The sequence below is a fragment of the Mustela putorius genome, unplaced genomic scaffold, assembly GCF_011764305.1.
Source record: "Mustela putorius furo isolate JIRA1106 unplaced genomic scaffold, ASM1176430v1.1 tig00003913_pilon_pilon_pilon, whole genome shotgun sequence".
Classification (NCBI taxonomy): domain Eukaryota; kingdom Metazoa; phylum Chordata; class Mammalia; order Carnivora; family Mustelidae; genus Mustela; species Mustela putorius.
The window spans coordinates 7,479,909-7,592,260 of NW_025422060.1; the positions used below are offsets into that span (position 1 = coordinate 7,479,909).

At 40.0% G+C, this 112,352-nt stretch overlaps 2 protein-coding genes and 1 non-coding gene across 10 annotated transcripts; 1 reads left to right on the top strand and 2 right to left on the bottom strand.

Annotated features, from left to right (window-relative positions):
* Positions 1-267: 267 nt before the first annotated feature.
* On the bottom strand, positions 268-25,142 carry NUDT5 (nudix hydrolase 5). Of its 6 annotated transcripts, none has more exons than XM_004774894.2 (10): positions 25,005-25,142; positions 13,859-13,966; positions 12,151-12,218; positions 7,934-7,983; positions 6,604-6,711; positions 5,268-5,363; positions 4,545-4,646; positions 3,052-3,060; positions 2,864-2,917; positions 268-507 (listed from the first exon to the last, which is right to left on the bottom strand). In XM_004774894.2, the coding sequence occupies exons 2-10, from the start codon at positions 13,919-13,921 to the stop codon at positions 398-400; spliced, it is 660 nt and encodes a 219-aa protein (XP_004774951.1). In that variant the 5' UTR covers positions 13,922-13,966; positions 25,005-25,142; the 3' UTR covers positions 268-397. The 6 variants fall into 6 exon arrangements, with proteins under 6 accessions (XP_004774951.1, XP_004774950.1, XP_004774952.1 ...); XM_004774893.3 differs by lacking the exon at positions 25,005-25,142 and adding an exon at positions 24,804-24,961; XM_004774895.3 differs by lacking the exon at positions 25,005-25,142 and adding an exon at positions 24,800-24,956.
* An 83-nt stretch (positions 25,143-25,225) lies between these two features.
* On the top strand, positions 25,226-85,778 carry CDC123 (cell division cycle 123). Of its 3 annotated transcripts, none has more exons than XR_006603369.1 (13): positions 25,226-25,361; positions 30,118-30,189; positions 49,509-49,566; positions 49,819-49,851; positions 56,257-56,352; positions 58,392-58,498; positions 69,982-70,030; positions 73,272-73,347; positions 75,194-75,316; positions 76,695-76,723; positions 81,662-81,790; positions 84,091-84,234; positions 84,820-84,957. XR_006603369.1 is itself a non-coding variant. In XM_004774898.3 (13 exons), exons 1-13 carry the CDS (start codon positions 25,288-25,290, stop codon positions 85,556-85,558), a joined length of 1,011 nt encoding a protein of 336 aa, XP_004774955.1. In that variant the 5' UTR covers positions 25,226-25,287; the 3' UTR covers positions 85,559-85,778. The 3 variants fall into 3 exon arrangements, 2 of the variants coding, with proteins under 2 accessions (XP_004774955.1, XP_012902485.1); XM_004774898.3 differs by lacking the exon at positions 84,091-84,234 and adding an exon at positions 85,532-85,778; XM_013047031.2 differs by lacking the exons at positions 56,257-56,352; positions 84,091-84,234 and adding an exon at positions 85,532-85,778.
* Positions 33,969-34,093, bottom strand: LOC123388860. Its single transcript, XR_006603382.1, has one exon. It is a non-coding gene; the product is annotated as a U6atac minor spliceosomal RNA (small nuclear RNA).
* Positions 85,779-112,352: the final 26,574 nt, after the last annotated feature.

Below are 112,352 nucleotides of genomic sequence, written 5' to 3' on the forward strand. Positions count from 1 at the left end.
TAAATAGTTATTTGCATACCTAGTTACAGAAGTTTATATGGGGACCGAGGGTGGGAATAATTGACCTAATTTGGAATTCAGGTCATTTTTCTTCCAGAAATACTCCTGTCTGTTGGACTACATTAGGTAAGTAACAGCTGAACTTTTAAAAATTAACTGGATTAAAAACGGTATCTGCATTTATGTTCTTTTTCATTAGCCTTTGCTGGAGTTTAGCATTTAAATGAAGACTACAGCCTACCTGTAATTATACCATATCACCACATGTATTCCGTATTGCTTTTATTTAATGAAAAAAGCTAATTTCAAGTCTACAGGAAGCTAAGCTGAATACAAAGTCTTAGTGAAGGAGGCCTGATGGTCTTATTTATAAAAACATGGCTACTGTCCTTTGGCCTTAAAACTTCAGGAAAGGCACTTCAAACGGTTTTGTGTTTGCATGTTTCAGTGCCAGAGCGTAGGAGTACACCCTGGCGTCCACGGTCAGATGTTCTTCCGCTACCAGAGCTAGAGGAAACAAAGCACACAAGTTAGATAATGAAGTTCATCAAGGAAAATGCCCTTATCAATCAGTCCGTCTTCACTGAGCTACTACTATGTGCCAGATGCTAGAGATCAAGTGGCAAACGACATTTTCTGCCTTCAAGGATCTTGTTCTAGTGAGAAAGAAGATGAAAGGATATATAAGCAGGATTCCATTTCCAGCAAGAGACAAGAGCAAGAAAAAAGCGTAAAGGGAGAAGATCACACATTCAGGATGATTTTATGTGTTAAAACGGCAACATTCTAAGTTTGTGGATCCATTGTTTGTTCATAGCTCGTTATAGGGCTCAGTGGTGATTCAGTGGTGATTCTTCCATCCCTCATGGAAGGGTTCATTCGTTTTCTCCACCTCTAGGGAGAGGTGTATTTTCTACACATAAGTTAAGCTGTGTGCATGACAGGACTGGAGTTCTAGCAAGAATGAGGTCTTAGGGGCCCCTGGGGGGCTCAATTAGTTAAGCATCTGCCTTCGGCTCAGGTCATGATTCTGGGGTCCTGGGATTGAGCCCTGAGCCCTGCACCTGGCTCCCTGCTCACTGTCTGCTTCTCCCTCTCCCTTTCTCTCTCTCTCCCTCTCTCAAATAAATAAATAAATAAATAAATAAATATAAATATAAATATATATATATATATATATATATATATACACATATTTTTTTTTTTTAAAGAAAGAATGAAGTCTCAGAATCCTACATTGTACAGTGGGCTTTAAGGAGAACTTCTGTATCGCTCAGGTGGAGGTGATCAGACTTGGGATCTGTCACTTGTTTTCCTAGCCACTAGTTTAGGAACATGCTCAGAGATATGTTGATCCTGGAAGGCAGGATTATGGCCTCCTTCTCTGTGCACGGTGGGAGCTTGGTAAGTGTTGAAAACTATTTCTTACAGCAAACAACTCAAAATACCTTCCCAAATGTTACTTGTTGAATAAATGGTTTGATTACTATATTTTGACTCTAATAAAGCTAGGAAAAATGGTTTTTCTTCCCCTTCCTCTTTCTACAAATCTGTCCATCTCTATCTTCCTTCCTCTTCTTTTCTGTCTTCCCCTTGTCTAAGGCTAGAAGCAGGCTGAGTTGGGTGGGAGGGAGAATATTTTTCTGAGACATAAAGCATTTAACATTTAAGCCCTCTAGTGCCAACATTATCATTTAATTCCCTGCTGCCTCTTTGGAGACAGGGGCTACCTCTCATTCCTGTTTAAGGAGAAAAGCGAGGAGAGGCTGTGGAACGTGTTCTGGCTCATGACTAACGCATGGCGGGCGGAGCCTCAGACCCCGGCAAACCCTAAAGACTCTGAGTCGTGCTGTCCGTTACTGGCAGCCAGAGATTTCTCTGGGTAAACCATGGCTTTCTTCGCTGTGAGTGTTTCTAACTCTGAGACTTGGTGCTCTTTACCTCAGGTCTAGTTCTTAAAAAGATAAAGAAGGAAGGGACGCTTTCTGGGAATTCTGAAATCAGTCATTTTTGGAAACTCATACTATACTTACTTTTAAAACAACACGGATATCAGAAATAAAATTATAAGCCACTGGTTCTTACGGAAGGGGTGGAAGAGAGCCCTCAAAGCCTCAGGCCAAACAATGCTTCAAGTTACTTTTCAAAGTAAAAAATTTAAAATATTCAGATTAGAAAGACTATCTGTTTCTTTACAAATGAGCAAACGGGACCCTCCCAGCTGGGCCTCTGTCTCCAGTACAGTACATCCTACTGTCGCTTCATCAGAGCACATTTGTCCACATGACCTTATTTAATTTTTTATCAAATCCCTCTGAGATGGGCTGACTGGGAATGACATGACTGAACTACATGACCAGTGATTTCCTAGGGGTCACACTGCCAGTCTGGCTCACTGTATCACCGTATTGCTCTTCATATACCTCAGTCTTTGTGGAAGGAATATTGTTAAATTCTCCTTTAACTTCTACCCTGCAGAGAACCATCCAGCAGGCACTAGGAAGATCAGCTGAGAGGGATCTGCTTAGGCCTCTGCATTGCCATGGATTAGAGATTTGAGGTATAGAAGTTTTGGCAAATCTGCAGGAATATATCTTGACTCTTCCACAGGAAAAAAACAAAACAACAACAACCCTACTACTCAAAGCTTTCACTTGATGTTCTGCTCACATTTTCAAACTCTGTGCTACCCAGAAACGAAAATTACTGTTGGGGAACTGCAGTTGTACAACAGTTTCTTCGGTATTTGACTTTAATGAGGAAGAATATAATTACAGAAATGGAATTGTTTAGTGCCCCACTGGCTGGGGCCAGGGATGGGGAAACATTGAGGAAGTTGGGGAATAGTCTTAAGAATGCTTACCATCCAGTCTCTTGAGCAGGTCATTCTTTGGTAAGGAAATAACTTCGACAAATTCTAAACAAACAAAGTGCACGTGAAAACAAAGCTGAAGAATAAGAGGGCCTACCAGAACACCACAAAATGCCTGCAGCCATTTCCACTGCGCTAAGCCATACACACGGTCAGCCACTGCCAGCTGGGTAACATACCTCCATCTCCTGAAAACAAACACAAGGACGACATTGGAGAAAGGCTCGCTGTGGGTGCTCGCTGTGCAAGACACACTAGAAGTGTGTAAGAATTCGGCAGAAACTTGGGTCTCTGCTAAGTTCATCTGTGTACATGGTAAAAAGCATTCCAACAGTACAGAACCATTTCTGTTCTCCAAATGTGTAACAGCAACATTTAAAGCATGTTCTAGGAGATACCCGTATGTATTTTTAAGTTGTTAAAATATACAAAAGTCCCCATTTTAACCATTTTTAAAGGTACAGTTCAGTGGCATTAAATTCATTCACGCTGCTATGCAGTTACCAGCACCTTTCTCATCCTCATAAAGAGAAGCTCGGTAGCCATTAAGTAGTACGTCTGCATGCACACTGACCTTATTGTATGTTATATCTCTCTGGATATGTGGAGTTTTGGCAACCTCATATGAGTGGAGTTGCCAGATTTAGGCTTAAAAACATTTTTTTTTCCTTCCTTTTTTAAAGTGAGCTCTATGCCCAAAGTGGGGCCTGAACTCCTGAGCCAGAGGTCAAGAGTCGCACGCTCTACTGACTGGGCCAGCCCGGAGCCCCTGCGGACGCTTTTTTGTCAGGCGGCAAGAAGCACTCAGCACAGTGTTCAGGGTTCATCCCATTACAGCCTGCGCCGGCCTGTCTCCTTAAGGGCTGTACACACACACCACGCGTTGTTTCTCCATGCACCTGCCAGAGGCCACCGATTGGGTACTGTGAGTGCCACTATCCAAACGCTGTGGTGCAAGGATCTGTGCAAGCACTGGCTGTCAGCGCTTTGGGGGTATAGACCCAGGAATGGCAGTGCTCTGAGGACAGCGGACTCTCGCACTGCGGGTCCTGTGCATATTAGCGAGTTTGAACTGTGCATTTAAAATCAGCTGTGGTGGGTGCTGGACCACTCAGGAACACCTGAGCCGGAGAGCAATGGAAAAGTATGGCTGTGACGTGTGTGTGTGTGTGCACGCGTGCATGTGTGTAAGCAGTGCCTTCATTGGGTGGGAGACAACAGGGATGGACAGAGGCATCAAAGTTCGAGTCCAAACTTGCTGAGAAATACAAGAGAGCCAAGAGTTTCCTAAACACTTCTCTATGCAACCCTGTGCACAGTCAGTTGCTGTTATTTATGCCATGTTTGTAATACACACAAAACCAGAAATGAGTGACTCTCAAGATTTTTCATTGTCTACTATTCAGATCTAGGGCTCCTTTTACGAAGTGGGAATAAACTCCACACAGAAAATATGGAAATACTGTAATTTAACATTTTATAAAGCATAAAGATCAGAAAGCACTGAAAGAAAATGCTAAAAGACCTGAAGATCAGGAAAAAAGCCTGGAGCCCTGATGGAAGTATCTACAGGCCCATCATTCTTCTGACAAGTCACATACCGAAATCAGTAGCAAACTGAATGATATTTAACGCAACAGAATCACCTTAAACACACCAACCACACGCTCACCTGGCTTTGGCTTAGGTCTCACGTTTTCAGCATCATCTCCATTAATAGTTACTGTCACGATGTGTGTGGTACAGTTTGTCAAACCTGGATCCATACACACGGCTATGGAGAGAAGCGACAGGTCACCCTGACGGACCCCAGTCACATGCCACTTGTTTCCTTACTTAAATATCTTTGGAAGAAAACGGGGCTCATGATTCCCGGTTAACACAGAACTTGTGAGGAAAGTGACGGCTGGCCCGATTCGCTCAGCAGGGCTGCGGGCCTGCCGAGCACACGCGCTGCCAGCACTCGTGTTTTCCCCTGAGTTCCTCAGTGTGGTGAGTCTGAGCAAAATTAGACACTACGCTAATTAGGTCACGCTGTCAACTCCTTTCGCCATGTCAAGAAAAGAATTCTAGCGAGGTGCGTGGCATGGGGATGAGGTTAAGAAATAAAAGATAAAGCTTAGGATGTGGGAAGCTTGGGAAGGTAACAAATTTCACTTTCTGCTCTAGCTTTGCGGCCTTCCTGTTCAAAGTGGCTCCCTTGCGGGAGGTGGCTTCTGTGTAGAGGATGACCAGATCTAACTAGGACTGCTCTTCAGTGAACTAGCCAAGACAAAAGCCACCTGAATCCCGAGCTTAATGAACATCTATGTTATCTTTTACACACAGAAGAATCTACGCTTCACTAACTTTCAAGAGTTTGTCCCGGAGTGCTCACCTGGACAGCAATACACACCTGGAGAACATTCTGCAACATCACCTTTATAGCCCGTTTCTTCCTCAAGCTCCCGAAGAGCGGCTGCCTCTGGGCTCTCGTTATCATCGATGAGACCTAGAAGTTCAAATCATTTGTGATTTGAGGGGGGCTAGGGAAAGCCAGATTTTTTCAAAACTCTCCTCCTTCTAGTATAATTGCGGTCGAGCTACCTCAGAAGAATCGGAGGACTGTGGAACATGGTTGTACAGGTAAAGCTGACTGAGGTTTGGAACTTTTCTAAGAAAAAAGGGCAAAAGAAGAAAGCCCTCAGCAGATCGAGTAGGTTCCGACAGCTCCCTTCTGTTCATCTTACTTAGACCTCAACTGTTTCCACGAGTGTCTCGGCACTCGTGTTCTGCAGCCTGGATACCACGGATTCCTGTGAGGAGAAATGGCTTCATGGTGTGGGACCACTGGCCTGGGTGACGGAACCACCTATGTGCACCAGCCTGGGAAGCCTGGCACTATTTTCAGTTTCCTCATGTCACAGTGTCACCTATGTGCTTTCCTCCCTTGCACAGGGATTCTGGGGCCTGGAGAGAAATGCTGGCATGAGCATCGTGTGCGAGGGAGAAGCTGAGAGGCTGGTGGACCTGAGGCAGCTAACAGGGAGGCCAAGTGGGGAGGACCTTAGAACTTGGATTATTTTACTCGAAAGGAAATAATGCAATGAAAAAGTAAAATATAGCCTATTCTGTTACTTTTAAAGTTCAGTGAAATGGCAGGTAAATGAGAAGGAAAGTTGGTATGCGTTCTCACGGGCTGGAATTTGTACAAAACCTATACCGCTCATGATAAATAAATGAGATGTAATCTCTTCAGATGGGAACAACCCCATTAAGTCCTACAATGATATACAGCTTCAAATTCTGGATAGCTCAACTTAACTGTGCAACTCAAGAGAATATTCTAATGGAAATTAAGACCATGTCCCTGGCCTGGGCACGTAGAGGAAGATCAAGATGTCTTTTCCATTTACACAGTAAAGAGTCTGACCTAGTTATTACTGTGAATTTCTGGTTGGAGATGGATCACTAGTGATGGAAAATGAACTCAGCTGACAAATTAGAAAAATGCAATTCCTCAAAGAGAAGCTAGAGAGAATGCTGCCAAGAGGTGGCTTGGAAAGGTCGGCTGGGACACCACCCTTGCCTTGCTCTTGGGCTTAGCAGGCCACTAGAATGCGACAGGGCAGCTCGCCGCAGGGATGCTTCTGTTTTACTTAGAACCACAGGCACAGATAAAAAGGTGTTCAGGGTCTAGGCACTGCAGTTCTTGGTGCGGGGTCTGGCGGCCCCTCGGTTCAGAGACTCACCTGCGGGGAACTCTAGGCAATAGCCTCCCATCGGCGGTCGGAACTGCTTCACCAGAACAATGCACTCGTAGTGAAGTGTGCGCTGCAGCACTGGGATGACCGCCACACCTGTGACCGGGAAATAAGACCAAGGAAGATCCCTAATGAAACGTCCGTGAACACTTAGCCCAGGGTCAAGGACACATTCTCGCCTACGCTAACCTCTGCAGAGGCTCATTTCTCACTCTGAAGCAAGCCAGACAAAAGATGGGAGTGGGAGAGGTGGGGGGTTGGGGGCCGGTGAAGGGACATTCATCTCCCTGTGCTTGTATTTCCTTTAAAGAATGAATCAAGTCAGTCCTGCTGTTTGTGGTAAACGCTAGCTACACTGGATTTCACAATTTTAGGATCAAGGACCTTTTCTCCCAAGAGGGAAACGTTTTACGTGGCTTTAGAACAAAACACAGACAAAACCCCACTGCGTTCTGGAAAACACAAATTGCCTACGGGAAGCTCTTGGCTATCCCTTTGCCCCCAACTATCCTGGCAGGCAGAAAAAGCAGCTAAGGCAGCTACTCTGTTAATTTCCAGTAAAAACAGACAACAAAATGAAAGGGAGAAACAGAGATCTACTGCCCAACTTCCTCTAGACCAGAGATGATTTTCAGGATCTTAGCAGTCAAAGCATTTATTTATGCCTGGAAGGGACAGTGAAATGAATGAATAGAACAGTCTTCTCCTAATTCCATTTCCTCATCAACTTATAAAGCAACTGGTCCATCATAATGTAGGGCCAAATATTTTTCCAAATTAAAGACTTTCACCTAGGGCCTCTGAACAGAATACAAAGGATTTCTAAAAGTCTTATCTAGACACAGTATGTGGCTTCAAATTACAGACTTATATTTGGCTATAAATATTCATATACCCTCCCCTCAGAACACTGTACTGAGAAGAAATAACAGGAGGCAAAAGTTATTTATAAAGAAAGCCTGATTGGGATGCCTGGGTGGTGCATTTGGTTAAGCGTCTGACTGCTGGTTTCGGCTCAGGTCGTGATATCAAGGCCTGTATTGGCACAGAGTCTGCTTAAACCCTCTCTCCCTCTGCCCCATACTCCACCCTCCACCCCGCCACGCTCTCTCTCTCGAAATGAATAAATCTATAAACTAAAAAAAGAGACAGCCTGATTTAATCATGTAGCACCGCAAAAAGGAAAGTTAGTTTAATGATAAAAGATCATAATTGAAGAGAACTGCTCTAAGGTCTTGGTTAAAGTAAAAAGAACCCCGCCTCCGGCAATAATGCGCGGTGACCTTCATGAAGAGCTGTAACGGGTTTGCACTCCTACCATCAGCCGACTGTCCTTTCCTGGTTGTACGTTTCACAGTTTCCCAAGTTCTGTTCAGGCAGAGAAGAAAAAAAAATCACTGGTATTACAGAGGGGAATGTCCTTGGGTTTTTGGTCTACAACCAGAACTTTCAAATGCAAAGCATGCAAGTGTGCTAACAATAATGATGAAGAAGACCACAGCCATACACATCGGTATAGGAAACGCCCACTGTGCTTTCCTGATGCTTCTGAAAATTCTTCTGAAGAAAATGTGCCACCCAACTCTAACCCTCTGAGTGCTATCTAAAGACAAGGCCTGTTATTCGCTTGAGCTGCTTTTCAAATCGTTCACTGGAAGTATTTCAGGCTGGGTCATAAATCCATAGGTGAGCAGTTAAGCTGCAAAGCTACTGAGCAGTGTGCAGATTACAGTCCTATGAAAAGTCCAGAGTTTTTGCTAAAAAGAGAGGGTATTTGGTACAATAGGAACTACTGAGCTGTTATTTACATGCGACCTAAAATAACAATTGAAGAAAGCAGGACCATTCCATTTATTCATTGAGGAATTATTAAATTTAGGTAGTGCTCTCTTTTGCATGTATGAGATCTATCTTACCTAAGGGGGAAATGGTCCACAGAGGAAAACGTGAGTAGTGAACAAGTTCCTGCTCCCTTTCCCTGAGTAGCTGTTTCTTTCTGGGGAATGCTGTCCTGAAAATCTAGTTATTGCTGTAATTGTGTCTGAAGGGGAAGGGCATATGAGGGAAATTCCCCTTCTCTCTCTTATCCCTTCAAGAGAAAGGAATAACAGATGGGAGTGAAGAAGCAGATGACCTCTGGATCTAGGAGAAATAAGACATGTGAGTGGTGCTGGAGACCAGGGTAAGAAAGGCATCAAGGTCTGCCTCCCCACAGAGGAGTGGGTTTGAGGACATGGGCTCCCCAGAGGGGCCCTCGCACTTTTGACCTGCTCCTTCTTAAGGATTGGACTGTGCCAAATTTCTATGGAAAAAAATCCAAATATTTACTCTAGTTAAAAAACAAAACAAAACAACCACCCTTCTGGGGGTGCTGGGTGGCTCAGTCAGTTAAGCCTCTGCCTTTGGCTTAGGCTGTGACCTCCAGGTTCTGCTATCAAGTCCTGCATAAGGCTCCCTGCTCAGCAGGGAGTCTACTTCCCGCCCTCTGCCCCTCCCCGCTGCTTGTGTGCTCTCTCGCACGCTCTCTCTCTCAAATAAACAAATAAAATCTTTTAAAAAACAAACAAACCTTTCTTACTATAAACTGTAGATCTTTTGGTGTTATACTCAAATTTTAATGGCAAATGTGTCAAAACGAACCTAAGAAAACCAAATGCTATTATGACAACTCACAACTGCCCAACATTCCGGTTAGTAACAAGAAGCCAACCAACAAGCAATTCTGATCAGTAAATAATACAGGTTGCAGGAGACAAAACACCTTTTGGCATAGGTCTCTCTGTTGTCTCTTAAGGTTAGTTGTAAAGACTGAAGAAGACAGTGCTGAGGAAACTGAAGGTACCACCCCAAAAACACTAGGAATAAGGGAAACAGAAAGAGTACCATCATTATAGTGGTTAAGATCAAGTAAAATAACCAGTAACGAGCCATAAATCAGCAAGGAAATATAAATGCACTTATAAGGAAGCCAGACCAGGAATGCCTCACAAAAGCTCCAATCATCTTCAAGGGACTCTGAGAGAGACATTTGATTGAGTCAGAAAATCTTGGTCTCTGCCTGCCTACCAGCCAACCTCATAGCCACAAACTCCCTGAAACTGTTCTCAGTTGTAAAGCTATGGACTTAAGAGTAAGTTATCTCAAAAGCTTCTTATAGCTCTAGAATTCTGATTCTAGCTAAGTTATTCCGTTTTTTGAGTCTTTGCTATAGGAAAGCCTGTTTTCCCGTATTATGTTGTTGGTCTAGTCAACAAACACAAGAGGCAGGAATGGAAACAAATGAAGACTTTGGCTCTGTCCCAAAAATCCATGAAGGGGCACACTGCCAGCAGTTTTTACACAAAATCAATTCCATATCTTAATCCACAAATAATATGGTGGAACAAAGGATTTTCGGGCTGCTATTTCATCCTTACCGACATGCTTATGTATTGGGTAAGAGATAAAACATTTCATAAGTTTACTCATCACGACCTATGGGAAAATCCAGATTCACTCTCCAAAGCCTGACATTCTAGTACAAAATGATTTGTAAAAGCTCTCTGGAAGTCAGGGGAAGATGTCTACGTGTGAGAACGGAGGTGAGCGTGCGGTAACAGGCCACGTAAACATTCGGGTGCACGCCTCAACTACTGAGACAGGCAATCTGAAGGGGAGATCTGGATGAGAGTAATGTGATTAAAAAGCCTCCAAATAATTCTGATGCACATCCCTGACTCAGAAATGCTGACGGAGGAAAAGGAGTCAGGTGAAGAGATGAACTGGTACAAACCAAGAGGTACTCTTTTGATAAATTAGTGTTAAGGGTTTTTATCTGTTATACACTTAAACAATTTTATAGGGAAAAGAGAGCCAAACCATATCACTACCAACTGGGTTCTCATCTGTCTACATTTTCAGAGAGAAGCATATTTGAGCATACTGTGTTCCTGAGGCCTGGGACCTGGCCACATTTCTGGACTGTGTTCCTGTACCCACTAGTAATTTCCTACTTTGTTCCGCCCATCAGATTCACATCAGATAAGTGTTCTGTATATTCCCCTGTGTTGATGGACTGCAGTGTGCTTAGTTTTCTTATTTTGAGGTTTTAATTTAATAGTGCTATGGAGAGCTTAATGTTTCCTGCAGCTCTCTCACACTGGCACTTAGTAATACTTTTGCTGGCTTAGTAAATGTAATTAAAGTGGTATCAGTTACTACTGGCAAGTGTGCGTACTTTCACACGGAATGTAGATGTACTTCCTCACAAAGAAACCCGTATTCTTACCTGATCACTTAGCAAATGGACTTTTTATATTAACGAATTTATATCATGTAATCTGGATACTAAATTTAGTTCTATTTTTGTATTTTCTCATTTCACTTCATTCCTTTTTATATTTCATTGAAATGCTTAATCTATTTTTAAACTTTTTTTTCTGGTAGTTAATTATAATATAAAAAAATTTCTAAACAGAAAATTGGGGAAACAGAAAAGGTTTACCACACAGCTGCCTCTAATATTTTGCCAGTTTTCCTTCTAGCCTTCTCTTATAAATACATACATACTTATACATACACACACACACACAGAATTTAAAACACGTATCTACCATTTCCTATATTATTATCAACTTAATTGCCTTTCTCATATTGCTAGACTGTCTTCAGAATCTGCTTTGTAGATGACTGCAGAGATTTTACCAAATGAATACACTAAAAAATTATTTTCCCACTTTAGACTGAAGAATTTAGACTGAAGAACTGACTCACGATATTGTATCTGAGGTGTGCAACACAGTGACTCAATAATTAATATTCACCACACCAAGGGTAGTCACCGAAGTTGTTATAGTATCACGGACTATATTCCCTCATACTGTACATCGTATTCTCTTATTACAGTACACTGTTACAGTCACTTCCCAATTTTAAAAATGGTGAGGGTGCTTTCGATTTGTTGTCTTTTTAAATTTTGATGAACATTTTTCAGGCACAAACGTAACTCCAGACAGTGTCAGGAATGTGATCACTTAGGTCGAAGGGTGTCTTGTCATAGTTTCATGGGAACTGGCACATACTGTGAAATGCTTTCCAAAACTCCCTCTCCCCAACCACCAGTTCCCATTTCCACGAGCAAGGTGTAAAGGATAGAGGTTTTACTTCAAACCCAGTACTATCCTCTCCTTAATCCTTCTAGTTTACAAATTAAAAACTGGTGTGACCGGAAGGAGGCACCCTGGATGGTTCATTATTCTGCTGATCAGCTTAAGTGAGCCTTGGCTCCAAATTTCAGGTTCATACAAACCTCCTCAGGGAGAATGGTGTTAAAAATCAATTCTCAATTAGTTGTTATAACATACTGACAGTGTAATTTTATTCAGAGATTATAAGCAATCTAGACATTCTGACAATGGGAAAGCACTGAAATGGGTTTTTCATTTAAGACCAAGTTTATAATGAGGACACTATCAGAGTTTATGCCGAATGCAAAATGGAGACCCGACTGACAACCCAAACACTGTGCATTTTACAAAAGGGAAAAAAATCCTTTACCTTATTTTACCAGTAGGATCCATGTATGTTGTTTTTTCAAGCTTGACCCATTTTCCTTCTGAAATTAACTAAAAGGAGACATTAAATTGGGAAACTTTCAAACTGAGGATTTTATTTAGAAGGTTTGTTTTCTTTCAGATTTTCTCTGCCTGGCCCTCCCAGTGACCACCTATCCCTCCCAGTAGTTGTGTGAAGGTTTTCAGTTCAAAGTATGGCAAGTTTTGTTTCTGAAGGGTGGTTCAGCTTCTTTCTGGAGTTTTGGAAGTGATCCTGGGAGGTGAAAAGAGGTGATAGTTGAAAAACTCTTGGGAGGGTGCAGGGGAGTGGAGAGGGAGAACCAGGAATGAGGGGTTTTCGGGGACCTAGTGTTCTATCCTCTGAGCTGGGCGCTCGTCACACACGTGTGGGCAGAAACTCATCAGTGTGGTTTATGGTCAGCCACCACACCGGGAGGCTGACTGAAGAAACCATGTTCAACAACTGCATTTCCAGGGACACGTGGGTTTCCCACCCCATCCAAGACAGGTGGCCCAGGATTGTTCTCCCTAGACAATGAGTTTCCATTACCTGGACTAACTTACCTATGGCACTATACTGAACTGACAGGAGAGATTCACTGTGGACATAAAGCAGTAGCCTTTTCCTCCCTATCCTATCTCTCACTTCTGGCCAGCAGCAACCTAATAATTATCAGCAGATCTATTCACAGACAACATGGAAAGATTTTAAAATCGTAAACAACTGCAGGAAGATGTCAAGGTCAGAGTTCCAAGGTGAAGGGCTTAAAATTTATCCATTGCAATGGTTCCTGCAGAAAGAGACTTATTAAAAGCTAAATCAAATAACATATAACACAAACATTAGTTCTGGAATTCAGACTACAACTAACAACTTAGATTGTTACCGTTCTTAAACACAGATATTGAGACCATAAACAGCTAACTAAGACGTGATGTGATACCTAAGTATGAAATGTCTAAACCCTAAAACTCACATTATGATTTATTCTTCTACCCAGGGAAGCTTTTAATAAAATTTTGAGAATTTTTGTATTAACAGCCAAAATCCATTTTAAAAACAGCCTCCATTTCATTAGTGCATATCATTCAGAGACATACTATTGCTCCCTTATGTCCCTGGTCCTATAAAGGGAGTAGAAACAGTGTTTAAGAAACTCTTTTTTTTTTTTTTTTAAGATTTTATTTATTTATTTGACAGAGAGAGATCACAAGTAGGCAGAGAAGCAGGCAGAGAGAGAGAGAGAGAGGAGGAAGCAGGCTTCCCGCTGAGCAAAGAGTCCGATGCAGGACTTGATCCCAGGACCCTGAGATCATGACCTGAGCTGAAGGCAGCGGCTTAACCCACTGAGCCACCCAGGCGCCCCGAAACTGTCTTTAAGAATTAAATACACAGGGGTGCCTGGGTGGCTCAGTGGGTTATAGCCTCTGCCTTCAGCTCAGGTCATGATCCCAGGGTCCTGGGATCGAGCCCCGCATCGGGCTCCTGGGGCTCTCTGCTCCATGAGGAGCCTGCTTCCCCCTCTCTCTCTGCCTACTTGTGATCTCTATCAAATAAATAAATAAAATCTTAAAAAAAAAAAAAGAATTAAATACAAGCATCTGAAACAACAGTTCCTACATTTCATTTAAACTCAGCTCTGGGAAGGGGGGTGCAGAGAGGAGAAAGGGAAGTAAAAACCAATTTATACCTCCTCTGAAATAATAGACTGTTTGGTATTTTGAGGAGGATCCGCTGGTTCTTGGTTCTCCATTTTCAAACTACTTCGTCTTTCTAGTCCTCAGGCGGGAAGTTCACGCTGGAAGATAATAAAATTTGTTTAGGCTACATTTATTTTTCTGAATTAAACATTTGTTCAGAGGCCACCAGTCAGAGTACTTAAATGGTGGAAAACTTTTCTGACGTCGTCAAAGCCGCTTTTCTCACGTGAACCTGGGAGGACTGCCCCAGGAGTCCTGCCTGGCCAAGGCCCCAGGAAACATCCAGGGAAGAACCCTCAGCCATCCTAGTCAGATTCAGCTCATCTTAGCTAAGCTCTTATTGGGTGGGCGCTAGGCACTTAAACATACATTCATGGATTTTTTGACTCTAAATTTAAAAGCTTTCCAAGGGGGAAACAGTACAAAAATTGTATACCACTCCCCATTCCCACCCCTTCACTGCTGTCCCTTATCTACCTTTGACAGCTCAACTGTAAGCCTTGTATGAGCTGCCTGATTTTACCTCCCACACATCTTTTTTTTAAAACTTGTGGTAAGTGGTTATACCATTTTAATAATATTAAATTGTGCAGCTCAGTGGAATGAAACACATTTACATTGTGGCCTGTTCACTTTCAAGTTTCAACATGTATCGAAGTCACAGCTGTGCATGAGTTGGCCAGTAGCACCAGCTCTGTTGCGGAAGCAGGCCCTGTCCCGTTCCACGTGTTGTACACTACTCCAGTCTCTATTCTTGGCTTATTCTCCTGTTTTGTATACCCTGAATGTCTGAAAATCTTCTTCTTCCCTCAAAGTGGACTGACTAACCTGGCTGCATATAGAAGTATGGGCTGAAAATCACTTTCTATCAGAAATATGGAGGCCTTGCTCAGTTGTCTTGCGTTGCCTGCTGTGACATCCAAACCTTTTTCTATGGGGCCTATTTTATTTCTCTGGAAACCTGTAGTTATTCATGTCTTTGTGTTGATGTTATTGTATTGGGATCTCAAATGGGCCCTTTCTTATTTTTATTGAGGCATAGTTGGCATACAATATTTTATTAGTTTCTGGGGTACAACATAGTGGCTCAACGTTTATATAATTTATGAAGTCATCCCCAGGAAAATCTCGCTACCATCTGTCCCCATATAAACTTGCTACAATATTATTAACTATATTCTCTGTGCTGTACATTGCATTCCCGTATCTCATTTATTTAATAGCTGGAAGTCTGTATCTTTTGTTTGTGTTTTTGAAGATTTACTTTTGAGAGAAAGAGCAAGTGCTCACAACCATGTGAGGGACCAAGGGAGACTGAGATAGAGAAAGAGAGCGAGCCTCAAGCAGATTTCTCCCAGCTGAGCTCTGAACCTGTCGAGGTTTGATCTCACAACCCTGAGATCATGATCTGAGCCAGAATCAAGAGTTGAACACTTAACAGTCTGAGCCACGCAGGTGCCCCTGTAAGTTTGTACCTTTAATCCCCTTCCCCTGTTTTGTCAATGGGTTCTTTCAATCTGAGAACCATACTGTGCTTTATGGGGAATTTTTCTTGAAATATTTCATTGATAATCTCCTCCCTTCTATTCTCTCTGTTCTTTCTTTTACGAACTGGTATTTAGCTGTTAGACTTCCTGAACTGATCCTCTGTCTTGTCTTTTTTCAATCCTATTTTCTATTTCCTCATTATTCTCTCTACAGTTCTCAGTGGCCACTCCAGTGCTTTACTGCTCTTAAGATCTATAGTTCCCTCACCTACTGTACCTCCTAACGTTCGCTATGTTTACTCCAGGGAAGATACCATCAACATCAACTATCCTAACAAATGTCTTGGAGGAAAGAGTGTCTTTGCTTTCTCCCTTTCTTCCCTTCCTTTCTTTGATTTTATTTATTTATTTGACAGGGAGAGAGAGAACAAGCAGGGCAAGAAGCAGGCAGAGGGAGAAGCGGGCTCCCTGATGAGCAGGGAACCCGATGAAGGGCTCAAATCCAGAACCCTGGGATCATGATCTGAGCTGAAGGCAGATGCTTAACCCACTGAACCACCCAGGCACCCCACTCTGTTTCTTCTGAGACCTAAAGTAGTAATATCACATTTGCAATTTTTATCTCAGATGGCAAGTACTGTCCATCCTAAAATACACCCAACAAAACAAACACATTTAACCTTCTCACAACCCTATTCTCTCCTTCTGCCTTGCTAGACTTCTCAAAAGAACAGATGATACCACTGTGTGCACTTACTCAGCCCAGTGCAGTCTAGTCCCTTACCATCTGCCTATCTACTCCATCTACCCATCACCCCCACACCCCAAGCTAGAAATAGAGATAGCTCCAATCCCTTATTCTCCTTCACCAACTTATAATTTATCCATTGTAAGTACTAAAAATTCTGTCTCTAACATTTCTTAAAAGTGTCCTATCTTTACCATCACTGCTCTGGCTGAAAACCTCCCACCTGGGATGAAATTTCCAAAGTCATCTCCTCGACGTTAGATTTTTCTTTATGTTGTCCAGTGTTCAACACTGCTCACAGTTGTGTTGGTATAGAAATACCTAAAAATTACTGCTGAATAAATGAAGGAAGATGGGACACCTGGGTGGCTCGGTTGGTTAAGCATCTGCCCTTAGCTCAGGTCATGATCCCAAGGTCCTGGAATCCAGTCCTCCATCAGTTTCCTTGCTCAGTGGGGAGCCTGCTTCTCCCCTTGCTTGTGTGCTCCCTCTCTGACAAATAACCAAATAAAATCTTAAAAAATAAATAAATGAAGGAAGGAGTAAAATGAACCTGGCTGGGAAAGTCTAGACAGCCATTCTGTTCCTAAGTAAATTAGGTTAGTTTAGGACCTGCTTAGACTTACTTTGAAGAATAGTTCTTTGTCTACTTGTCTTTATTTGACTAACTTAGTTAAACTCAATTTCAAAATTGTCTTGGCACATAGTTTTAAAGAGATTCACACTTCTTGATTTCAAAAGTCACTATAAAATCCACAGTAATCAAGATGGTGTGGGTACCTGCATAAGGACAGACATATCAGCTGATGGAATAGAGTCCAGAATTAAACCCACATATTTATATGGTCTAATGATTTTCAACAAGAATGCCACCATTTGGGAAGTGTGGGTGGCTCAGTGGGTTAAGCCTCTGCCTTTGGCTCAGGTCACCATCCCTGGGTCCTGGGATCTAACACCGTATCAGGCTCCCTGCTCAGCAGGAGACCTATTTCTCCCTTTCCCACTCCCCTACTTGTGTTCCCTCTCTTACTGTCAATTAAATTAAAAAAAAAAAAAAAAAAAAAGAATACCACCACTCAAGGCGGGTAACAAATATCCTTTTTCAAGAGCTTGTTCTGGGCTTAGATACATACATTCATAAGAATGAAAAAGAACCTCACAGGTGCCTTGGTGCCTTAATCAGTTGAGCGTCTGACTCTCGATTTCACCTCAGGTCATGATTTTGGGGTCACTGGCCCTGCATCGGCCTCTACACTTGGTGCAGAGTCTGCTGGCGATTCTTTCTCTCTCTGTTTCTCCCCCCCTAGCGCTCTTGTGCTAAGTAGATGGGATCTTCAGAAAAAAAAAAAAAAAAAAAAAAGAAAGAAAATGAACCTCTACCTAACACTGTGTATAAAAATTAACTCATAATGGACAACTAATGTAAGAGCTAAACCTACAAAATTCTTAGGAGAAAGCATAAGTGTAAATCTTCATGATCTTAGGTTAGGCAATGATCTCCTAGATGTGGTCCGCAACACACCAGCAACCAAAGAAACTACATATCAACTGGACTTCCTCAAAAGTAAAAACTTGTGTGCTTCAAAGGATACCAACAAGAGAAAAAAACAATCCATAGAATGGGAAAAAAAAGTCTGTAAATTTGATAGGAGAACTGTGCCTGAAATGTGAAAAATCTCAGAATACAATAATTAAAAAACAACCTAATTAAAAATAGACAAGGACCTAAATAGACATTTTCCCAAAGAAGATATACAAATGGCCAATAAGCCCATGAAAATATGTTTGGGATTTTTAGCCATCAGAGGAAGGCAAATCAAAACCACAATGAGATACCACACTTCACCCCTACTATGGAGATTATAATAAAAGGTGGAGAATAACAAGTGGCAGTGAGGATGTAGAGAAACTGAGACCCTCATATGCTGCTGGAAGGATTGCAAGATGGTGCAGCCATTTTGGAAAACGGTCTTCAAAGGGTTAACCAGAGTTTCCATATGACCCAGCAATTTCACTCCTAATATATACCCAAGAGAAATGAAACAAACTCTCATAAAAACTTTTACATAAATGTTCATCACAGTATAATTTGTGATACCCCCAGAGTGGAAACCACCTAAATGTCTATCAATTGATGAGTAAATAAAATGTGGTATATCCATTCAATGGAATACTATTCACCCATAAATAGAGTGAAGTACTGACACCTGCTACAAGATAGATGAACCTTGAAAACATTATGCTAAGTGAGAGAAGCCAGATACAGAAGGCCAAATATTTTAAGATTATATATATGAAATACCCAGAAGAGCAAATCTAGAGATACAGAAAGCAGATTAGTTAGTAGTTGCCAAGGGAACGGGGGGAAGGAGAATATAGGGAGTGACTACTTGCCAGTATGGGGCTTCTTTTTGATGAAAGGTGTTCTAGAACTTAGTGGTGACGGTGGCACTATTTTGCAAATACACTAAAAACCATGGAATTTTACAGTTTAAGAAGGTGAATTTTATGGTATGTGAATTGCATCTCAATTAACAATCACTACCTTTGCAGTCTTTAAATCCCCAAGAGACAAGCAGTTGGGTTGTTGAAAGCCACAGTAGATCCAAAGAATGACCAAGTCTAGGAGACTAGTTCACGGAACTTTGCTTTGGATTCAACAGGCTAATAATACATACATGGCATTACTGTACCCAAGTGATCATTTTACTGTCTACTGGGTGTATATTTTGCCTGATACTCAATATATATTTCTGTTGTAAAATTAAATGTATTTCTGTTGTATCATGAGATTAATCAACATTGTTGCCTGAAGATTATTTTGTGGGTAAACCGAGGAATTCAATTTCCAGTAAGAACTTTGCCAAAAAAGTAAAACTTGAGGGATTAGGGAAGAAAGAAATGACTTTATGCTAAAGAAATAAAAACCACTTAATGAAGACAGAAAGAAATGTGTATACATTTTCACACTCGTTTAACCATAAAGAAGTATGCACAAATTGTATTAATGTTTATAAAAAATGAATTATCGACTGGATCTTAAGTAACTTGGCTAGAGCACCCTGTGGCAAAGGGGCTGGAATTCCTGTGAGGGGTGTCCTCAGTGCTGGAAACGCAGTAGTACACTGTACAAATGCCCTGCCTACCAGGAGCTTACTTTCTGGTGGGAGGAAGGGGAGAAAACTGAGGAATATACAAAATTTACATTAGAGACTCTTAAGCTTTACAGAGGAAGATGAAGAAGAGTAGAGAAGGTGCAGGGCAGGTGCTGGTATCTTCATGACGTGATCAGGGAAGCCTCCTTTGATTTGGTGACGTCTGAATAGACGCTAGAAAGTTAAATAAACAGTAAGCTATGTGCGTATTTAGAAACAATCATTTAGCACAGTGACTATATGCCTATAGCGTAACAAAAGAGGCAGTTATTCCTGGTAAACTTTTAACTAGCATTAGTTTACATATGGCAAATAATTTACATCGTTAGGCAATCAAAGCAGTCTGCTGATCCAGAGGAACACTAACCACAGGTTAAATCAAAGGCTGGCTACTGGTCATTGCCTGAGTGGTCTCTAGAACTAGATAAAAGAACTTTCTCTACCTAGATTTTTATCTTTCAGATTTCCATTTCCTCCCTATTAGGAACATATACATCACAGAAAGAATATTTCCTCTGCTTTTAATTCTGTCACTCGAGAGAAACTTTTAGGCATCCAAGGGAACCCATTTAGTCCACGATGTAATCTGAAATTTACATGCAAGATGGTTGGATTAAGTAAAATTTCGACCTCCTTTTGAAAAGTTGTATTTTTGACCCCAAATAACTTTTCTGATGCCTACCCAAACTTCTTAAAAACAAAACTGCAGACCTCAAAAGGCTGAACACCACCAGAAGTTCGTAAAAGAAGAGTTAGATCATCTGTAACTTTTCTGTTACAAGGGTTCCTAATCTGGACTCCCAGAAAGTCTAGACAAAATGGAGGTCATCCCCCATCCCCAGGTGAGTATATAGGGGCAAAGGGGCCACTAGCTCCTTCAGATTTACATATAACTTTAAGGCATTTAAATTATCTGCTAGGCCCCCTTATCTTTATCTCTAGCTGCCTCCAGACTGTAAAAGGCATTGTTGATGGCCAAAAGGTGGAAAGTACTATTCTGAAGGATGATCCATCATTTAAACAGTTTAGTTAAACTCTATTATACCAGTCTCAGTAATCAAAAGATGGAAGTTTTGGTCAGCAAATGTTAAGCTATAAACAGTTGTTTCAAACAGACTGTATTAAAAAAAAATTTAAGCTAGACTATTAGAGAGCTAGGAAGACAACAAATTACAGACATAAATTACAAAAAAGGAAAAAAAAAGTGGGAAGCAGGGCTGAGCCTCTCCAGGGTAATTGGAATGCAATCAGCCCCAAGAGGCAACAGTATTTTGAAGCAATCTGCTGACAGTGTAAATAACCAAAAAATGTGGTAAAAGGGTGATTTCAAAATAATTTCTTTATTCTGCGATTCCCAAAATGTTCAGGATTATAAAAGCATCTCAAAAATACTACTGAAACAGAAAAAAGAATATTATTTTTAGCACCATTTCAAAACTGGAAGCTAAATGGTGCCATGTGGGGACTGGTCCCTACAAGTAAGGCTGTACAGAAAGAAACAAGGCTCCATTGCGCGTCGAACCCTCCTGTCTCAGTGACTGTGATAAAGCTTTCCTGAGCTGACTCCATCCTATTTTCAGATTTAAAAGTAAAGTGTAATGTAAATTTTATCCACTCCCTTAGCTAGAATTTCAAGTCATTTACATTTTGCTGCTAAGCTGCTAAGATGTACATGTTATACTTAAAATAATACCCGTGTACATAATGTTGTGTTCTTCTGTTTTAACTCACATAATCTGTTTTATGTAGTTTTTGTTTGGTCTGAACACTGAAGGTCTATGATATGTTAGCTGTATTTTTTCAGGGCACCAGAAGCTCTCATGAGGGAAGACATCACAGGATTCTTAGAACTGCCATACAGTGGTAGGCAGGAGGTTAACTGACTTTATGAGAGGGGCAGTTCAAATGTTTGAAACACACACACACACAGAAAGTGCAAACTGACCCATAATCCTGCCCTTGGGGACCTCATAGTTGGACACACAAGGAACCAGAAGGGTAAATGTCTATTACAGAGATAAATACCAGGGTGTTTTAAGTGAGCAACAAATCACATCCACTTGGGAGGCAGGGAAAGTAATAGACTTTGAAGAGTTGACCACTACTAAGAGGCCATTTGATATTAAGATATGATTTAGACACCGAGACAGGGAAAGCATTTCAGGAAGGAACCACATGAAAAACAGAAACACTAATTAGGGGAAGGGTTGAGAAATTACTATAGTAGAGTTTGGCAAGCTCTGTGGTTCCCAATCTTTCCCTCCCACACCCTCTCCTCCTGCAAACTAACCCCACATGATGGGTGATGTTAACATATGCAAACGCATTTCTAAGGGCTTACACAGATTTGGCTCCATGCCTGCCTCCTCTCCCAAATTTGTGGGCAAATAAAGAGCCCCAAAACGCGGGCATGCCACAAGCTCTTGCTACTGTGTAAGCGCCTCTTGGGGATAGCACTTAAAAATTCTCCACTGAAGGGAGGAAGAAAAATGATTATTTTTTCACAATCTTGGGTATTTCAGTACTAGTAACAACAGCTGAATTCAGGTTAAGTGGGAGCGGAGTTTGCACTCAGGCTTCTCATTATTCAGTTATTACCATATTGGAATCCCTACGGTTTGCTGAAGTTGCAAAGTGAAGCAAAAAAATCAAGAAATAACATGCTGGCGACTCTCTCCCAGATAAAAGTTGAGTATTGTAAACACTGTTTACGTTCAACCAAATAAAAGGTGTAGAAGCTCAAATCACAAGCAAAGCTTCTGACTGACCAAGGTCAGGCAGTTGAAACAGTTTAATAATTGGATTGAGATATTTCCAATAAGGCATTTTGAAAGAAATTAAGTGGGAGAGGATTAATTTTTGCAAAAATAACTTTATGACTGTGTAAGTCAAGCATCAAATGCTTAGGCCTGTCCAAGATGTCACCCCACATTCTTTCAGAATAATTACACAGAAAAGCCATGTGATTTATAATAAATAAGTAATCAATTGGGATAGTTACATTTAATGGTCTTGGTTATAATCATAAAAATTTTAAAAACTTAATTTTTTAAAAGATATTTTGATCATTCCTTCTTTTGTACCACTTATAGCAAAATTTTGGGTCCGTCTCAAATGGATCCGCTTTACGTGAACTCTCCTTTGCTGACAACAATTATCCTCAGATACTAAAGACTTCCTGTAATTTGTTAATTATGGAAAGCCACCGAGTTTCTTTTCTTTTCTGGCAGATGTGGGGGTTGGATGGGCAGAGAGGTAACATTTTCCTGAAATGAGGCTACTTGGTGATTTATAATCATTACTTTTAGTTTGGGTTGTGGACTAATTACCCTTGGGAGGGTTAATTGGTTACAGCTGTACAATGAGCCCAGTAAAGAACCTCTTGCAATAGCTCAAGCAACAGATACCATAGGTTTGGTCTAGGGTGGTAGCGGTGGCAAGGAAACAGACTTAATTCCTTGCATATGAAACTTTATTACCTGTCCTAAACGAGTGTCTACGGAAGGGGTTTTCAAAGCTAATTCCGAGAAGTTCTTAAAGGACTTTGGGGCTTCAGGAGAAAGGGGTGGTACAGTCTTTAAATATGGACACACTGAGTTTGAGATGTTGACATGATATCCAAGTGGATAAAAACAGCAGGTAGATGGAAGTATTAATTTAGAAGGATTAGTCATGTGGGTTCAGGGCAGGAAATGTTTTCCATTATTTAATTTAAAATTACACAATAAACCCCCTCCCCCACAATCATTTAGCTACTGATATTTTTAGGCATGCATGAGAAAAAGCAACTATTTCCATTGTTGTAAAGGTTTTATTGAAGAGACTTGAGAATAAACACTTCATGGCTAAGTGAAGAAAAGACAAACATGGTGGCTAAAAAATAATCAAAGGGAATTTAGCTGTATCCATTCACAACACCAGAGCATCCCTTTGTAATGTTGATTTTTTTGAGGCTAGTTAAATGTGTAACTAGTTAACTTAAAAAATCAACTGTAATACTAAAAAGTCACCAAACTCACTTCTAAAGTATATAGCCCAAATAAAAGACATCTGTAACAAATTCCGTCCCTGTAGTATTTATATTTAAGTTTACAAACTTGACTGCTTCTCTACAAATAACCAGTTCTGTACTAATGCTTTGCAGTTGCCTCTAACTCTACCCTCAAGTTTCCTGGGCTGTTAACATATTACTCCTCCCAGAAGGATTATATTCCCAGTTTCTACTTTCTTCTATACATCTATTAATTCCTATCTCCAACATAAAATACCTTACCCTAATTCGCCTCATCAATGCTAATAATTCCTTCAGCAGCAACCTATTTACTCCTAGGTCAAATCAAAACGCACATCTGGACTGATTGCTCCATTCAGCTTTAGGTCTCCCTTAGATCTGGCAGTCTGGCATAATTCTCTCACATCTATGGAATATTGCTTCATTTCCCCCTCAAAACAGAAAGCACTACATAATCCTGGATCTCAGAAGTCCTTAGGAAAAACTACTGCCGCCCCTCCCCCAGCATACACTGCCACATTGTAACTTACCTCTGCTTTGAAAAACTTATCTTTAAAAATGATGCTCCCAACTAAACCACTTAGCCAGTAACATTTTTGAGAAAAACAAAACATGAAACTCTTTGGGGGAGGAGTTTCTAACTCCAAATAGGCAGAGGATCCTATAATTATCCTAATGAATACTTTTCTGAAGAGGCCTGTAGACGGTGGGGTTCCCCCCTCTTTCTAACCTAAAACTGCTCAGACGGACCAGAGTGTGCCGTTTTAACGAGGTACCTAAAATGTGTGCCCTTAGACAGACGTGACGGGGACAAGCCCAAGTCAAATTACTCAGCAGCTAGAATCTGATTCTTCTGCAGAAACAAACAAAAGTGAACTTCTAAAATATTCTATTGTCTGGTCGCCATCTGATACGGAAGGAATAAGGAAAATAACAGTGATGGAGAAAAGAGGAGGGAAAAAGAATGATACTGCAGATTTCACTAGACTAGAATTCTTCCAGTCTTAGGATTCCAGCATGGCCCGGCTACTGATACCATCTGGCTGTATTTTTCCAGGCTGCTACTTTGGCAGGGCTGGGATAAATGAATTTCACGCTCAAAGGAGTCACCTCTCCCCCCTTTCGTCGGTTCCCCCCCAATTTCTCTCTCCTCTTCTACCTTCTCAGGAGCGGACGGGCAGGGTTCTCTCCCTCTCTCTCAAAATCCTCCTTCACGAACGAAGAAGAGGTGCCATTCCCCCCTTTGCAGATGCTTCAACCACCGCACCCACATGAACAGGTAACTGCGGTGTTTCCTGCTTTCTCTGCACCGAAGAGCCCGAGCCCAAGCTCTTCTACCCAGCCTCTGGTTCTCACTAAACTGGCCCTCCTTTCCGCGCCTTCGCGGCGGCCGCCTCCTCGCTTTCCGGGACGCGAGCCCAGTCCGCAGACTGGGACACGCGCGCGCGCGGCTGCCGGCACGCACCAGAAGTACTCCCTCCCTCGTCCCCAAAGAGCGGACTGTACAGGATTGGCCCGCGCCCAGTTACCTACTCCAAGTGTGGGGTGAAGGGGAGGGTACTCCTTTGGGGAGGGGGACGAGAGAAGAAAGCACGAATCCGAGGCAGCAATCTCAGAAGACCCGGTGCTACTGCTTCAGGCACAGCCGCACCTCGCGGTGATAAGAGGATGTGCGCTCGGCCCCTCCCGGCACCCGTAGAATCCCCCGCCCGTAACCTTGCCTGAGACAATTACCTTCCGGGGCGGTGCGCGTCTTAGAATCTCGTTCTTCCCACGTCCGGAATTCCTTTTTCGGGACGGGAACGCTTTGTGTGTGTGCGTCTGTGTGCGTGTGTGAGTGAATACTGAAAGGACGCACCGCGACGCTCCTCGCTCTCTTTTAGGCCCCCACCCCCTTACTTTATGGACCGGAAGAGTCCCTGAGCCAAAATAGCTCGGCGGGTACTTCCGGGACGGGAGACCTGGGTTCCGGGAGGGTGCTGGAAGGAAAGGGAGCGGCGGCGGCGGCAGCTGGAGGATGAAGAAGGAGCATGTCCTGCACTGTCAGTTCTCCGCGTGGTATCCACTGTTCCGAAGCCTTACCATCAAGAGGTGAGACAGGAGGGGTTACGTCGGGCCGATAGGCAAAAGGGAACTGCGACATTTTGAGCGAGTCCTAGCTCCATTTAAAAAAAAAAAAAATGCAGGCCTTACAGAGATCGGATGGGAGCACCAGTGCCAAGATTTCGACTTCCTGGTGCTATTTCAGTGGGGGAGGAGAGGGGCTTAATGAAGTCGATCCTTGTCTTCTGTACCTCGGGTTGCGTTCAGGGGGTGTGCTAAGGGAGGCGGAAGGGCATGTCATGGTTCAGTGAAGGTCGGAGGCGGGGTGACTGGTGGATTAGGATAGTTCAGGGCTTGGATGTTCACCATCACTGCTGTTAGGGTAGTCAGAGAGGGGACGTGATCAGGAGAACTGGGTGGTCTGGACTTTGCCACCGACCAACCCGCTGGTGGACGTAAGTTGCTTTCAGTCGATGTAAAATGAGAACAGTGAGGTAGACTCTACCTGGAATTCTGTTGCGAAGCTCCCATAAGATAGTGTGCATGGAAACGTTAGTGTAGTTACATGCTGTTATGTTGGTAATGTACTGTGAGAGGAAGTCATCCCTGGAAAAGGAATAGAACAGTATTTGGTTTCTATTTTCCTGGCCTACATCAGGGAATCCGTCCCTGGGTTGCAGGTCAAACAGGAGTAACTGTTTCATCCTTCACGGAGTCATTCAAGGTAACAGAGGCAAGGCAGCTAGGAGAATCCCCCCAAATCTTCAAAAGCAATCATAACACCTGGAGAATGGTGAAGGAGTAGGCTTTCACTCACTAAGAAGGATTGACAAAGAACTGCATATTCATGGACAGGATTTTCTGTGTTTTGCCCAGTCGCTCTTTAGGCCTTGATTGTCACGTATTTAGGTATCAGCTGTCCTTTTCACATTTTGTCCTCTTGGTGCAGTGTGCGCATGCAGAGAGGGTAATGGTTTTGAAATCCCAAGGGATTGGAAGAGCCTAAGGAGATTAGTCAAAGGACAGTTCTTTTTCATCCTGTTGGTCATACATAGAATCTGCTTCTAGTTGGAGGTTAGAGCCCCTTGAAGGAAGATAGATCATCTTTGCATTTGAAGGTGGTTGAAAGTCACACTAAGACGAAAGGAGAGCTTCAACAGCAGCAGTGGACAGTACATCTTATTAGAGAAGTTATCTTCTCTTAGTATATTCCAGTCTTTGTCACCTTTTGTAATGGAAATGGGCGTTTGGGTCTGAGATGATGCTAGAGTTATCTGTGTTGGTGTAAGAGAAGGTATTTCTGTGAACCTCCCAGACACAGAGTTCACTTGAACTGACCTGCATTCTGTTCAGGTGCCTTTTGCAACTGTAGTTTTCCTTTGCCTTCAGCAGGAGGGCACAATGGTTAGGATTTGGATACTGACATCAGGGCCATCTGCCTGGCATTGAATTTTGGTTCCATCAGCATCTTGAGCAAATTGCTTAATCTCTCTAAGCCCCATCTGGAATTTGAGAAAGTAATAGGATTGTCATGGGAATTAAATGAGATAAAATATTGTAAAGGCTTGCCACAGTTTCTGGCATGTAGTAAACACACAGAAATGCTGTTCATTGTTACATTTTGGATTTAATCAAAGCTTCACTGAAGCAAAATAAGTTTAGGATGTGTACCATTCATAGGGAGCTGAGAATGGAGAATAAACCAGGAGGTGGGATTTTCCCAACAGTTCACAGCTAACCCGTGTGGCCTGAAACTGTTCTTTAAACTCTTTCTTCAGTCTGTTTAGTTCTGTAGTGATATTACTGGAACCTCACATATGACAGGATATCCCTCCACAGTCAGGGCGAATCTCGTGGGGGCTCTGTTAGCTTTGCGTTGTCATTGTCAGCTTCCATGCTGAGATCATATTCTTGTTACTGACTCAGCATTATTTTTCAATGTTTATTAATCCTGGTTCAGAGATGATTAGGTGGGTAAGAATACAGGTGTATTTTTTGACAAGTTCTAGGACTTTGACTCAGGCTTAAGAATCATTAGCTAGATAACTTCAGGCCTCTTTACTTCATGAATCTGTTACTTTCTTCAAACATAAAGGCTATGATAAATGATTTTAAAAGCCCGTTTTTACCTCTAAAATTATATTAGAATAACTTATCTGTATGTGCATAATTATATTCACTTGAATAGGATCTAGAATAGGATGTTGAATATAAGATACTGAATAGGATATAGAATAGGACAGGAAATTTGCCATTTAATTCTTTTACATCTGTCAGGCCTCATTGGATTCTCACCTGCACTTGGATTTCAATGACCCGACTTAAGCTCTTCTCTGACAGCCTTGTTAGGTTTGTGAAAAGCTTCCTTGGCATTGACTTATTTATGGCCTCAGTCTTTTAGGCACAGTTCCTTCTTCTGAATTTTTTTTTTTTAAGATTTTATTTATTTAACAGAGATCACAAGTAGGCAGAGAGGCAGACAGAGAGAGAGGGAGGGGTCAGCAGGCTCCCCACCAAGCAGGGAGCCCGATGTGGGGCTCAATCCCAGGACCCCAGGACCATGACTGAGCTGAAGGCAGAGGCTTAACCCACTGAGCCACCCAGGTGCCCCCCTTCTTCTGAATTTTGGCAGCACTTGGTACATCCTCACCTGGGACAGCACTTAACATGTTGTACTATAGTTTTTTTTTTCTTTTGTATTTTTTCCTCATCATAGGCTTTCAGTTCTTAATGAAATCACTTTGGTATCCTCCTTGTCGTACACAATGTAATGCATGATAGGCTCATTAGGATGACTTCAGAACTGGGGCTTTAGAAGTCAGTGACCCATGAGAAGTCATGGGATCTAGATGTCAGCTAGTATCTGTAAGAGTTGAAGACTCTCCAGTAGGAAGAATATGCAAAGAATTCAGAATAGAATCCAACAATAAACAAGATGTTTTGAATCTGGTGAAGGGGTGGTGCAGCCTGAAGGGAAAGTCCAGATTCAAAAATCAGACTTGAGTCTGATTGAGTGTAACTCAAAAATGATGGACCTGGACTCTGAAAACATTGATTTGGGGGCTTAGAGACATGACCAGCAGGGGAGAGGACTCTGTGCTCTCTTTGGGGTCAGGAAAACCACCGTTGATGTCTAGGAACTGGCCTTCCTGCCAGCGTTTCTCAGGCTCGGGCCCCCGAGAAGATAAACTTCAAAAATTCTCTTGGAAAACGAGTAAGAAAATTTTTCAGGATTTTAGGTAGTATTGTAAAGTGTGCAAGAACCTCAGATTGACTGCATTTATGGTTTAGTTTGCTGGGTTCATTACAAGGTAAATATTTAGGAAGGCTTGTTTGTGATTAGACAGTTGACATATTTAAAAATAAAATTGGATAGTTCTTTTGATAGTAGAGTTTTAAAATTTTAAGCAACTTTTAAGTTTCAAAGGCTCACTTGAAATTGGTTAAAATTTAGCAAATTTACAAATGGAATAGTAAGATCTGGTGGGTGACCTTAAAATCCTGAAGGACTAGGCTTTTGAATGTAAAATTATGAATTTGATAGATCAGCTGTTAATCTTTAAAACTGAAATAGTCCATGAATAATGTTTTCTGTGCACAAAAACCTTTTTTTAAAAAAAAGATTTTATTTATTTATTTGACAGAGAGAGATCACAAGTAGGCAGAGAGGCAGGCAGAGAGAGAGAGAGAGGGAAGCAGGTTCCTCACTGAGCAGAGCCCGATGCAGGGCTTGATCCCAAGGGCCTGAGATCATGATCCGAGCCGAAGGCAGAGGCTTAACCCACTGAGCCACCCGCCCCACAAAAACCATTTTTAATGTGCCAGAAAATAAGTAGATGATGCATAAGTCGATGATGTTCTCTTGACTCTATGAAAGCAGACCATCATTTCTTTTTACTTTTTTAAAGAATACATACCTCAAAATAATAGCGTTCCTTTTATGTACCTGCGGCAGAATTGCTTGATGATTTATTATTACAGAGTAAAAAATCTAATGATCCCATGAGATTTTGAAATGACTTCCAGTTATGGCTTTGCCATCCCTTAATTATCTGAAACAGAGTAGACTAAAGCAGCTTTATAGCTCTGGCAGTCAGTTGAACAGAAAGCCACCAGAACACACCCAGACACATCATGACTTCTTAGCCCTTCACTCTCATTGCCAACCAAAGAATGGTTTCCAGATCCTAAGTCTTCCTCTGCCCTCTATCTTAGAAGATGGTCAGATGCTGTTTCTGCTTTTTTGCTACATTTTCTGGAAATACCTCCTGGTTCTGATTTCTTAAAGACAGATACTTAGAATTTTCTTGAGCTGATGCGCTTCATACTGTGATTTCAGTATGGTTCTTCGGGTTTGTCTGGTTTTGTTTTACCATGATTGTTGTAGTACATGAGCTGAAGTTAGTTTACCACAAGATTTGTTCATTTTATTCTAATTTTCAATGTGCTGCTACCAAATGTACTTTAAAAAAAAAAAGTTTATTTATTTATTTATTTGACAGAGAGAGAGATCACAAGTAGGCAGAGAGGCAGGCAGAGAGAGAGGAGGAAGCAGGCCTCCTGCTGAGCAGAGAGCCCAATGTGGGGGGCTCGATCCCAGGACCCTGAGATCATGACCTGAGCTGAAGGCAGAGGCTTTAACCCACTGAGGCACCCAGGCACCCGCAAATGTACATCATTAACATTTCCTACCGTATATTAAAAATAAAGGAAATAAGTAATTAAAAAATTGAATTTTGATTTTTTGTTTCTCTCTGCTTATGATGCCTTTTTGATAAATGCCTTTTTTTTTTTTTTTTTTAAGCGTCATTCTTCCACTTCCACAGAATGTGAAGGATTATTTACTCGATGATGGAACTCTGGTGGTTTCAGGAAGGTAAAGTATACCAGAAGGAATTCTTGGAGCTTTATTATGAAGAAATGTTGTGATGATTGAATCTCATTGATTACCATGTAAAATAAATACATTAGCCTTGGGACCATTCTCTACTTTTTTTTCCCTAGCTAAAATTATATCCTTATCTTTGTCCTGTGTTTCTTGTCAATGCTCAATTAATAGTTAAAGAATTGAGTACTTCCTCCTCTAAAAGCTACCAGTTAAGAAATTGGGCACTTATTTTCATCTTTTAACTTGAGAAAATGAGTGTGATAATTCTTTCTTCTGGAGGTAGGGAGACAGGTTGGAGGGAGAAAGAGGACATGCTATGAAAGTTTATTTATTTAAGTAATCTCTGCACCCAGTGTGGGGCTTGAACTCATGACCCTGAGATCAAGAGTTGCTTGCTCTTCTGACTGAGACAGCCAGGTGCCCCAGGATACGTCAGCTCTTAAGATAAAAAATTGTATCATGTAATTCCCTAACTTCTTCTTCCCTACGGTTAACCCCATCTCTACCTTCATGTTGTTCCTCTGTTCAAAAAGGGAAGACATTGCCATGCTTCAGTCTTTTTAGTGCAAACTTGGAAAAGTTTAAGAATCATAGAATTTCATGAAGTTCCTATTTTTTCATTCAGGTTTCTGCTCAGAGGTTATGTTACCTAAGTGCTTAACTCTCACCCGCCTTAACAAAACAGCCTAATGAGAAGGAAACCTTGCTATATACTGAACTCCTTTTTTTTTTTTAAGATTTTGTTTATTTGTTAGAGAGACAGAGAGCATGCACACATAAGCAGGGGAAGCACCAGGCAGAGGGAGAAGCAGGCTCCCTACTGAGGAGGAGTCAGATGCCCGAATCAGTTCCAGGACCCTGGGATCATGACCTGAGCTGAAGGAAGATGCTTCAGTGGCTGAGCCACTCAGGCAGCCCTGTACTCCTTTTTGGTAGGATTCTAGGTTGGAAATCATTTTCCCTTGGCAATATTACAAAAATTTTTGATTATGGTAAAATACACATAGCTGTAGATTTCCTATCTTAATTATATTTAAGTGCACAGCTCGGTGGTACTAAGTACATTTATAATGTGCAGCCATCAGCACCACCCACCTCCAGAACTCTGTTCATCTTGTAAAGCCAAAAGTCAGTCCCATGGAAACACTGCCTCTCTTCCTCCTCCCACTAGCCCCTGGCCACCACCGTTCTACTTTCTGTGCCTGTGACTGGCGTACTCTCAGTACCTACCCGAGTGGAATCGTGCAGTATTTGTTGTTTTGTGACCAGCTCTATTTCACCAGCATGATGTCGTTGGGGTTTGTCCATGTTCTGCTGTTTCAGTTTCCTTCCCTATAAGGCTGAATGCTGCTCTGTGGCATGAGTGGGCACATTTTGGTGCCTTACGCTTCACCCCCTTGCCTCACTTTACTTTCTGCATAACCCTTTCCTGCATGGAGTGAATCCTTGCTGGCTTCTTGAGAACTGGGACAAGGACAGTTCTGTTCCTAGCTCTTGGAGCAGTGTCTGACACACAAGAGGTGCCTAATAGACATTTGCTGAAGGACGAAAATTACAAATAGAATTGTATATGTTTTCAATAACACTAATTCTTAAAAAGATGTATTTATTTATTTTAGAGAGAGAGAATGTGTGCATTCGAGTTGGGGGAGCAGAAGTAGAAAGAGTTGGTTTTTTTTTTTTTTTGTTTTTTGTTTTTTGTTTTAACACAAGCAGGGGGAGTGGGAGAGAGAGAAGCAGGCTCCCTGCCGGAACCTGGGATCATGACCTGAGCCGAAGGCAGATGCCTAACCAACTGAGCCACCCAGGCGCCCCAGAAGGAGAAAGAGTCTTAAACAGACTTCACGCTGAGCATGGAGTCTGAGGTGGGGCTCGAGCTCACAACTGTGAAAATCACGACCTGAGCTAAAATCAAGAGTCAGACGCTTATTCGGCTAAGCCAGCCAGGTGCCCCAAAGTAACACTGATTTTCGACCCGCCCCCCTTCCCTTGTCATGAATTTTCTGTGTAGCTTTCTGGATTATATTTCTGTTTTGGTATTCTCAGCCTTGAAAATTATTATTTGAGAGTCCCATTAACTTAGAATAATTGCAAGATGAGGAATTATCCTATCCTAAGGCTGAGGGAACAGCCTTAAGGAGGGCTCTGAGGCATGGAAGGTGTTGACCTGCAGGACACTACAAAGAGGTCATGTGGCTGGAGCACGAAGAGCTGAATTGTGTAAGAGTTGGTAACTGCCATAGGGGAGGTGATAAGAGGGTGTGTGAGAGTCCTGTTAAAGATCTTAGAATTTGTTCTGAGGTCAGTGGGAATGCATTAAAGAGCTCTGACCAAGAGAGTGATGCTGGCAGATTACAGGTTTTGAACTAGGACCAGTTACCATGTGGAAATTGAAGACCAGTTAGGAGGGTACTGCCTTGGATCCAGTACGAACTGATGGTGGCTTGAACTATGGTGGTGTCCCTGAAAGGGGAGAAGTGAATGGATTTGTGGTGTCTTGGAGCTGTGCCTTCAGGACTTGGTGACAGAGAAGGAGGTGGCAAGAATCACCCTCTCATTTCTGGCTGAACAGCTAGATGAATGAAGATTTTGCTCAGGCTGAGAAAAGCCTTTGGTTTGAAAAGGGAGGTAATTTTTAGATTGGATTCCTTTTCTAGGTAAAAACTTGAAAATTATAGGTGTAACTTAAATGACTATTCTACTACAGTTGTGATCGTAAAACAAAGGAGTGCAGAGTGTAACGTTTGGTGAGTTTAGATAAATACAGACACCTGTTTCATCACCTCTTCCATGAAAAATACCAAACATTTCCAGTCCCCAGGAAAGTCCCTACTACCTCTTTTTGGTCAATCCTGCCTACTTCCCCCTGCCCCACCCCAAGCAAATGCTGATCTGATTTACATCTCTATGCCTTAGTTCTGCCAGTTCTAGAACTTTCTGTAAGTGAAATATAGTATGTATTTTGTGTCTGGCTGCTTTAACTCCACATAATGCTTTTGGGATTCATCTCGGTTGCTATGTTTTATAGCTAAGTAGCTTTTAAAAATGTGTCTTCTTTTTTGCTTTCAAAGATTTTGTTTTTAAATAATCTCTATGTCAACTGTGGGCCTTGAACTTAAAACTCTGAGATCTAGAGTCCTACGTTCCACCGACTGAGCCAGCCAGGTGCCCCAAATATGTCTTTTTAAAGCTCAGTATTTGTGTTTTGTGTGTGGGCTTGGTTGTGTGTGGGCTCCTTAATATATTCCTTGCTATCCTAATCTTTTTTTTTCCCTTAGAGTCAGTGATACTTTATTTTATGTTATTTTATATTATTTTTTTTAATCGATGAATATATTTTTTAAAAGACATTATTTATTTATTTATTTATTTGACAGAGAGAGAGAGAGAGAGATCACAAGTAGGCAGAGAGGCAGGCAGAGAGCAAAGGGGAAGCAGGCTCTCTGCTGAGCAGACCCCCCCCAATGCGGGGTTTGATCCCAGGACCCTGAGATCATGACCTGAGCCGAAGGCAGAGGCTTAACCCACTGAGCCACCCAGGCACACTGAACATTTTTTTTTTTTTAAGTTTTTATTCAAATTCCAGTTAGTTAACAGTGTACTATTAGTTTTAGGTTTGTTGTATAGTGATTCAACACTTCATACATCACCCCGTATCCATCATGACAAGTGCAGTCCTTATCCTCATCACCTAATTCACCCATCCCACACCCACCTCCCCTCTGGTAACCATCAGTTTGTTCTCTGTTGTTAAGAGTCTGTTTCGTAAAAAACAATGGTTAGTGCCTCAAAGTAGGAGGCAGTGCCTTAACCATATATGTGTTGTTAGGCCCGAGAGTCTCTTCCATCCTTGTAAAGGGTAGTGTCAACCCTCTCTCAGTTCATGTAACACTTGCTATCCTAATCTGTTTTACCTTCCAGTGAAGAGTGGGGGATTAAAAAAATAAGATGAGAAGACCCTGTGGAACTTTAATTTACCCCAAAATAACATAATTTGACCTAACCTTAATGGATATCAAAATATTAAATGGGCTAACAGTTTTGGTTGGGGTAACCTTGGAGAACAAAACAACTTCCGAGTGAATAATATCTAGACTCACTAGTCACAATATCAGTCATCACTTAACTGATTCAAGGTATTGATCAATAGAGCAAGTTACCCTGCGGATAACAGCACAGTCTTATTACAGAGTTCATATCAGTAGTAGGATTCATGGCCTCCAATCAGGAGATCCTAATGGTTTTCTTTTGTTCAGCAATTAAAGCCCTACATGATTTCAGTTAGGGTAGAGTAATCCAGATTGGATTCTACCAGTAATTTCATCCTGAGTTCAGATAGTAATAGCTTTAGGTGAATGAATGTTTATTTAAAATATTATTTATAGAGTACCATAACTGCATCTATTGTTATGTGAACATTTTAGCTCCTTTGTATGGAATGTTGCTCTGAATCAAAGAATACAGTATTATAGTTACAGATAAATAGAGTAGAGTTAATGAACTAGAGTTCTTGAGTATTCGTTTATTGTGAGTATGTCAATAGTGAACTACTAGTTATTTGTACATACTGAGATAGATCAGTTAAGCATCTTTCTTTAGCATAGACCATGGAACACATATGATTTGGTTTTATTTGGTAAAATAAATTCTGAGATGGTAGGGAGTGGGACCAATATGAATGCTTAGAAATTCCATCATGTGTAAAATTGCCCCATCTCATTTTTAATTATCAAGGTGTAATACTTGCTCATGATAGTAAACTTGAAAACTACACAAAATATAAAGAAGCAGAAAAATCACGTATAATTCCACCATCTTAAAAGCAAATGCTGTTCAAATATTGGCATATCTTCTGTAGTCTTTTTAAATACTTTTTTAGCCTAAATTATGAGCATACTACATAGATAATTTTATATTCTTTTATCATTGAAACCAGAGTGTAATTTTTCCATGTTTTTAAAATGGCATAAAGTTATTTTTAATAACCTGCATAATTTTTGCATATAGTTTTTTATTACTGATTTAATTTCATAGTTGGACATACATAGGTCATTTACAACTTTACTGAAAAATAATTCAGTGAACATATTGTTTTGTGGAACACTATTTGCATTTGGGATTATTTCTGTGCAATAAGAATCCTAGGCTCGGGACGCCTGGGTGGCTCAGTTGGTTGGGCAGCTGCCTTCGGCTCGGGTCATGATCCCAGCGTCCTGGGATCGAGTCCCACATCGGGCTCCTTGCTTGGCAGGGAGCCTGCTTCTCCCTCTGCCTCTGCCTGCCATTCTGTCTGCCTGTGCTCGCTCTCTCTCCCTCTCTCTCTGACAAATTAAAAAAAAAAAAAAAAAAAAAAGAATCCTAGGCTCTAGTCACATGGCAAAGGTTATAAAAATTTTTAAGATGCTTGACCAGGGGACGCCTGGGTGGCTGTTTGTTAAGCATCTGGCTTCTGTTCAGATCATAATCCCAGGGTCCTGGTCCAGCCCCATATCAGGCTCCCTGTTCAGTAGGAGTCTGCTTCTGCCTCTCCCTCTGCCCTTTCCCCTGCTCATGTGTGCATGCTCTCTCTCTCTCAAACAAATACATAAAATTTAGGGAAAAAAAAAAAAGACTCTTGACCAGTATTGCCATATAGCTTTTGTAACCATTGTACCAGTTTATGGTCTTAACACTAGTGTATTAGGATACCCATCTCAGAAAGTGAAATTCTTAATTAAATGCTTTCTTCTAGGTTTCCAAGTTAGTTGTTACAACAAAGAAAATAAAAGACAGACCAAGTCTTTGAATATAATTTCCTCAGTTTCAGCTCCCATGAAGTGAATGTGGCCTTTTATCTCCTTAACCTGCCATTCAGCACTCTCTTGTTTGTTCCCTGGGTCAAATGGGGTGATTTTTGGTTTCAAGTAATAGAATATCTTCTGTGGTCCAAGGGTTTGTGTGGCCCCCAAACTCATATGTTGAAATCCTAACCCCCGAAGATATTTGTTATTAGAAGGTGGAACCTTTGGAAGGTGATAAGGTCATGGGACTGGAGGCTTCATGAATGGTTTTTATGCCCTAATGAGAGGTACCCCAGAGAGCAACCTTGTGCCTTCAGCCATTTAAGGACACAGCAAGAAGGTGGCTATCTGTAGCCTGGAAGAGGGCTATCACCAGCACCTGACCCTTTTGGCACCCTGATCTTGGACTTCTAGCCTCCCGAACTGTGAGACATAAATTCCTCTTCATACCCGGTGTATGTTATTTTGTTACAGTAGCCCAGACAGACTAAGACAATATCCAGTTTTAAACATGGCTTAAATAAGGAGGCAAATAACTTATTTCATAAGAAGCCCTAAGGCATGGCAGTTATTGTAAAGTATAGTTCAGTGATGCTTCTCTCTGAATTTCCTGGTTTTCCTCTAGAGAGTCCAGGTTCACCATAGTCAGTTCAAAGATCATGTCCTCACAATATCATATCCAGAGATCCCGTCTCATGTCCCTCTTTAAGAGCAGGACAAACTTTCTCAGTAAGTCTCTAGCTCTTGTTGGTCGGGGACGGGTCCCTCACTGGTAGGGGGGATGGAATAGCCGGGAGTGGTAGATTAGTCTGTACATACTGTCGTGGCTGGGGAGAAGTCCATAAGGCACAGGGGCACTTTGTTTCTGGACACATTGGAGGTTTTATTAACAGAGAAGTGGGGAAGTGGCTGTTGGGGTCTGCCATAAGTCTCGATTCTTCATGCCTAATCTCCCATTACCTCCACATAGAGGACATTTTTTCACTCCAGACTCTCAGCTCTATAAGGTGTCTTGTTTATACTTAAAAAAACAGTCTGGGCTCAATAAGTATTTGTTGAATGAGTGAATAAATGAACATGATTACTTCACTCTTTCCCCTGGCGGCCTAAATGGAGTCAGATGAATGGTACACACCAAGGATGGTAACTGGGTTTATCTTGTTTGCCAGTTCAGATCTACTGGTAATGGTTTCCAAAATTTAGAAAGGGTTCTGAGGCTATATCCAGGGTTCAGTGAGAAAGAATGCTTGATTTGATTATTATTGCCTACAGAGGGTATGGGAAAGGAAGCTGATAATGTGCATTTCTAGTATAGGTGATGATTCTTTTTATTGTACATTATTGGGCGTGTCCCACCCTCATGAGATGGGTGCTGAGTGCGCTACAGAAATAACAAGATGGGGGATACACTTCCTGGGGAGTCCCTCTTTAGTAGCCAAGTCAAAGATATAAATAAATAGAACTCTGTTTTCTTGGAATAAAAGCATCTGTTCTTCTAATAATGTTTTTGAAGTTTAAATAATCAGTGGGGTGATTCAGGAAGTTTTTATGTAGAGGTGATACTGGAACTGGGCTCATAGGTTGGATCTGACTCAGGTCATTTGACTCACTGCTTCCAGGAATTAATCTTTACTTGTCCCTTTCTGATCCCAAGTTCTTTCCTCACTTGTCTCCCTAAGGCAGAAAATAATAAATAAGACGCCAGTTATAAAACCCATGTTAGGTGTGTTCATGATTTGAATCTTCACAACTCTTCGGGATAGCTGCTACTATCCTGATTTTGTAGATTTTTTAGATGGGATAATGGTGCAAAGCTCTTGAGAAACAGTGGTGGAACTGACCCACTAAAGCTCTTTCTGATCCAAAGCCAGTTCTCTTAAGGTTTCCCATTGTTCTTATGTTCCATCTCTGTGCTGGAGATGATACAAGAAATGCAGAATACCTTAAATATTAGCATCATACTTTGGCCAATTCAGTCCTCAGTAGTCAGAGATCTACCTTAGAAAGCCAGTCTGGGAAACTTGCAGATTTATACTTACCCATCATCTACGGTGACCAGGTTTTGGGACATACCTCACAGCAGGTACTGCAATAAATTCTTCTGAAGAAGTATATGGATACACTGGTCATAAATATGATGTTTTAAAGACTTTTTAAATTTATTTGACAGAAATCACAAGTAGGCAGAGAGACAGGCAGAGGAGAGCAGAGAGTCCGATGCACAGCTTGATCTAGGACCCCGAGATCATAACCTGAGCCGAAGGCAGAGGCTTAACCCACTGAGCCACCCAGGCGCTCCATAAATAATGATTTTTTAAAATGTATTTCATTATACTAACAAAGTGATGTTTTAGAGCGGCGAAATACATTTTCAAGTTCATTGAGTACCTTTTGTATTGTAAGGTTAAATAAACCTTATTAAAGATAATGTATTTAAAAATGTGTGGTATTTAAAAAGAGGTAAGAGAAAGTCTGGCTCCTTGGGCCGGGTTTCACTAGTGACAGTGTGTTAGCATTATCACTGTACTATAGCATCTGGTTCTTAGCTTCATGGATCTGGCAAGTCAGTTCTTTAGGATTGTGAAGGGTTGGTAAAAGTTCAGGAACTGGGGTGCCTGGCCGGGTCAGCCAGTAGAGCATGTGACTCTTGATCTTGGGGTTGTGAGTTCAGGCTTCACATTGGGTGCAGAGATTACTTTAAAAAAAGAAAATCTATGGAACTGATTGATACATGTTAAACCAGATTGATTGAATGATTGACAAGCCAGTGTGTCAATTTCTTGATTTATAAAGGAGGGTATGTCTTTCCAGTGATTGCTACTGTATCGTTTACCATGTAATATACCCTCAACAAATTCGAAGGGAACCACTGTTGGTAGCTTTGCATTTATTAGCAATATACTTCACTATTTCTTGATATTAGATCCACCTTAGATATTATTTCTTGATTTTGTATTACAGTGTTTGAAGATTTAGTTTTATTGTGCCTTCTCTACGTTCATTACAGTTTTTGGTTAAGTGAGAGTCATTATTTACAATATACCACATTATTGAGGCTGCTGAGCCACACTGTACTGTGATTACCTTTTCTTTCCTAATAACCATGCTCTTTAAATGTGCTTTGTTTTCCATGTGTCTCTCACTAATACCTAGTAACTGTTCAGGAGACAGGTCATAGCCTGTTAGCTATTTCTCTAAATACTCATGGACACTTCCAAATGGATCACTTCCATTTTCCTTTCCTGGATATTTCACTTTAGCAATCCCCCGTCGTCCTGTTCCGCCTGGTAGCTCTTCAGGTCTGGTATACAGTTGTCATCCTGATACTTTACTATTTTGTGTTGGATTTTCTCTCCCTTGGATATCACATTTTTGGGTCTCTTGAGTTACTTGTTTTATTGACTCTCGTGCTCTGCAGTGCATAGGAGGAAACACTTCTGAGTCTTTCCATACCTGAAAAAATTTTTTATTCTACTATAGATTTTCCAGGCGGTGGGGTGGGAGCATGAATTGGCTTAGTATGGGATTCTAGGCAGAAAATTTACCTTGTGATTTTGAAGGTATGGTCCACTGTCTTCTAGAATGCTGTGAGGTCCTTTGTCACTTTGATTTGTCTTCCTTTATTGTGACCCAGTTTTCTTTATGAATGTTTTTAAGAATTCCTCTTTCATGTTCTTATATTTCGTGATAGTCCTCTGAATGGCCCAAACATGCTGACTTAGAACAATAAACATTTTGTTTGTCCGTGATTGCTCAGGTGGGTGTTGAGAGACAATTCTCGCATCTCAGTTATTGCTTGTCTTGCACGCAGAGGCACTAAAGCTTTTGTTCTTGACTATCCTTTCTAGGATGTTTATATAGCAAACAGCTTGGAAGGTAGAGGTAGTGGCTCCCTCCCTAGCAGAGAGCAGGTTTATTTACTGTCTAGTACAGGTAAAGACAAGTGTCTGCCCTTGGGTCCCAGACCGAACAGGTTCACCTGCAGCCCATTATAAAAGATGAGGTTCCCTAAATTCAAGGTTCCTCAGTTGTGAGGCAAACCTGGGCCACTCTTTGACCTCCCCTGGGACAGAGGGGCCAGTAGAATCTGATGGATAGATGAAGCTCATGCTTGATGCTGTGCTGTAGGTCAGAGAGTCCTTTGTTTCTGACCTAGGCGTCTTAGGTCTTCTGCCAGAGTCCAAGAAACTGTGATGAGCTAGCCTGTTAGCTTGCAAGTAGGGTGAAATCTCAGAACCCCTACACTTCTTGACACCGGGTGAGTCTTCTCTTGGTCTTGCTAAGATCATGTTGTTGTCATTTGGTGGTTCTGCTGAATACTTGGGTGCTTTTAGGGTGGCCGCATTCCCATGTCTGGCCATTGATACTGGGCCTCTCTTTCCATGTGGTCTCTCATCTCAGAAGACTACCCTAGCATCTTCACATAGTTGGTGGAAGCATTCCAAACAGGAGAGCAGAGGCTGTAAAGGCTTCTGACACCTAGAATTACATGGTGTCAGTTGGCTACATTTTGTTGGTCACAGTGAGTCTTGAAGCCAGTTTAAATGAAAGGAATGGGGGACATAAATGCCACTTTTTGATGGGAAGAGTGGCAAAGTCACCCCATAGAGGAGTGTGTCAGACTAGATGGGAAGAATTATTGTGGTAGCCTTTGCAAGTCGCCTGAGTCTTCCCCCAACCCGCATTCACTGTGCTGTGTACTTGGTGAGCTCTTCCCTTCTAGAGATGTATTTTTCAGTTTGGGAACATTTAAAAAATACTCTATCTTTGGCAATTTTCTCATATTTTCTGGTTTCTTTTTCTCGAACTCCTATTATTTAGATACTGAAGCTTGTTGGAATCTCTGAATTGTATCATTCTTTCTCTGTTATCTGTCTTCTTGGTTCTTTCTGGGAAATTTCCTTCATTTTGCCATTCATTCTGTTGAAAAAATTTTTTTTTTTAAAAGATAGTATTTTTCTGACAGAGAGAGAGAGCACAAGCAAGGAGAGCAGCAGGCAGAGGGAGAGAGAGAAGCAGGCTCCTCGCTGAGCAGGGAGCTTGATGCAGGGCTCAATCCCAGGACCCTGAGCTGAAGACAGATGCTTAACTGACTAAGCTACACAGACGCCCCCATTTTATTAAATTTAAAAAATTTATTTTTTTAAAAGACTTTATTTATTTATTTGACAGAGAGAGATCACAAGTAGACCGAGAGGCAGGCAGAGAGAGAGGGGGAAGCAGGCTCCCTGCTGAGCAGAGAGACTGATGTGGGACTCGATCCCAGGACCCTGAGATCATGACCTGAGCCGAAGACAGTGGCTTAACGCACTGAGCCACCCAGGTGCCCCCCAAAATTTTTTTATTTTTAAGAAAAAATTTATTGACAGAGCACAAGTGAGCACAAGCATGGGGAATGGGAGAGGAAGAAGCAGGCTCCCCACTAAGCAGGGAGCCTGACATGGGGCTTGATCCCAGGACCCTGGGATCATGACCTGAGCCCAAGTCAGATTCTTAACCTACCGAGCCCCCCAGGTCTCCCCTATTGAATTTTTAAATAGCAGCTGCCATGTTTTCATTTCTTCAGGTTTAATACTGTCCTCTGTTCCTTTTTTTCCTTTATTTGGAAAAAAATTTATTTATTTATTTATTTATTTATTTATTTATTTTAAATTTTTATTTTTTATAAACATATATTTTTATCCCCAGGGGTACAGGTCTGTGAATCACCAGGTTTACACACTTCACAGCACTCACCAAATCACATACCCTCCCCAATGTCCATAATCCCACCCCCTTCTCCCAAACCCCCTCCCCCCGGCAACCCTCAGTTTGTTTTGTGAGATTAAGAGTCACTTATGGTTTGTCTCCCTCCCAATCCCATCTTGTTTCATTTATTCTTCTACCCACTTAAGCCTCCATGTTGCATCACCACTTCCTCATATCAGGGAGATCATATGATAGTTGTCTTTCTCTGCTTGACTTATTTCGCTAAGCATGATACGCTCTAGTTCCATCCATGTTGTTGCAAATGGCAAGATTTCATTTCTTTTGATGGCTGCATAGTATTCCATTGTGTATATATACCACATCTTCTTGATCCATTCATCTGTTGATGGACATCTAGGTTCTTTCCATAGTTTGGCTATTGTGGACATTGCTGCTATAAACATTCGGGTGCATGTGTCCCTTTGGATCACTACATTTGTATCTTTAGGGTAAATACCCAATAGTGCAATTGCTGGGTCATAGGGCAGTTCTATTTTCAACATTTTGAGGAACCTCCATGCTGTTTTCCAGAGTGGCTGCACCAGCTTGCATTCCCACCAACAGTGTAGGAGGGTTCCCCCTTTTTCCGCCGCATCCTCGCCAGCATCTGTCATTTCCTGACTTGTTGATTTTAGCCATTCTGACTGGTGTGAGGTGATATCGCATTGTGGTTTTGATTTGTATTTCCCTGATGCCGAGTGATATGGAGCACTTTTTCATGTGTCTGTTCGCCATCTGGATGTCTTCTTTGCAGAAATGTCTGTTCATGTCTTCTGCCCATTTCTTGATTGGATTATTTGTTCTTTGGGTGTTGAGTTTGCTAAGCTCTTTATAGATTCTGGACACTAGTCCTTTATCTGATATGTCGTTTGCAAATATCTTCTCCCATTCTGTCAGTTGTCTTTTGATTTTGTTAACTGTTTCCTTTGCTGTGCAAAAGCTTTTGATCTTGATGAAATCCCAGTAGTTCATTTTTTCCCTTGCTTCCCTTGCCTTTGGCGTTGTTCCTAGGAAGATGTTGCTGCGGCAGAGGTCGAAGAGGTTGCTGCCCGTGTTCTCCTCAAGGATTTTGATGGATTCCTTTCGTACATTGAGGTCCTTCATCCATTTTGAGTCTATTTTTGTGTGTGGTGTAAGGAAATGGTCCAATTTCATTTTTCTGCATGTGGCTGTCCAATTTTCCCAGCACCATTTATTGAAAAGGCTGTCTTTTTTCCATTGGACATTCTTTCCTGCTTTGTCGAAGATTAGTTGACCATAGAGTTGAGGGTCTATTTCTGGGCTCTCTATTCTGTTCCATTGATCTATGTGTCTGTTTTTGTGCCAGTACCATGCTGTCTTGATGATGACAGCTTTGTAATAGAGCTTGAAGTCCGGAATTGTGATGCCACCAACGTTGGCTTTCTTTTTCAATATCCCTTTGGCTATTCGAGGTCTTTTCTGGTTCCATATAAATTTTAGAATTATTTGTTCCATTTCTTTGAAAAAGATGGATGGTACTTTGATAGGAATTGCATTAAATGTGTAGATTGCTTTAGGTAGCATAGACATTTTCACAATATTTATTCTTCCAATCCAAGAGCATGGAACATTTTTCCATTTCTTTGTGTCTTCCTCAATTTCTTTCATGAGTACTTTATAGTTTTCTGAGTATAGATTCTGTGTCTCTTTGGTTAGGTTTATTCCTAGGTATCTTATGGTTTTGGATGCAATTGTAAATGGGATTGACTCCTTAATATCTCTTTCTTCTGTCTTGCTGTTGGTGTAGAGAAATGCAACTGATTTCTGTGCATTGATTTTATATCCTGACACTTTACTGAATTCCTGTATAAGTTCTAGCAGTTTTGGAGTGGAGTCTTTTGGGTTTTCCACATATAGTATCATGTCATCTGCGAAGAGTGATAATTTGACTTCTTCTTTGCCGATTTGGATGCCTTTAATTTCCTTTTGTTGTCTGATTGCTGAGGCTAGGACCTCTAGTACGATGTTGAATAGCAGTGGTGATAATGGACATCCCTGCCGTGTTCCTGACCTTAGCGGAAAAGCTTTCAGTTTTTCTCCATTGAGAATGATATTTGCGGTGGGTTTTTCATAGATGGCTTTGATGATATTGAGGTATGTGCCCTCTATCCCTACACTTTGAAGAGTTTTGATCAGGAAGGGATGTTGTACTTTGTCAAATGCTTTTTCAGCATCTATTGAGAGTATCATATGGTTCTTGTTCTTACTTTTATTGATGTGTTGTATCACATTGACTGATTTGCGGATGTTGAACCAACCTTGCAGCCCTGGAATAAATCCCACTTGGTCGTGGTGAATAATCTTTTTAATGTACTGTTGAATCCTATTGGCTAGTATTTTGTTGAGTATTTTCGCATCTGTGTTCATCAAGGATATCGGTCTATAGCTCTCTTTTTTGGTGGGATCCTTGTCTGGTTTTGGGATCAAGGTGATGCTGGCCTCATAAAATGAGTTTGGAAGTTTTCCTTCCATTTCTATGTTTTGGAACAGTTTCAGGAGAATAGGAATTAGTTCTTCTTTAAATGTTTGGTAGAATTCCCCCGGGAAGCCGTCTGGCCCTGGGCTTTTGTTTGTTTGGAGATTTTTAATGACTGTTTCAATCTCCTTACTGGTTATGGGTCTGTTCAGGCTTTCTATTTCTTCATGGTTCAGTTGTGGTAGTTTATATGTTTCTAGGAATGCATCCATTTCTTCCAGATTGTCAAATTTATTGCCGTAGAGTTGCTCATAGTATGTTCTTATAATAGTTTGTATTTCTTTGGTGTTAGTTGTGATCTCTCCTCTTTCATTCATGATTTTATTTATTTGGGTCCTTTCTCTTTTCTTTTTGATAAGTCGGGCCAGGGGTTTATCAATTTTATTAATTCTTTCAAAGAACCAGCTCCTAGTTTCGTTGATTTGTTCTATTGTTTTTTTGGTTTCTATTTCATTGATTTCTGCTCTGATCTTTATGATTTCTCTTCTCCTGCTGGGCTTAGGGTTTCTTTCTTGTTCTTTTTCTCCAGCTCCTTTAGGTGTAGGGTTAGGTTGTGTACCTGAGACCTTTCTTGTTTCTTGAGAAAGGCTTGTACCGCTATATATTTTCCTCTCAGGACTGCCTTTGTTGTGTCCCACAGATTTTGAACCGTTGTATTTTCATTATCATTTGTTTCCATGATTTTTTTCAATTCTTCTTTAATTTCCCGGTTGACCCATTCATTCTTTAGAAGGATACTGTTTAGTCTCCATGTATTTGGGTTCTTTCCAAACTTCCTTTTGTGGTTGAGTTCTAGCTTTAGAGCATTGTGGTCTGACAATATGCAGGGAATGATCCCAATCTTTTGATACCGGTTGAGTCCTGATTTAGGACCGAGGATGTGATCTATTCTGGAGAATGTTCCATGTGCACTAGAGAAGAATGTGTATTCTGTTGCTTTGGGATGAAATATTCTGAATATATCTGTGATGTCCATCTGGTCCAGTGTGTCATTTAAGGCCTTTATTTCCTTGCTGATCTTTTGCTTGGATGACCTGTCCATTTCAGTGAGGGGAGTGTTAAAGTCCCCTACTATTATTGTATTATTGTTGATGTGTTTCTTTGATTTTGTTATTAATTGGTTTATATAGTTGGCTGCTCCCACATTGGGGGCATAGATATTTAAAATTGTTAAATCTTCTTGTTGGACAGACCCTTTGAGTATGATATAGTGTCCTTCCTCATCTCTTATTATAGTCTTTGGCTTAAAATCTAATTGATCTGATATAAGGATTGCCACTCCTGCTTTCTTCTGATGTCCATTAGCATGGTAAATTCTTTTCCACCCCCTCACTTTAAATCTGGAGGTGTCTTCGGGCTTAAAATGTGTTTCTTGGAGGCAACATATAGATGGTTTTGTTTTTTTATCCATTCTGATACCCTGTGTCTTTTGACAGGGGCATTTAGCCCATTCACATTCAGGGTAACTATTGAGAGATATGAATTTAGTGCCATTGTATTGCCTGTAAGGTGACTGTTACTGTATATGGTCTCTGTTCCTTTCTGATCTACCACTTGTAGGCTCTCTCTTTGCTTAGAGGACCCCTTTCAATATTTCCTGTAGAGCTGGTTTGGTATTTGCAAATTCTTTCAGTTGTTGTTTGTCCTGGAAGCTTTTAATCTCTCCTTCTATTTTCAATGATAGCCTAGCTGGATATAGTATTCTTGGCTGCATGTTTTCTTCTCGTTTAGTGCTCTGAAAATATCATGCCAGCTCTTTCTGGCCTGCCAGGTCTCTGTGGATAAGTCAGCTGCCAATCTAATATTTTTACCATTGTATGTTACAGACTTCTTTTCCCGGGCTGCTTTCAGGATTTTCTCTTTGTCATTGAGACTTGTAAATTTTACTATTAGGTGACGGGGGGTGTGGGCCTATTCTTATTGATTTTGAGGGGCATTCTCTGAACCTCCTGAATTTTGATGCTCGTTCCCTTTGCCATATTGGGGAAATTCTCCCCAATAATTCTCTCCAGTATACCTTCTGCTCCCCTCTCTCTTTCTTCTTCTTCTGGAATCCCAATTATTCTAATGTTGTTTCGTCTTATGGTGTCACTTATCTCTCGAATTCTCCCCTCGTGGTCCAGTAGCTGTTTGTCCCTCTTTTGCTCAGCTTCTTTATTCTCTGTCATTTGGTCTTCTATATCACTAATTCTTTCTTCTGCCTCATTTATCCTAGCAGTGAGAGCCTCCATTTTTGATTGCACCTCATTAATAGCTTTTTTTATTTCAACTTGGTTAGATTTTAGTTCTTTTATTTCTCCAGAAAGGGCTTTTATATCTCTCGAGAGGGTTTCTCTAATATCTTCCATGCCTTTTTCGAGCCCGGCTAGAACCTTGAGAATTGTCATTCTGAACTCTAGATCTGACATATTACCGATGTCTGTATTGATTAGGTCCCTAGCCTTCGGTACTGCCTCTTGTTCTTTTTTTTGTGTTGAATTTTTACGTCTTGTCATTTTGTCCAGATAAGAGTAAATGAAGGGGCAAGTAAAATACTAAAAGGGTGGCAACAACCCCAGGAAAATATGCTTTAACCAAATTAGAAGAGATCCAAAATCGTGAGTGGGGAGAAAGGGGATAAAAAGAGGTTCAAAAAGGAAGAAAGAAAAAAAAAAAAAAAAAGAAAAGAAAAGAAAAGAATTTTTAAAAAAATAAAACACCTAAGAAAAATGTAAAAAAAAATATATATATATATATTAGATAAACTAGTAAAAAATCGTTAAAAAAGAAAAAGGTAACAGTTAAAAAAAAATTTTACCCGAAGGCGAGAAAAAAAAAAAAAAAATGAAAAAGAAAAAATTAAATTAACTGCAAGACTAAAAAAAATCACAGGAAAAAAGCCATGAGTTCCGTGCTTGGTTTTCTCCTCCTCTGGAATTCTGCTGCTCTCCTTGGTATTGAAACCGCACTCCTTGGTAGGTGAACTTGGTCTCGGCTGGATTTCTTGTTGATCTTCTGGGGGAGGGGCCTGTTGTAGTGATTCTCAAGTGTCTTTGCCCCAGGCGGAATTACACCGCCCTTACCCGGGCCGGGGTGAGTAATCCGCTCGGGTTTGCTTTCAGGAGCTTTTGTTCCCTGAGCGCTTTCCGTAGAGTTCCAGAGGACGGGGATTTATTTATTTTTTAAAGTAGATTCTCTGCCCAGCAGGCAGCCCAAGGTGGGGCTTGAACTCATGGCTCTGAGATCGAGACCTCAGCTGAGATCAAGAGTCAGATACTTAGGGTGCCTTTGTAGCTCAGATGGTTAAGTCTCTGCCTTCAGCTCAGGCCATGATCCCGGGAGTCCTGGGACAGAGTCAAGCCCGCTTCTCCCTCTGCCTCTGCCTCTCTCTCTCTGTCTCTCATGAATAAATGAAATCTTAAAAAAAAAAAAAAAAAAGTCAGATGCTTAACTGACTAAGCCACCTAGGCACCTCTCCTTTGTTCCTTTCTTACAGCTTCCTGTTTTTCTCTCATGGATGCAATGTCTTCTTTTATCTTTTTATTAATGATTTTTCAAAATACTTTTCACCTGGTCCCTTTAATGTCTGTTTCTTATATATTACCTTTTCTCTCTCCTTTTAAAAATACTATTTTTCATCTTGGATCCTTTCTTTAGTTTTGTATGATTCTAGGCCTTGATTCCTATTGGACATACACCTCAAACTCCTACTCATTCACTCTGTACCCAGGTGAGGCTTGCTGACTAAGATTGCCAGCAATCAGCAGGTACTGATGGAAGTTTTCCAGATGACTCTTATCTGTAGGTCTGTCCTCTGAAGTGGTTTAGTTTCTACAGAGAAAAGTCTTGTAATCTGTGTGTGTTCTGGGAGCAGGGTGGGAGGAAGGGGACTGGTGGCCTCTGTCAGTGTGACTTTCACATGGCTTCTCATCATACTATAGCATTTCACCCTCATTTTCTTCTGGGGCATTATGGACCTGAGTCCTTAGCCTCTTTGGCTCATGGAGAAGGATTAGTTGTTAGGGTATGCAAGGTGAGGAGGGCTGTGTGCGGACTGCCTCTGCTGTGGGCACAGGTCACCTGTTGATGGAGCTTCGTCTCCATCATCTGTGGTATGTCCTGCCTGTTGCTCACTGGGTTATCCTCCTCATTGGCTTTCTGTTTCCTAAACTTTTTTTGCTGTCTCTTTTCTGCAGTTGTCTCCTTTTTGGTCCTTTTTTTCCCCTTAGGATTTTCCCTACCCATTTTAGTGGAGTTTCAAGAGGGGGCATAGGATAGAGAACTGCCCATGGTCATCCAGAACCCTCCCTTTCCCTCTTTGAAGTTTCTTGGTATAGATCCTGTGCTGGTTCCTGTTCTGATTATTATTGTTTTCATTGATGTCGTGAGTTCTTTACGGGCCAATTATTTGTGGTTTATTGTTTAGAGAGGAAATACTCTGTTTTCAGCCTTTGCTTCCTCCCTAGGCAATGAAGATTGGCTGTTCGCTGGTCCTTTCCAACATGTGCTTTTCTCACAGGCTTCTTCAAAGATAGTATGTCTGAGTCTTTCTCTCTCTGTCTCCCCCACACCTTTCTGTTGTGCCTGTCCCGATCCAGGGTAATTGTTGACACCAGCCCACACACTGCGTTATCACAATATAAGCGAAAGATTCCTGATTTTGCTACCTGGGGGTATTCCAGCTCTTCGGTAGAACAGCTCTCTGGATGATTCCTTTTGGCTCCTTCATCTCACTTGATCTTCCTTGTCTGTGGTGGCACTTCCTCATATGTCGGGATTCAGAGTTGTAGATGACTGCTCGTGTCCTCAGAGCCGAAGTTAAAGGTTTTCTCTTCCTTGGTTCTAGTGATTTCTGAGAAGAGGGCAAAAAGTGTTTCTTCTCTTATCGGAAGCGTACTCTTTAATTTTATATCAGCTTTTATTAGTTTCTGTCTCAAAAAATGAACTTTTTTTTTTTTAAGATTGTGTTTATTTATTTGAGAGAGAGAGAGACAGAGCATGAGTGGGGTGAAGGGGCAGAGGGAGAGGGAGAAGCAGCCTTCCTGCTGAGCAGGGAGCCTGGCGTGGGACTCTGTCCCAGGAGCCTGATACTGGGCTTGATCCCAGGACCCCAAGATCATGACTAAGCTAAAGGCAGACACTTGACCGACTGAGCCACCCAGGTGCCCCTAAAAAATGAAATTTTCCTAACATCCTCTAATTCTGAGGCTATCTTTCTTTATGTTTTTTCCCCTTATGAAATGATGACTACACATGGTACTGAAGCATTTTTCTTGCTTAATTTTTGTTTTATGTTCTTGTAGGGAAGATCCACCAACACATTCTCAACCAGACAGTGATGATGAGGCAGAAGAAATACAGGTTTGTTCAAAAAATAAAATCCATTCTATAGACTCTTGTAATTTAAATGAGCCCTGGTATGGTTCTGATATTTACATCTTAGCATACATTTGGTAAAGTGAGAAATTATACAAAAACCTCACTTTGACATGTAGTTTGTCTTCAGAAAGAGGTGTTCTTGTATTTATGTATCAGTTTTAGATGGAGCATTGCTTTTTGGAAGCCCAGTATACTAACCACATTTAATATTTTGTTTCTGTCCTCTTCGTGCAGTGGTCGGATGATGAGAACACCGCTACGCTTACGGTAAGAGCAGAGCCATGCCAGTGTGGGGACAGCCTCACACTATTGCTTAGGATGCTTCAGGGTTTCAGTTCACATCTCTCTCAATCTCTTTTACTCACTATTTCAGATGTATGTTTCTCTGTTGGTTTTGATAGATTACTTTGAAAAGTAACTTGAATCATTGTTTATAGGCAAATATGGCCTGCCCTTCTTTCCCTTTGATTTCAAAGGAAGTATTTTAAGTGCGTAGTTGGTGCCTTGACTTGTTTCTGTTGAGCTCTGAAAGAAGTAATTAAACCTAACATTGAGTTTTGAGATTCCCAGATCTGTGGAACCTGAATTAAAGTAAAATCTATAGTCACTTATTTAAGTATATTTAAATGGCATAAAAATTACAGTTTCTTTCAAAGGAGAGCAAAGAAGTGTGTGGCTTTAACCAATATCATAAAAATGTAGAAGTTGATTGAGTATATTATGGTCTTTGATGCTAAGAATGCTGTTGTCTAATTCAACTTGAAATATATTTTTAATAGAAATACTTTTTAAAGGAATGAGTATGGTAAAACATGTATTTCTAAAAATATAGTAGATAAATGAAACTTATTATAACTTGAGATAAAAGAGAAAGGTTTTTATATAATTTCCTGCAGATATATGTACCAAGCACAAGGGAAACTAGTTTTAGGGAAAGTTATAGTCTAATACAGCACTAAATAAGATACTTCTATTTATTTTAATGGAAGAGAACTGGTATTCACAGTACAAGAAAAGTAAGTGGAGATGCCTAAACCAGTATATTTTCTTAGGTATGAAAAGCATGCCAACATATGCAGAAAGAGAAAGTTTCAGTGCCTTATTTTACAGTTGCTCTGCGTGTCTGAAAATCCTGTTCAGTTAAACATGCATATTTGTGATCTCTTATATTTAGGGCACTGTAGTGGGTTTTGAACAAAGATGAATTTGGTTTGATTCCTGCCAGTAGTGAGTTTATAAACCTGCAGGGAAAGATGCCTCAGTTTGGGGGTAGATGGTGAAGTGCTGTTGGAACACAGAGGGTAACAATTGGAACTGAGGTCATCTAGAAATGGGGAAAGGGAAACATAGTATTTGAACTAGACCCTAAAAGTGGTGAGGATTGTCAGTGCCAGCTCATGCTTTCTTTCTTTCTTTTTTTTTTTTTTAAGATTTTATTTATTTATTTGACAGATAGAGATCACAAGCAGGCAGAGAGGCAGGCAGAGAGAGAGGAGGAAGTAGGCTCCCCGCTGAGCAGAGAGCGTGATGCGGGGCTCGATGCGGGGCTTGATCCCAGAACCCTGAGATCATAACCTGAGCCAAAGGCAGAGGCTTAACCTGCTGAGCCACCCAGGTGCCCCCAGTTCATGCTTTCTAATAGATGGCTAGATAGGGAAATTAATAATTTACATGTGTATATGTACCAAACTCTATTCACTAAGGACTGGAAGCAGTGATGTGGTGACATCATGGTGGCAGGTATGGTGAGCATACCTAGTGCCCTGATCTTGGTTTCCAGATACCCTCTCCACTGAAATGAGTCGAAGCCCTTTGGAGAAAGTTTAGACTGAGGGTAGGAGAGAGAAGATGAACTTGTGACTGTGTCAGAAAGTAAGAATAAGGCAGACATGTCAGCTTGAATGGGGTTCTCTTAGCCAAATAGCCAATTGTCAGAACAGGGATATTAGTGGAGTATAACCATTTGCTAAGATCGGTGATTTGTGATCCCATACTGACAATTAAATGATTGTATTAAATAAATGGGAGCAGAAGGGAAAGCTCTTTATAGTAGAAAAGGCACCAGCTCACAAATGCAGAAAGAATTATAGAATCAGAAACCATCATTTGGCAATCTTCACAGTAATACTTGATGGAGTAGATGTTAAAACTAGAGGGTGAATATTAGATGAGAAAGAGGATACTTTAATACTCTCAAGATATTTCCACCAAAATTACTTGTTAATTATAAAGAGGAAAATAGTGACTTTATAGTGGGCAGACCTGGTAGCTGAATGATCATAGTTAACCTTGTCAGTGATGGCGCAGACCTGCATTGTGTACCTCTTGATATGATGCACTAAGAAGGACACACCACCTGCCAAATGTGGATAACCTAAATTAAATCATGAGGAAACCTCCCGCAAACGCAGCTCTTTGGAAATTATATAGAATAATTGCCAGTACTCTTCAGAAATATCAGGGTCCTGAAAGATAAAGGACAACTGAAAGAAGGACTATTACAGATTAAAGATCGAGAAGACATGACAGCTAAATGCAGTGGTGTGATTCTGGAGTGGGTCCTTGGTCAGAAAGAAATGTTTTCTTGGGGCGCCTGGGTGGCTCAGTGGGTTAAGCCTCTGTCTTTGGCTCAGGTCATGATCTCAGGGTCCTGGGATCCAGCCCCGCATTGGGCTCTCTGCTCAGTGGGGAGCCTGCTTCCCCCTCTCTCTCTGCCTTTCTCTCTGCCTACTTGTGACCTCTCTCTCCCTGTCAAATAAATTAATAAAAATCTTTAAAAAAAAAAAAAGGAATTTTTTTCTTTTGCTATAAGGGACATTATTGGGAAAATGGGCACATTTTGAATAAGATCTGTAAATAAGATAATGGTATTCTATCAGTGTTAGCTCCCTGATTTTGATCATTTTGCTAGGTTCTGTGAAAGAATATTCCTGCTCTTTTAGGAAACATACTAAAGTATTTGGTGGTAAAAGGGCAGGATGACTTGTACTTACTTAAAGAATATAAGAAGAAATTTTGTTATTTATATGTGTGTATATATAAGTAAATGCACACATCCGCATAGACCTGTAAGAGAGAGAGGTTTGGATGGGGAACAATAAAACAAACAGAGTAAAAGACTGGCTGAAGTGTATATGGAAATTCTTGCTAGTCTTCTTTTAATGCTTTCTGAAATTATTTCAAAATAAAAAGTTACTAAATGATTTGGGTTTTGCTGGGTGGAACTAGCTGTTGTTGAGCGGGAGAATATTCACGGCGGAACATTCTTAGTAGAGGGAATCTGGGCCAGGACCCAAGGAGGAAAATATAAGGTATTGATAAATGGTAAGAGTCCGTTAATCTAGATACAGAAACACTGAATTAAAAATGGGAAAACTGGGGCGCCTGGGTGGCTCAGTGGGTTAAGCCTCTGCCTTTGGCTCAGGTCATGGTCTCAGGGTCCTGGGATTGAGCCCCGCATCCGGCTCTCTGCTCAGCAGGGAGCCTGCTTCCCTCTCTGTGCCTGCCTCTCTGCCTACTTGTGATCTCTGTCTGTCAAATAAATAAATAAATAAAAATACATTTAAAAAAATGGGAAAACTCCGTTGAGGTGGGTAAATCTCAAAAGCAAGAGCAGTTTGCTAAAAGTATACGTATCAATGACAGCAGTTGTATTAAATTTTTTATGGAGAGGCACATATTATCATTCAGTATAAATCATGACTCTAGAAGAATATGTCCAAGTCTGTAATGCTGGTTGCCTGTGGGGAGGAGAAGGGTGAAGATTAGGGAGGAGAGTGAGCAAGTAAGGAGCTTCATTTGTTTTTGTTTGTTTGTTTTTTAAAGGTTTTATTTATTTGAGAGGAGAGAATAAGAGAGAGAGAGTGCGAGCAGAGAGTGAGCATGAGAAGGGGGAGGGTCAGAGGGAGAAGCAGACTCCCCTCGGAGCAGGAAGCCTGATGTGGGACTCGATCGTGGGACTCCAGGATCATGACCCGAGCTGAAGGCAGTCCCCTAACCAACTGAGCCACCCAGGTGCCCTAGGAGCTTCATTTGCATTGTAACCTTGTCCCCTTAAGAAATTTAAAGGTCTGGGTTAAGTATACCAAATTGTTGAATGTATGAACCCATGAACACAGATGTATGTGTATATATATATATATATGTGTGTGTGTGTATTTTTATATTTTTATATATTTATATATATATGAGATATTTTAAAAATTTCGTGATTAAAAAAAAGAAGAAGAAATACCCTTTCTGAATGGGTATGGTAGGTATAGTTGGAAAGATGGAGTTTGGATTACAGAGAGTCCCCAGATACGATGAAAAATGTGGATTTTTGTCAATCACAGCAGGAACCTTTTCCTGGAAAACTGAGGTGTATTGCATATTTAAAATCAACTCTTTGAGCTATGAGCTTAAAAGAATTCTATTAGTTAATCTGTTGAAAGATAATTTTCAAAGAGCTAGACTCATGACTCCCATACTAATATAAAAATCTTTAACACATGTTGAAGTTTTTATTTAACTCATGGGGGATCTAAACAGATGTTTTAAGGGAACCTTAAAAACCCTTCTCCAAAGGGAATGCAATGGACAGACACATTTATAGATCAGAAATATTGAAATGAATATGTAAATAAGGCAGAATTGGTTTTGCCTCTCAAGGGTTGGGGAGTTGGGGGAGACACTTGGCTCTCTATCAAGCAGGGTAGAATTTTTATGTCCATAGAAATACTTCTCATTGTTATCACTTAACGAAGTTGTCAAGTTGTAAAACAGCTCATAGACCTAGCTAGAATCCAATCATCCAGAGGGTGTGCTGTAGGAAGATAATACATAGGTCTTCCACTGAAGCACACGTTTTTTTCTCCATAATATGTAAACTTTATAATTTAAGTTTGTTTTAGGATCCTTATAGCAGGATTTCCTGAAGTTGAGTAATTTGAGGATTTGAGGGAATCTGTCACCTCTCATAATACATAAAATATAAAGCAATGGGAAATTTTATGGGTTAGGAAAATTGTTTTGTCTTTGAAAGTTGAATCCTTCATGTTGTAAAATTTGTATAACTACACTATTCATTGAAAATGTTGCTAATGCAGATTTTATTTTATTATTTGTTAAGATTTTATTTATTTATTTATTATTTTTAAAGATTTTTATTTATTTATTTGACAGAGAGAGACACAGCGAGAGAGGGAATACAAGTAAGGGGAGTGGGAGAGGGAGAAGCAAGCTTCCTGCCAAGCAAGGAGCCCAATATAGAGCTTGATCCCAGGACACTGGGATCATGACCTGAGCCAAAGGCAGAGGCTTAACCCACTGAGCCACCCAGGCGCCCCGCTAATGCAGATTTTAGATATGTGTTTTTATGGAGAGAACCCTAGTAACTGAGCCACATCAGCAACTTCAGCCAGTCGTAAGGAAATTATTAGCTCAACATACATGGTAATTCCTTCTCATGGGGAGAGGCAAATGGTAGATAAAAGACTCAGGATGTACTCATTTTGAAAGCCTCTCTGAATGGCAGCTATTTGATTTCCTGTGTCTAAGCTAAAGATGTCACAAGGAAGACGACACGGTTGCAGATACTAAAGATGCTGCCAGACTGTCTGGAGAGAATAGACATTTGTAGGAGAGAGGAAGGGGATCCAGTTGGCTGTGATCTCTCCCTTTACTCACTAGCCTACTGCTTAAAGCTGGTTTCTAGTTTGAGGGATACATCACCTATTATTTTAAACTGACATTTTTTGCTATGTTTCCTAGACTCTTAACACAGTTTTCTTTCTGTCGTAGCTGGATTAGATCAGGGGGGTTAACAGAAGCAGTGTGTATTAATTAAGTTCTTCTACAGAACTCATTACTGGACTTTTTCAGAATATGCAGTTGCCCAGTAGGGGGCGGCAGATATAAAGGGATAATGTGGCTGGCAAACCTGTTAATGTTTTTGTATTCTGTGCCCTGCAGACCCCACTTCCGTGTTTCATAGTCCCCTTTGTATAAGGCTCACAGAAGAGTGTTTCTTCATACTGTTTCTCTTGATTTCCTGGTTGAAATGACACTCAGAACGTTTTGGTTACTTGCTTATATAAACTGCATTTTAAAATCAACCAAAAAGGAAAGAACATTTTAACTGCACTACAGTCCTATTTTTGAGTTTTGTTTATATTAAAACTTGTCTGGAAATAGCAGCGTTTAAATACAGTTAAACATATCATTTATTTCTCATTCTCATGAAGGCTTTTGGGGATATGCCCAAGAATCTTTTCCTCTAGATGGAAAGGTGTCTGGCCCTTTAAATGTGAGGTGTTATTTCGGAGTGTTGGAGTATTGGTACAGGTGACATTCCATCTGTCTCTCCACTTAATAACTGTTAATTCTGTAGATGTTAAGAGAACCATTCAGTCCTTCCTCACATTCCCAGGTGCCTCGTGACATCTGTCTTTTAAGCTTTCTGGGTTTTGATTGTTTTTTGGAAAGTACCATTTGGGCACTCTTTTTTTTGCTTTTCTGGTAAATATTTGATCATTGATTTTATTTAGCTCAGTTGAGAAATTCTGATAGTAGTTTGTATTCTAACTTATTTTTAACATGCCTAATTGTTTAACCTTGAGATTTTGATCTTGTATTCTGTATTTATTGTGCTGTTATCAACCTGCCCAAATGATTTCTCCTTTCTCTCTGTAGGCACCGGAATTTCCCGAGTTTACCACGAAAGTTCAAGAAGCTATCAATTCCCTGGGGGGCAGTGTATTTCCTAAGCTTAACTGGAGTGCCCCAAGGGTAGGAACACATCAGTAAATCTCTCAGCTGTTTGAATATTCTTTGTTTTGCTATTCATTTCTTTTTATATTCCCACAGAGGGTCTAATTTTATTTCTAATTCTAGGGAAAACACTGTGGTATTTATTTTTATTTTTCCCCTCTTACTTTCCTGATTTTCCACGTTCCTGAGTCTGTAAAATACTATATAGTTTGCCAGAAGACAGTTGCAACCTCTTATGTTGCTGATCATACTAGAACCCGAGGAAGGTCATTCTCTTTCCCTTTCAAAACTTTAGCTATCCAGTGTAACAGAGAAATTCTTCTCTGTTGAAAAATAATGAAAATTTAAAAGTCACAGGACCTAGACATAGGGCCTTAGAGAATTCAGCTGACATTTTCTTAAATTGTATTTTATCGTTATGACATGCATTGACAAGTTGTTTTTACGTCAAGGTCTGTGGAAAAATTTGGTCTTTTTTCTAAACCAGTAGAAAACAACTACGGCGGCAAAGTTTATTTAAAGACTCAAAGATTTACCTGCATTTTCAAAAATCATCCCGTGTGCCTTTTTTTTCTTATTCTAAAATGAATGACAAATTGTACCTAATCTAGCCTTTATTTTTACTGGTTAAAATTAGTTATGCATGTATATCACTTAAATTTTTAAAAGATCTGGACTCTTGCTCCCCAAACCAGCAGATCCTGACACTTCTTTTGCTTTGCCATTTCTTATTCCTCAGAGGCAATGGCTGTCAGTATTTGAATGCTTTCTTTTGTTGTTTTCCTTTACTATTTTAGCTGTCAGTATTCATTATTGCTGCCCACTCAGGAACGAGAAGGTTCTGCTCTCTCTTCTCCCATTCTTGCTACTTTATATTCCACTCTCCTCAGCTGAGTACTGTCATGTATTGATTAGTGACTCTGATGTTCTGGTACGCAGTGTCTCTGATGTTCTGGTAACGCAGACTCTGTGCACATCTGATAGGTAGGATCATTCAGTGTTCTTGTTCTCTGCGCATCTTTATAGGATGATTTTGTGTTCTTGTTCACCCTTCTGTTTTCCCTGGAGTTCATGGTTTCCTGTGCATCTACCGTTATTTCAGTGGAATTAAATCTCTGGTCAGTGTTCCATTCTCAACCAGAAGTTCATCATCTTTTTCACTGGGAGAAATTATAAAGAGTTTATTATAAAGAAGTTATTCAATCTCATTTTTAGTTTTATATGAGCAGTAACTTGAATCATTTCTTACTGCTGAACTGGGCTGAGGGTTTCCACTTAAGAATGACGGATTATTTGTGGTTTGAAGTTGTTCATTTATTCATTTATATTTTACATTTTGTGTGCCTACTATGTGCCACTGCTGTCTTTCGTGTGTGGATAATTAGATATTTTTTTTGCAGTTTTCTCGAAATTAGATACTGCCCTGTGTCTGATCTATGGGAGAAGTATGTTTAATAAATGACTTAATTCTGTCATTTTTAGGAATGTTTTGCTAAGCCTTATGCCTGCTATTCTTACTTTTTTTGGTTCATATGTATGAGACATTCACCATTGAAAGCTGTGATGGTGCAGAGTATCTCATCTCCTCTCTCCCTGACTTGGTAAACAGGGGTCTGAACTGCTTTAGTCCTCGTACTTCAGGTGTCCCAGCTCTCACTGCCCAGAAGCAAGAAGGGATCTCCTTTTTCTTAGAGAGTAGCCAGTCAGACTCTTTCTTTACACTTTGATCTTTTAGCTGAAGTGTCAGCACTTCTGATACTTCTTCCCCCCTTTTTCATCATCAGTAAGACAAACGCAGGGAAGTGCTTGGGCCTGAGTGGGAAGGTAAGGACCTTACCAGCTCAGTGTTCCTAACCCCGCATGTAGCATGCAGTAGCCCTGCTCTTGGCCATTAAGAAGTATGATTTGACACTGGACAGTATAGTTAAAATGTCTCACCTGAATTTTTTCTTTAAATGTAATATGCATTATCAGTTTTGTATATTGGCCTGACCTCATTCATAGCAACTGACATGGAATATATGCTAAGTTGAGTGTGCTTTATCATTATTATTTAGGATGCATACTGGATAGCAATGAACAGTTCTCTGAAATGTAAAACCCTCAGCGACATCTTTCTGTTGTTCAAGAGTTCTGACTTCATCACTCGTGACTTCACTCAGCCGTAAGTATGTCTCTTGATCTCCCATGTTAGTAGTTTCTGTACTTAAGAGAGTTTTGCTGAAGGCAAAATCCCATTGCTTCTAGTACTGTTAAAAACAACAGTTCCGGGTTGCCTGGGTGGTTTAGTCGGTCAAATCATCTGACTTTGGCTCAGGTTGTGATCTCACATCCTGGGATTGAGCCTCATGTCCAGCTCCCTGCCCAGTGGGAAATCTGCTTCTCCCTCTCCCTCTGCCCCTAAACCCTCCTCTCACTCTGTGTCTCTCTCTCTCTTTCAAATAAATAAATAAAATCTTTAAAAAACCAACAACACAATAACAGTTCCATATAATAACATCTATTAAAGCAAATCTTTCTTTTCCTTTGATAGTAAATGCTCTACAATGAATATGTGTAAATATTTGTATCTGTCCATTAAATATTTTGGCAATTTTTTTTCATTATAAAATCAGCATATGCTTATCATAGAAAAATAAAATTAGGAACTTGAGCTAAATAAAAACAGGAAATGTGGAAGGACCCATGATCTCACCATAGTTGGTTTTATGTACTTCCGGAATTCTTTCTGCACATATGTATAATATAGGTATACCGGTCTCTAACTGTATTCTGACATTTTAACACAAAAATGGGATCATGTAGTTCGTATTGCTTCGTAGCTTTCAGTGTATAGCTGACATCTTAACGTGTCTTTAAATACTTATGTGTGTCACTATTTAAAATTACTTTAATGGTATTCCACTGGACACCTGCAACATGATTTGTTTGATCAGCCTTCTGTTTTTATAGAGTCCTACAGTGAATATCCCTGAGCTAAATTTTCTTGCATGTTCCTAATTTTTTTCCTAGAATATATTTCTAGAAGTGGCATTGCTATTTTCCTTTCTTTGCTAGTTACTCTTCAGCTAAAGAACTCATAGGCAGGTAACCCACCTGCACTGTTGACCTGCTAGTGAACTCTTTAGGCTCTCTTGTTCTATTGTAAAGTAGGTATTCTTTTAGAATTCCCCTCTTACCGTTGTAAACAGACCAGTTATCCCACTTAAACTAATACTTAAACTGATCTCTAAATTGAAGCGTATCACAAAATCCAGCAACTAAGCAGGTCAGTAGGGGTGGAGATACTGTGTATCCTTGGCACCTCTTCCCCATCCATTCATGTAGTCTGTCCTGCCCATTCACCCCATTTCAACTTCAGATCTTTTTTTTTTTTTTTTAAAGATTTTATTTATTTATTTGTTAGACAGAGATCACAAGTAGGCAGAGAGGTAGGCAGAGAGGCAGACAGAGAGAGAGGAGGAAGCAGGCTCCCTGCTGAGCAGAGAGGTCGATGCGGGGCTCGATCCCAGGACCCTGAGATCATGACCTGAGCCGAAGGCAAAGGCTTTAACCCACTGAGCCACCCAGGCACCCCTTCAGATCCTTTTTTTGAGGAGAATCCTGGCACAAGAAAAAATAAACTCACTGCATGTCAGTTGTGCACCTGGTCTTTTGCCTCAGAGTTATGCAGCTTGGGCATTGTTTTAGTATTATAATAATGAAGGGAATGAAGTTTGTTGATAATAAACGAGCCTGGTTAAATTGTCAGTTTATTGTAAAAGTGTTTACCTGTGTTGATATTTCTGGTTCATTTACGGAGAAAAGCTTTATATTGTCTTGAGATCTCATTGTCCGCCTCTTGTGGTTACGTTGGCACAGATGTTACTAGGTGTACAGTGGCCCTTGTTTTAGTAATAATGCTGCAGCATTTCCCTTCTGGGAGAGGCTCTCTGATTCAAGGAAGTTGTTGCTATCTTCTTTGTCCATTATAAAGCTTTTAAATACCTAATGCTTTAAGTAAAGTTGCCTTAAAATATATTACATTAAAAATGCTCTGTATGTGTTAGTTCATCAGATAGGGGTTTCCCTGTTCCTTCAACACCAGTTGAAGTGAGAGTATGAGGACATCTTTTCTTTTTCAATCAAATCATTACTGTAAGTCGCTTTTAATTCTCTGTGGCTAAAGGTTTTTTTAAGTCATTGCCCTTGGTGAACTTCTGCTGCTCTGTAACCCACCTCTGCCTCTTTGTTATGCATGAATCTAGTGGGAGTCCAGTAGAAGGTAGAAATACCAGTCAGTTGTCTGGCCTTCTGTGCTTTGGCTTGTGTTTCTTGGCTTTGGCTTTGTGCTTTTGCATGGGAGGGCAGTTAAGTCAGCAAGTGAATTTGAGGCCTAGGATTAAGAGTGTTTACCCACAGAATACCATGCTTCTCCTAGTCTAAATAATTGGGAGTTGGCAGGAACAAACCCTAAGCACCAAGCTTGCAGCCTTTCAGCTTGGCGGCTCTAATTAGTCATCCTCTTCTGGAAGTATTCCTGTGTACAATAACCAGTTGAGGAACTGCAGAGCTTAAGTCTTGTCGCCATAAAAATCTGTATTGATGAGATCTTTAATGGAAGAGGAACTTCTGTTACATAGGCCTTTCAGGACCCCTGAAAGAGTAAATGCGGAGTGTAATTCTTTATAGACAAGATTGTGCCAATGATTTAATCTCTTTCCTTCTGTCGGCTAGAAAATCAAGGCCTAAATCTGCTTGGTTACTTTTCCCACAAACTAGTTAGTAGAACCAAAACCAGAATATAATTTCAGTAATGCCATTCTAAATGGTTTCTGTACTTTCACTTAGTAAAGTCGTAAATTCCTTTCAAAAATGCTTCAAATTAGGGCGCCTGGGTGGCTCAGTGGGTTAAGCCTCTGCCTTCTGCTCAGGTCATGATCTCAGGGTCCTGGGATCGAGGCCCGCATCGGGCTCTCTGCTCAGCGGGGAGCCTGCTTCCTCCTCTCTCTCTGCCTGCCTCTCTGCCTGCTTGTGATCTCTTTCTGTCAAATAAATAAATAAAAAATCTTTAAAAAAAAAAACAAAACAAAAAAACAAAACAAAAATGCTTCAAATTAAAATACAGAATATCATAATGAATTTTATTTTATAAGAATTTATTATAAATAAAAACAATAAATATAAATGTAGACTATAAAAAGACATTATGGCATTATTATATAATTATCTGTAATACATAGAAGATTATATAAAAGTGACATTATATTGTTTATACTATTTTGGGGCTTACCTCAAAAAAAGCAAGCTATTCCAGTCAGGATTGCAAGCTAACAGAAGGCCAACTAAAAGTATTTTACACATACAGAGTTTTTAAAAATATATTACTTAACAAGGACTCTGGAATGTGGGTATTTCTGGGGTTCATTGAGCTGGTCCTCAAGGTCCCCAAGGAGCCAGGCTCTTCAGTTTTTCCCCCACGCTCATGCTTGGCTTACTGGTGTGGAATTTGGGATTATCACCTACTGGTTACAAGATTGCTGCTACACTTCTGGGCATCATGTGAAGAGACAGCAGTATCTGATCCAAAAATAGAAGGGGTGGTTTGTTTCCTCTCACTCCTCTCTGTACATGAGCAAGTAAAGCATTCTGGAAGCTTCCCGAGAGACTTCTTCCAGGCTCATTGGTCACACAGTGACCCAGCCTAATCCAGCAGTTGGCAGAGAGAACAGAAATGCAGCGACTGGTTTAGACCAGAGCTGTCAGACGTTAGCGCGCATCAGGAGCATCTGAAGGGTTTGACAAAACACAGATTGCTCGTCCCCTCTCCGAGGTTCTGGCCCAGGAGGCTGCGAGTGGGACCCGGGAATATAATTTCTAAGAAGTTCCCTGGTTTTCTGATGATGCTTGTGCAGGCCCACCCCTTGAGGACTGCTTAGATTAAGCAACACATGCCTCCCTGGGATTCCGGAGGGGCCTACAGAATACCAGTGCTTCCTGATCCGGCAGTCACAGTTGTGTTAGCAAGGATGGAGGCTGGGGATAACTCGAGGGAGACAAGCAGTACTATCTGTCACAGTCGTAAGCTGATAGAGATTATTAAGTACTTTTATTTTTCCTGTTCCTCAACTGGTTATTGTACACAGGAAGCTTTTGAAGCTTTAAAAAGTGGAAGTTGAAGTATGACACATTAACACAATCTGTCTGCACTAGACTCCCTGAGCAAACTGTTTGTCCAGATATAAACGTTTCATGTGGTTAGACTTGTTGAGTCTCAAGGCTGCTTTCAGTAATTATTTTATTGATTAAGTGTCACTTCAGTAGGCCAAGGCAAGAAAATAATATCCGGTATTCAAGTGGCATTTGGAAGAAAGAGCTGAGCAAGTGAAAAAATAAATCCATTAAGTGTTTCTCTGAGGGATTTGTCACCCACAAGATAGATTTGATTAGAGATCAGGAAATTTCACTTGTCTTAGTAATTTAACTCAGCTCTGCTTGACATAATTTGTATGCATTCTTAAGATTATCATAAAACTGGTCATTAATTCTAAAATTCAGCAAGTAGTCTCAGGAGTACAATTTTGTGTGTAAGTTGGACTGATAGAACCTTCACCTTGTGATTTTTAGGGCCCATTTAATGAGGTGACACTTTTTCTTCTGTGGATTGTTTTAATTTTAGATACCATATTTTCTCTCTTTTTGAAGAGGAATTCTACAAGAATTCAGATGAACATACCTAGTAATCCTTAGTTCAGTCTTGTTTTACTTTTATCTTTGTTTTTCCACCACCGGTGAAATCTGTAATGGAATCTGTGCACCAGTACTCAACTTGGTTCTCTTGGTTCTACCAGAAACACTGATGTTTAAGGTTCCATGGCTCTGCATTGTGTGTGTCTGTGTGTGTGTGTATGTGTGCACACCCATAATTTACACTTTTTCTTAAACTTAAAAGTGTTTACCATGAGGTATAATATAACCTTCCAACTTTTGATAAAAGCTTACCAATGAGACTTGTGTCCTACTAAGTATCTAGGATGGTTTGCCACTTTAAAACATCAGTGATTGTGTTTACTGCACTTCAGAAAGCTTTAATGGAGATGTTTTCTTACTGCTTATAAAAATGGTCAAATTGTGATCTCAGCCAATGGACTTAGGTAATACCTCATTTGCCTAGAGTAAATTCATATAGATGTTATACTCAAAGTATACCCCTAGTGTGATTCTCCTTCCCCCACTCCTCTGCCATGTGTCTGGCCCAAATTACAGGCCCAAATCATACACTTTGAGTTGGTAATATTGTAAATCTGTATGTCCAGTGCCAGAATCTCACTCCTTAGCCCCACCACACGGAATTCATTTTCAACTTAGATGTTTTCCACTAGTATCATCTGTTTTCATCTCCATCTAGCTCTTTCTTACATAGTCTATTTCTGAATTGTAGCACAACTCAGCATAGTGCAAGCACATGCATCCTTTTCTGGTCCTTTCCTCCTTTACTTGTAACAAAGCATGGGACACATTCTGCCTCATCTGTATACTAGAGTACATCCATATTTTCCTGAGGGTGCTCCCCTCTGCTCCACACACCCACATCCTTATCATTGAGTGTATTACATTTGTTCTCTTTCGATGTGTGAAATATTTGGAACCACATGATAAAAACTTGTTGATTGCAGTTATGAAGTTCACAGAAAAAAGTATGTCAATATTAAGACATGTTTAGGGCATAACGAATAGGCCTATTTATGCTAAGCCCTCGGGACTGACAGGTAGTGATTTGGGCAGGACCTTGAGTAGACATGAAAGAAATAAGATGACCCTTCTGCCTGCCAATGATCCATGCTTGCAGTTTGGGGCTAAGACTTTTTTTTCTCCTTCTCTTTTTAAAGATTTGGATCTGGAACATTACTTTCAAAAATTCCTATTAACTGCCTAATTTCAAAATGTTTTAAAAATGCACTGTTTTAATTTCATAGTAGCTTTTATCAGAATAGACTTTGGGGTTTTGTTGTTTTTTTCCCCAAAATAAAATCTTTATTATTTTTGTACCTGAGAATTTTTTTTAGTTTGTGATTCCCACTGTAGATAATGTAGCATTCATCATTTAATAACATTTGTGTATAATTGGCATTTTAATGGGTAGCTAGAGGAACTATAATTCAGTATAGGAGCCTCCTTTCCATCCAGATTGTAAAGCAGTGACTTAGATTTAGTACTACTTTCTGTTGTTACCTTGTTGAAAATTTCATTCAAAGAAATCTTCCAAGTTATAAAATACTTACCCAGGAAAATAAATTAAGAAGTGGGATTTAAAAACACACACACACACAAAATAAGTTTCTAAGTGTACATGAAAATGGTTAGTAAGTACTAATTATAGTTAGACTGTTCAGGTTGGCAGAGATGTTAAAATGAGATTCAGAATGTTCTAATTGCTAATTGTAAAAGAACTTTAAGAAACTGATTGTTAATTTCTGGTTTTAGCTAAGTAGCAGGCAAGATAACCTGAAAAATCTTTTGTTACAAATTATCTAGAAATGTTCGGTAAAATATTAACTATAACAAAAATTTAAGTGCATAGCTGAATTCAGGAGAAATAAAAGGCAAATCCCAGTTGCAGAGATGTGAAGAGGATAGAAAATCAGAGGGTGAGGTAGAGAAGTCTTTTAGGGGTCATTATCAGAACCGATAAGGGACATAACTTTTAATCCCTTTATGGGACTAGAGGCTAAGCTTTAAGCCAAAATAAAGTGAAGATTTGGAAAAGAGACCATTTTGCATTTTCAGTAAAGGATGAACAAGAAGAAAATTCATCCATTAGCACAGAGACAGGGAAGCAGGACTGAAAGTTCTTGGGCTTTGGCTTTTTGGTTTAAAAGTTTGAAACCTCAGGCCTGTGTCTCATGAACTTTGAAAAACAGAATTTGAACCACCTGCCTGTTAGAGATCTCCTATTAACTAAGAAATTAATCAAAAAGTCAGTCCTCCAGTCATTTTTACCCTTGAGGTGCCTAGAAGATGCAAATGCAAAGTGTTCTGGGAACACTCCACAACCCAGGCCTCGGGGGACCCCCAGAGAAATGAGCCACACCAAATAGGTGCTTATGTAGAAATAACAAGATCTGTGAGAAAACAGCACATCGTGCGTCAAGGTGAGACAGTGGACTAGAGGAGGAAGTAGAGCTGTATGAATTTAAAATAACGGAAGTTTCAAAGATAATATAAAGGAAGTATTTTAATTAATTAAACTCAAATTGAGATTCTTAATACAAATTTTAGGTCCATTAATTTATATTTAAGGATTGTAAAAATTCCAGGGTTGTTAGTACCCTAATTATCTTAATGTAAATGGAATCTAAGTACACACAGTGTTCTTTGCAGTATTTCAGCTAAGCTCTTGAAAATGCTATTATTGACCTTTACATTTGGGCTTAACTAGCTGGCTCTGTACTCTTCTCTTGCAGGAACTGTACTGGGCCATCTGGTTAATCATCTTAATAAGAAAAAGCCTTATACAATAATCTCACATAGCACAGACATTCTCACTTCTGCTTTCTGAAACTAACCAGGCTTTTAAAATAACATTAAATGTTAAACCAATCAACACTTAAAAAAATAAATGTTATAGGATGGGGGAATGCAAATATGCATTAAAACACACTTGTTTTAAAGTAGCAATATGAGGATTAATCAAGGGCTGAAGTCAGTATTTGAAAGAATATCAAAACATTAAAAACATTAGATAATGAAGATCTGTGTTTTGGAATTGTGTCGATTGGGTTTCCTGTAGTATTTTAAAAATAGGTAGATAAAGGATCTGAATCCACCTTGTTCTTTATAGAATAATAACAGTATTCTATCCTCTATTATCAGATTTCCAAAAACTATGGCACCCACATGATTAAATCACATTTCAAGGGGCACTTGGGTGGCTCAGTCAGTTAAGCATCTGCCTTTGGCTCAGGTCATGATCCTGGGGTCCTGGGATCGAGGCCCACATCGGGCTCTCTGCTCAACAGGGAGCCTCTTTCTCCTGCTCACTCTCTCATATGCCCGCCCTCTCTCCCCCTGCTTGTGCTCTCTGTCAAATAAATAAATAAAACCTTAATAAATCACATTTCAAGAGTGAGAATGGTATACTATACTTACCACTAAGATAATGCCATTATTTCACTCAATCAAATTCCTTTGTCATTTCCCTACTTCCATCTCCATGTATGTTTTAGATACATTTAAATTAAGAAAAGATAGTTCAGTTTTATCATCGATAATGAATTGTTGGTTAGTTGGAAGCCAAAATGTTACCTTTTTTTCCTATTGAGGTTTAATTGGCATAATGTTATATTAGTTTTAGGTGTATAACATAGTAATTCCGTATTTGTATATGTTATAAAATGTAAAATATTAACTTTTAAAGTAAACTTGAATTGGTTTCCTACAAAGGCAATACATGTACACTTTGTACTTTTATGTATTTTTTAATTCCTCAAAATTAAAAGTTGGAATAAAATTATATATGTTTTAAGGACAAAAAGAAATTTTTATAATAGAATTCATAAAATAGCATTTTTTTACTAATTAAAAGGCTTAGACTGTTAAACTAGGAATAAAGGCATGGAATCTTTTGAAATGAAAAATTTATTATGTGGAACTATTAAAGATGATCAAGGACTTTTTTTTAGATGCATCTGGTATTTATGGTGTTTTGGTTTTTTTGGCTGAAATTCAAGAGCTTTAACAGCAGCTCTTTTTTTTTTTTTTGAGAGAGAGAGAGCTCACATGCACAAGGGCGGGGTGGGGCAGAGGGTGAGAGAGACCACTGGACTCCACACTGAACATGGGGCTCGATCTCATAACCCTGAGATCATGACCTGAGCTGAAATCAAGAGTTGGACGCTTAACTGACCAACTGACCCACCCAGGTGCCCCAGCAGCAACTCTAAAACCTCCATCTTTGCTGGTTTAGTGCCCTCCCTACCACTTATTTGATCTCTCACCTTTCAGAGCCTTGGTATCCTCCTGTGGTAAACATTAATATTAATAGCACTTTCTCATAGGATTATTAGTGCCTGTTCATTAATACAGAGAAAACCCCATTGCTTTTCAACAAAGCACATTGGGTGTACTTTGTATTTCAGATTATATCTGCCCATGCCCAGTTGTTAATAGAAATAAAGGGTTTTGTCTGAGAATCTCAGCCAACCAACTAAATTGAAGTTGCTATTGTTTCTAGTATAAATTACAAATGATTACAGAGAATTCCAACCTAATCAAATATTCAGGGGAATTGAAAAGCTTTTCAAACTCAGTTTTACTTGTAAATTGTTTAAGTGATCTTCAGAAATATTTTTTATTTTCTTTATGTGGGTTTTTCTTTTTAATAAAAATGTCTCTCGATTGCAAGTTTTACTTACTCTTTAATTTTCGGTGTTCTCCAAGTTTCTGTCATCTGCCTGAGATGATCGCTTCTATTTACTTTCTGGACTTTAGCTCTTATACCTGTGTGATTACCTCCAGATAATTTTCTACAACTCCTCCCTCTCTTTCAGTTTTGTTTTTCCTGGTTGCTTCCTACACATTTCTCTGTGGTTCTCAGGATGTTTCCAGTGCTCCACATACAAACATTATTCTCTCCCATCTTTCTCTCACCCCTGTCACCTGCTTTTCTCTCAGTCTCAGCGAATGGCATTATCATCACTGTCCAGCCAGTCATCCCGACCTCTTTCTCCCTCACCTCTCACTTTCAGCAGGTGCCAGGCAATGTTAAATAGACTTTGACTCCTGAATATCTTTTTAGAGTGCTTTCCTCCTCCCGGCCTCCCACTGCAGCAGGTAGACCCTTATCTCTCCCCAGGGTTATTGGACTGAGCCTTCTAACTTCTGCCTCCCTACTTGCCATTCTCCCCGACCCCTCCGCACTGCCAGCCCAGCTGTCCACTTGACCACAGTGGTAGTCCTGAAGCCCTCACATGTTTAGAGACTTAGCTCCCCATTATCTATATAATGTAGTACAACCTCCCTAGAGAGACAAACAAGACTCTTCACAATCTGGATACTCCTTTTTATCCAGAATTTCTCTCCATTGTCATCTTTCTTTTTTTTAAAAATTGGATTATAGTTGATACAAATGTTATATTAGTTTTGGGTGTAAAACATAGTGATTTAACAAGTCTATATTTAATGGTATGCTCACCACAGGTTATCTGCCATCTGTCCCCATACAGCCCTTTTCCAGTGCCGCTGATTAGATTGCCCATGCTGTGTCTTTTCTCCCCATGACTTACTCATTCTGTAACTGGAAACCTGTATCTCCCACCCCATTTCACCGTTATTTGTTCATTCCCCCCTACCCCCCTCCCTTCTGGCAGCCACCAGTTTGTTCTCTGTGTTTATGAGTCTATTTCTTATAAAGATGAGTCTGTTTCTGCTTTTTGTTTGTTTAACATACCCCATATCTTCTTTATCCATTCATCTATCGATGGACACTTAGGCTGCTTCCGTATCTTGGCTGTTAATAAATAATGCTACAATACACATAGGAGTGCATAAATCTTTTCGAATTAGTGTTTTTGTTTTCTTTGGGCAAATACCCAATAGTGGAATTACCGGATCCCATGGTAGTTCTACTTTTACTGTTTTGAGGAAGCTTCGTACAGTTCTCCACAGCGGCTGCCCCAGCTTACTGTTCCCCACAACAGTGCATGAGGTCTAACCTCATCTTTCCGCGGTTCTCCTTGCGCTCTCCTCTCGGGTCAGCGCGAGCGCAGTCGTTCTCTGCGCACTGCGTGACAGTTCTCATTTCCCTTCCTGCTCTAGTGCATGCTTCCCTTTGCCTTAATATGGACGCTTCCCTTCCTGTTGAACAAGGCCTTCTTGACTACCGCCTCCCTTACCCCTCACACAACAGAGAGCTAATTGGTTTTTCCTTTGTGCTATCAGAGTATTTTTATTTTTGCTTCCAGTGTTTTGAATTTCTTTGCTTGCTAGGCTTTGCCCACCAGACTAACTTTCTCCTAAAGAACAAGGGACTTAGGCCATTTAGCATTTCTGGTGCCTAGCCAGTCCTTATAGGGAGGTATTTAACAAAGGCATTTAGAAAATATATGAAAAATTGTTCATGATATGGAGGATTTTTAGAAACAGAAATAGTATGCTTAATGAAGGGATGAGTAGTTCTAGCAAATATTTTTTTAAACAGCGTGCAGGGTAAAGATTGGATTAATTTTGTGTGGCTTTGGATGGTGGAGATAATGTCAGCAGAGAAGTAGACTTCTGCTTTAGCCATAAAGAAGGCAAGGAGAATTATAGAACAGCAGCGCCATCCTGCCTTCATTTGGAATCTGTATTTAGACAACCTGAGTTTTAGCCCTGTCTTGGTCATTAAATTTGGTCATTTCTGGATCTAAGTTTCTTTGTTTTTTGACAGAAAAATGAAGACAATTGTAGATTATGTGGTGGTTTGGAGGACTAGTGAAATACCTTTTTGGGTTCCTCACCTATCATCTGATGTTGAATAGTACTTAATAAATGTTCATTGGGTTTGAATTAGCCTCCTGTTACTGGATTCTTTTAGTAAAACCTTACATGTATCACACTGAATATAAGTAAATGTGTGTACCTAAGCTGGCACCCAAAAAAGATACTCAATTGCCTTTTTTTCTCTTAAAGATTTATTCATTGTACTGATGATTCTCCAGATCCTTGTATAGAATATGAGGTAAGGATTTACTTTTTTAAATCTTGAAATTGATAATCCTAGATGAAGATGTGTTGGAAATTGCTATCTGTTCTTAAGCAGAATGAATAAAATTTTTTGAATCAATTTTTCTGGGAACCTGGAGCCACTGAATTTTTTAAATTTATGAAAAATATCTGTATAAATAAATATTTAACACTTAGACACAGTGTATACATACTATAGAATATATGTATTTTTTAATGAAACAAATACTTTACATCCATCATCTGGCTTAAGCTGGGTAAGCTTTTTAACCCGGTATATGAAGAAAAATAATCACCATTTTACCATTTAGGCTCAGTAGACCTTTTTATTTTTTTACATTGTTCACTTATTTTATAAATTACATACAGAAGTTAGATCAAAAGGATAGTGGAAAACATTTTTAGAAATAGCAATAAGAATTCAAACATAGCAAACCCAAATATGTATTCCACTTTTCCTAGTTTGAAGGTTAAATACTACCCCCCACCCACCAAATACCTCTCCCTGAAATGGGCAGTATTCTTGGACTCAAATAACTACTCATCAATTGTTATGAGTGAATACTTTTCTTTTAAATCTTGATTCCAGGTTTCAGCTACATCCCTGATAGGCTGTTCCTTATCATTACTCTTGTTTCTTCTTGCACTTGGATTGTCAAAATGTAACACTTTTGAAAACTTTGACAGCTCATACTTTGTTGAAGAGAGTGGTCATCTTGCTTCATAATTGCAAACCACTTGCATTTTTGGATTTGTAACATTAATTAGAATTAGTCCAGTATTTTAAAAAAATTCTTCATTTAAAAAAAAAAATCATTGTTTGCTTTGTCACCTTTGTATACACACACTTTCAAAACTTGCAGACTGACTCACTATATCAAGAAATTTTTAGTGTGCTGAATATGTATTGGTATATCTTCTGTGATTTTACCATGTTTGTAGAACAGTTAATTTACTATTTATTAGGCCACCAAACTGGATCTTTTATCACTTAAAATTGAGTTACATATCAGTTTGTGAAGGTTTTTTTTTTTTGTTTTGTTTTTTTGTTTTTTACTTAACAGCATATAGTATGAGCATATTCCTAATCGTTAAACATTTTTATAACATTCTTTATATGTATATATTATATTCATATATTTTGTCTCACTGAAAACACATCTATTAAATCCCTGCTGTGTCTTATCATTTGGTGCTGGAAAACACAAAATGACAAAGATGATTTCTGGAGGCTTGCCCTGAGGCATAATCTTTGTTTGAGATGTCATCTTGTATCCCCAAGATTGATTTCACCAGCAGTTTGCTCTTTTATTGCTTTCTTGGGAATGTGCCATCATCATGGTAGTACATAGGGTTTAAAACTCAGTTTTAAAAGCTCAGGAAAGTGATATACTTAGAATAATTAAAATGAAAAAAGTTGCAAGCAGAATCCTATATATGGTGTATTCTATTCCTTCTGTATTTAAGAAGATACATACATGTACTCCATGCTCATTTATTTCTAGATTATATCTGGAAAGCTATATGAGTAATTGACTGCACTGGTTACCTCTGAGGGGGAGAACAGAGGGACTAGATAGGGTTGGGGGGAGAATTCACATTTTACCCTTACGTGTTTTTTCAGTCACCTATACAGTATATGTGTTACCTGTCCAAAACATTATTTTAATAAAGATTATGCAGATTGTCCAAAAAAATGAATGTTAGTTTACAATAACTGCTTATTTCTTTGTTGCTTAAATAAAAATTATTGTAGCCCTAAAGAACTGTATTTGTCAGTATCAGCTTTTAATAGATGACAACTGTGTACATTTTTAGTTTTTTAGTTCTTCATTTAATAATTAGGTTCTTTTTAAAAAATACAGCACATATAAATCTTGACTAAGAGCTTATAATAATGAAAATTGAAATCAGTGCATTTAAATCTTAGGCATATTTTAAGGATGTAAGTTTAGTTGTTTTAAGAAAAGCAATATACTATCAAAAATTAAAAAGTATAAGAAAATAAGAGGAACTTATCGCCTGGATGTATCCTCAGTATTAGCATTTTGGCATTTAACTGCCCTTTCCTGAGATAAGTGTATATATGTGTTTGTGTGTATATATATACTCTCTTCATAAATACTTTGCATACCATTTTCTTTCATTTGTGGTTTATTTTTCCAGCTCATTAAATATTTTTTTATATCAGGATTTTTAGTGGCTGTGTATCTTATATATTGACAACTTTACTTAGTAACATTTTTTAAGCATTTGGTAGGTATTATATACTTGTGCTGGGAACATAAAGATGAATTGAGACCTAGTTCCTTGCCCTTTCTGAGTTGCTAGTTAGGAGGGTAGAGAGACTTGTTCGATTATTGCCGTGTATAACTTGGTATATATGTGCATACTATGGAATGTTAGATACAAGAAACTTGGAGCACAGGGTATGGGAAGGGAGGATACTGAGGCCACTGGAGGTTACTCGAGGAATGGGGCTTAGTGTGATTTAAGTTCCATCTCTTAGGCCTTAAAGGGCAAAGAAGTGTATGCCAGTCTAAGGGAGGCTGGAGGCACTGGCCACATATTACAGTTAATACTTGGAAGAGTAGGACTGGTTTTCACCAAAGAACATTTTAAAAACAGACTCAGAAGTGTACATCTGTCAACTATAGTATTTATAAAATTGCAGCAATTCAGTAGTATATGAGAATTTGTATATATTAATTATAGTAGTGGAACCCATTTATGACTTGAGCTAGTAACAGAATTGTTTTACTTTAAAGTGGAGGCAAAATTATTGAGGGTTATAGTGATTTTTAGTGATAAATTATAATACTTTGATCAGAGTATTACACAATAGCGCGAAGAAGGTAGATAACTAGGATATCCTTTTTTGTTTGTTTTAAAATATACTTAAAGGGGTGAAGAACAAATAATTAGAGGGCAACTGTATGCAATGATGATAGGATTCAACTTCATCCTTAGGTTTATATATTATGTCAGCTCTTAAAGTGATGAATAAATGACAAAAGTACTTTTTGTCATAAAGAATTTTAACAGTGTTTCTGCCACTTATTGGACTAATAAATTTGTTCTCTATATCTCATGATAAGAATGGTTTATGATGCTTTTTCTTCCAAACTATTTGATAATGGCAATTATTAAAACATACTCTTGGCATAAAATTATCTGTTAGACCAGTAAACATTCCTTTGTTACATGGTTGTGTTATATTTTTTCTCTCTCTACAGCTTGTTCTTCGAAAATGGTGTGAATTAATTCCTGGGGCTGAGTTCCGATGTTTTGTCAAGGAAAACAAACTTATTGGTGAGTTTTTTTACACATTAAAAGAAGACAAGATTTTTTTTTTCTTTCTAAATTTATGTTTTACTTTTACTTCTTTTTTTTTTTAAGTAAACTCTACACCACACAGGGGGCTTGAACTCACAACCCCGAGATCACAACCCTGAGGTCATGTGCTCCACCAACTGAGCCAGCGAGGCATCCCTGAAGTTTATTTATTTTTAGTAATCTCTACACCCAACATGGGGCTCAATCTCATGACCCTGAGATCAAGAGTCACATGCTCCTCCAACTGAGCCAGCCAGTTGCTCCAAGAAGACAAGCTTTTGATGGAAGTGAATTTCTAATAATTAGGAGAGGGTAGTAATCAGTTTTTATCTCAGATGCTACCTCTAGCCAATTAGTAGTGACTCTCTGGAATTCTCTTTGGACAGTGCTCCTGAGGCCATATTCAGTTTCCACAGAGAAGTATCTTGTCCATTAATCATGTCTGGATTCTGGAGATGAAAGTGATGGTCTTGGCCATTCCCAATTTAAGCTACATACCATGTTACCTGCTTTCTCTTTGGGACTTTCCTAAGTATTACTAGCAACACACTACTTATTTTAAGCATCATAAAAAGTCAAGTTTTGGGATCTTTGTTTCTATTATTAGAGCAGTGTTTATTATTCTAGCAAGAGGAAGTATGTAGACAAATAAGTGCATTACTTAAAAAGCCACCCATTTTCTTCCTCTCAGATTATTATTTTGTTTGCTGTGATATACTCAAGTATTGAAGATAATCTGCTCTTTTTGTCTTTGCATGTTTTCCATGCAGTAAAACTTATCTTTGCAAGAAAAGTGTGATTTGAATAAAATCACATCACTGTTTTTAAAAAATTTTTTAAATTTAAAAGTTTTTAAAAATTGTCTATTATTATTTTTTTTTTTTTAGAGAGGGAAAGAGAGACAATCTTACCCAGGCTCCACACAGCTCAGGCTTACAACCCTGAGATCATGACTTGAGCTAAAACCAAGAGTCAGGAGCTTAACTGACTGAGCCACCCATGTGCCCCACATGAGCACTGTTTAGTGAATGTGACGTTCTGTTAATTTACCTGAAAGAAACTTGGGGTGTTTGAATTGATCATATTGTTAGGTATTTCTGGAAGAAGGTGCAACATAAGCAGAGCTAAAGAAGTCATATTGTCATTGATGCAGAAATTGGGTGGAAACCCTTCTTTCAAAGTAGAAAACTTTCCTAAGCCTAGAGCAAATTTGAGGGAGTTTTTACAATAATCCCTTTAGTGTATCTGGAATAAAATCAGCAAGTCACTCTGAAGAAAGGAATGTTTACTTTTCCATGGCTTGAAACAACAGGCTTGTGAAAGGCATTGTAGCATGTGTGAACAGGAAAAATAGCCTGTTTCTGTGAAATACAATATGAATTGGAAGACATTGGGAATATTTTAAGTTTCCCAAAGAAGAATGGAAAAGAATACCATTTTGTAGAAAGTTCATTGGAAAAAAAAATCAAGAAGCAATTGTGTATGTGTATAGGTTTAAAAATGCTTCTTTCATTTTTTTACATTGTAAATATATTTATGACTGAGCTCTTTATTGTACTAAATAAAAATAACTTTCTAAAATAAGAATGCATGACAATATGGAACCTAGGATATCTATCCATATGAATGAATAATTTACTAAGTTTTTTACCTGTATAAAATGCTGAATCATGTATTATGCAATACTCATCTGATTGGTCTTCTGATCTACTTTAATGGTTCTCTCAAAAAATGTTTAAATTACATTTTGATGTTTTTGAAAAGAATGTTATATAATAATATAATGTTATATAATAATGGATATAAAATACTTTCTTGTCAGGTATTTCTCAAAGGGACTATACACAGTACTATGATCATATTTCTAAACAAAAGGAAGAGATTTGCAGATGCATACAAGACTTTTTCAAGAAACACATACAGTACAAATTCTTGGATGAAGACTGTGAGTATTTTTTATTGACTCAGTGAAATGAAGTACATAATGTTACTGAACCTTATTTCATGGTGGTACAGATTTTTTTTTAAAGAATTTATTTATTTATTTGAGAGACAATGCACCAGTGAGGGGAGGGGCAGAGGTAGAAACAACCTCCCCGCTGAGCAGGAGCCAGGTGTGGTGCTCAATCCTAGGACCCTGAGATCATGCCCTGAGCCAAATGCAAATGATTAACCAACTGAGCCACCCAGGCACCCTGGTGGTGCAGATATTAGAACTGGATTTAAAACACTGTATTTTAACCATTTTGCTGTATTACTTATCTGATGGTTGGTGTGTTAATTTTATCTTATTTTAATCAGTCACTTTTTAATACCAAGGCAGATACTTCTTTTGTCATTTTAGACGTTTTATTATTCATTTCAGAGGGTCTGTCTACAGAGAGCAAAATGCTTGTGTTACTCAGACTGAATTAGCTAGTTGACTGATACATCTTTCTAGATTTTTTATTTGAATGATCAGATAGTACCAGTTACAAGGTAAACATTTGTGACTTGCTTTTAAGAAAGTATATTGCATATGAAAGAGTTTTCCTGCATTCTAAAATCTGTTCTGATTTCTTCTTGCCAAACCTGGGTTCTGTGGCAAATTTGATTTTAAAAAAGATGATCATGCCATAACCATAGCTAGATTTTATGCTTTCTTACTACAGATTTTACTGAAGTCATTCCTCATCAAATGAATTAAGTGATTGATGTCTTTGTCATTAGTTCATGTTTTTTGTTTATAATGGTGAATTTGTTGGGATGATGTGTTTGGTTTGAAGTTTTAAATACAATTAACTTTTGATTAACCCAGGTTTGAACTGCATGGGTCCACTTAAATGTGGATTTTTTTCCTAATTCATGCAGTGTGGGGCTGTAGGTATATTTTCCTTACAACTTTACTAATATTTTCTCTACCTTTATTGTAAGAATACAGTATATAGTACACAAAATACATGTTAATTGTTTATGTTATGGGTAAGGATTCAGGTCAACAGTGGGCTGTTAGTAGTTATGTTTCAGGGAAGTAAAATCTTAAGCATGAGTTTTCCAATTCTGCGGGGAAGTCAGCACCCCCAGCCCCCGCATTGCTTAAGGATCAACTATATAAAGGATTATGGCCAAGAGTAGAGTAAAGGAAAACAAAATCATGTAATAAAACATTGTAGGCTATCTTATTATCTTAAAAAATTTTGAGATTTAGAAGCATGAAGTTCTCAAGGTACTTATATCCTGCTATTTGAGTAATGAATAATAAGATTCATTTTAATTTTCAAAAGGAGACTTAGATCATGAAAATAGTAGTTCATTGTTAACTTTGAGTTTTTTCTCCTTTACAGTTGTGTTCGATATATATAGAGACAGTAGGGTAAGTAACAACTATCTGATATGCTTTAAAATCAGGGCTCGTCTTCCGGAGTGTGTAGCCATTATGTAGGCTACTCAAAAAATACTTTCTCAAACCAGCTAAGGTGTTTGAAAGTCACAGTGGTCAAGAGTCTCCCTTAACATATACTTAACATTGGAACACATATTTTCAGTAGTTTTGTGGATTAGGATTTATTAATTTAACAGACGACTAAATGATTACTTGATGTCCTGCTTTCCACTTTTGTTGGGGTTCTACGCCTGCTTAAAATAGTTCAGTTGGCACATGTAAGTGTGGCCAGGAGTTTGTCTTTTAATATTTGGGTCATTATTTTTAATCAACTAAAAGATACTTAGCATGATTGGGATCACTTTTATCTTTAGACTGAAGATGAGGATTTGCTTATTCTTTAACTCTTAAAAGTGTTGGAAACTATATAATGAAAAAGAGAACAAAAACTTGACTTCATTTAATCCTATAGCAGAGGTTTTATTATCAAGACGTGCAGTCTTTAAAAAAAAAATCTGGGTCACTAAACGTCCTGTGATTAGTGCTTATTGACTAAGCTGTTGGGAAGACAGCAGGTGTGTTTTCCGAGTATGTGACCATATGTTTTCCAAATGTTACCCGCACATTTCTCATTCCCTCTCCAAGCTCAAGCAGCTCCACTGTTGTGATGCTTACGATACCTTTGAATCATTTTTATGGACAAAAGGTCTGGCCCATATGGTCATGTCCCAAAATACCTGTTAACTGTTGACTTGCCTCTATTTATTTATTGTTTTTTATTTATTTTTATTTTTTTAAAAGATTTTATTTATTTATTTGACAGACAAAGATCACAAGTAGGCAGAGAGGTAGGCAGAGAGGCGGGGGGGGGGGGAGCAGGCTCCCTGCTGAGCAGGAAGCCTGATGCTGGCTCGATCCCAGGACCCTGAGATCATGACCTGAGCCGAAGGCTTAACCCACTGAGCCACCCAGGCGCCCCTCAGAAGAACTTTATTTATATTTAACTCAGGTTATCCATATAACCCTGTGAGGTATGTGTTATTCTCATTTTATAGATATTAAAACTGAAATAACTATATTTTAATGCAGTTATATTTAATGGCATTTAAAAATTTGGAATTTACTTAGGTCTGTCAGTATTTCCCTGGAAAATGTCCATATCTGCTTTGATTCACTATTGCTGGCAGGTCAGTGCAAATGTGTAATTTGGTGAAAGAGTTATATAAGTGAAGTTGGATGTGTAGAGAAATAATTACTGCTATGATTTAACAGAACTGAAAGAAGTTGTATGTTTTTAAAAGTGAGAAACATACCAGTAGAAACATGCCAACAGTTTCTGAGAAGAGATTTAAACCGTGATGTAGAACACATTTGCATATACTCAGTGACACTTGTATCACTGTTTTGTTAGGCACTTTGCAGAAATTTGGTTTTATGACTTTTGCAGAAAACTAAGTCTTTATGGTGGTCTCTCCTATGCGGTGGAACTGAAGTCTGAATTTGGCAATATTCTGATGTGTCTATTTTCTTACTGCAGCTGGGCAAGTTGACTCAGTGTTGATAGATTCTAACAATCACATATGTCAGAGATGGCCCACAGATTCAGTAGGTCTGGGATGAGGCCTTGGTATATGTATCTTACGGAGATCCTTAAGTGATGATAGCTCATAACTAGAATTTAGAATAACTACTTCAGAGACTTGGAAAATTATTATAGTCTCATTATTATTTTAGTGATGGCTGTTGTTTTGTTACTAATTTTTGTTGTAAGGACTAAAAATGTCTGATCGTGAATCTTTGATATTGTTGAGATTGGCTTTGCAACTTGGTCACTTTTTTGTGTCTGTTCTGTGTGTGTTTGAAAAATTACAACTAATGTGTGACCTTCTGTAGATGTTTGTTAGATTAAGCTTGGTAATAATAATTGTGAAAATCTTTTTATAGATTGTGAATGAAATGGTGTCTGAAGAGACCTTCAAAACAATACAGATTTGGGGGGAATGGATGGATATAGATGTAATAAGATTGGCTGTGGGGCTCAACAAGATAATTGTTGAAACTGAGTGATAGGTATTTGGGTTCTTTATATTTTGTCTGCTGAGGCAAGGGCCAGAAGCGGGACCTTCCATGACCCTGGGATCCCAACATGAGCTGAAATCAAGAGCCAGGCACCCAACTGACTGAGCCACCCAGGCGTCCCTGTATTTTCAATCATTTAAAACTACTGAATTTTTTTGTTAGAGTTTTTGAGAAATAACTTACACAGAGTAAAATTAATCCTTTTTAGGGTACAGTTATATGAGTTTTGACAAATACATCCAGTTGTATAACCACTGTTACAGTGAACATGTAGAACTCCCATCACTCCCCCAGATTTCCTGATGACCCTCCCTGCACCCTAGCAGACATCGCTCTGTAAAACCTACTGAGCTTTAAACTTTTTAGTTGAGAATATCTTCACATTGCTCAAAAATTAAATCAGTGTGAAAATACATATAGAAAGTCTTGCTTTTCTTACCTCTGTTCCTCTATACCTCCTACAAGTACGCTTTTATTAGTTTTTTATATATCCTTTCAGTATTTGCTTGCAGAAACAAGCAATATACTTACCTTTTTCCATCTTTCATACACAAGAGTTAGCAAGTGATATATGCGCTGTACCTTGCTTTATATACATTTGTTTAAAACATTGTATTTTTGGAGAGCTTTCTACTTTCATACAGTGGTGTCGTATTTTATTTTGAGAATATACTATGTAGTTTGTTTAGCCATTTTCCTATCTATGAACACATAGCTTATTTCTAGGCGTTTACAAACTGCATCAGGCAGGGTGTGTGTGTGTGTGTGTGTGTCTTGGCCCGAGCTCTTTGAAGGAATAGATTTTGTGTTATTGGTCTTTATGCTTCAATGCCTGGTAATGTTTGGTGCATAGAGATTTCTTTGGGCAGGTAGCGGGGTGGTTAGTTGGTAGATACCAGGAAGGTCAGTGTGACCACTCTTACCTGATGGATTGCCTAAAAACAGACTTTCTCAGGATGTCTTGTGCCTCGGAAGTTACATAAAAAACATGTTAGAGCTATAAAATCCTTGATAGTGTCATCTTGATAGTTTCATGCCTGATTACAGCTGGTTTCTTTTTCTAGTTTTCTTTAGTAAACTAGAGGATGCCTTCTGAACAAACTCTGCCAGCTGATCTGTTTTAGTTTTGCTTGTTTTTTATAGTATGACATATTTTTAGTTTATAGAGCTCAATATTCCTGTACTAACAAGTATCCCCCCCACCCTTTTAATAAAGGGGTGGTTTTATTGGTTATGAAAACTCAAGTAGAAAGAGTTTGGGGGTTAGAAAATACCTATTTTGTTAGAGTAATATACAGTATGTTAAAGACATCTTACTAACCACCCCAAAACAAAGCTAATGTCACACAAAGAAGTTGATTAATAGCTAACATTATTTCACTTGAACATTGAACAAGTGGTTTTGGAACCTGTGTGAGAAAACAGCTCAGGTGGCAAGAAAGAGATACAGGCTTTCTCCTGGGCTGGGGGGCTGGGGGGGGAAAGAGGGTATTAGTATATAATAGGAAACTTATAAAAAAATATGTGGTCCAAACTTCCTGTAATGGTTTTTGGCTACTTGCTAGATGTTTCTGATGTTTGAAGCTAGTCCTAATAAGATGCTTCATCTTTCTTAAAATTTTCTTTGAACCCAGATGAGAAGCAGTGCTAGAGATTAATAATGCCAGCTCAGCAGTCTAGTTCCTTAGGTGGATATAATTTTATGCATGCACATCTGATCAAGACATGATTACATATTTACCAAAAAAATTATCAACAGCAAAATGGTGCCAGTATATGAATGTTTCAGTGAGGAAAAAAATCAAAGATAAAAGTTTCAAGGAAACATTTACTAAATGCCAAATACATCTCTGTGATCAAATGTGGCTTTAATCTCTTGGCACAATTACACAGATTCCCCAGGTCTGTTATATCAGTGCTCTGCTGCTTTATAATACTAAGATGCACCTGATTCTAGTCAAACTCAGAATAACTAGGATAGAAGTATTCTTTCTCCGCATCTAGAACCTTTCACATTGCCCACCAGTACTCAGAACAGAAGATAGAAATTGCTTTTAAAGATTGTTATTTTTCATTTCCCCTTCATGTGCCACAAACTCTGTCATACAAAGCAAATATTACATGAAGACTGAAGATAACAGAATTTCCCTACATTTTTCGTGTGTGTGTGTGTGTGTGTGTGTGTGTTTTAAGTGCCCCTTTTGCAGCAGCCTCTCAGGGGTAAGGAAGGTGCTCTCAGATCTGCTGGTTCTTCCCTGCCTAGCTTCCTCAGGCAAGATGATTGCAGACACCCTTGAAAGCATTCCAGTCATAGTATTTTGGTGAAACCATTCTGTGAGCTTGTCCTTTCTCCTGCTTGGATTTTTGACTTAGTATTGTTGTGTAATTTTAGGCAGGAGTTGGCATATCTGCCTTTGTCAGGGCTTTTCTTTCCTAGGTCCCTTCTCTGCATTTCTTTTCCTTTTTTTTTTTTAATTAATTTATTTATTTGACAGACAGATCACAAGTAGGCAGAGAGGCAGGCAGAGAGAGAGGAGGAAGCAGGCTCCCCACTGAGCAGAGAGCCCGATGCTGGGCTCGGTCCCAGGACCCTGGGATCATGACCTGAGCAGAAGGCAGAGGCTTTAACCCACTGAGACACTCAGGTGCCCCCCCTTCTCTGCATTTCTTTAGACAAGTGATCCTTTCTCAGCTGGGACCTGGAGGAACTGTCTTTTGAAATAAATTACAGGATTTTTAATATTATTGTTTGGGTAAAGACAATATGAAGATGATCTTTTCGATAAGACAGATGACAGACTTGTGTTTGTTTTTATTTCGTGCTTACTAATTTTTCTGTCTGTACTCTAGGGAAAGGTGTGGCTGATTGATTTCAACCCGTTTGGTGAAGTAACTGATTCACTGCTGTTTACTTGGGAAGAACTGATATCTGGAAGAAACTTAAAAGGTGATTTTAGTGAAGGAGACACTCTGGAGCAGGTAAGAGTTTAAAAAAGGATTACAGGAAACCTTATAATCCATTAAATAATTGCTCCTTTGTTCTTTAGGCATCAATACAAATTTACTAATAGGTACTCAATCATGGAGGTGACCAAAAAGGGTGTGTACCTGATTCACCTGGAAGAATCTTGACCCTGGGTCATTTCTATGTTGGCTCTGATCCTAGCTCCAGGCTTCTGACCCCTGAGAGAGGAAAACTGCAGGTGCCCAGCCTGCGTTCTTGTCATAGTCATAGTCCTCATCAGGGGGACCTTACTGCAGTGTTTCCCTCACCAGCTTTCTCTTCCACCCACGGTGGCCTTCCATACCCCTGTGGGACCCTTCAGAGGGCCCACCGTCCTCCCTTTCTGCCCCTCAGCACATGATTCCACATCCTCCTTCACAGGAAGAGGAGGTTCTGGTGCGAACTGACTTCGTGTAATTGTCCTCAGACCTCTGAGCGTCCTTCTGTCCCTCCTCCTCAGTCTAACAGTTCCACCTGCTCAGCTGTTCCTTACCGTCTCTTGTGATACTCGTGTTGCCACTCACTCCGTCGTGTTTCCCGTTCTCTTCTTATCCACCCGCCCTGTCTGCGTTCAGTTATCTTCTGTCCAAACGAGACAAACTTCTTCAACCTCATGTCTTCAGCCAGCAATTCTGTCTCATCTTCGCAGCCAAACTTTGTTTGAACAACACCTTTGTGTTGCCCTTTTCTGCTTATGAAAGTAATACACACCTGCTGTTGAAGAGCATTCTGAAGTACCCACAGTCCATGTTGAGAACCACGGTTTATATTTTCTATATCATATTTTGTACACATAACATGCTTGGATACATACTCATAAATGTGTTAAAATAAATGATTTCACTATATATGCGTTATCTTTGTGTTTTTTAATGTATTTTAAAAAGCAGGAGTTTTTTTACACATTTAAAAAACCAGGGAATTAGAACAAGGCAAGACTTGAAATCCTAGCACCTGGAAATTGCCATTCTTACCCCTGCAGTTTATATTGTCCAGGCGTGGTTCTGTAATCATATGTACAAGTATTTTCCTACTGGCTTCCCTCATGCTAGCAGGTGACCTGTGGTTTTGTAACTGCTCACAGCCGGTCTCCTCACTTTGCCTCTCCTGCCTGCTGCCTCTCTATACCTGTGCACCCCTCCACCCGTGCGGTTGGCCTCCACCCCTGCCTCTCCACAGGCAGGGGCTCTACCTGCCGGCTGCGAGGTCCAGGGAACGATGCACAGCAACATTTGAATGCGTTACCCTCTTCCATGTTTTCACCGCACATTTTCCCCTGGTTTCCATGATCCACACTCTCTTCCTGGGTTTCTTGCTGCTGCCTTGCTTTCAGTGTGAGGATCTTTTGTCTTAGCTCTGAAATACTTCTTTTCATCATTACTCTGTCTGGGCCCTTTCTGGCCTTGTTTTTCTAGATCTGGCTCAGATGGCCATTTTCCCTGTCAAGGCTCTTGCCCTGTTGTGTTGTGCTTGCCCCAGACTGTAAGTTGCGGGGGTGGGAGTATCTCTCATGTTCTCCACAGATTGGTGTGGCTTAGCACAATTCAGGCACAGTTGATTTTTGTTGAATTAATGGCTGAAAGAATTGTCTTCGTGCTGGCATCTTAGAGTTGGAGGCCACTAAATCTGAATGTCAAGGAAAGAGAGTAAATTATTCAGCACAGGGTTATTTTTAAATATGAGGGACACAGTGGATAGAAACAGTTTGTACAAAATTCACTCTGTGATCCAAATCGTTTCTTTCTTTTTAATTTAAACAACATTGTATTGGAGGTCAGGGGCTGACAGGAAAACAGGAGCAGGCTCCTGCCTTTTTCCCAGAGTTGTGTCCTGCCTGTCTCACCGTCCTTACTCCCCTCCACGGAGACCTGGCTTTTCTTCTCATTCTCACAGCTACAAAGCCCTGCCTCAGGATCTTTGCCCTGGTTGTGCCCACTGCTTTCCAAGCTGTACCCGGTCCCTGCCTGAGTTCCCAGACCTCCCAGGGCTGCTTTCATCGTACTTTTTGGTCCACGTCTTCCATCCTTAGCAAGGTGTTACTTGACCACCCCTGTGAAGTGGCCTCTTATCATAGCACCCTGTTGTTGTGTTTTTAGAACACCTCTCACTATCTGAAATGATCTTGCTGTTGTATTTATTTGCTTATTTATTGGCTGTCTGCCAGACTGGTTTACCAGTGTATCTCCTATACCTAGGACAAGGTCAGCGCAAAGTGGGTGTTTCCTAAGTATTTGTCAGATGACTGGTCTGTCATAAGATATGGCCTGCTTTCTAGGGCTCTACGGTCCTGTTCCACTCAAGTTCCTGGCCTGTCTCCATCTGCTGGACACCATCCATCCCTCACCTAGATACCTGCCACCCATGAAGTCCAAACCCAAGGCCTTCTGTCTCTGAAATCCTTTTTGGCACAAAGCAACATGTAAATATAAAATGCAAGACTCTAAGCAAGTACATTGAAGAATATGAAGACTTGTTAATTATGATACTGAAATTTGCAGTTTTCCATAGGTGCTAAGAGAGATACACAAATATGTAAGTTAAATGACTAAGAGAAGCACAAAAGTATTAGGAATTCATAGCACTTGCTTGCTCTCACTATTAACTTTATTCTCCAGGGTAGTACTTCCCCACTGTGCACCTGTAGAAAATGCTAATATTGATAAAGCTCTCTGACAGAGAGAACTAGCCATAGGCCTCCAGTCCATTCAAGGACTAAGGAACCCATAACCAAATCACAGTGAATAGTGGCTGGTAGCATTTAGGGATTGACCAAAGCTCTCCATGAGGGCACTGTTTTCAGATACTGTGTATTTATTTTCTAGTGAACATGTGGAAACAGTCTTAAAATTTTGGTGTTTCTTTTACTTCAGAATCTTATTTCCTTCCTTACCTACTACAGAAGGGAACATGAATTTGAAATTGTTATACTAGTATCTTTTTCACTTTGAAGAATAGACTTAAAAAGATAATTCCTCACAGCCTTTCCCTTTTTTTCTTTGTAAAGGATTCTCCAGCTTTCCGTTGCACAAACAGTGAAGTGACAGTTCAACCCAGTCCCTATTTGAGTTACCGACTTCCGAAGGACTTTGTAGACCTGTCTACTGGGGAGGATGCTCACAAACTCATAGATTTTCTTAAACTGGTAAAGTATATGTGTACTTAGTACACATATGTGTATACCTTTGTTTTCAAATTGACTTTGTAAAATTTCATTGTACCCATATACTACCTAGATTTTATTTGGTTAGGTCATTGTGTAATGAAATATATAAAGTAAGCTGTAGGAATAATTTATTGCTTAGAATGATAGAAAATCTGTTTTATGGTATTTATGCTTTTTGAATAATTTTCACAATACTTGTGCTTTTGAAGAAAGTCTGTATATGGTTACAGAGCTAAGAGAAGATCCAGCTTGAGCCGTATTACTCAAGGGGAATGTGTATATTTGTACTCTTGTGTGTTTTGCTATGTGGGAACGTTTGCACAAATGGAAGAAAGAGAAGTATTCAAGTACCTGAGGATCATGTGCCTAGCAACCAAAGTGATAAACTTATCTGATGAATTAGTTAAGACATGTTTCTCCATGATGATTTTTGACCATATCTATTGCCAAGGGCTCTAGAAAATTATACTTGCTGACAGAAAAAGTGATCTTGGCTGAACAAATATCCCAACTAGAATGTGCTAATTTAATGTATCATGGTTTCTTTTGACAGAAAAGAAATCAGCAAGAGGATGACTGATGAGAGTGCCAGAGTTAAGTCCGAGGTAAAGACGAAACCACGTTGGCATCAGGAGGCTGCTCTGACCTCACAACTTCCTGTTATCCCACTTGGGTTGGGATGGGAGGTGGAGTGAAATCAGTAGCTTTTTATATCCATGTACATTAAGCTGGAAAAAAAATGGAGGGACTTTGCTATTTGTAAAAATAAATAATAAATAGATCTTAAATATAAGAAACCATACTGTTCTGATGATAAATACCTTCTCTGAAATACCTCACTCTTTTGGCTCAGTCTGTTGAGATTTATCTGTGTTTTCTTGTGCTATTTATAGATGTTTGTTGTGCTACCTATTGGGTAGATGGGTACATTTATATTTGTTATACAGAAATGGGTTCTTTTTTAATCATTGCTATTTCTTGGAAAAAATAGAACCTTATACTGCTATAGAAAATATTTTTCCTACTTTGAGAGGATTTTCATCTAATTTTTCTATTGGTTTATTTTTGGTTTGCATATAACTAAAATAATACAGAATTCTGAAGCTATCAACTAACCAGAAAATGTCAGTATATTACAACTAGCTTAATATTTAATGTGTATTAGTAAAACTATCACAGATTTAATTAGAATTTGACCTTTTTTAAAAACATCAGAATTTTGGGGAGATAGATTCACTTTTCTGAGGCCACCATATGAGTAATTATTCTTCAGTGCACTAAAGGGTGATAAATATATCAATAATATCTAATTTACTCAGTACTTATTATATGCTTATTATTACTTATTAGTACTTATTATATACTCTGCTGTGTGTTCTTTGTTTATTGTTTTACGTCCTGGATCAATTTTAAAGAAATTGACATTACCGTTTCCCAGGGCATCTATCTAATGTGCTATCATAGAATATTTTACTAGTTGGAGGTATGTTTTTCAACTTAGGAGTGCACATTTGAATGCTCCCATGGGAAGATAGAAAAGTGGAATAGAATTTCCCCTTTCTGTGTGGTTATGGCAGATTATACATAATGATAAAAGATGCTTGATTTTTGTTGTTGTTGTTGTTGTTATCTCAAACTCTGTAGCTTTTTGTGTGGTTATAATCACTTGGATATTAGTATTTTAAAAAAAAACACAGAGATCAAATTGTGATCTTTGTACTCAGTATATCCTATGCCATTTCTGAGGCCAGTTGTTTGAAGTTGAGGTGCTTCAAAATATTTTTTTTAAGCCACAATTGAGGGAGTTGACTGTTAACTTGTAATAGAGGGATTTATTATCGTGAGTTGACTTAACCTTAGCTTTGGAAGCTGGCTTCATCAAGGTGGTACTTCACCAGTCCAAAAAAAAAAAAAGATGTATTTAATACCAACTGAAAAGAAATGGACTATAAATAATAGAAGGACTTAAGTAAAATGTGGCAAATATTTTATAAAAAGTACAATTCTTGATATAAAACTCATTAAAGTTTTGCATTAGTTTTCCCGAGGCATTACTGAGTTCAACTCTCACTTTTAAAAATGTGATTTTTATACATTATTTCCCTAGTATATTTAATTTTTGTTAATTAGCTTGATGTTAATAGTAAATATAGGCCAATGTGCAGGAAATGTTTTCCTACAGTCAAATAATTATTTATGCCTGCCTAAAGATTAGTTTTGAATTATCCTTATATTTTATTGGCATCTGCTTTTTGGTTTTTTGTTTGTTTTTTGTTTTGTTTTGTTTTGTTTTGTTTTGAGATACTTCCGGTTTGTGCTTGAATTTAGAAAGAGAATTAGCTTAATCCTGAAATCCTACCTTTTGAAGAGAAGACATTGTAGCTGTCAGTTTAGTCAGGTTGGGACAAATATTTTTACTTTGTCCTGTGGAACAGTAGCATGTTATCATGGGCCTCCAATACAGCAGACTGTCAAAAAGTTCTGTTTTTAAGTCTCATTTTGATATGTATTTTCATAAATATTTCCCATCTCCTCAGCCATTTCTCTTAGGGTAATTGAGAATTGTGTCCACTGTTAAAAATCAAACAGTAGAATAATAGTTGAAAATTCATTTGTTAAATGAGAACCCATGTAATTCTTTTCATATAGTATATCACTACATACATACTAAACCCCTAGCACATGGTAGCTGTCATTATCATTCTGCTTTGCAGACCTCTGTGTATTAAAGGCAAATTCTTTTTTTAATAGAATCAAGAAAATTCTGAGTGGCAAAGGACTTCCAAGATGATTCGCCCCAGTTTCTTTTCCTTTTTCCCTCCTTTCCTCCTCCCTGTCCTGACTTTTTTTTAACAAAGCAGAAACTGCTGCCCAGAGGAGTTAAGGTTTTTCCAAAATTGAAGCGGAATCAGGACCACAAAAGAACTTCCAATGCTCTTCTCTAAGGGCTGTTAGCCTAATATTTTTTATAGATAAGTTTCAACCAGGACAGATTAGTATTTTAATAATAGAATTTTCAAAAAAAAGTTTTTTCTTGAATATAGTTGACTAGTTGACACACAGTATCACATTGGTTTCAGGTATACAACATAGGGATTCCGTAAGTTTATACATGATGCTATGTTTACAAGTGTAGCTAGGGATTTTTTTTTTAAATAAAGGTTAAGTACAAATTCACATTTGTGTGGAGGAATTAGATGAGAAGAGATATTAAATACAGACATTAAGTGAGGAAGTAACTGTCTTTGAAAAGTTAATTCAGTCTCATGTTTATATTAACCCAGCTCATCCTGAGAGGTGACTAAACCATGTTTAGACATTTTAAAATTCCTATTTAATTCATTGTTATATTTACCTGTGCTAGCACACAGAAAACAGCTTCTGTAAGTAATCTAAGAAAATAAGTGATGATCAGCGCACCACTCACACACAGCACAGATGTGTCATGGATACACATGGGGAGGCTTGCGGCGAAAGGGAATCTGAAGAGAGCATGCATTCAAATGCGTCTTTTTTCAAACTAGCAAAACCAAACCAAAACAGTGTCCAGAAGGACAGATAAGCTGGTAGAGGTGGGATGACACTTGGCTACCGCAGCGACTGGTCCCTGGGGCAGAGCCTTGGGGGCTGGGCCGGAGGTCGGTGCTGTGCGCGCGCATCCGAGCGGTCCTGCCTCACAGACCACGAGAGCGGGCACCGCTCAGGATCCAGCAGCTGTGGAGGTGGGCGCCGCGGACACGGACACCTGCTCTGGCAAGAAGGGATTTCTGAGGTGGCGACAGGGAATCGATACCGGAGGTTGGGGAGAAGCCATCCACGTGAAGCGGGGCAGGAACGGCCCACAGGAGCGTGGCCTGAGGTGGGAGAGGCGACCGGGGTGAAGGCTGGGGCGAGGGCGAGGGCGAGGGCAGGACGAGGGCAGGGCGCTGCCCGTGGCTGACGCGTTGGGATTTCATTCTTGCGGGAGGTGAGAAGCCAGGGCAGAGGTTGAAGCAAGGGAGAGAGATGATGGTCTGGGTTAAGTTTTCGAAGTGGTTTTCTGGTTTGTGTGGAAAGCCGATCAGTTGGGAGAAAGGTGCCTCATGGGGATCATGTGAGTAGCCTTGGGGGGAACTGGGGTGTGGGGCACACTACGGGGGCGCCACTGAGGGGGAGCACGGGTGGGATGCAGGGCGGGAAGGAGAAGCAGGAAGCCGACCCGTCTGTCAATAAATAAATAAATAATCTTTTTTTAAAAAAAGCAATCATTGGGAAATTGAGTATAAATAACCTTATATAACCTTCAAAATAAGCTAAGCAATTCTTAATGATTTGGGGAGAAATCTATTTCTCTGAGAATTTGGTGAAAGCTGTGGGCTCTCCCGAGAGGGTTATAGATCCCAGATTAAGAATCCCTGGTGGGATGCCACGTAGAATCAGATTGGAAGCCAAGGATTCTGTAGTTGTAAGAATGGAGCCATCCCATATCCTACACTTTAGTAGCTTCTAACTTTGATAGTTTCTTTTTTTTAACTAATTTTTTTTTTTTTAAGATTGTGTTTATTTGTCAGAGAGCGTACAAGCAGGAAGAGAGGCAGGCAGAGGGAGAAGCAGGCTCCCTGCTGAGCAAGGACCCTGTTGCAGGACTCAATCTGAAGGCAGACGCTTAACTGACTGAGCCACTCAGGTGTCCCTAACTTTGATAGTTTCTAACAATAGTCTTTTTGTAATTCATTTATCATGCATCCGTTTCAGATTGTCAACTCTCACAAAGTAAACTGTGTGTGAGAATTCAACCAGAGAATCAGAACCAGTATGAGATACCTATGTACATGCATACAGATGTATATATAAAACCTTACTACATGTGTGTTTATATGTAGATATTATATACACACATACATGTAAGTACATACATTTGTGTGTGTAAATAAGGGTTTTATTACAAGGGATTTATTTATGCTGTTGAGATGGACTGGCCATGCAAATCTGAAGTGTATAGACCAGGCTGGAAGTCAGGGGGCATGGGCCGAAGCTCTTGTCCACTGGTAGATTCTCATCTCATTTAGCCTTAGGAAAGCCTCAGCCCTGCTTTAAATGTTTTCCAGGTGGTTAACTCAGGCCCACCATGAAAGCAATCATTATTTAAAGTTAACTGATAAAGACTTATTTAAAGTTAACTGATAAGGACTTTATTTACATCTGCAAAATTTTCTTTTTTTTTTTTTTTTACTTTATTTTTTATTTAATTTTGGCATAACAGTATTTATTATTTTTTCACCACACCCAGTGCTCCATGCAATCTGTGCCCTCTATAATACCCACCACCTGGTACCCCAATCTCCCACCCCGCCCCCAATTCAAACCCCTCAAATTGTTTTTCAGAGTCCATAGTCTCTCATGGTTCACCTCCCTTTCCAATTTCCCCCAACTCGCTTCTTCTCTCTAACTCCCCATGTCCTCCATGCTATTTGTTATGCTCCACAAATAAGTGAAACCATATGATAAATGACTCTCTCTGCTTGACTTATTTCACTCAGCATAATCTCTTCCAGTCCCGTCCATGTTGCTACAAAAGTTGGGTATTCATCCTTTCTGATGGAGGCATAATACTCCATAGTGCATATGGACCACATCTTCCTTATCCATTCGTCCATTGAAGGGCATCTTGGTTCTTTCCACAGTTTGGCGACCGTGGCCATTGCTGCTATAAACATTGGGGTACAGATGGCCCTTCTTTTTACTACATCTGTATCTTTGGGGTAAATACCCAGGAGTGCAATTACATCTGCAAAAATTTCTTGGCAGCAGAACTTAGTATTTGTGTAACTGCAGGATGCCATCACAGACTGGATAAGAAGGTCACATTGTACGTTAGAAGCTAATTCTTCTGATGGGTTATAATTTAAAAAGTATACTGTGTGACTTAAATAATAATTCTGATTGTTTTTAAAGGAGCAACTGATTATTCACTGGGATAGGTGTTATCCTTGGAAGCAGGTGCTTTTGAGAATACTGTATATTTATTTTGTGATGCTGCCACCACTCCAAAACCTTTGAGTTTTTGTTTTTGTTTTTTTGGAAGTTCTATCAGATCAGTTTATAAGCCACAGAAGGAAATCTATCTTACTATTTTATTCAATACCTTGGTTTAAAAAAAAAAGATTTCATTTATTTACTTGATAGAGACAGTGAGAGAGGGAACACAAGCAGGGAGTGGGAGAGGGGAAAGCAGGCTCCCTGCTGAGCAGGAAGCCCAGTGTGGGGCTAGATCCCAGGACCCTGGGGTCGTGACCTGAGCTGAAGGCAGCTGTTTAACCAACTGAGCCACCCAGGTGTCCCCAATACCTTGTTTTTTGAGCAAAAATGATAAATACTTCCATATCATTTTTCTTATTCATCAGACTTGGTTCAGAATTTTTCCAAAATTCAGATGTCAGCCTCAAGAGGCCTTAATCCATTATATGCACCACTAGGACATTAATCTTTCTGAAGCACAATTCCAGTCATTCTAATGCTTATAGCCTCCCAGGTTCCCATCACTTGCAAGTTAAAGTAGACTTCAGTGGGCATCCAATGCCCTGTGCAGTGTTGCCTCAATCTTTCTTTAGAGACTAATTTCACCCTAGCAGCCCATACTATTCTCCAGCCAACCTAGATTACCTGAGATAGCTGAGGATGTCTTTATCTTTCTCAACTGCTCCCTTTGCTGTGCCTACTCTATTTACCCCAACTCACCTCCTGCTCAGTCTTCTTATTCAAAGCCACCTTTCACAGCCTGGCTCAAGTGTTATTTTCCTCATGAAATTATCTAAAGATTTTCTTTTGTGCTAGAATTTCTTCATTCCTTCCTTCCTTCCTTTCTTTTCTTTTTTTAAAGTTATTTATTTGAGAGAGAGAGGGAGAGGGAAAAGCAGGCTCCCTGCTGAGCCAGGAGCCTGATGTGGGACTTGATCCCAGGACCCTGGGATCATGACCTGAGCCAAAGGCAGACACTTAACCAAGTGAGCCACCCAGATGTCCCTCGTGCTGGACTGTTCCTCTTATATTTAGAATCCTGTGCAGTATTTTTAAGAAGTAGCTGTCATGGGTGTAAACTTAGGGCAAAGACGGTGTACTGTGGGGTGTCTGGGCAGTTCAGTCAGGTCCGAATCTTGGTTTGGGCTCAGGTCATGGTCTAACGGTTCTGGGATTAAGACCCAGTTGGGCTCCCCACTCTGCTCCGAGTCCACTTGTTCCTTTCCCTCCTGCTCCTCCCCTTCCTCCTGCTCTCTCTCTTTCAAATAACTAATTTTTTTTTTTAAGATTTTGTTTATTTATTTGACAGAGAGATCACAAGTAGGCAGAGAGGCAGGCAGAGAGAGAGGGAGAAGCAGGCTCCCTGCTGAGCAGAGAGCCCAATGTGGACTCGATCCCAGGACCCTGAGATCATGACCTAGCGGAAAGTAGAGGCTTAACCCACTGAGCCACCCAGGCACCCCTCAAATAAATAAATCTTAAAAACAGAACAAAAAAAAACAATCTTAATTTTAAAAAAAGAATGATGTACTTGCATTGTTTTCTCATAGGGTTGTGGTGCTTTATCTTGGCCAAATGAAATGTGATTTAGCATCATTGAAGGTATTCTGACTTAGAAGCAGTTCAAAATGAGTTCCCAAAACACTCCACAGCGGGAGCATCACTCAAGCTAATAATGTGTCACTCTTAAGGTCAACAATTTGAAAAATGCAACACTGAATTATATATGTTAATTTTTTCCATTCACATTATAGAATCACTACTTCCGAAGGTTTTTAGAATTCTTATCTTCCCTTAACTAAACCAGATCATCAAGACCTATTGCTGTTGGGCGCCTGGGTGGCTCAGTGGGTTAAGCCGCTGCCTTCGGCTCAGGTCATGATCTCAGGGTCCTGGGATCGAGTCCCGCATCAGGCTCTCTGCTGAGCAGAGAGCCTGCTTCCTCCTCTCCTCTCTCTGCCTGCCTCTCTGCCTACTTGTGATCTCTCTCTGTCAAATAAATAAATAAATAATCTTAAAAAAAAAAAAAAGACCTATTGCTGTTATCTCAACACACAGCATTCGTGACAGAGCACGCTGGCCCTGTGAATAAGCCCCAACTGAGTAATTATTTCTGCCTGTTTGTTCTAAAAAATGCTGTAGAACTTCAGTATATCTGTGCTTGCTTGCCTTGTATCTTCCAGACATTTACATTCCTCCTGCTTCCCCATGCCCAGCTCTAACAAGCACTGTCTCCATATGAGGCAGGCCCAGACAGAACTGTAGCCACTGCCTACAGAGCTATGCCTTCCATATGTTTAAAGAGTCATTCAGAATGATAACCTCTTAGGATGAAGTTGTGCTTTTATTTTGTTGGTTTTACAATTAAGTGAAAAATCATGCTTACGAGTTGTTGGATGTCAGCACAGCCCTAGGAACCCAGCTGCCTGGGTTAGGATTGGCTTTGTCACCTACTGCTAGCATGGTCCAGGACCAGGTAATGTGTCTCTCTGGCCCTCCATTTCCTAGTCTACAAAACAGAAATGGCAATAGTGCCTACCTGTCTCAGTTGTTGCCAAAAGTCAGTATAGGTCAGTTCTTGACATCAGACACAATGCTCGGTATATATGAGCTCTTACTTGCTCTACTATATCACTGTCATCATGTGATTCCAGTGAGCTGTTAACATCTATATTCTAATAATCCAATAATATGTTCTGCTTTCTGCCTTCCTGTGTTTGGGGGAAGAGAACCAACACTCACCCAGCTTCCCAAGACTCTGGCTTCCTGAGTGTCAGTGTGTGTATTTCCAGAGCCACTCCACTTGGCCTGGGACAGGAGGGAGCAGCAGGGGGCTACAGAGTTAGTTGAGAATAGAACAGATGGATCAGGGGGCACCTAGGTGGGTCAGTCGCTTAATTAAGCGGCTGCCTTCAGCGTGGGTCATGATCCCAGAGTCCCGGGAACGAGTCCTGCATCAGGCTCCCTGCTCAGTAGGTAGTCTGGTTCTCCCTCTGCCACTCACCCGTTCAGACTCGCTCGCTCTCAAAGAAGTAAATAAAATCTAAAAAAAAAAGAAGAAGAAGAAGAACAGATGTATCAGGAATGCTTTAAGTGCAGTTATATTAACACAACAGAGTAAGGACTAAAACAAATGCATCCATTCAGAAGACATAAGAAATGACCAACCTGATAGTAAAAAATTCTAGGATAAGGGAATGCCAAGTGTCTTGTGGACATTACCTAATTTTAAATTCTGTAGCTATATGAATTAAACCATTTTCCCATTTTGCAGAAAATGAGTCGGTTGCTCAGATAATTTGCTCTAGATAATAAGCAGTAAATGATAGACCTATGATTCAAACCCATATTTACCCTATGTTTTCTCCTTCAAAAATCACAGGAGAATAACCTGAAGTCCCTACAGGTTTATCCAGACTGTCTTTAATTAATCTGTGGCTCTTTTGATTTTCCCCTACAAGTAAAATACATACAGCATTCTCAAAAAATCCTACGGGAGACCACTGATCCAAGGAGCTCCTACTTTCATGAACTGGATTCCAAGTAAAGGAACAAATGTGGAAACATAGAAAATAAGACTTGGAATCTCCATAGTACTTCTAGGACAGACTTCATTGTCCTGTTCGAAGAGTTCATGATTCTCTCCCCTTACCAGTCACTGCTCACTTAAATCAGTCAAGCTGCCTTATTGTAGCTGCACAATAAAATTGCAAGAGGCCAGCCATTCTTCCTGGCGGCCAGGGAGACAGCCCTGCCAGAGAGCGTGTATACTGTGCTCTGGACTTGATGAGCGCCCTCTGCTTTGTCTTGGTTCTATAGTTCGGGGTCAGTACTCGTGGCTCCATGTGGACATTTTTATTGTGTGCCCTCAGTTAAGCTTTTGGCTTCACGGGATCCCTTCTACTGAAGCAGTAGTGATGCTGCGTGGCTGGCCCTTGTACCCTTGTATTCATGTTCTAAGTAGATTGTGATTGAATAGATTGCTCAACTTTCATTACATTTTAAGGAAAACAACAACAAACCTAAAAAACTGAAAGCCAATGTGTTCATACTGGGTACTTTTTTTTCTTGCCTTTCTCCACTTCAGAGTCTAAGTATAATGCATCTGTGTCTGCTGGGAGTCAGCCTCAGGACGAATGTGATATTTTAGAATGTTCGCTTGCTTCTGAATCTTAGGTTACTCTATTTCTTTTCTCTGATTTCCCTTTTTTCTGATTCCCCTGGACTGGTAGGAGGTTTATAGGCCAGTGGTAAAATAGGGACACACACAAATAGAGGATGTCTGAGAAAGAATAGATGGATACATATATGTATTAACAGCCAAATGGTAGTAAATGAAGATGTGCCTTGATTTTTGGTTGGTTTTATAAGGTGTGGAAAGTGAAATTTTACAATTGAAAGTTTAATATAATTTATTGAGTTTATGAGAACAGGACTCCATAGTTTAAAAAAAAAAAAAAATCCTCCCCTTGTGTCCCATTATGCAAATACCTATTCATCAAATGATCAGTCCTGAATAGGACTGCATATCTGTTGCTGCATATCTGTTTTCTTTAATGCCACACAGCTCCATACACAAAATAGGGTGGTATTTGAGAAGGAAGATGGGACTTATGGAAGGAATTGTACTTTCCTCATTGTGATTGGAGAACCAGGAGACAAGAGGATACTATGTGGGTGCCTAAGCTGTGATATACTTTGGTCTTTATGGGAAACCTGTGTGCAAAGCATTGAAAGAAAGGCTTTGGCTCCTACCTTCATGCCCTGCATTTATTTGCAGTTCACAGGGTGTCTAACTGCTCAGAAGTTCAGCCAACGATTTCTCTGAACAGGTGGAGGCTCGTCTTTCTTTTGATGGGATGATTTCTTAAGAAGTAAGCCCAACCTTAATCTCATTGAGTTCTTTCCCGTCACATCATTGCAAAACATTGGGCTAACAGGCATGGTTCATTATTTACCTTTCTTCACAGCTCCTAACCCCAAATAAGAAGCGGGGGGGTAACCAGGCAAGAAAGAGCACAGAGGTTGTGTATGTACGTGTATGTGGACACATGCACTCACAACTGTTAAAGTTGATTTGCTTTGGTGCACTTGGTAGGACTTGAATTGGGAATAAGGACATGTGCCAGAGACACGAAGGAAGAATCATCAAAAGATAAAATACTACAGCTTGAGAGGTGACTGGGAATGACCTAATCTCCGTGGAAACTTCTCAGTGGGTCATGAAGTAGGATAAATGGCAGCAGAACCCTGGAGGGTTTTTCTCTATACTCTCCTGTCAGACTCACAACATTCACTGGATAAATTGTAGGTCTTCTTTTCTTTCTTCCTCTTTCCATTTCCCCACCTTTGTCCCCTTTTTTGCCCCCAAGAAAGCATCTTGTGCAGCCACAGTTTATATGTGGGGCCCATTTTGGGGTTCTAAGGAACTGGACAGGACTGTACCCAGCACTGTGCATTTACTCTTGCGGAAATAACTGACAGCTTACCCTTCAATGTCTACAAATTGCTTTCTAGATGAAAAGTGTTGCATCAATGCCAAGTAACATTATCACTTTTAGGAGTGCTTGTTGTCAGCATGGTAAAAGGCTTTTGTCTCTAGACCCACTAGAAGCCCAATCCACAGCCTGTTTCTCCTGTTTCTCTCAGATACAAGAGAAGCATTGATGATGCTGGGAGCATCATTGTTCTTAGTTTTTAAAATAAAGCGGTCACTCGAAAAAAGAGGACACTGGGTAGGGATGTGGGGAAGAAGGGATGCAGAGGCATAATCTCAAATACTCTTCAGTGGCACCTGATCTTGACTGCAAGGGAATTTAGGGTTGGAGTAATAGATGGAGTAAGAAGAGACACAACATTTATTTTTTTAAAGATTATTTATTTCTTTATTTGGCAGAGAGAGACACACAGAGAGAGGGAACACAAGCAAGGGGAAACAAGAGAGGGAGAAGAAGGCTTCCCGCTGAGCAAGGAGCCCAATGTGGGCCTCAATCCCAGGACTCTGGGATCATGACCTGAGCTGGAGGTGGCCGCATAACGACTGAGCCACGCAGGCGTCCAACACAGAACATTTTAAACAGATGACTATAAAATATACTCTAGGGCAAAAGGATCATGGGGACCTCTTCCAATAAGTTAGTAGGTACAAGAAGTGAAAAGTGCAAGGCTGGCAGAGGGCTGCTGCTCATCGCTATTTGTTGTTTGCAAAGGAAATGAGAATCCCTGGGGGTGAACAGCTTTAGAAAAGGAGAAACAGGGGTGCCTGGCTGGCTCTGCTGTTAGAGCATGTGACTTTTGATCTCAGGGTTATGAGTTCAAGCCCCACTGGGCATAGAACTTACTTAATTTAAAAAAAGGAAAGAAAAGGAGAGATAAAGATCCTAGGATATACCACACTCACTTCTGGATTTTGAACACAAAATAGAGCTGCGACACAGTTTGAATAACGGGAAGGAATATGGTCAATCAGTAAAGCTTCAGTCGCAAGCAATGGAAACTAGTTCTGTTTAACTGTAGGCAAAAGGAAGTACTGGCAGGATTTGAAGGACCCCAGAGGCTTAAGAGCAAAACTGAATAGACAGGGACCCAGGAAATTTTAGAGATCCAGGGGAGAGTGTCACCAGGACTTGGTCACCAAATAGATTGCGGGTTCCCTACTGTTGTTAGTCTGCTTAAGGCCCAGAATTCAGGAGAGAGAATCTGATGAGCCCACCCAAGGTCAAGAGGAAATTACTGCTAGTTTGAACAGTGTGAACCATAGTTCTCTAGAAATTCAGCCGAGGAGGGGGTTGATAGGCACAGTGGTCCAGGAAGCTCTCAGGGAAGAGGAGAGGTTTAATGTCAGGCACAAGGCCAAATGTGTAGGTAGTGGTTGGAGACCACCTAGCCAGGGTTGGCAGAGCACTTTGACAGGCCCAGCAAGACTGTGTGCACTGGGGGAAGGGAAGTTCCCCGAGTGAAAATAGGAGCCAGCAAAGGAAGGGAGTCCTGGGTGACAAAACAGCAGAGACTCATTCATTCTACGTGGGCAGGAGATGGCGAAGGGAAAGGCTGCTGCGGGGACACATTGCTCGAGATTCTTAGCAATCCTTATTGGAGATCAGGGACAGGACTCCAAGGCCTTTGTGGTATCAAAGCTTGAGTTCTTATCTCTTCTGTGTTCATTTTTCTTCTCTGTCACATGCACTTTTATATCTGATGTATACTTTGATGTTCCAGTTTTACCTCATTCAACTCTAGCAACCACAGTGCAGTGGAGCAGTTGCTACATGAGAATGGTCATGCCGAGTGTGAATAAACAAGATGCTATCTCTGACTTAACATCCCCTAGAGGGAAGCTCAGGATGTAGCCAGATATATGCTCTTTACTCCACGACAACAATTTCTCTTAGGCATTTACTTTTTATTAATAATATATGCCCAGACCGTCAGCCTCAAAACCTTGAGATCATTTATAACCCAACCTTTTTCTTAATCTCCCATATTTTTATCACTTATCAACTTACCCACTTAGCCAGTCCTACCAATCCATCCTTCACAGCCTTACAGTCGTGTCTGCATTTCTGGGTTGATAACCACTGCAATAACCACATAGTTGAGCTTCCTAACTTGGTGTCCGCCTCCCTCCTGCCTTTCCAGTCTGTGCACGGGTTCCATAGGCCCTCTAGGCATTTCACTCTGACCCATGCAAACTTATTTCCACTACTCCCCACACCTCCACCACTCCAGGCAGGTGGGTCTTCTTGTCCTTCAGATACCCCAGGTTTTTGCCTTCATGCTCCTGCTCGTATTCTTTTCCTCAGCCACGGTGCCCTCCTGTATCTCATCCACCCATTCAAACCAGCAGTTCAAAGCTGGGCTATGCATTCTAATCACCCGGAAGGGGTTGTTTTTGCCTTTTTAGAAAGATTTATTTATTTTAGAGAAAGCGGGAGAAAGTGTGAGCAGGGCGGGGGTTGGGGAGAAGGGCAAAGGGAAAGGGAAGGAGAGAATCTCAAGCAGATTCCCTGCTGAGCTTGGAACCTGACATGGGGCTCAATCTCACAACCTGGAGACCTTGACCTGAGCCTAAATCAAGAGTCAGATGCTTGGGTGCCTGGGTGGCTCAGTGGGTTAAGCCTCTGCCTTCAGCTCAGGTCATGATCTCGGGGTCCTAGGATCGAGTCCAGTATCAGGCTCTCTGCTCAGCAGGGAGCCTGCCTCCCCCCCTCTCTCTGCCTGCCTCTCTGCCTACTTGTAATCTCTCTCTGTCAAATGAATAAATAAAATCTTAAAAAAAAAAAAAGAGTCAGATGCTTAACGGACTGAGCCACCCAGTGGCTCACCAGTGATGCCTCATTGTTTTGTTTTTTGATGCCAATGCGAAGGACACCGCTCGATCCCGCAGATAATTCTAAGGTACTGTTAGAGTTTAACACAACTAGTTAAAACCTCAGGCTTGCTGCCAGTGTCCACGAACCAGTCCTGAGGGCCTCCTGACCCACTGCAGCCACTGTGCTTTCGATCCCTGTCTTTCTTTGAACTTCTAGAAAACTATGGTCCTCTTTGTCCAAACCAGCAACTAATTTCCTACTTTATTATATTTTTTCCTAGTTGTCTCTTGTGTTTGTTTATTTCACAAACTCCTCAAGCGCAGGAATAAAAGGCTTGGATGATTAGTAAGCTCTTCCAGCTAATGACAAAATGGAGATCAATCCAAAAATGTTTCAGACACTTCTGTGTGGGCAGTGAAGTGTTAGGGACTGAACTGTGTCCTTTCCCAAATTCACATGTTGACTCACTAACCCTTAGTACATCAGAATTGGATTGAATTTGGAGATGGGGCTTTTTAAAGAAGTTCTTAACTTAAAATGAGGTGGTTAGGGTGGGCCTTGATCTTATCTAACCGGTGTCCTTATAAAAAGAGGAAATGTGGACACACAGAGAGACACACACAGAAGTAAGACCAACTGAGAATACAGTGAGAAGAAGAATATCCGCAAACCAGAGAGGCCCCAGAAGAAAGCAAACCCTTTAAAAATTTGATCTCAGATTTCCAGCCTCCAGAACTGGGAAAAGATTACTTTCTATTGTTTAAGCCTCCCAGTCTGTGTTATTTTGTTATGGTCACCCTTTCCAGACTAGTATATGAAATGAGGGGGTGGGGAAATTCAAATAATGAATTTGGGGCAGATACTCAATACTTGTAAGCTCTGAGCTGTCAGATACCACTTATTAACAGAATCAGACACTACTACAGGCTGTCCTCCTAGGCAATAGCTCGATGTGTTCATTACTAAATGCAGGGATGCCTTCACAAAGGATATTGGATACACACAAACACCCCCACACACGAGGCAGAGAAACGTCTACACCTGGGAAGCTGTGTGTGCAATTCAGGTGAGCTATTTCCTCAAGTACTCTTACTCAAAGCGGAAGGATTTTTATCTGTACTGATGTTTGAAGATGCAAACTGCCTGCATGTTAGGGCCACTGTAACAACCTGGACGCTAATCCTTCCTCAGTCAAGCTTCCATTTGTGAACACGGACCAGCCAACACCCAGATTTCAGCCTGGTGAGTCCCTGAGCAAAGAAATCAGATAGGTATATGCTTCTGACCTCCAGAGACTGTGAGATGAAACAACTGTGTGTTGTTTTATACCGTTAATTTGTGTAGATCTTTTACATAGCAATAGAAAATGGATACAGAACTTACTAAATCTTGGAAGTATATAAATAGCATTGAAAGCTCAAAAGAAATTAGTTTTTGAACACCTAAAAGTTAACATGACTTTGCACAACAGAGATTAAATTTATGGAACCAGTTATCCAAAGAACCCATAGCATCAAAAAAACAAATAGGTTTTAGGAGGATTTCCATGAATGACCTTTCTAGAAAATGAGAGCTCGTTCTCTTTTTGCTTCCCAAAATGATATGAGGTGACTTTTATAAGGGATGTTTAATGATACTTAAAAAGACAAATAGAGGGGCGCCTGGGTGGCTCAGTGGGTTAAGCCTCTGCCTTCGGCTCAGGTTGTGATCCCAGGGTCTTGGGATCGAGCCCCACATCAAGCTCTCTGCTCAGTGGGGAGCCTGCTTCCCCCTCTCTCTCTACCTGCCTCTCTGCCTACTTGTGATCTCTGTCTGTCAAACAAATAAATAAAATCTTAAAAAGAAAACCTCAAAAAAAAAAAAAAAAAGACAAATAGAAGTTGTAAACCATGGAGGATGAGATGTGAACAATATGAAAAATCTTGGCCAAGTATTATAAGGAATCCATCTTTGCATGTCTTGGTAGTTAAGATATTTTTAGAGAGGTAAGATGATAAACTATAAGAGGGATTCTCAGTCCTGGGTGTACACAACAATACTTGGGAGAACTTACCAAAAATCATCAGTGCCTGAGTCCCGTGTACCCAGATTGTGACTTAATTGGTACAAGGTGAGGACGGAGCACCTGGAGCTGGTCAAACTGCCCAGGTGATTCTAAGACGGAGCCGTGGTGGTGAACCACCAAAGTTTTTTTTATTATCAAACAAAACCACACGTACTGATTCATTAGGAGAGATACATTATGTTTTGGGATTTTATGTTGTGAAATTTGTGTAACAGAGAATGTCCTTATGCCTTTATGCTTAAATAGTTTTGCAGAACACGCAAAGATATTTATATGGCTATTTCTTTAAAAAATTTTTAAGTATAGTTGACATACAATGTTACATTAGTTTCAAGTATACCAAACAGTGATCTAACATCCCTCTACATTATGCTGGGCTTACCACCATGTGGCTACCCCGTGCCACCATACAAGGCTAGTACAATACCACTGACTATATTCCTTAAGCTGTGATTTTTATCTCTGTGACTTATTCATTCCATCCCTGGAAGCCTGTATCTCCCACTCCCCTTCATATATTTTGCCCATCCTCCCCAGCCCTTTTCTCTGGCAACCATCAGTTTGTCCTCTGTATTTATGAGTCTGATTCTGCTTTTTGTTTATTTGTTTTGTTTTTTAGATTCCACATATGAGGAAATAATATGGCATTTGTCTTTCTGACTTATTTCACTTAGCATATTATCCTCTAGGTCCATGCATATTGCAATTGGCAAGATCTCATCCCTTTTCATGGCTGAGTGATATTCTATTATATATATATATATATATATATACACACACACACATATATATACATACATACATACATACACACACACACACACCCCACATCTTCTTTATTCATTCATTTATTGATGAACACTTAGGTTGTGTCTGTATCTTAGATATTGTAAACAACGCTGCAATAAACATAGGGGTGCATGTATCTTTTTGAACTAGTGTTTTCATTTTCTTTGGGTAAGTACCCAGTAGTAGAATTTTTGGATCATACGGTACTTCTATTTTTAATTCTTTGAGGAACCTCCTTACTGTTTTGCATAGTGGCTGTACCAGTTTGCATTCCCACCAATGGTGCACCAGGGTTCCATTTTCTCCACATCTTTGCCAGCACTTGTTTCTTATCTTTCTGATTTTAGCCATTCGGACAGGTGTGAGGTGTGAGGTGATAATCTCATTGTGGTTTTGATTTGCATTTCCCTGATGCTTTGTGATGTTTAGCATCTTTTCATGTGTCTGTTGACCATTTGGATGTCTTCTTCAGAGAAATGTCTATTTAGGTTCTCTCTCTATGACTTTTCCCCTTCTCCCCTTCCCCCCTTCCCTTCCTACCCCTACCTTTCCCTCCTTCCTTTCCTTTCCTTTGTTTCTTTTGAGGTTTTATACCTTTGACAACCAGCTGGTAGTTTTTATCCACATTAACTCTGTAGGTTTTTGAAAGTGGTGACAGGTACATAGGTAACCAATGGATAGAGCTTGCTTGGTGAATCTTTATTCTCATTACATTTTCTGGACAACCACACACAGATGCGGTATAGAACATTCCTTATTCCTTTGACCCAGACAGTTTTGTTGAGCCTGGTGTCAATGGGAACATCTGGAGTTTCCATCTCCTTCATGGCAAATTTCCGGATCTCTCTGAGTGCCTGAGGGGCAGGCTTCTTGAAACCCACTGCGTGGATGTGCTTGTGGATGCTGAATATTCAAAATAGAATGAGAAAACTTCATTTTTATTAACTGTTCCCATCTGCCACAGGAGATGTTTCATTCAGGGTGGAGTTAGAGAGTAGAAGCATGGAGGCCACAGCAAGGTAACATCCCACAGGATGCCTACACCCAGTGGCCTTGAACAGACCAGAGAGCCAGCCCTCCACCCCAAGGGGCTTCCCTGCCAGCAGATCCTCAGGCAATATGTTATACACCATGGGCTGTGAACAGCAGAGAAAGGAGTGGCTAATGCCTCGTGGAAAATTCTGCTCTTAGGAAAACTTTTGCATTGTTTGTTTTTCCCTTTCTCTTCCCTTAGAGTTTGTTATTCAAGATGGCCCCAGGATAATGGACATTCTCTTTGGGAGATACCAGGTGGGAGAGTGGAGAGCAGAGAGTCCTTATATGCCTTCCCTAGTATATAATGTGTTCCATAAGGTATCATGTGTTTTAGCTGTAGTTATCCTCACCTGAAACTGAGTCTGTGATTTATTCGTTGGCCTGATGACAAGGGCAGAGGCAGGGGCCTTTGGGGTGGGGAGCAGCTGGATTTACTCAAGGGTGTGATTGTGCCCTCCCGCCTTAAAGACTATGCCTGTCTGCCCTCCCCCCTCCTTCCTCCCTTCCTCCCCCTTATACCACCCCCCCCCACTTCCGCACCTGTTCTGTGCGCAGCTGGCTGGCCCCTGCCTCTCTCACAATAACTTCCTAAGTGCTACTGTCAACTCCTCTCTGGGGCCTTGTGGGTATTTCCATTGCTTCTCCCAAGACTGTTTTCTCTTCTCCAACTTGCCTCCCACTGTCTAATTATGCCCTAGACATTTCTCCTTCCATCAGTACCCTATTTTCTGGGACCTCTTCCCTTCCTTCCAATTGGTCCATCACAAATATGTCCCTGGGGTATGTACTCTAGTAATGGAACAGGAAGAATATGGACACCCCAAATCCATACTTTGTCACCACCGTACCATCACTTCCCTTAGTCATTTGTGTTAATTTTCTTTCCCTTCTCACATTTTCTGTAGGCTGTGAAGACCAACAAATATAAATGTTTCTCATTTTATTTTATTTAAAGATTTTTGTTTACTTATTTGCCACATAGAGAGAAAACACAAGCAGGGGGAACAGCAGGCAGAGGGAGAGGGAGAAGCAGGCTCCCTGCTGAGCAAGAAGCCCAATGTGGGGCTCTAACCCAGGACCTTGGGATCATGACCTGAGCCAAAGGCAGACACTCAACTGACTGAGCTATCCAGATGCCCCAAATGTTTCTCATTTTAGACGCTTGATTTCTCTCCTCCATGAAATGTCAGTGAACAGGAAATTGGGGAGATAACAAAATTTTCAAACTCATTCATCTAGTTTACCTCCTGTCAACATGCTTTGATCCTTTGTTCCATCTGAAGATTCTCTGCAGAATAATTTCTGCTGTTGGGCCGTCTCTGATGATCTTCCTTTCCTCAGGACCTGATGGCAAGCCTCCAACCACATCGCTTTTCATCTTGCCCTTTTTCTCTGACCACGTCTTTCTTCTGTCTCTCTCTGACTGATGGCATCATCTGTGGCTCTCTCTGTCTCATCTTTAAGCTGTGCCTGGCACCCGGCTTTCTGAGAGCTGAACTCAGAGGCCCTCCTGACCCGGAAAGATAATTTTCAGTCACACCCTCACCACTCCATTCCCTGAAAGCTAATTGTGAAACCTCTTGTATTTCACTGCATATTTCTTCCGGTGGAGTGACTTCCCAACACAAAGATGCATGTTTACCAAAGGTTAAAAGGATAAAAGGGCTGGCTGTATACGTACAGCAAATGAAGATACATGTGACTCTGCCTGGAACATACCAGTGGGCATTCAGTAAGTGTTTGGTTCAAATGAATCTGAACAAAAGAACTGAGTTTGAGCAAGAGAGAATTCTGATTTACATTTTTTTTTTTAAGTACTGTCAGGTATTTATTGGCCATTATGTTTCAGACACTAGGTTCTTAATGATGCTCACTATGATGAGATGTATCAGCAATCACCCTGGGCAAGAGTGTCCACTGAGTACTTTCTGTGAACTTGGCACTGTGGTATCACTGTAGAGAGAAGGGCTTAGGAAGCTTTTAGGGGCTGTGGTATTTGACAGGCTGATGAATTTCAGGGTCTGTTTACTATAAGGCTGGTCAGACATCAAAAGCGTCCTGAATGTGACCTGAGCCCTCTCCAGTCCCCAGTTTGACAGGTCTGGTCATATTGCTCAGGGGTCTCCCTGTGACTCCTTAGCCACGGGTCTGTCACTCTAATCTCATAACCACCCCAAACGTCCAACTACACACCACTTCTAGCCAGTGTGGATTCACTATCTACATTAAGCACTCAGATCTACAGCAAAGACCGTGGGACTAGAGGTGAGGAAAGCTTTGTTTCGGCTCTGGTTTTACAGATGCACACTGAATTGTGTGGTTTTCATAAGGGCACAGGATGCCCTGTACCCTTGATATGTGAGTTTCAGGGAGACCCCTCCACTGGTTAACCTTTTCTCAAGATTAAAAAAAAGCAAACAGAAAAATCCAGAGCCCATGTGCCCAGACCTTGAGTTCCTTCCAGGTTGTTTGAAACCAATCTATCAACGACCATCTGGAAAAATTCCCTTACCTTTTAAGCCATTTGGACATGAGATAGTACAACATAGTCTAAAGCTTGAATCACTGCATGACACTTTTTTTCTTAAATAAAGAAAGATAATTACAATTTAAAAATAGATTTTTCTGTGAAGCAGAAAATTCCTTCCTCGATTTTATGATTGTTGATACTGGGGTGGGGAAATCTCAATCAGTATTCATTAACTTTTAAATCCAATGGATAATGTATCTAATGTATCAGAAATCCTTTTTTAAAATTAGGAAGTGAAAGCTCAAGCTGTTTTAAACTAAATACTGTACTTCATAAAATTTATAATTTTATACATTTTAATTGTATATATTACTTCAGAACTTGGTAGTTCTATAAAGTTGGCCTTGTTACTTTTAAGTCACTAAAGAGATTCACCACAAGATGGCACTATGCAAGCAGTAGTTAATAAAGAGTCTTACCCTGTGCGGAATGTTTATCTTATATTAGGCCCTCTTAAAAGCAGTGGCACAGGGTAATCTGATAAAGCTATGCATACAGAGACAAATGTCTGTCTTGCTATGTGGGTTTTTAGTGACTAAAGTCTTTCTTTTGTGTTCTTCATATGTGCTCCTCCCTTCAACCAAGCCTTTCTGGGTAACATGCTATTATCTTGACAGCATGAAGCCAAAGGTTAGTTACATATTTTGAGCAGAAGGTGGCTTAGTTAGGTCAGCCTCTGAAAGCGTGTGTTAAGTTTTTCCCTTGGCAAGTGATGGAAAGTATGGGAAGATTATGTTCTGGGTCCTCTGTTGTATTTGCTGTGGATTTCCTGAAGCACCAAACACTTTGTTTCCTTAATTTATCTGTGGAAGCTGAGCAGAACCAGAAAATTCTGCCAGGCTTGTGATTCTCATTTCTGAGAATGCAAGGATGAGTCTGGACTTCGGGGCTCAGTGGCAGCCGTTCACTTCACACATGAGAGAAAACCTAATATTTTTTTCCACTGGGTGTTCGAATCCTGGATAACTGGGTGATTTGGGGATTAAAGGGGCCCAAAATTCACGTGGCTTTTAATGCTTGGAAAGAGCCACAGGAAAGGATGGAGCCTTTTTTATGTGTGTGGAGAGAATGGTGTGCAGGGTGTGTGTTCTTGATGTTAAATAGAACTCTAACTAGCACTTCCCTGTTGCCATGTAGCTAGGTAAATATTTGCTAAACGCCTACCGCTTCTCTGGATTTGGGGTACGTGTCTACCGGGTATGAAACAATCTCTGTGGGAAGTGAGCTTACCCCACCCTTATCTCTCTCTTGTGACAGAGTTCACCGAATGACAAAAACTCTAGAGGGAACGGAAGCCTTGCCAAGTCTTATCGTTCCCTCTCAGCCACCACTGGAACTTCTGGTGGTCAAGACCAGTGGGTCATTTGTAGGAGCCTTGGTGATAAGGGTAGGCCCAGATGTTCACCTTCTGAGTGTACATTCCTGAAGCAGTAGTATTTCCTAGGGCCTGTGATCAAAATGTATTGAGGAGTAGACCACTTAGTTCTATGGTTGTTAGGGGCCTTGATCTGTAAGAAACACTAAAATACTGTGGAAATGCAATGAGATGGAAAAGGCTATCTTTTAGAATTTTTCTGTGGTAGAATATTCTAAGGAGTAGTAAGAAGTACTTTGATGAGTGGCTTAAGGTAAAGGGAAGCTCACACCCCCACCCTGCCATACTCCTAAGGGCATGCTAGAAGAAAGACAATAAGCTGTCCAGCAGCCTCCCAGCTGGAGAACTTGTTTGCTAAGTGGGATATACAGTGTGGAGCCTGAATTTTTAGGGGCAAAGAGAAGAGGCCGAGTTATCAGACACTTCCGTTTTCTCTGTCTCCCCATCCCTTAACCCCACAGACTCTCGTAATCATCAAACAAATCCCTAAAGATCACAGATTTAAAGGAGTGTCCAGTTATAAGCCTGTGAGAGCACCAAGTGTCAAATGTCTTTACCCTGTCCTGGAGAGAGGGCCAGTTGCTGGTAGGACTTCTCAAAGAGAAGCACAAGAAGAAGTTCATGTGAAAAGCTCCTTTTAGAGGGCTCACTGGTGAGGACTTCAGCTTTTCAGGCCTTCCTTGATGTGCCTCTCCCCCAGGCATCTCAGCATGATGACAGCCATAGATCCTGAATTTTCAAGAACAGTCTGGTTTGAATATTCTGTCCATTTGGTTCAGCTAAGTATATTTTGATTTGACCTTAAGGTCTCACCTTCTGACTTCTGGTTCAGAAAATTAGTTACCACAGACTCAAGAATTTTGCATTCAGCAGTTCTCTCTTTCTCGTAGTAGGAAATCCCCTATCAGGTCATTGGAGATGGACCACTTGGAAACTGCCAGGCCAGGGGCTGGGCATTGCTTGTGTCAGTCCCCTTGGAAGAACATTGTGATTTGATTTTTTTTTCACTTGTAAAATCTGAGTATAGTTGACAACATAATGTCACATTAGTTCCAGATGTACAACATAGTGATTCAACAAGTTTACACATTCTGATGTGCTTACCACAAGGGTAGCCACCACCTGTCACCATACAATGCTATAACGATATCATTGGCTGTATTCCTTATGCTGTGTCTTTTATTCTCATGTCCTATTTATTCCATCACTGGAAGCCTGTATTATTTCCTACTTCCCTTCACCCATTTTGCCCAGCCTACCTCCTGCCTCCCCTCTGGCAATCATCAGTTTATTCTCTCTATTTATGAGTCTGATTTGCTTTTTGTTTGTTTATATATTTGTTGTTTTCTTTCTTTCTCTTTCTCTTTCTCTCTCTCACTTTCTTTTTAGATTCTGTCTATGAGAAAAACCATATAGTATTTGTCTTTCACAGTCCAACTTTTTCACTTAGCATAATAAACTCTAGGTTCATCCATATTGTCTCAAATGGCAAGATCTCATCATTTTTTATGGTTGAATAATATTCCTGTGTGTGTGTGTGTGTGTGTGTGTGTACTACATCTTCCCTATCTGTTCCATCGTCGATGGTTAGTTGCTTCCATATCTTGGCTATTGTAAGTAATGATGCAGTAAACATAGGTGTGCTTATTATATCTTTTCAAGTACTGTTTTTATTTTCTTTGGGTAAATATCAAAGAGTGGACTTATTGGACCATAGGTAGTTCTACTTTTAATTTTTGAGGAACCTCCATACCATTTTTCTACAGTGGCTATACCAATTTACATTCCCACAGTATGTGAGGTTTCTATTTTTTTTTCCCCCACATTCTCACCTTATTTCTTGTTTTGTTTTGTTTTGTTTTTGCCATTGTGACAGTATGAAGTGATGTCTCATTGTGGTTTTGATTTGCATTTCCCTGATGATGAATGATGCTGAACATCTTTTCAGGTGTCTGTTGACCACCTGGATATTGTCTTTGGGAAAAGGTCTATTCATTTCTCTGCCTATTTTTTAATTGGATTGTTTACCTTTTTGGTATTGAGTTGTATAAGTTCTTTAAATATTTTAGATATTAACCCCTTACTGGATATAGCATTTGTAAATATCGTCCCCCATTCAGTTGGTTGGCTTTTGGTTTTGTTGATGGTTTCTTTTGATGCACAAAAGCTTTTTATTTTCATGTAGTCCCAATTGTTAATTTTCCTTTATTTCCTTTGCCTTAGGAGACATATCTAGAAAAATGTTGCTATGGCCAGTGTAGAGAAATTACTGCCTGTGTTCTCTTTTAAGATTTTTATTATTTCAGGTCTCACATAAAAGTCTTTCATTCATTTTGAGTTTAGTTTTGTGTATGGTGTTAAAAAGTGGTCCATTTTCATTCTATTACATGTAGCTGTCCAGTTTTCCAAACACCTTTTACTGAAGAGATTTTTCTCCATTGTATATTCCTGCCTCCCTTGTCATAGATTAATTGACCATATAATCATGGCTTTATTTCTGAGCTCTCTATTCTGTTCTCTTGATCTACATGTTTATTTTTGTTCCAGCACTGTACTATTTTGGTTACTATAGCTTTGTATATCTTGAAATTTGGAATTATGATACCTCCCACTTTCTTTTCTTTTTCTTTTTTTAAAAACTTTATTTACTTATTTGAGTGGGAGGAGAGGCAGAGAAAGAGACACATACTCTTTCCTAAGCAGGGATCCTGACGTGGGGCTTAATCCCAGGACTCTGAGATCATGACCTGAGCCGAAGGCAGATGCTAAACTGACTGAGCCAACCAGGTGCCCTCTAGCTTTATTTTCTTTCTCAAGATTGCTTTGGCTATTTGGGATCTTTTGTGGTTCCATACATATTTTAGTATTTTATGTTCTAGTTTTGTGAAAAATGCTATTGATATTTTGATAAGGATTGCACTGAATCTATAGATTGCTTTGGGTAATATGGAAATTTCAACAGTTCTAATCAATGAGAATGGACTGTCCATTTGTTTGTGTCACTTCAGTTTCTTTCCTCAGTGTTTTATAGTTTTTCAGAGTACAGATCTTTCACCTCTTTGGTTAAGTTTATCCCTAAGTATTTTATTCTTATTGATGCAATTGTAAATGGTGCTATCTTCTTAATTTCTCTATCACTTCATTATTAGTGTATAGAAATGCTGCTGATTTCTGGTTATAATTTTGTATCCTGAGTTCTTTTATTACTTTTAGCAGTTTCTTGGTGGAGTCTTTAGGATTTTATATGAATAGTATCATGTTCTCTACAAATAGTGATGCTTTAACTTCTTTACCGATATGGATGCATCCTATTTCTTTTTCTTGTCTATTTGCTATGGCTAGGATTTTCAGTAGTACATTGAATAAAAATGGTGAATGTGGGTATCCTTGTCTTGCATAGAATGCTATTATTGATGCTGAAGTGAATTGGTCACTGTGGTAGGAGACAAAATAAATTAAGGACTTAATTTAAGCTTAATGGAGAGAAATATTTTTAGACAGCTTTGAGTTATTCAAGAAGGGCCCTCTTGAAGTGTGAATGGAGTATAGATACAGCAGTCCAATCTCCTGGCTCTGGAATGCCATCATTGACAGAAGGTTCTTCAGATTGTCCAGCCTCTTGCATCTTCTGGGTCATATTTAGTGATCCTTTCTTATAGTCCATTTCTTTCCCTTTCTTGAATTCCTCTTTATTTTGCCAAAGTAGTCTATCAGGTAATCTTTTCATGGTGGATACATGGGCAGTTAACCTTCTGAGTTTTTGCATGCATGTCCCACAGTGTCTTTTGGTTCCTTCACATTCGATTGATAATTTGAGTGGACAGAGAACTCTGGATTCAGAACCATATCCCATTAAAAATTTGAACATATTGCTTCATTGTCTACTAGAAGAAAATTTAAATGAGAGCTTTCTTTCAGCCATTTCTGTCAGCCATCAAGCGTCTCTATTCCTATTAACTTCTGTTTCTTGGGCAAAGCATTTCCTCATAACCAGAGTGGGGTAATAACTTTTGGTTAGAATTTCCTCTGAGAATGCATCTGCCTCAAGAGTATTAAGCACTTATACTCAGGGTGAAAAAACATTAATTTTCAGGACCAGGGGCTGAAAGTTGGGCCTTTTATGGAATTAGTGGCTCATCATCCAAGAGACTAAAAGATTAATTTATTCCTGGTGGCCTCCTAATTGCACTGGGCTGAACGCCAGCTACATGCCTAAAATCTAGCACCTAGACACCATTTTAACTAACCAGGGAGCTACCTATTTCTGACTGGGCTTCAGAGTACAGAATACCTGTTTGGTAATTGTAAACTTCCTGGTCTTAAAAACATTTGCAATGCTTGCTGAGTCATAGGAAGAGAGATAACTAGGACACTTGGATGCCAGTATAAGGGACAGGAGTAAGGGATGTTCTTAGCAAGAGGTGATAGCTGATTATAGTCCCTCAATATAACTGATGGTTTTGAATTATGAATCAACCGGAGGAGAAATTGCTAACTCTCAGAGCTGGCTAAAAGTGGGAGGGACTACCTTGGGAATCTGTGAGTTCCTCGATATAGAAATTAGTCTTGGTGGAGAATTTCTCATGGTTGAGAAAGAAACAAGTTCTTTTTCAACCATGATAATTTATGTTTGCAGTTTTAAGCATGACACCTGGCACACAGTAGATGCTCAATATATACTAAATAAAATATTTGTGGACTTAATTACCATGTATCCACCAAGTTAAATGGCATCACTGTTTTTGCTTGCTATAGTTCAAGTTTATACTAAGCAGGTTTTAGTTGCAACTAATATTAGCTACTTATATTGAAAAGTTAATAGAATAATCTCTTCCACAAACAGTAGCTGAGTTTGAATTGGGGACCAGCACTGCTAAAAACTGGTGAATGGACCTAACACACAGGTAGGGAACATGAAGCAGCTAAACAGCAAAGACCTTCTTCTTCTTCTTCTTCTTTTTTTTTTTTAAGATTTTATTTCTTTATTTATTCATGAGGGGGAGAGAGAGAGAGAGAGAGAGAGAGAGAGAGAGGAAGAGGCAGAGAGAGAAGCAGACTCCCTGTTGAGCAGGGAGCCCGATGTGTGGCTCCATCCCAGGACCTGGGATCATGACTTGAGTGGAAGGCAGACACTTAACCGACTGAGCCACCCAGGTGCACCAGCAAAGCCCTTCTTAATCATGTGGATTAGGCACAGACTGAAGGGCTTTTGAATAATAGGAAACAAGCTTCTAGGCAACACCACACCTGGAAAATACAGCTTTCCTTGTC

What these genes read in the sequence shown, in the direction of transcription:
- CDC123 (XM_004774898.3), top strand. Translation starts at nt 25,288, where the DNA reads ATGAAGAAGGAGCATGTCCTGCACTGTCAGTTCTCCGCGTGGTATCCA. An exon ending in CGAAGCCTTACCATCAAGAG is followed by an intron (nt 25,362 to 30,117) that starts GTGAGACAGGAG and finishes TTTTTTTTTAAG; the next exon opens with CGTCATTCTTCCACTTCCAC. An exon ending in AAGGAGACACTCTGGAGCAG is followed by an intron (nt 81,791 to 84,819) that starts GTAAGAGTTTAA and finishes TTCTTTGTAAAG; the next exon opens with GATTCTCCAGCTTTCCGTTG.
- NUDT5 (XM_004774894.2), bottom strand. Translation starts at nt 13,921, where the DNA reads ATGGAGAACCAAGAACCAGCGGATCCTCCTCAAAATACCAAACAGTCT. An exon ending in GATCCTACTGGTAAAATAAG is followed by an intron (nt 7,984 to 12,150) that starts GTAAAGGATTTT and finishes CTGCCTGAACAG; the next exon opens with AACTTGGGAAACTGTGAAAC. An exon ending in GAAAGGACAGTCGGCTGATG is followed by an intron (nt 6,712 to 7,933) that starts GTAGGAGTGCAA and finishes TCCCGGTCACAG; the next exon opens with GTGTGGCGGTCATCCCAGTG.